The 144,179-nt window shown below is 46.3% G+C and overlaps 1 protein-coding gene across 1 annotated transcript; it reads left to right on the forward strand.

The window, feature by feature from the left end:
• Window positions 1–3,489: 3,489 nt before the first annotated feature.
• Window positions 3,490–6,486, forward strand: LOC138296204 (uncharacterized). The gene is made up of 2 exons (XM_069235115.1): window positions 3,490–4,109; window positions 4,331–6,486. The coding sequence occupies exons 1-2, from the start codon at window positions 3,788–3,790 to the stop codon at window positions 5,239–5,241; spliced, it is 1,233 nt and encodes a 410-aa protein (XP_069091216.1). The 5' UTR covers window positions 3,490–3,787; the 3' UTR covers window positions 5,242–6,486.
• Window positions 6,487–144,179: the final 137,693 nt, after the last annotated feature.

Genomic DNA, 144,179 nt, shown 5'->3' on the forward strand with positions numbered 1-144,179 from the left:
GCAACACGCTCAATCCTGCCACTTTATTGCCAATTAATGAAAAAACTGAAGATTCTTATGATGACATACATGACTGCATTCTCCGGACGGAGGATGAAACAAAAGGGAGAGTGGACTTACAGGACACTCCACTGAGAGACCCTGATGGCATATTATACGTAGATTGCTCATGCATCAAGCTACCCGATGGCACTACCTCTGCAGCCTATGCAGTTGCAACAGCTACCACTGTAGTTGAAACAGCTAGAATACCACACAACTCTGCTCAGGCCGCAGAATTAATAGCTCTAACACGAGCCTGTGAGTTAAGTAAAGGACTTAATGTGAATGTTTACACGGACAGTCAGTATGCATTTGGCGTAGCACACAATTTTGGTCGCTTGTGGGCAGAACTAGGATTTCTCACTTCACAGGGGACACGTATTCAACATGGGACCCTTATAACTAACTTACTTTCTACCCTGGCGTTGCCCAAAACAATGGCTATCATGAAGTGTAGTGCACACAAAAAAGGTTACAGATGAAAGTGGACAGGGCAACGCCCGAGCCGATCAGACAGCAAAAGACACAGCGTATGCAAAGACAGGACACATGTATGTGGTATATAGTACAGAGAAGGTTCGTCCCCATGAAATATTTGGGAACACGGTAGAGAGTGTCAGGAAGATACAGGATGAGGCAACTGAACAGGAGAGAAAGGAATGGGAAGAAGGGAAGGCCAAGTTAGATGAAAATACGCCGTGGTGGACAGATCTGTCACAGAGGGAAAGATGGATGTTACCCGATGCATTCGTGCTGCCAATAGTGACTATGGCCCATGGTCCTGCACACGTTAGTGCGAAAAGCATCTGTGATTTGCTTGATCCGGTTTGGTCTAATAAAAATATCAGAAGAGTAGCTGACCAACTGGTTCAATCCTGCATGATTTGTTTACAACATAACATAGGGAAGGGTGCCTCAGTCCCCGCTGGGCATTTTTCCCCACCAACGTATCCCTTTGAAGTACTACAAATAGATTATATTGAGATGGAAAGGTGTAACAACTTAAAATATGTCCTAGTTGTGGTATGTATGTTTAGTAAGTGGGTAGAAGCTTACCCTACTAAAGATAATACTGCCCTTACCACTGCAAAGGTACTTCTGAAGGAGTTCTTCCCACGGTTTGGGGTCCCAAGGTGTGCCTGGTCAGATAATGGGAGTCATTTTGTAGGGCAGGTGATGAAAAGGGTGTGTGAAGGGTTGGGCCTCCGCCAGAAGTTTCATGCAGCTAACCACCCCCAGTCAGCAGGACTAGTTGAAAAATATAATGGCACACTTAAATTGAAGATGTCAAAAATATGCGCAGAACGTGGTATACGGTGGCCGGACGCGTTGCCCCTGGCTTTAATGTCTGTCAGGATGACGCCTCACTCTAGATCAGGGTTGTCACCCCATGAGATAGTGATGGGTAGGCCAGCAAATGTCTGGGGGGTCCCTCAACCTCACAAGTACTCAGAACTAGAACATCCTGTTTTGATGGACTATTTAATTTAACTCACTAATTCTTTGCGTTCTATTCACCAACAGGTGCGTGAAGCACTCCCATCTGTATCCACTGATCCAGGCCACAAGATACGACCTGGAGACTGGGTCCTCACAAAGAATTTCCAGTGGAAAAAGAGTCTCGAACCTCGATGGAAAGGTCCGCGACAGGTCCTCCTTGCTAATCGAACAGCAGTTAAAGTCGAGGGAGCTAAGAACTGGATACATGCATCCCACTGTAAGAAAGTACCCCTACTCGTACCCTCTGATGAAATAAAAAGTGGTGACCACCTGACGACTGAGGACCATTTCAGCAACACTACACGGAGTGATAAAAAACAGAACGACAGTGTGCTGCAGGAGGTTCCCTCAGATTTAGGTCACACTGAACAATTGTTTCCTGACCATACCACAGTCCACAAGATACAGTTTCCGCCCACGAAAATAAGAAAATGAACAATGAACTGATTGCTTGTCCCCTGTATTAAGTATGACGATAGCTGCAGGGCCGTGATTTTGACTGTCAGGGCGGACCGGAGTGTGTCAATAGGACTGCTGGAATCACCTGACAGTGAAGCAACCACCAGTCACGGGCAGCACCTAGGTTGGACTGAACTGCTAGTGGGACAAGCAATAAAGAGAAATGGATATTATACAAGAAGACAAGAGGAAAAAGAAGAAAATAAGTAATTTAAAAAGACTATTAGGCCCATGTATCGCTTGTCTCACCATCACAATACTATTTTTGGTACTTCTGTCCTGCATTGGGTGGGTAATACATGATTCTGATTCAGAGGTCCCACCAACTACGCCTATGCCTCCAGAACACAGCGATGTTTCCTTACCACCCCATGAGGAAGGACGACGTAAGGAATATGAAAACAATACCTTCATATCTATGTTACATCAACATCAGCTGGCTGTAAATAGAACAAATTGTTGGATATGTGGCTTGCTACCGAGTTCCGTGCAAAGAAGGTTGCCACAGATTGCATTCCCTTTTTCTTTTGATGGCTCCTGCAGCGCCTGGTATGAACTATCAGCCATTTGGGCTACCTCAATGGATGCTACTAATTCCGGACTATTGGTCACCCACCTATACCGGTTATGCTGGCCCACTAGAACGAGAGTTTATGGAACAAAGGAAGAAAAGTCAGAATATGCTGACCGACGAAATAGGTCTACTGACATATATTTTTTATCCTTTAATACCACAACCCGGATTGGCCGAAGATTTTTTGTAACACAGGTCAAGGCTCCACTTTGTTTTCAGAAAAGTGGTAATAGAAGTGTAGGTGCCAGTAACTGTAATGCTACAGTAATATTGAATGGAACTAATTGGCCTACCATGATACCATCGCGAAACTCATATTTTGTTTGTGGTAATAATGCCTACACCTCCTTGGTACCCACCTGGACCGGCACGTGTTACATTGCTTGGTTACTACCACCAACTTACACAGCTGGCCCTCACACCACAGGACTCGGAGAGGGGTAATATCTGCAGAAGATACCCCAGCACAAGAAGCATTGGACTACTTTAAAGGAGTCCTTCCATTTTGGGGCCCTATGATGAACAGTAGGTATATCAGAAATCTCACACGAGTTGTGGAAGCAACAATAAATGAAACAGCAGGAGCTCTGAGTAACATCACTGCAGAGCTCGCTGCTGACCGCCTTGTTACTCTTCAAAACAGAATGGTTCTTGACATTATCTTGGCAGACCGTGGTGGAGTGTGTACTTTGATCGGATCGAGCTGCTGCATTTATATACCAGACAATGCCCCTTCAGTGTATAAAGCTATTCAAAGCTTGCATATGATAGCTTCCACAATACACCAAGACGAAGGAACATGGGGCCAGATGTAGCAAAACAAAAAATTGCGACTCGCATTTTGCGAGTTCATGCGACTCGCAAAATGCGAGTCGCAATTTGTAATGCAAGGAAAAAAAACGTTCCGAAATATCGACTCGCACCCGGACTCGCAACGCAGTGTGCGAGTCCGCAGATTGCGAGGTCGCTTTTTGCGAGTGTGCAAAAAACGAACTCGCAATTAGCGAGTAGGTGTCGCAAATTGCGATTACCTTGAAAATTGCTTACAGGTGCAGCAGAACACTCCAGAAACCACACCAGAACACTCTGGAAACACTTCCTGGCACATGATGATGACATCACAGCCAGGAAGTTTACAACTACACCTGCGAGGAGGGAGGACCACACCCTTTTATAACTGTTGAATTTCACACAGGACAAACAGCAGCTGCCATGGAGGGCCCCACATGGAGAGCAGCCCACAATGTTCCTGAGGCCACAAAAAAACAACTGTGGCAGGACATCCAGGACAAGATCAATTCCCTGGGGGTGAGCCATAGGACCATCGACGACATCAAGAAGAGGTGGTATGACCTCCGCTCACGGACCAAGGAGAGGGTGGCTGAAAGGCTCCGGGAGATGAGAGGCACAGGAGGGGGACCATCGTCTGTGCCACCACCCACACCCCTGGAAGAAAGGGTGGAAGAAACCTTGGAGCAGGAGGCAGTGACTGGATTTGGGGACCTGGACACCTCAGAGCCCAGCACATCAACCGGTGAGTACCATGTGATATGCCTGTACCCCTATCAATGCCATACCCCCACCCACCATGTACTCAGGGGCATGCACAACCAAAATAGCTCCATTTCAGGGTAGCAAATGCCAGAATGATGCATTATGGGAAATGTAGTCAAGTAGGCAGTTCATAGGCAAATGTTTATTAGGAAGTGTGCAATAGATAGTAGACACTGACAGTCTGTTCCCCATGTCCCACAGGTCTCCAGCAAGACACCACCAACACTCCAAGCACCCAGGCCCATGAGGACACCCCAGGACCCCCCAGCACCCCCACCTGCACAGTCAGCAGCATCCCTGCAGTAGCCACACCTGCTGCAACAATTCCGCAAGAGGCTGCCCCAGCAACAGGCAGGGAGGAGACAGGTGGAAGCACAGGGCAGCCACCGCTGCGCAGGCGTCGCAGGTCAATACCATCTGGGCTGCAGTCTGCATCCGGGCTACTTCCTCCAACCACCAGTGAGGCACATCTGCTGCGTGGTCAGCGCCTGCAGAACAGAATTTTGGGCAGAATTAGTGGTGTGCTGCACCGCTTTGTGCGCAACAAACATGCCAGCATGCAGTACCTCAACACACGGATGGACATGATCTGCAGTAACACTGGGGACCTTGCCCTTGCCATGAGGGAACTGGCGGGAGGACTACTGGCCCAGGCAGAGGGTGGGCGGCGCAGGGATCGGCAGATCATGCACAGACTGGACAGGATGGCCACATCCATCGGCAGGCTCGCCATGAATACCACAGGCCTGTCGAGGAGGACAGTTGGGCTGCAAGTGGAGATGGGCCATTTCGCTGGGGATGTGGCAAGGGGCCTGGGACGTCTCACCCACATTATCGAACTGATGGAGACACGGGAAATGTCGAGGGCCACAGGGGAAACACCCCAGGACAGTGAGGAGGGCTCAACAGTGAGCAGTGTCTCTGTCACTGACAGCAGGGTGCTCAGGAGTGGCAGGCAGAGCACCACGGAACAGCAGGGACCAGCCAGGCTGGCAGGAGGGGCAGAAGGTCTTAGAGATCACCCTGGACCATTAAATGTGGCAAATGACGTTAATGTGCCACATGCCTGGTTGGCATTTTACTGCCCATGGACAATCTTCACTTGTGAATAGTTTATTTAATACACTAATAAAACAGTTATTTTTTTGCCACTTAACAAATGGAGTTTTTGGTTAATAGGTGAGTATGGTTGGAGTTGACACGTACCGTCCAAAATATTGTGTTGCAATGTGTTCCCGTCTCAGTCTGCCTTGATTTGCCAAACTCCTATCCCCATGATGGCGATGTGGTTGTTCTTGCTCTTCATCATCAGGATCTGGGTCTGCAGGGGTGAGAGGTAGCCCACGTTGGGTGGCTATGTTGTGGAGGATGGCGCATGCGACCACAATTTTAAATGCGGTAATGGGGGTGTATTGAAGGGCACCTCCACTGCGGTGGAGGCATCTGAATCTTGCCTTCAGGAGTCCGAAAGTGCGCTCAATGAGGTTCCTGGTCCTCTTATGTGCACTGTTGTATTGCCTCTCTGAATCATTGCTGGGTGTTAAAAACGGAGTCATGATCCAAGGCCTGAGAGCATATGCACTGTCACCTGTTGGGCACAAAAGTACACTGTTAGGAAGTCCAGATTGTCGTGCACAGTGACCTGTGTGTACTGTATGTCTGCAAGTGTCTGTGGCTCTACCTAGGAGGTAACCGTCTCCGAATTCCCCACGTTCCAGGCGTTGATGTATCCCACTATGCCTAAAAATGTATGAGTCATGGGTACTGCCTGGAAACTTAGCTACAATGTCAGTGATGACATAATGGGCGTCACAAACAACCTGAATATTGAGTGAGTGGGTACATTTCTGTTGCGGAAAATGTGTTCTAGATTAGCAGGGGGGCATATTTGAATGTGTGTCCCATCTACACACCCTATGACATGGGGAAAGTGGGCAATGCGGTAAAAGTCCAGCTTGGTGCTATTCATTTCTGCCTCATTCCTTGGTAAGTATATGAAGTGGGACATGTGCGTGACTAAGGCATCTAGGAAGGCCCTGAGGAACCTTGACACTGCACTTTGGGATACCCCACCTGCCACAGCAATGACCCCCTGATAGCTCCCTGAGGTCAAGAGGTGCAGTGAGCATAGCACTTGCACATGCGTAGGGATGGCGCAGCCACGCAGAGTTTGGTGCTCTAGCTGTGGTTTGAGTAAATCTATTAATTCTAGGATGGCTGCGCTGCTAAGGCGGTATTTGTCATAGATCTCATCCTCAGTTTGCTGAAAAAGAGTCTGCCTTGTTCTATATATCTTCTCCTGTCTGTGGCCCCTCCTCCTCCTCTGCTGGGCTGCGTGGACTCTCCTTCTCACTGCTATCAGGTATATCTCCGCCATCTTGTGTAACCCAGATGCCTTCTGGGTCTCCTTTTATACTTTGGTAATGGTTACCACCTGCTCTGAGTTAGTGGTAAATGGGACATGCAAAATGGCCTTTTTGCGACTAGTCGCAATTTGCGAGTTGCAATTGCATAAGGTTTGCGACTCGCAAATTGCGACTTGGTATTTGCGGGTCGCAAAATGGGGTCGCAACGGATGCGACTCGCAAACGGGTCCCATCGCTTTTTGCGAGTCGGAAATGGGCTTTTTGCATCCCATTTCCAATTTTGCACTGTCGCAAATTGCGATTCTGCCCGTTTGCGAGTCACAAACCTTTGCTACATCTGGCCCATGGTCCTTGACCGACTGGTTTTGGGGCTTGATTTCCCAATGGGGCTGGAAGATACTAATATTCCTTTTTGTGCTTGCTGCTGTATTCCTCACCTGTTGTCTTTGTGTACAGTGCCTATTTGCTTTGTGCGGTTGCTGTATGGCATCCCTTGCCCCCTGGCCTGTTCGCCCTCCTCAACACACGGTTATGCTGTCCCTTGAGCAGGAGATAAATGGCCTTATGTCCATTAACATAGACACTGAATGACGTTCAAACTTGCCTCACAATGGCAAAAGGAGGGATTGAGAAAATGTACATAAAGCTAATCATAGACAATAGCTGCTAGGCATCTGTTTATCTTTATTATGTTGCCATGTGCTCGACAAACCTCCTGAACTTTGATGGTTGACCTTGTGCTCGCAGCCTTGGGCTGCAATCTGCTTATCGCTGCCATATTACTTTTTCCAATTACAGTTCCGACAATAGTCGTGCTTAATCAGTAACTGCCAGAGCAAGTTTGTATAGGTCGTATAATCCTTGTAATAAACTTCTCTTTATTCCTCCAGTTGGTGACTCCGTCTGATTTGTGAACTCTCTGCTAAATTGACCCTGAAGACATAAAGGGTGTCCCTCCACCGCTGGGAAGGAGACCCCAGGTGGGGGTCTAATCTTTCCTGGTTACTCACACCCTGCCTTCATTATTTTATGGGAGGGTATTTTAGTACCAGTGACTGGCCATGTATGGTGCTGGATGTACTCCAGGTCTCAGAAGGAGCTCATTTACTACTGTTTTGGATTCTTTTTAGCCATAATGCCTTTACACTCCATGCCCTACTGCAGGGAGTAGAGACTTCAATTCTAGACTTTTTAGTAAATTTGCACTTGGTTATGGTGAATAGCAAAAAGTAGTACATTTACTACAAAGTGTAATTGTAAATTTACATGGGTAGGTTTACTCACATATAAATCTACAATTGTGGATAGGCACTATCTGCCTTTGTCCGAGGCTGTTTCTACACAATGTATGCCCAAGTATTGAGCTGTCTCTGCATACTGTCTGCTTGTGCGCTTTGATGTTTGTGGTCATTGCCTTCCATGTGATGTATGGGCTCTGCACACCATCTGTCCTTATTGATGCATGTGTCTGTGACTGCCTGTGTACACTGGCGGTGAAAGAAAAGGGCTGTATGTGGAAGTTGTCTACCGATATGGGAATAAAACAAAGCTAAACTGGCAATGGATAAAGAGAGGTAAGAATTACACTGGTGAAGCAGGGAAAAGATAAATGTAGTTTGGGAGTATCAAGCAGGGGCGGCTGGTGTTCACGGGCTAAGGGGCTGCGCCTTAGCCCTTTCTGGCCTCTCTAGTGAAGCATATATTTAAATACATTATGAAAGTAAAACATTTTCTGCACAACATTTTCCGAGTGAAAGTTGTGCACTTTCAAAAGCCCCACTGCACCTGCATCAGTTTGTGGCTGAAAGCTGCACAGTAGGGCTGACAGGGCTTGCCCACGCAAAGCCCTTATGTTTTGTCAGAAAGCAGTGACGTCCCTGGCTTATCTCCTCCTCCACCAGGAGCGCTGATAGTAAACAGCCTGGAGCATTTTTCTGTTCAGCCCGGGTTTCTAAAAACTTCATGCCACTCAGATATTATTACTCCACCCTTTCCTATATACTCAAATTGTGGGGTGTGATCAGAAGGCCTTACTGACCACGCCCCACTCTATGACTAAATTGTTAAGGGTTGGTTGAGAAGCATGTTACGAGAGATCACATTTTATTAAGAGAATGCGGCATTGCAAAAGAAATCCCCTTTTCCCGGATTGCAAGGAGTCTGTGGCAGAGAAATGAAATAAATACAATAAATAACTTCATCCAGGGCTCTCTAGGAGGCAGGAGTGTGACCTGAAGACCTCAAGTCATAAATATGCCATAGACAACGTGCACACAAGTAAGTTGGAGCTCTATCTTTTTTTACAGAGAATAAGAAAAAAATCTGTCCTTTCAGTTCTCATCTCCCTTCCCTTCACTGCCTCTGTAGGTGATTTCGTCTCTCAAAGGCAGTAATGGTTCCAGAAATGTATCATGGCTAGTTATGCTCATTTTATTTCTTCTGCAGGCTAATGATGTGATATGTCATATTAAACATGTAATCTGCAGCTCAAATAAAAGCGTAGCTTTTATCCCTGAAACTGCTGGAATACAGTGAGAGGACATAATGGTTTTGGGAATGTATAGAGAAGGAAGGGTTGTAGTGGTAATGTACTGAGTACAAAGAGGAAAATATAGACAGCAACTACAGACTAGCTATTTAGAAAGTGGGCAGCCTTAATTTTGTTAGTTAGTCCCCAGTGTGTTCTAAATATGCCAACTCTCATGAGAAGTTCTGCAAAATCAATCAGTTCTAAAAAGTTGGAACATTATTCCATAAAAACCTCTCAACATTCCCTTGCCAGGAATATTGGTGCATTCTTATATTCTTTGAGGTTCCACCCATTAAAAAGACTGAGTACTTTAGTTAATGCCAAATGAGTGATGAGCAGCTCTTAATTTTATGCACTATATTTTGAGCCTCATAGGGCTTTATTGATGAACCATGGACTGTAAATCAATATTGAAATTGGGCTAGCTCAATTTTAAATCGTGAGATCCTAAAGAAACACACATGTGTTGCACAAGCTGCCATTATTGGACTTCCGTCCAGATGTATGATGAGATCAGTCGCTCAACATATTCGTGAATGGCGCATCTATTTTTTGTGACCGTCTCTGATTTTGGGATGCAACATTTGTACTGATAGATTATTTTGCAAAATCATATGTGCAGTGGGTCGCAGAACACCCTGCCTAATGAATTATGATTAGGCTGGTCACTATTTGAGACCCCCTGTGATTGGCTACAAATACATGGATTGTGGCCTGCAAGGAACTGTAGGTGACTATCACCGTGGGTTATTTTTATGTATGTTTGTGCTCCTTAAATTTAAAGGAAATGATGCTGCTTTTAAAACTAAACATTCACATTTTGGAAGATGTCGGGTGGGCCACTGCCTGCAGTCCCCCAAGGACCATGGCCTACTCCCACAAGGCTTCCTAATATGATTCTCAAACGGGAAGGGGTCCTCAAGGGACACATTCCCCGTTACGAATCAGTTATCACCTCCTTTTGAGTGTCAATAATGGTCAATTGCTAGCAGGCACAATTGATGTCACAAACGATTGTCACATACCATACTGAATCACAGTTAGGAGGGAACACCCCTTTATCCATTGCCAAACAATGATCCCATATGGGCTGCTCAACACCATTTCAACTCGCAAAATATATTTAGCACAGCATTGTGCAATTACAAAGACTGTGATTTTGTGAATCACAGGGTTTGCAAATGTAGAATGGTTGTCCACATCTGGCCCTTCATCTCCCACAAAGATGATAGCATAGTCTAGAGTATCTTGAACGCTCCAAAGTTGTGTTGGTACCCATCAAAACACCTGTATTTGTAGGTAAATAAGATTCATTGTAGGTTAACTTTTTTGTTGCACATGTCAGTCATAAAAGGTTTCCATTCTTCTCTACACTGATGATGCAGCACTTCACGGTATCACACTGTATGTTATGGGTAAATTTATAGGAACATTTCAAGCAATCACTGAGGAATTATCATTAGAAACTGTTGACACCATTTTAGATGCACTGTTCTGGCAGAGATAAAGCACCTATGCAGGATCGGGTATGATGCTGTCCTCAAGAAGAGATGAGAAAATGTCCCCTTAAAGATAAGATTCAAAAAGCATTTTAAAAAGTAATCAATACATAGGTTTTGGGTCTCAAAAAGGCTTAAGAATGGAACTTTAGAAACCATGATGGTTTATTAAAAACATTAAACTGATATACAGAAGGCAAATATATTGTCTCAAAATCACTTAACATGTCTAATAATCCGTCATAGGGAATTAAGATAAGGCCCACAAATGGTTTACCATAAAGGCTATGAGCATTTAAATAGGTGCAGCAAGAGCAAATTCTGGAAAATAGTCAAAGTTCGTAATATGCAACAAATCAATATGAAAGCAGGCAGGTTCCCTAAAGGTTCAAAGAACAGGCTCCTAAGAGACTCAAATTCATTGTGTTTATAGACAAATTCATAATAGACACCAATGCAAATCACACCGTCAGCATAAAGTGAGAAAATGTATCACAGATTGGCAAACCAAAATACAGAATTAATACAGCATCAAATAATGCCATCATCCCAGCACTATAAACCTAAATGAATAATAATAAACTCCACTCTGATCTAATGTCATCAGAAGTGGCAGTACAAATCTGGTTACATAAATAATGAAAGCCACATAAATGAAGGAATCCACAGTGAACAAGGCAACAAGAGAGAAACAAGTTAGCAAATATAGGGCCAGATGTAGGAAACAATTTGCGACTCGCAAACGGCAAAAATTGCCGTTTGCGAGTCGCAAATCGGAGTTTCCTATGCAGAAATGCATTTTGCGAGTCGGAACCGACTCGCAAAATGCATTTCCGACTCGCAAATAGGAAGGGGTGTTCCCTTCCTATTTGCGACTCGCAGTGGTATGCAATTCCATTTGCGACCGCGTATGCGGTCGCAAATGGAGTCGCAGTTACCATCCACTTGAAGTGGATGGTAACCCACTCGCAAATTGGAAGGGGTCCCCATGGGACCCCTTCCCCTTTGTGAATGGACCACAAAATATTTTTTCAGGGCAGGTAGTGGTCCAAGGGACCACTACCTGCCCTGAAAAAATACCTAAACAAAAGGTTTCGTTTTTTTTTTAAGTGCAGCTCGTTTTCCTTTAAGGAAAACGGGCTACACTTGAAAAAAAAAAACTGCTTTATTTAGAAGCAGTCCCGGACATGGAGGTCTGCTGACTACAGCAGGCCTCCATATCTGCTAGTGCCCATAGTCGGTATGGGGCCGCAATTTGCGACCCCATAGCGAGTCGCAGACGGTGTCTGAGACACCGTTCTGCATTGCAAATTGCGAGTTGCAATTTGCGAGTCGCTCGGACTCGCAAATTGCAACTCGCAATTTGCAATACTGTATTGCTACATCTGGCCGTAAATTCCTCCAAGGGCCTCCAAGGACAGGGAGTCATTACAAAGCATCAGTGCACATTTTGCTATGTGTGGTATCAGTGAGAAATGAATATTTTAAGAAAAATGGGATATTCTGAAAACCAAGATGGAGTTAAGGCCTTATTGAGGCCTAGTACGGCCTATGACAAGAAAGCATAGTAGTATACATCACAGCACTGTTATTTCGAATGAAAAATGTTCGCGCTGCTAAGCAAATGTGGTCTAAACCAAAAATAGCTCTAAGAGAACTGATGTAATTAAATCTAACACTTTTTTTGGTTCCCCTGTGATGCGATCGAAAGGACTGTCCTAGAGGAACAATAAACAATTGTACTCTTGGAAGTAGAAAGTCCTATGCATAGCGATTTTATTCTTTTCCTGAAGCTTACTCCTTCGGAGGTTTGATGAACTATCAAAAAGGCTAACCTTGAGGCTGCCAAAGAGTTACAATTATTAAGGAGGCAAGCTGTCTTCGGTTGGTTATTGGTCCAAAGACACATACATCTAAAGGATTTGGCAAAGAAGCAAAGGCACCCTTCTTTCTTTCAGTGGCCATTATGGCTGGCCATCAGTAGAAATGGTTATAGATGCATATTCCAGCAAGTCTGTTGCTGCTAATTTACGTGCAGACGAGGTACGGAAACACAAGGCTATGATATCTGATCTGCTGGCCCTATTGTGAGGTGTGTTTCTCACATTTAAGCAATCTATGATTAGACTCTGTATTATATTTGATTAGAATTACGACCAAACCTGTGCTACAGTTTACAAAGAAATGCTACTAGGCCTGATAGGTATGAAGGGAGACACACACTCCTCTGTTTTCAATCTATTCTTAGAATCATTTCAGATTTTGAAACGGCAAAAGGGACCGACACGTGATCTTCGAAAAGATAGGTCTTTTAGATCTTGGCAGGATGCCAGAACCACCATGCAGTGACACTTCTCCCATCCTAGTATAAAATGGTAGTTCCTCCAGCCCCACAAACTTATGGTTAGTTGTCTCATTTAGAGGGAAGAGGAAAGGGTGATTGATGGCTATTGGAGACATTGCTGACTCTGTCCTCATTTTTTTGGTTTAAGTTTAAATATGTTTATTACTTTCAGGTTATTGGCTGTAGTAACATGTTCAAGTTATATGAAAGTACATCTAAACAGTTCGGCAATTTAGTGATTTGTTGTTACATAATGCCAGCAAGGAAAAATTATGCATCAGTTACATGTTTTAACAGTTCAGTCTCCTAGAGTATACTTATCTAGTCATGTAGCAAATTACAAGTGCATGTCTAGTGACAGTGATCATTGAGCAATTCATTGCCTATGCGGGCTACATGTGACTGTCTTGCACAATAACAGAAATAAAAAAATCATTTTCTCAAATACAACATAACTAATATAAAAACATTCTGGGATATCCTGGCTCTGAGCCCTGCATCCCCTATACCAGTTACATACTGTTAGACTTTTCATCCTTGGCGTGGTCTCCCTTAACTTTTTGCCTCTGTTCCCCAGGTTGTTGATGTGTGCTGGACTCTGATTTTACTGTTTTTGTTACTCTGGGCACTTTACCACTGCAAACCAGTGCTAAAGTGCAAGTGCTCCTGTTTAAAATGTGTACGTAATTGGTTCTCCATGATTGGCATATTTGTTTTACTGTTAAGTCCCTAGTAAAGTGCACTAGAGGTGCCCGGGGCCTGTAAATCAAATGTTACTAGTGGGCCTGCAGCACTCGTTGTGCCACCCACACAAGTAACCCTGTAATCATGTCTCAGACCTGCCACTGCAGTGTCTGTGTGTATTTTTACACTGTAAATTCGACTTGGCAAGTGTACCCACTTGCCAGGCCTAAACCTTCCCTTTTCTTACATGTAAGGCACCCCTAAGGTAGGCCCTAGGTAGCCCCAAGGGCAGGGTGCAGTGTATGGATAAGGTAGGACATATAGGCCCTCATTCTGACCTTGGCGGGCGGCGGAGGCCGCCCGCCAAAGTCCCGCCGTCAGATTACCGTTCCGCGGTCGAAAGACCGCGGCGGTAATTCTGACTTTCCCGCTGGGCTGGCGGGCGGTCGCCTTCAGACCGCCCGCCAGCCCAGCGGGAAAGAGGCTTCCACGATGAAGCCGGCTCGGAATCGAGCCGGCGGAGTGGAAGCTGTGCGACGGGTGCAGTTGCACCCGTCGCGTATTTCACTGTCTGCGCAGCAGACAGTGAAATACTTGTAGGGGCCCTCTTACGGGGGCCCCTGCAATGCCCATGCCAGTGGCATGGGCACTGCAGGGGCCCCCAGGGGCCCGCGACCCCCCCCTACCGCCATCCGGATCCCGGCGGTCCGACCGCCGGGATCTGGATGGCGGTAGGGGGGGTCGGAATCCCCGCGGCGGTGAAGCAAGCTGCGCCGCCGCGGAGGATTCAATGGGGCGGCGGTACACTGGCGGGACCCCGCCAGTGGTGCCGGTCCGACCGCGGCTTTACCGCCGCGGTCGGAATCCCCATTGGAGCACCGCCGGCCTGTCGGCGGTGCTCCCGCGGTCCTCCGCCCTGGCGGTCAAAGACCGCCAGGGTCAGAATGACCACCATAGTAATGTGGTTTATATGTCCTGACAGTGAAATACTGCCAACTTCGTTTTTCACTGTTGCAAGGCCTGTCTCTCTCATAGGATAATATGGGGGCTACCTTTAAATATGATTAAAGCGTAGATTCTCCTAGAGAGTAGATGGACATGTGGAGTTTGGGGTCCCGGAACTCACAATTTAAAAATACATCTTTTAGTAAAGTTGATTTTTAGATTGTGCGTTTGAAAATGCCACTTTTAGAAAGTGAGCATTTTCTTGCTTAAACCATTCTGTTACTCTGCCTTGTTTGTGGATTCCCTGTCTGAGTCAGTTTGACAGTTGGGTTGTTTTTCACCTCACACTAGACAGTGACACAAAGGGAGCTGGGGTGTAGCCTGCATTTCCTCATTAGCCATCTCTGCTAGGAGGGAGGGGTGGAGTGGTCACTCTCATCTGAAAGGACTGTGCCTGCCTCTGACAATGCAGACTCCAACCCCCTGGTGTGTGTCTGATGCCTTGCCTGGGCAAGGCAGGATTTCACAAGTAGGTGTGAGTCCCCTTTGAAGAAAGGTGACTTCAAAGACTAAAATGGGTATAAGAAGGGCACCCAAATCTACAGACTTTAGAAACACTTCTGGAACCAAGAGGAACCTCTGCCTGGAGAAGAGCTGATAGCTGAGGAAGAAGTGCTGCCCTGCCTGTGACTGTGCTTTGTGGAGCTTTCCTGCAGTGCTGCTTCTGCCAGAGTAAGAGGGCAAAGACTGGACTTTGTGTGCCTTCCATCTTGTGAAGAAATCTCCAAGGGCTTGAGTTAGAGCTTGCCTCCTGTTGTTTGAAGTCTCAGGGACAGCAAAGACTTCTCTCTGCCAGCACCTGGAGTCTCTGGAGAGACTCCTGCTCTGACAAGTGGTGCCCTATCCAGTCCCTGGGCCCTTGAAAGGAAAGCTGGTGGAAAGCCAAGGAAATCGACTTCGGACGACTCCGGACCGACACCGCTGCTGAATCCGTTGACGCCGCCTGCACCCGACGCCGTAACCTTCGCTGGAACGCGACGCTCTTCGCAGGCCCGACGCCGCTGCAGCCCCGCTGAAGTCCGCGACTCTGTGGAAGTCGCCGCACCACGTCGTGACCGACGCCGCTCGAAGTGCGAGGATTCAACGCTTCGCACAGACGCCGCGATCCCCGACTTCGCGCATTGGCTTGTTTTCACTCTTCACCAAAGGTACTGTACTTGGGGGTCTACATGACTCCGTGTCCGGCGCTGCTGGTGTCGGCTTGTTGGGAACGACTCCGTCACGACGCCGTGTTGACATGTCCTCGAAGCATTTTTGTTTCTAAGCGCTATTTTTTTAGTTTAATCTTTAAAAATTCATAACTTGACTTCTGTATGTTGGATTTTTGTCGTTTTGGTCTTGTTTTGTTTAGATAAATATTTCCTATTTTTCTAAACTGGTGTTGTGTCATTTTGTAGTGTTTTCATTAAGTTACTGTGTGTGTTGGTACAAAAACTTTACACCTAGCACTCTGAAGTTAAGCCTACTGCTCTGCCAAGCTACCAAGGGGGTAAGCAGGGGTTAGCTGAGGGTGATTCTCTTTTACCCTGACTAGAGTGAGGGTCCTTGCTTGAACAGGGGGTAACCTGACTGTTAACCAAAGACCCCATTTCTAACATTGGTGATCAGCAGTTGGGATTTGGACTTGTATTTGTACTTGACATACAGTGATTAAGTGTACACTACTGTTTGAGTTCAGACCACTACGTGACCACATACTACTAGTCTTGTGATTTTTGTTTTTTTTCTATTTGGACTGTTTTTGCTCTGCATTCAGTTTCTTTTTTCGCTGATCCTGTGATTAACTTTTCTGGAACTTCATTTGGGAACTTGTTTCTGCATTTGGAACTTTGCACTCTTTTTACCTTTCATCATGTCCCATGCTGGAGATGCACCAGTTGGAGCTGACTTTGACCTTGAGAAATTGGAGAGTTATACCAAAGCTCAGTTGAAGCAGTTCTGTAAAAGTTTTGACTGTCCTATTAAGAGCTCATCCAGGAAGGAGGAGCTGCAAAAGGCGCTGAGGGCCTGGGTGACAGCCAAGAGCACTGAAGGGCACACAGAGGATGAGGGAGATGAGGAGGATGAGGAAGAGTGTTCAGTACACAATGGTATTGTGGGTGGGCCTGTTATGTCCAGGGAGAAGGTCTGCAGGGCAGGTAGCAGTGTCTCATCCAAGGGTCTGACACCTGAAGAGTTACAGGACAGACAGGCAGAAAGGGAGTACCAATTGGAGCAGAGGAGGCTAGCCCTTGAGGAGAGGAAGTTTGCGATGGCTCATGAGCTTAGCTTGAGAGAGATGGATCATAGAAGCCAGTCCAGTAGAGATGGTGGCAGCAATCCTACAGTGCAGCCTGAGAGAAGGGTGCACATCCCAAAAGACCTTGCGAGGGATTATAAGAGGGAGGATGATATCTACTTGTGGTTCAAGGGTTATGAGTCAGCTCTCCACATGAACCTGGTCCCTGAAGCTCATTGGGGGGCAGCCCTGTGGAAGCATTTTGAGGCAGAGGGGAGGGACACACTGACAGCCTTAGGGGATGCTCAGGATCTCACCTACCCTGTCATGAAGGAGGCCTTACTCACCAGGTATGGTCTCACCCCTGAGCAGTACAAGGAGAAGTTTAGTTCCTACAAGAGAAAGGAATCCCAAACATGGTTGGAATGTGTTGATTCTTTTTGCAGGTCACTGGATGGTTGGGTGAAGGGCAGTAAGGTAAACACGTATGAGGGGCTTTACAATTTAATTGCTTGGGAGCACTTGTACAGTTTATGTTTTCCAGAGCTGCGCCAGCACCTCATTGACAGCAAGCTGACTGACCCCAGGAAGCTTGCACAGGAAGCGGACCGCTGGGAGAGCACCAGGGTCCAAAAGAGGTATGGGGGAGACCACGCCAAGGGTGGGCAGGGTCCCTCTCAGAGGAAAGGGGGGGTAAGGGCAAACAGGGGGAGTTCTCTAAAGGGCCCCAAACTGATTCCCAGGGTAAGGATTCCCAACCCCCCAGTGAAAAGAAGCCATGGTTGTCCAAACGGAAGCCAGTTGGAGGTGGTCCCCCACGTAAGTGCTATGCATGTGACCAGGTGGGTCATGTGAGGGGGGACCCCAAATGCCCCAAAAGTACACCGGCACCCACTGGTGTACCGTCCCAGGGTTTGGCCAGTGTAGCGCTTGGGGAGGAGTTGGTTTCAGGTGGGTGGGAACCAGCAGAAATGACCCTTGTCTCACTAGGGGACAGTGAGATGGTCCAGAGAAACCTAGTGCCTGATAGCACTAAGAAGTACAGGCAATGGGTGACCATCAATGGACAGAGGGTGGAGGCTCTGAGAGACACAGGAGCCAGTGTGACTACAGTGAGGAGTCACCTGGTGTCTGAAGAGCAGATTGATCCCCGGGTACTTCACCAAGTAGTTGCGGTAGACAACTCTGAGCGCCTCTGCAGAGTGGCGCAGGTTCCCTTTGAATGGGGGGGGTCTCAGGTTCCTGGAAAGTAGCCGTGAGTCCAACCATGCCTGTTGATTGTTTGCTAGGCAACGACCTGGAGGATTCCCCTTGGAAGGAGGTGGAACACAGGTCTCACTTGGAGATGTTGGGTCTGCCTGGGTGGGTATGCGTATCCACCCGGTCTATGGCAGCCAATCAGGGTAGTCAAGAGCCCCTGGAGCCTGAAACAGTGGCCCAGGGGACCGCCAAGAAGAGGAAGGGCAGGGGGCGCGGGAAACCGGCCCCAGAAGTTCCCACGGTCCGGGACGAGGCAGAGCCTGAGGGTGACGCCCCAGAACCTACAGGGGAGCAGGTGGCTGAACTGGGGGAGGTCCCTGAGCTGTCACAGTGGCAGCAGGAAGGGGGACCCACCAGGGAAGCATTCAGCACAGAAGGAGTGCCCTACTCTTGAGGGGCTGCGGCAGCAGGCTGCAGCCCAGGCGGCTGGCGAGGCGCCAGGTACTCACCTGATATATTGGGAGGATGGCCTCCTGTATAGTGAGCCTAAGGTTCCTGAGCCTGGGTCAGCTCGTATGCTGGTGGTACCCCAGTGCTTCAGGGCCTTCCTACTGGGTTTGGCTCATGATGTGCCTTTGGCAGGACATCTAGGGCAGGACAAGACCTATAAGAGGCTTGTCTCCCACTTTTATTGGCCCTTGATGCACAAGCAGTCAGCTGCTTCTTGTAGGTCTTGTCAGACTTGTCAGGCAAGTGGCAAGAGTGGGGGGAAATGCAAAGCTCCCCTCCAACCTTTACCTGTAGTCAGTACTCCCTTTGAAAGGATAGGAATTGACATTGTGGGGACTCTGGATCCCAAGACAGCCATGGGCAACAGGTTCATCCTGGTCTTGGTGGACAATGCCACACGGTACCCAGAAGCCATTCCTCTAAGGAAGGTCACTGCCCCCGTGGTGGGACGTGCCTTGATGGGAGTTTTTACCCGCATGGGGTTCCCCAAGGAAGTGGTATCTGATAGAGGTACAAACTTCATATCCACTTATATGAAGTCTCTGTGGAAGGTGTGGGGTAACGTACAAGTTCACCACACCTTACCACCCCCAAAGTAATGGTCTGGTTGAGAGATTCAACCGCACCTTGAAAGGCATGATTGAGGGCCTGTCAGAGCCCTTGAGGCGTAAATGAGACGTCCTCTTGCCATGCCTTCTGTTCGCTTACAGGGAGGTGCCTCAAAAGGGACTTGGCTTTAGCCCCTTTGAGCTCATCTATGGCCACCCTGTGAGGGGACCGCTCAGTCTGGTGAAGGAGGCTTTGGAGAAAGCTCCTAGTAAACCACCCCAGGATGTATTTAGCTACATGCTGGCACTAAGAAACCAGACTGCCCGCTTCAGGAGTCTCGCTCAGGAGAACCTGGAAGCAAGCCAGGAGGATATGAAACCGTGGTACGACCAGAATGCCACTCTGGTTGAGTTTCAGCCTGGACAAAAAGTGTGGGTCATGGCACCAGTGGAGCCTAGGGCTCTCCAAGATAAGTGGACTGGGCCTTTTGAGGTGGTGGAAAGAAAGAGCAAGGTCACCTATCTGGTAGACTTGCAATCCCCCAGGACCCCTTTGAGGGTCCTACATGTCAACCGCCTCAAACCACAGTTTGAGCGAACTGAGCTATCCATGCTCCTAGCGACAGATGACGGGGTGGAGGAAGAGAGTGAGCCTCTTCCTGACCTCCTGTCTGCAGGAGAGAAAGATGGGTCTGTGGAGGGAGTGATCCTCTCCCCCTCCCTGACTGAGGAACAGCAGAGGGACTGCCGCCACGTGTTGGGACAGTTCGCCTCGCTGTTTTCCCTGATCCCAGGAGTCGCACACCTGTGCACACATGATGTGGACACTGGGGACAGTACACCTGTTAAACATAAGGTTTACAGGGTGACTGACAGGGTTAGGGATTGCATTAAGGAGGAAGTCTCCAAAATGTTAACCCTAGGGGTTATTGAGCACTCCAGCAGTCCTTGGGCCAGCCCAGTGGTATTGGTCCCAAAGGCTGCTGCTCCTGGTGCCACTCCGAAACTTAGGTTCTGTGTGGACTACCGGGGTCTCAATGCGGTCAGCAAGACTGACGCACACCCCATCCCCCGAGCTGATGAGCTCATTGATCGGTTAGGAGCTGCCAAGTACCTCAGTGTCAGAGTCACCAGATCCTCGGGGTCTGTGCACGTTCCCAACACTTCCACCACAAGACAGCTCCAATACTCTGATTAGATTTATCACAGAGTCTAAGAGAGTCCAAGTGGGGAAAAGGGGATTAGGACGGGAACAGCTGGGAAGGAGACCTGTAGAAAGCAAAAGGTTAAAACACAACATAAAAATTACATCTCATGAAATCAGTACCATGCTACAACTCTAAGGTTCGTCTTTTCCGAAAAACATGAACAACCCTAGAATAGTCCTAAAACTGACTAGGCTTTAGATGAGCGAATGCCTGAGGAGGAAACAGGAAAAGTTAAATAGGACTTTCAGATTCGAGTACTTTCTTTAGCATGAGAATCAGGAAACACTCTGAGCAATTTCTAAACAACCATATGAATCTCCTTTTAAGAATATATATCAGGAACACACATCATTACATCTAGAACTCTGGTATTGTTGTGTTCATCTCAGAAAAAACATTGGGAAGTGAATTGCTCACATTGCAGATTTTGTATATGAGTATTAAACCCCATAAAGGATTGTGCACCATGAAATCACACAACGTAGATTCAAGGAATAAATCACGCAACGTGTCAACTTGAAATGCTACCAAGAAAATGTCTTAGAATAGTAGCGCACAGTAATTTACATTATTTATACACGAGGAAAGAATTGCGCATCTTGCCGATTCAAATGCCACCATACAAATGCCAAGAAATGGTAGCGCACAATGAACAACATGAAAAGCACTCAAGGAAAGAATCGCGCGTCTTGTAGATTCAAATGCCACCATGCAAATGCCAAGAAATGGTAGCGCACATTGAATAACATGAAAAAACACTCAAGGAAAGAATCGCCCGTGTTGCTGATTCGAATGCCACCATGTAAATGCCAGAAAATGGTAGCGCACAATGAACAGCATGAATTACACACGAGAAGTGAATCGCGCGTTTCCGGGTTCGAATGCCACCATGTAAATGTCAAGAAAAGGTAGCACGCGCGCAATGAACAACAAAGTTAAATGCTCATGAAACGAGTTGCACGTCTTGCCAACTCGTAAAACATCATGTAAATGTCAAGAAATATCAGCGCGCAATGAACAACAATGTAATAACGAAGTCAAATCTTTATGGAATAAATTGCGCGTCCTCCCTATTTGCAAACCACCATACAAATATAAAAAAATGGCAGCACACAAGTAATCTGTTATTCATTTAAGAATTAAAATCAAGAATATGAAAATTCTCAATTACGGTGTTGGGAAATGTCCAAACACCGTCTTGCCGCCTGGAAACAGTGATCACCAATGAGAGATGAGTGCAGAAGACTGGAAAATCCAAATAGGCCGCCGGGACAGGAGCTCAGGAAGAAGCTGCTGCTCTGCACCGGGACCTCTGAATAGTGAGCACTGGGAGTTGGGCTGACTTTTATAGAGTCTTGGCCCAGCCTAGAACCACGCCCAGGCATGTTGCAGGGAAAGTCTCTAGAAGGCCCTGGAAAGGGACCACACCCTAACACACTCTGAATGTCTGCAGCAAAACATTGCAAATGTACAGTATTTATAAGCACCTTAAAAATGAATCTTTTGGATGGAATTCTGCAATGCAAAAGGTTAAACAATAACATATCATCACAATGCATAAATTACATTATCTTGCGAGTGTTGGGTTTTTGCATTATAGATGCCCGTAGAGCGCGCACTGTCCTGGTGTTGACACTCAGTACGTTTGATTTAACATCTGGATAATCAACAAATAAACGCAGGCCAGGAAAGGTACCCTTTATCTTGCTTTTATGGACCTTAGCTGTGCTTTTGATAAAGTGAACCGGTCTTTATTATGGGAGAGGCTAATTCAGTTAGGGTTGGACCCTATTATTGTAGAGCTTCTCCGATATCTTCATTCAGGGACAGTATCAAATGTGAGGGTGGGCCCAAATGGGGAATGCTCGGAGGCTTTCAAGCTTTCAAGGGGTGTGCGCCAGGGGTGTGTCTTGGCCCCTACCTTGTTCCTTCTATACACAAATGGACTGACAGATTTTCTGATGGAACACTGCAGGGATGTCCCGAAGGTGAAGGGTATTGACATCCCTGTGCTGACGTATGCGGATGACGCGGTCCTTATGGCCCGCACGATGAATGGTCTCCGAGAATTAGTTAGAGCTTATGTTGTCTTTATGTCAGCTTTGGGACTGGAAGTCAATTTTAAGAAGTCGCACTTTATGGTTTGTGGTAAACCTATGAGTAGGGTGGGGGAGCTAAGGGTGGAGGATCAAGTTATTAGCAGAGTCCACAAGTTCCCATACTTAGGGGTCATTTTTGATGAGAAAGGATCTTGGAAACCCTGTATTGCCAGAAGGATTGTGCTTTTTCATGCAACAGTTGGTGCAACCTTTGACTTTGCGGCTAGGGTAGGCAGCAAAACCGATCAAACCCCTGCTTGAAATTTTTAGGCGGAAATGCCTACCTGTCCTTTTGTATGGTTCAGCACTTTGGGGGTTTAGGGATACCCGAGCCCTTATGGTGGAAGAAAATCGTTTCTGTAGAAGGCTTCTGGGTGTTGGTAAAAATATTCCTGGATTTTGCCTTCACCTGGAACTGGACCTTGAGTATGTACAGGACACTACCCAGCTGGCTCCCCTTTTGTTATGGATTTCGGTTTGGAGTAACGAACATGCCTCTCTTAATAGGGATATCCTAAGGGATTGTTTGGCCTGCGACAATGTAAAGCATATTCCCTGGCTGTCGTACATAAGGAAGATGGCACATGACCTGGGGCAGCCTGAATTGTTTGATCATCCCGAGGACCTGACTAGCTACGATAAGAAATGGGTTAAGGATAACTTTCAGAGAATCCAGGAGACCAAGAGGGAGGGGGAGGCTCTAAGGAAAAAATCGATCAGGGAATTTACTATGCTAAAGATGTGGGTGGGTCCTGAGCGATATCTCTTAGAAATCAAGGATGTGAAGGAAAGGTCTCTCATAACTCGATTTCGCTTGGGGATCATTAGAAGTAATTTGTGCTTCCCCCTAGGTCAGTATGGGGAGAAATGTATTAGACCCTGCCCCTGTGATGGGGTGTCCCATCAGACTTTGATCCATTTTACACTGTTCTGTGTCTTTTATGCACCATTTAGAACCCGATTCCTACTACCGCTCCTTAGGCCCAAGGGTTTTGTGCAACACCGTCCTACTTTCATGTGGCTGCAAATGGCCTCAGATGTACTGGTATGGAAGGGCCTGGGATCATTCCTGAAGGGAGCTACTACTTGGCGCAAAAATGTAGAATTTTTAGAATGATCTCATTTATTTTTCTTCAGTTTTTGTGAATGAGGTTTTTATCTTCTGTTTTTTATTTTTTTATTTATATATATATATATATATATACAGTATATGTATATGTATGTGTGTATATATTTATATGTACATGTTTTTATGATGGGTGCTTTTATTATACATGGTTTTTATTGGTATTCTTATAATGTTTTGTTGATTATGTGTTGTAATGGATGAATTTTTTTATACCGAATAAAGCTTCTCTCATCTGGGTACTGGCAGATTGCCTTAACTGAGGGGGCCAAGGAGAGGTCAGCATTCTCTACCCCAGATGGGCACTTCCACTTCAACGTGATGCCCTTTGGGATGAAGAATGCCCCTGCCACCTTTCAGAGGTTGGTCAACCAGGTGTTGGCAGGACTGGATGAGTTCAGTGCCGCCTACCTGGATGACATTGCTGTGTTTAGTTCCACATGGGAGGAACACCTGCAACACCTCTGGAGAGTGTTAGAGGCCCTGCAGAAGGCAGGTCTCACTATTAAGGCGAGCAAGTGCCAAATAGGGCAGGGTTCTGTGGTGTACTTAGGACACCAGGTGGGGAGTGGCCAGGTGGCACCCCTACAGCCTAAGATTGACACGATTCTGGCTTGGGAGCCTCCCAAGACCCAGACTGAAGTGAGAGCCTTTTTAGGTCTCACAGGATATTACAGGAGGTTTGTTAAGGGATATGGTACCATTGTTACCCCCTTAACTGAGTTGACTTCTAAGAAGCAACCCAAGAATGTGATCTGGACAGAGGCTTGCCAGAACGCTTTTGATGCCCTGAAGGCTGCCATGTGCACAGCACCTGTGCTGAAGGCACCTGACTACTCCAAGGAGTTTGTTGTGCAAACAGACGCCTCAGAGCATGGTATTGGAGCAGTACTCTCACAGCTTAATGAAGAGGGCCTAGATCAACCCGTAGCCTTCATTAGCAGGAGGTTACTACCCAGGGAACGTATGTGGAGTGCCATAGAACGTGAAGCGTTTGCTGTGGTTTGGGCACTGAAGAAGCCAAGACCCTACTTGTTCGGGACTCACTTCCGAGTTCAGACCGACCACAGGCCCCTCAGATGGTTAATGCAGATGAGGGGTGAGAATCCAAAACTGTTGAGGTGGTCCATTTCCCTACAGGGGATGAACTTTACGGTGGAACACCGTCCCGGTATAGAGCACGCCAATGCTGATGGTCTGTCCAGGTTCTTCCGCCTTAGTGATGAGAACTCCCATGAGGTTGGGTAGTTGCTCCCCACTTTTAGCTGGGGGGGACACGTATTAGACTTTTCATCCTTGGCGTGGTCTCCCTTAACTTTTTGCCTCTGTTCCCCAGGTTGTTGATGTGTGCTGGACTCTGATTTTACTGTTTTTGTTACTCTGGGCACTTTACCACTGCTAACCAATGCTAAAGTGCAAGTGCTCCTGTTTAAAATGTGTACGTAATTGGTTCTCCATGATTGGCATATTTGTTTTACTGTTAAGTCCCTAGTAAAGTGCACTAGAGGTGCCCAGGGCCTGTAAATCAAATGTTACTAGTGGGCCTGCAGCACTGGTTGTGCCACCCACACAAGTAACCCTGTAATCATGTCACAGACCTGCCACTGCAGTGTCTGTGTGTGTATTTTTACACTGTAAATTCGACTTGGCAAGTGTACCCACTTGCCAGGCCTAAACCTTCCCTTTTCTTACATGTAAGGCACCCCTAAGGTAGGCCCTAGGTAGCCCCAAGGGCAGGGTGCAGTGTATGGATAAGGTAGGACATATAGGCGGTCATTCCAACTTTCCGCCGCCCGCCAGGTGGGAACCGTCAATCGGCCGCCATGCGGCCAAAAGACCGCTGCCGGCATTCCAACATTGCCGCTGGGCCGGCGGGAATGAGGCCGCAACACAGAAGCCGGCTCCGAATGGAGCCGGCGGTGTTGCGGCCGTGCGACAGGTGCAGTTGCACCCGTCGCGCTTTTCACTGTCTGCTAGGCAGACAGTGAAAAGCTGGCCGGGGCCCTGTTAGGGGACCCCTGCACTGCCCATGCCAGTGGCATGGGCAGTGCAGGGGCCCCCAGGGGCCCCAGGACACCCCTTACCGCCAGCCTCTTCCTGGTGGTGAAAACCGCCAGAAACAGGCTGGCGGTAAGGGGGTCAGAATCCCCAGGGCGGCGCTTGCCCTGGCGGATTCGCCCAGCCGGGGCAAAAACGGCGGGAAACCGCCGGCCCCGGTTTTCCGACCGCGGCGGTAATGGGCTTTGAAGCACCGCCAGCCTGTTGGCGGTGCTTCCGTCATTCTGCGCCCTGGCAGTCCAAGACCGCCAGGGTCAGAATGACCCCCATAGTAATGTGGTTTATATGCCCTGACAGTGAAATACTGCCAACTTCGTTTTTCACTGTTGCAAGGCCTGTCTCTCTCATAGGATAATGTGGGGGCTACTTTTAAATATGATTAAAGCGTAGATTCCCTTAGAGAGTAGATGGACATGTGGAGTTTGGGGTCCCTGAACTCACAATTTAAAAATACATCTTTTAGTAAAGTTGATTTTGAGATTGTGCGTTTGAAAATGCCAATTTTAGAAAGTGAGCATTTTCTTGCTTAAACCATTCTGTGACTCTGCCTTGTTTGTGGATTCCCTGTCTGGGTCAGTTTGACAGTTGGGTTATTTTTCACCTCACACTAGACAGTGACACAAAGGGAGCTGGGGTGTAACCTGCATTTCCTGATTAGCCATCTCTTCTAGGAGGAAGGGGTGGAGTGGTCACTCTCATCTGAAAGGACTGTGCCTGCCTCTGACAATGCAGACTCCAACCCCCTGGTGTGTGTCTGAGGCCTTGCCTGGGCAAGGCAGGATTTCACAAGTAGGTGTGAGTCCCCTTTGAAGAAAGGTGACTTCAAAGACTCAAATGGGTATAAGAAGGGCACCCAAATCTACAGACTTTAGAAACACCTCTGGAACCAAGAGGAACCTCTGCCTGGAGAAGAGCTGATAGCTGAGGAAGAAGTGCTGCCCTGCCTGTGACTGTGCTTTGTGGAGCTTTCCTGCAGTGCTGCTTCTGCCAGAGTAAGAGGGCAAAGACTGGACTTTGTGTGCCTTCCATCTTGTGAAGAAATCTCCAAGGGCTTGCGTTAGAGCTTGCCTCCTGTTGTTTGAAGTCTCAGGGACAGCAAAGACTTCTCTCTGCCAGCACCTGGAGTCTCTGGAGAGACTCCTGCTCTGACAAGTGGTGCCATATCCAGTCCCTGGGCCCTTGAAAGGAAAGCTGGTGGAAATCCAAGGAAATCGACTTCGGACGACTCCGGACCGACGCCGCTGCTGAATCCGGTGACGCCGCCTGCACCCGACGCCGTAACCTTCGCTGGAACGCGACGCTCTTCGCAGGCCTGACGCCGCTGCAGCCCCGCTGAAGTCCGCGACTCTGTGGAAGTCGCCGCACCACGTCGTGACCGACGCCGCTAGAAGTGCGCGGAATCAACGTTTCGCACAGACGCGGCAATCCCCGACTTCGCGCATCGGCTTGTTTTCACTCTTCACCAAAGGTACTGTACTTGGGGGTCTACACGACTCCGTGTCCGGCGCCGCTGGTGTCGGCTTGTTGGGAACGACTCCGTCACGACGCCGTGTTAACATCTCATCGAAGCATTTTTGTTTCTAAGCGCTATTCTTTTAGTTTAATCTTTAAAAATTCATAACTTGACTTATGTATGTTGGATTTTTGTTGTTTTGGTCTTGTTTTGTTTAGATAAATATTTCCTATTTTTCTAAACTGGTGTTGTGTCATTTTGTAGTGTTTTCATTAAGTTACTGTGTGTGTTGGTACAAAAACTTTACACCTAGCACTCTGAAGTTAAGCCTACTGCTCTGCCAAGCTACCAAGGGGGTAAGCAGGGGTTAGCTGAGGGTGATTCTCTTTTACCCTGACTAGAGTGAGGCTCCTTGCTTGAACAGGGGGTAACCTGACTGTCAACCAAAGACCCCATTTCTAACACATACATTTCATAATCAGATATGAGGACAATCTTAAGAGGGCGTCCTGAGATGTACTATTACTTGCCTGAATGCTGGATATATATGTGTGTGTAAGCCCATGGCCCAACGCTTAATGGGATGTGTCTATTGAGGGGGACATGGGCGACTCCCCCTCCACTGAGGCAGTGTCAGAAGAGCTGAGTCTGCCCTCAGTTAACCAAAAGTAGTGGTACATCCATGTTAACGCTGAGTTTTTAATGAAATGATTAATGAATATTCATGTGTTCTGAGTGTCGGATTGGTGTAGAAAATATAATAACTTAGGGAAAAATAATGCACACATTTGAAGGTGTGCCCATGTGGTTGGCAACAATGTTCATACACTTATTAATGGCTTATTAATATGAAATGTTGAGCTTATGTTTGATTAATGTAGTAATATGTCATATTAAGGGTTGTGGATTATGTATTAGCTTTATTAATTGTAGGCCTTAACTTAGCAGAGGTCTTGGCCTAGTTGCACGGCATCATGTCAAGCTGCATTTATTAATCAACTTTTAAAATGTCTTCTTAGATAATTAAATTGTGATTTTCCACTTTCTTCTTTCTCATGATAACTACTTGCTAGAAGATGATGTACTAGCTAATGCAATATTGTTAATGTAATGTATGTAAGACTGACTTTCTCAGGAGAGAACAATGACCATACTGACTGGAGTATAAGCTGCAACACTATTGTTACCTTACAAGCTGGATGACGAGAACAGTCCTGAAGGAGCCAATCATCAACATGTGAACCATGTACTAGTAGAAATGTAGATTTGATGTTTTAGTTTTATTGGACAAAGTGTGAACATGTGATCCCTTGACCAATAAGGGCTTGGGAAGTAGTTTTAGGAAACCTATCCGCACTGCACTGAGAAGACAGCATTTGCCCATTTTCCGTTGGCCATAGCGCCATTATTTCCTTCACCATTTTGAGAAGAGACGTGCTTAACTTTATTGCTTAAAAGACTTTGCCTTTTCTGAAGTTTGATGCTAAATCCTGATGCCTAGCTGATCGAACTGATGTCCTGAGAACGAAGACTATCACTGCTTGCTGATCCAAACTGACGATAGGTATATTGACTATGATGTTGATCGCTATGTCTATTTGCTTTCTTTCTAGGTACCAACTGCTATTTTGATAGAGCCATAGTTAGATGTTTTACAAATTCGTGTTGACTGAATCATTTTGCATGAAGCCCAAACATGCTATGCAAATCTGATGTTAGTTAGGGTCCTCACTAATGGAGTTCAATACATGAAATAACAGCTAATGTCTTTTCTTTGCTGAATCTAAATGTATGTTACTACGTTTGTGCAGTTATTCTTGCTATTAATTTGTACTGTAATTTTAGAATGTGTAGTAGCTCAAGCTTTAATTAGATTGTGATTTTTTAGCCACTTGGGTCAGCCAGTGTTGTTCCTGTATGTTTATCATTTGATTTTGAGATTGACTTAAGTGACATTAGCATTGTTAATATAGGGAAATAAATATTCTACCTTTTACATAAAGGTGTGGTTATTCATGACTGCAAGGTCATGGTGTGTGACAATTACTGACTCTTATTGATTACTAATGGTATTGTTTGTTGTTGGTTATTGATTTGTGCTTGTACGGGATATATGGTGGGAAAACCTTTAAGCGATTCAAAAGGTTCATCGACCTATTCGCATCTCCCTTGTAAGTTTACTTATTAAGGTTTGACGTGCTAACAGACGTGGTAGAAGATTGATAGTTAGTCTCATTAAGAGCCCATCATAGAGGCCCAGTACATGGTTTTGTCTTTCAAGAGCTCATCATCATTGAGATTTGGATTTATTTTTCAATTATACAAAAGGGAGAGAAAATGTGCCCCTATGTCCTTAAGATGACTTTCCCAGAATCTTGGAGCTTGCCAATGATTGTTTAAGGATGTTCTGGGCGTTCTAGTGATAGTGTGAATGGAGTAGGTTTTATGCTTGCATAGCTTATACAAATCGCAGGTGAAGTGTGATGTTTGTGAGGGTTTAGGGAGTTTGTGGACTACAAATGAAGTTGTAGAAGGAGTCTGCGTGCTCCGCAGTATGCGAGTAGGGAAGTCGGCGAACTTCACATGTGTGTGGCGCTTTGTACTCAAAAATTGCTCACGTGGTTTTTGATGCACAGACCCTGTGTGGTCTAAGACTCCGGAGTATATTGAAAAGTGTATGGGATACTTGGTTTTTGTTGTAATTTGACTGGTTTAATAGTTTGATCAGGCGTGGTCGACAAGTCAGAGTGTGAGTGAAAGTGAATGAAATAATTTTTTGACTGAGATCTGGCAAGTCCTATGTGCACCAGGACAGACCTACTGATCAGTTGAGAGTGAAATTTGTGGGTCGAATTTTGCTTGCGAATCAGGGAAACTGAGAAAGAAGGGATAGCTATTAGAGCGAAAGCCATCAGTGAAAAATCCTGAAAGTTTCTGAAGCGATTGTGTTACCTTACATGTAGAAACGGACAAATTTGGTTTTGATTTTGTTTAGTGCTCGCAATAATTTTGCATTAGTTTTGTGTGAATCTGAGTTTGGGTGGACAAGCCACTAGACTTTGTCAGCCGCAGTACGAGTGAGCGTGACATCATTGGAGCTGCGCTGGGATAGGTTGGTTAGTGAGAAGGGTCGCGCACAGATTGGCAGCTGTCCGTAAAGAGCAATTGGTTGAGAAGGTGGGTGAAGAGAATTCTGGGATTAAAAGTCACTTCCTGATTTGATTTAGAATAAAAATAAAGGTTGCAGAAATTAAATGTTTCAAAGCTTTAAGGGGAGATACGTACATTACGAGTATGGGGGATATTGCACCACCAGAAGGTACACCAGCTTATATTGTAATCAAAGAAAAGGTGTTGCGCCATGTCTTTGGCTAAAGCAAAGGTGCAAAGTAACAGAGAAGGATGGGAGACTAGCGTTTACGGAAAATTGAACATTTAATTTAAAGAGTTTAGAGAATCTGAGGAGGGTGCTGTATCTTCTGAAACCCCCTCCGAGACCAGCACAGTTCGAGGCATTGGCAATCTGGGAGTTAGTAGCCAGACAGCAACAGAAATTTGAGAGGAGAATCAGAAGGGCAGAAAAGACACTAGCAGAGGCTAGGTGGGATCATGACCAGAGGTTTTGGAGAACTGAGACTTTGCAGGGGATAAAGTTGTTTCCGGCGATTACACAGGATAGCTAGAGAGAAGGAAGGGAAGCTACTAGAAAGACTAACAGAATCCCTTCCGAGAGTGGGGAGGCTAGAAAGTCTTTGACATTAGAGGAGAAGTCAGATGATGGTGAGTTTATTTTGCAGTTATTGAGTAATTGTCCACCACCATATGTAGCACAAGAGAGTGGTCCAAGCACTAGTATGAGTCCCACAGCTCCGACCCAGGTTAACGCAACAATCAGTCCAGGGCAGGTTAATCCTAGCCCAACGCAGAGCCTGATACAGAGCAGTCTTAACGCACCTACTACTCCAGTAGTACAAACTCAGGTGCTACAGTCGAATGTCCAGAGAATTTACCCTGATCTGCCCATTGTGGAAACTGCCACAAACCTAATAGTGCCATCAGGACAGGCTTTCCCGAGACCGATGTTGGTTCAGACAGAGTCATCTCCACTTTTACTGCCTCAAGTGCAGTCACAGACAATGCCGAAATACACTCTGATAACAGGGACGCAGTTTGATATGTCTGTGCTGATGAACCAGAAAGCGGGAATTACACAACCACAGAACTTAAATGTCAGACCAAGCCCAGATGCTGTATCTGTACCTGTCGCCATTGGTCCAATTGTACCTTTGTTGCACAGCAGAATAACACAGCAAGTGGACAGGGAGTCCTGAGTCAGAATCCAATGACAGGAGGACTCAATGAGAATACCCGAGTGGTCTCTCCAGTGGGACAGACTTTTGAAGGAACGAGATCACTGCTAGTCCTTAGCCCGTTCGAGTCCCTCCGCATACTGTGATAGGATTGAACATTAGTCAGAGCTTGAAATTACTGACACTGCGGACCCCAAATACAGTTGTACAAGAGACGCCACAGGCACAGGCTAACAACATTTCGCTGCAAGGTTTGACAGCCCAGCAATTGACTGAAAGGTTAGACAAGCTGAATACCCCGCAGAGTGCACCTAAGGGAGAGGAGTACTTGAATTATACGAGACTAGGAATGGAAGCGGGTGGGCTCATTTAGGGAACTATGGGTGTGAACAGGTTAGAGTCCTACACAGAAGCAGAGTTGAGATATCTGTGCCCGACTATTACGAGGGAAGTAAGCAATGTGCATCAAAAGCTAGCAGACCTGGCAGATAAGTATGGCATAGAAATAGAGAAAACAAAACATTTGAAAAGGAGTTACAGGTTAGATTTTGAGAGTAAAGATTGTGAAGACATGAGATCTGCCGGAATGAAGGCACACCTTAGGGAGTTACTTCAAAGTGCCCAGACCTAATGAACATTAGACAAATGGAAGGCAGATGGGTAAAGAAAAGAGAAAAGAGAAAAAGGGATTCTGCTGAGCTAATTGCAAATATGCAACAGGGTAAGGATCTAGTGAAAAAGTTACCAATGAGAAACATTCCAGGACGGAATTTTGTTCATCTCCCTTGGAGCAGAGGTGACATTCTGTTGAGAATGGTTGAGAGAAAAGCCAGTAGAATGTTACAATCAGACAGACAGGTTCGTGAAACTTGCAAAGTGTTTTTGGGAAGACTTGGACACTCTAATAGAGATAGAAGTTCCAGTTGATTTGTGGATGGAGTGCAAGAACTATATTATCATATACTCATACTCATAGTATATACTATATACTCATAGCTTGGCCAAAAAAAGAACTGAAGAGAGATCAGGTTACAGGTGCGCCGTCTCCTGAGGTAATGAAATATTCTTGCAAGGTGACTGAATTCCTGAAGATGAGAATTTTTCCCCAAAACATTGTCTGGCAGAGAACTGACAGGACAGCTCAGGAAGCCAAAGAGTCGATACATGCGTATTACGAGAGATTGTTGCAGGCGTTCAAGCATTACAGTGGTACAGAAACAATTGAGCCGAAAGACATGATTAATTTTGTGTTCGGATTTGTGGAAGGATTGAGACCTGAAATTAGTCAGATGACTAAGAGTCATTTGATTTACTTGCAAGCAAAGCCGATTGATGAGGTGTTGCAGTATGCAAAGTACTGTAGTGACGAGATCGAATTGAAGCAGAGAAAATTGAAGGAAAAGGCAATGGTGATGCAGATTAAAGCCGCACAAACAGGGATGCAGGGAAAGTTTCCACAACAGCTACCACAGCAGCAGCAGGGAAACATGGTATTTCAAAATCAGATGAGAGATAGAGGTCGGGAAGGTAATATAAACCGTGGTCCAGACATGGGTAGAAGAAGAAGAAGAAGCTTTATTCGGTATGAAAAAATTCATCCATTACAACACATAATCACCAAAACATTATAAAAATACCAATAAAAACCATGTATAATAAAAGCACCCATCATAAAAACATGTACATATAAATATATATATATAGACATATATATATAAAAATAAAAAACAGACAAAGATAAAAACCTCATTCATAAAAACTGAAAACAAATAAATAAAATCATTCTAAAAATTCTACATTTTTGCGCCAAGTAGTAGCTCCCTTCAGGAATGATCCCAGGCCCTTCCATACCAGTACATCTGAGGCCATTTGCAGCCACATGAAAGCAGGACGGTATTGCACAAAACCCTTGGGCCTAAGGAGCGGTAGTAGAAATCGGGTTCTAAATGGTGCATAAAAGGCACAAAACAGTGTAAAATTGATCAAGGTCTGATGGGACACCCCATCACAGGGGCAGGGTCTAATACCTTTCTCCCCATACTGACCTAGGGGGAAGCACAAATTACTTCTAATGATCCCCAAGCGAAATCGAGTTATGAGAGACCTTTCCCTCACATCCTTGATTTCTGAAAGATATCGCTCAGGACCCACCCACATCTTTAGCATAGTAAATTCCCTGATCGATTTTTTCCTTAGAGCCTCCCCCTCCCTCTTGTTCTCCTGGATTCTCTGAAAGTTATCCTTAACCCATTTCTTATCATAGCTAGTCAGGTCCTCGGGATAATCAAACAATTCAGGCCACCCCAGGTCATGTGCCATCTTCCTTATGTGCGACAGCCAGGGAATATGCTTTACATTGTCGCAGGCCAAACAATCCCTTAGGATATCCCTGTTAAGAGAGGCATGTTCGTTACTCCAAACTGAAATCCATAACAAAAGGGGAGCCAACTGGGTAGTGTCCTGTACATACTCAAGGTCCAGTTCCAGGTGAAGGCAAAATCCAGGAATATTTTGTCCAACACCCAGAAGCCTTCTACAGAAACGATTTTCTTCCACCATAAGGGCTCGGGTATCCCTAAAACCCCACAGTGCTGAACCATACAGAAGGACAGGTAGTCATTTCCGCCTAAAGATTTCAAGCAGGGGTTTGATAGGTTTGCTACCTACCCTAGCCGCAAAGTCAAAGGTTGCACCAACTGTTGCATGAAAAAGCACAATCCTTCTAGCAATACAGGGTTTCCAAGATCCTTTCTCATCAAAAATGACCCCTAAGTATGGGAACTCATGGACTCTGCTAATAACTTGATCCTCCACCCTTAGCTCCCCCACCCTACTCATAGGTTTACCACAAACCATAAAGTGCGACTTCTTAAAATTGACCTCCAGTCCCAAAGCTGACATAAAGACAACATAAGCTCTAACTAATTCTCGGAGACCATTCATTGTGCGGGCCATAAGGACCGCGTCATCCTCATACGTCAGCACAGGGATATCAATACCCTTCACCTTCGGGACATCCCTGCAGTGTTCCATCAGAAAATCTGACAGTCCATTTGTGTATAGAAGGAACAACGTAGGGGCCAAGACACACCCCTGGCGCACACCCCTTGAAAGCTTAAAAGCCTCTGAGCATTCCCCATTTGGGCCCACCCTCACGTTTGCAACTGTCCCTGAATGGAGATATCGGAGAAGCTCTACAATATTAGGGTCCAACCCTAACTGAATTAGCCTCTCCCATAATAAAGACCGGTTTACTTTATCAAAAGCACAGCTAAGGTCCATAAAAACAAGATAAAGGGTACCTTTCCTGGCCTGCGTGTATTTGTTGATTATCATCAGTAGATTAAGACACTGTTCTTGCGTGCCGAGGCCTTCCCTGAAGCCATACTGTTCCCGACTTAAAATATCATTTCCTATCATCCAGGCCTCCAGACGACCTAGGATAATCTGTCCCAGAATCTTCACAGAGGAATCCAGCAGTGAAATAGGGCGATAAGACTTAGGATCATTTCGATCACCCTTTTTAAACACTGGGACTATACATGCCAATCTCCAAGAGGCAGGAATGCCCACAGTAACGGCTGCATTGAGAACATTTAGGAGAATGGGTGCCCATAACTGAGGGTTAGCTTTATACAGATCCATCGGGATTGAGTCCGGGCCCGGAGCTTTATTATGCGCACAACTCTGTATCGCATCAATAACCTCCTGTAGTGAGAATCTGATTGCTAGGTTAGGAGCCTCATCAGACACACTCTCCCGCATATTTCTTAGGGGGGTACCCTCAAATATACTACAGAAATGAGTTACCCAGGCCTCCGGGGCTATATTACATCCAAGGCCCTCAGAGGTTTCTGTTTCAAAGGAACCTCTATTCACCTCCTTCCAAAACAGGCCGGGGTCTTTCAAAGCTGTAGCACGCTCTAACTCTTCCCAGGCTTTATCTTTATATTTTAGCTTACTATCCCTCAGGGTCCTTTTATACCTTATTCTGGCTTCTTTTACAAGAACCCAATCTCTAGGATGAATCTTGGTAGCCATCTTTAAATTTGCCCTTGCATCATAGCAGGCTTTGTCGTACCAACCACATTTGCGTTTATTAGGGTGGTTGCCTACTACAAAGAGACAGTCTCTGACTGCTGCATATACTACTGTTATCGCATCTATAACAGTCGTGGGATTTGGTGCTTCTGTCAGGAGTATTTCCATAAATAGATGTAGGTTATCCCCCACAACCCTTCCCACAACTTTTTGGGGGTCTACTTGCTTCCACCCAAGCCTCCTACCCTGATCCTTTGTCACCACCATAGCAGGCCTGCCTCGTCCTAGTAAGCGTATGGCCCCAGGGAGTTTAAAGGACAATATAAGGGGATTATGATCGCTAAAGCACTCGCCTAACACTTTACCCCCAATCACCAAGTTTCTCATAGGAAGGGACACAAAAATATAGTCAATGGTGGATCCAGACCCTCTTCCAACATAAGTTGGAAGATGGTGAGTGCCTACTGCTTCAATATCATAGAAATTCAGGAGGCCCATCTCCCCGAGTTCCTTTAGTAGATCTCTACCTCTGGAGTCCTGCGGACCCTGCGCTGAAAAGACCTTGCCGTCCCGGATGAAGGGATTAACCACAGTACTGGACCGGCCCAACTTGGCATTGAAGTCCCCGGCGATGATAGCATGAAATTCCAATCCCACCTTCTCCATTCTATCTTTCATAATCTTAAGAATGGAGAACAGGGCCCCAATTTGGCACCCCAAACCCCACGCAGCATTATAAAAGTTGACCAATAATACATTAAAATGATTGGAGAAGAGTACCCATACCAGCAATATACCTTGATGGTTACAGTTAATTTGGAAAGCACCCACTATCTTAGAGAGGCAAATTAGTGTAACCAGGCCACCTTTCGAGCGACCCCTAAGAGACTGTACAGCTGGAATTGCATATCTGTCATACCCATCCCACACAGCCAGTCCCGCCGACCAAGTTTCCTGAAGCATGATAACATCATAGTTAGCCACACACCCAACCCATGTTTGATCAGATAGCTTAGCGTCATAGCCCGCAATATTCCACGAGATAAGATTACACTGTGGGGGCACCTCTTCTTGTATAGCCAGTACCTTAGCGCATTGTCAATCCACCCCTTCCAGGGATAGGTTGCTATTGGATCTTCTACTATATGCCTGTAGGCTGAATTGTCCCATGGGGAGATTCCTACCAGATCCAGAAGAGTCCCCAGTACACACTCGCATGTGATCATAAAAATAGCCCAAGGGGACCATACCCATAGCCATAGAACCTGCACTAGGGACAGGAGAGCGATGGCTAGAGAGAAGCCTTTTAGTCAGGGCAGGATATCTGACATTTATAATAATACAGTCGTCCTTACCCATTTTATTTTTATGGCCGACCCACCCAATTCTTCTGGCAAACAGGATATCCTTGAGGTCCTAACATGAAAAATCACAATTTTTGCTCAGCCAATGTCCAACCTTATTTATGTGTTGATTTGTAGACTCAGTTGCCCCATAAACAAGAGCAGGCACACTCGTCAGTACTACCACATAAGGGGCACACGCAGGGGAGAGATCCAAACAAGCCGGGGAAGGCCTGGCCATTGGCTGGTTCAGATTGTCATTTCCAGACAGCAGTTGGCCACCCCCCCCCAGCTGCCACAGAATTCGTATCAGGCTGCCTAATGCAGCTAAACATATTGGCTGACCTCTCTGTCCTCAATGAAGAGGTTGGTGCAGTCGGAGCAGTTTCAGCACAGGCAGCCTGACACTCAGTATTTACAGTATTTACAGGATTCACCAAAAGGTACGATGATTTTTCCACGGGCCCCGAGGGTCCTGTGGCTACCTCTGGGAAGGACAACTCCTTACTGGCGCAGGGATGCCTCGTCGAAGCCACACTTCTACCTACACCCTGGCTTCCATGACCTCCTTGGGCACAAATCAGGGATATTGTTTTTTCTATGGCAGATAGTTTCGCCACCACGGGAGACAGAAGCTCCTGAATAATCTCCCGAAATTTAATCAGTATATTGGTTGTATCGTGCCCCAAGAGCTGACAAGGTGAAAAATCACTGCTCGCACCCTTAGGGAGCTCCAGGAGAGGTGTTTTAGTCTTTGGTATCAGTTTTTTTAAGGCTTTTTTTTTCCTCGGGGGAGGGCTACAATTTTCAGCAGGACAGGCCGGGGTAGAAGACAATAAAAGTCTTTTACTTCTTCTAGAGGTGCCATGGCCCCCAGGATCCTCTGTTGACCCTATTGGCTCAGTCTGGCCAGGGTCAGCATCATCCATACCAGCACCTTGCCCCATTCCCAGATAATCCACCTCCACATCCGCAGCCTCACAAGGGCCATTTTCTGTTGGGGCCTGGTGCCAATCTTCCAATTCCATGGACAACCTCCTCTCTGCCAAATCAATTTCTTTTGTAACAACCCCAACGGCTCTTGCAAGAAAGGAGTCTAGAGTGGTGGCGCCATAACTCTGTCTGCTACTGCCACCACCCCCCCTGAGGCCCAGATAGGGCTCCTTTTTTCCTGCCCATATTAGCAATACTGAGAACAATGCAGCAGCGTGGCAGCAAACAAGATAGTACTAAATAGGCTTTTAAAAGTCCACTAAAAAACAAAGAGAGACTCCAATTATGTACCAGGAATTAAAGAAAAATTTGAGCAATCACTCCTTACTGTAAACGAAAGAGGGGTGGCCCAGCCCAGCCTCTTTCGGACGATAATGGGCACAGGACGGGCCCGCCCTTGGCCCGGGCTTGGCCCGGGCGTCGCCAGCGCGTCCCGCGAGGCAGGAGCTCTGCTGAAGCTTTAAAGGGCTCCTGCCCTAAGGGAATGGTTGCCGGCTCCTGCCGCCTCCTTCCGCCCCCGTTGTGCGCGTCCCGCGAGGCAGGAGCGCTGCTGAAGCTTTAAAGGGCTCCTGCCCTAAGGGAATGGTTGCCGGCTCCTGCCGCCTCCTTCCGCCCCCGTTGTGCGCGACCCAGACATGGGTACTATGGTGGCTCAGAATGATTTGCAGGGAATGAAGAAATTGTTGCCTTGTCACGCTTGTGGAGTGGTCGGACATTGGAAGCGGGAGTGTCCAATGATGGTGCAGGAAGGTGTCGTTCAGCAAACAGGCGACATCAGCTTGTTCCAAACCGAGAATGAGAGGTCCTAATCCAAATTTTCAGAATAATGTGAATCAAGTGCAAAATTTTCAACCGATGCAGCAGGTGCAAATGCCGCGTGTACAAATGATACAGTTGCAGCCGATGCAACAGCAGGTTCCCATGGTAACTACACCGCAAATCCAAATACCTCAAGCCCCAATGGAACAGGAGCAGGTGATGCTTCCTCAACAGGTCACAGGTTACAGGTCCAACCAAAGTAATAACACAGTACACCAATTCCCGTTACACAGCGAGATTGGAATAAACAATGATTGGGTGAGCAAAAATTGAGATGAGGAGGAATGTGTGCTTTCAGCCTCCTAAGAAGTAGATCAGAGCGGTTCCTATGTGAATGGAAAAGTCATGGGTCACAGAGTGTCATTCTTGGTTGACAGTGGAGCTACACGCTCTACAGTAAGAAGTACAGAAGTTCCAAATTTGTCCCTTTCAGGAAAAACAGTCCAGGAGTAGTAAATCAGTATTTGACCAACCCAATTACAGATCCAGTACAGGTTTAGATTGGCAATCTTCAGGGGTTGCACAAATTTGTGGTCTGTGATTCAAGTCCGGTATTCCTACCGGGAAAAGACTTGCTGTGTAAAACCAGGTGTTTGATTACTTGCTCAAATGACGGAATCGAGATACAGACGAATAGTGATGATGAGGATGACCCAGCTCCAGAAACAGAGTGTGAGACAATAAATGAGAGTACCCTCTGATTGATTTCTTTCCATTGTTCACAGTGAAGGAGCTTCCTCCTGATTTACAGGGAACAGTTAAAGAGAAAGTGTGGGATCTGACAGAAAGGAGATAGGTCTGATAAAGGGAGTTGAGGCAGTTAAAGTTCCTGTAAAGCTGAAAACAATTTTTCCTCATATTCCCCAGTACCACAAGCCACAGGATGTTCTTGTAAAGGTTGCCCAGATAATTGCAGAATTTGTAAATCAAGGAGTTTTAAAAGAAGTGTTGAGCAGCCCATGTAATTCACCGATAATGGGATTGAAACAACCCTGTGGGAAAGTTCGAATTGTCCAGGATTTGAGAAAAATAAATGACATTGGGTTTCAATGTTGCCCCGTGGTGCCAAATCCAGCTGTGATAATGTTTCAGATTCCTTCTGATACTGAGTGGTTCACTGTCTTAGACTTGTCACAAGCCTTCTTTTCTGTGCCTCTTCATGAGGACAGCCAATTTCTCTTTTGTTTCAAATTTTTAGACCAAGTTTACTGTTGGTGTTGAATTCCTCAAGGGTTTTCAGAGTCACCTTCCACATTCAATCAGATCTTGAAAAATACTCTAGAGTTGTTGGAATTGCCTTTCCAATTGACCTTGGTACAGTACAATGACGACTTGCTGATTGCGCCCAAAAGAAGGAACGAGTGCAAGTATGACATCATTGCCTTGCTGGACCATTTGGGAAAGAATGGTCATAAAGTATCTCCACTTAAATTAAATTGCAGTACTGTCAGAAGGAAGTGAAATATTTGGGTCACCAGATTGAGAAGGGATCAAGGAAAATATCCATAGATAGGGTCACAACCCTATTGAAGACGAGCCAACCAGAGAGATGTCAGGATGTTTTTAGGGATGGTAGGTTACTGTTGCCAATGGATTCCCAATTTTTCAGTCATTTCCAAGCCCTTGCAAAAGCTGACCCACAAGGAGGTCACCGATCCCATAGTGTTAGTCCAGGCTTGCATAAAAGCATTGAGAGAGGTTCAGTTCAAAGCTCCGGCTTCGGGTATGCCTGATTACACGAAGGCTTTCACATTTTTTTGTCATGAGCATGATGCATGTTCTTTGTCTGTCTTGACGCAGGTCCATGGAGGTATAAACCACCCAGTAGCATATTTTTCAGCTACTTTGGACCCAGTCGCAGCAGCTTTACCGGGCTGTCTGCGTACAGTTGCAGCGGTTGGACAGAGCCTCATACAGTGTGAAGGTATTGTGATGGGACACCCCTTAACTATCATGGTCCCTCACTCTATTGAAATCCTACTTACAATACCTAACAGGTGCCAGGTTGACCCATTACGAGACATATATTTTGGGGTCACCAAATGTGTCATTGAAAAGATGTACAGTGCTGAGCCCGGCAACCTTACTTCCAAATGAAAATGTTGAAATTGAAAAGTTGAAAGACATTGAGCATGATTGGCTTGAAGTAACTGATTTATGCACAAAACCGAGACCTGATATTAGAGCCACCCGATTGGAAGAAAATGACCAAATGATCTCTGTTTATGATTCATGTCTAAGAGACAAACGGGAACACTGACAGCAGGATATGCCCTGTCCACAATTTCTGATATACTGGAAGTGTCTTGGATTTGGGGAGTATATCCTGCACAAGTGGCGGAACTGGTAGCCCTTACTAGAGCTTGCCATGTTTCTGCTCAGCTAGAAGTTACCATCTATACAGATAGCCAGTATGGATTTGGAATAGTACATGATTTTGGTCAGTTGTGGTCACAGAGAGGTTTCATGACCTCTTCTGGTTCACCAGTGAGAAATGGTGAGAGAATCAAAAAAGTGTTGCATGCTATCCAAATGCCTGAAAAGGTTGCTGTGGTGAAATTCAGTGCACATCTGAAATCGCAAGATTTTGTGTCAATGGGGAATAGATATGCGGATCAGGTCGCAAGGTTTTGCGCATTTAACTGTATATCTTTCAAAGATAAGTGGGAATTATTACCTGAAGAAGATGAAACATGTCCAAGTTTTGCATTGCATGTAATAGATACAATGGAGGAACTGAAAACATTGCAGAATAATTTTGACAGGGAGGAAAAACGGTCATGGAGCAAAATGAAATGTGTACAGAGGCAGAATGAACTGTGTGTTTCAGAAGAGGGTCAGTTGGTTTTGCCAAATAGTCTGTTGTCTCAAATGGCTAGGTATTATCATGGTCAAGCATCTTGGGAGGGAGGCCATGATTCGTCTTTGTAAGCGTAATTGGTTCAACCCAAGGTTTAGACAAGTTGCCGAAGCAGTTTGTCATTGTTGCGTCATTTTCCAGCAAATGAACTCGGGAAAAGAGACAGTGGTTAATTTGAGCCACAATGGAAGAGCAGGAGGTCCATCAGCAGAATGCAAATGAATTTTATTGAGATGCCTGTGTGTGGAGGTTTGAGATATGTGTTGGTGATTGTCTGCATCTTTAGTCACTGGATTTAAGCGTACCCTGCACGAAGAAATGACAGCCTCACAGTAGCGAAAATACTGCTTAGGGAACTGATACCATGTTTTGGGTTTCTGATCTCTTAGGAATCAAATAGGGGAAGTCACTGCAAAAATGAATTAATTAAATTACTCTGTGCAGCTTTGAACATTGAGCAGAAGTTGCTTTGTAGTTACCGCCCTGAAGCCTCAGGACTAGTGGAGCAGATGAATGGTACCTTGAAATCAAGAGTGGCAAAGATGTGTGCGTCCACGAATCTGAAATGGCCTGACGCACTGCCGTTAGTTCTGATGACAATGAGAAACACACCCGACAGGAAGACAGGATTGTCACCGCACAAAATCGTCATGGGCAGAACAATGAAGTTGCCAGCAGTGCCTGCCAATGCGCTAGTGAAAATTACAGAGGATATGGTGTTGGACTACTGCAAAGGTCTGGCTGATGTGGTTCACTCTTTTTCTCAGCAGGTGGAAGCCACCACTCTGCCACAGATCCATGACCCAGGGCACAACCTGAGAGCCGGTGACTGGGTTGTGGTCCAGAAACACGTGCAGAAGACATGTTTGGAGCCTCGCTGGAAAGGACCGTTTCAGATAGTTCTGATTACTAACTACCACAGCTGTGAAGTGTGCTGGAGTTCCGAACTGGATCCACACCAGCCACACAAAAAAGGTGGCATATCCTTTGGACACTGAAGACGAGTTATTAAGAGCACCAACAAGTACAACAAGGCAAGCCTCAGGGCCGGAAGGAGGGGAATAGGGAACTGAGGCCGGATCTGAGCCCATTGAGGACGGTTCAGTCACTCCTGTGAGAGACGAAGGAGAAGACCTCTACGAGGGGGACAATGAACCAATCTCAATTGAGGCAGCAGGAGAGCCTAGTCAGAAGGGGGCTTTCCCAGAAGTAGGCAAATTTGAGAGACAGACAGAGCAGTTGCCAGACCCCGAGAGGGAAGGAGTTGAGGCAGATCAAAGCCAATGTGATCTAACTCCTCCTGAACGAGTTGCAGGTCCGTCAAGAGAAAATCCTGCTGAGCAAGAAGAAGTTACAAGTTCAACACTGAAAAGAGCATTGCCCAAGGGTCCACTGAAAGGAGATAAGTGGCCGGAGTAACAAGCAATGAGAAAAGAAGTTGTTGTTGAAACAACAATCGAAGAAGAAGTAGATATGTTGTATTCAGAGAGTATATGTTGTATTTAGAGAATGTCTTGGTAGTTGCTTGGCAACTAGGAATAGAATTTAGAATGATGAAAAGAGATTGCAAGGTGAACTCAGTTGCTGCTGTGATCTGCCACGGTTTGGATGCATATATCTTGTCAAGAAAATAAATGAAGAAAGAAAAGCGAAATGAGGAACTGTGCTTTCTTTAGATATGACAAGGAGAGAAGACCTGAGTGAAGGAGAATTGAATGGAGATTGATAGTTGAAAAGAAAGAGAATAGCAAGCCAAAGTTACGCAGATCCTGAATGGGCGTATGCAACTACAAGTGAATGGCAGAATTTTTTTTGTCTTTTTGTTTTGCTCAAAACATTCCAGGTCAATATTTTGGCACTTGAAGGAAGCTGGTGAACTGAACTGTTGAGACAAATTTAGAAAGTGCAAAGAGAAAAGAGGTTGTTGAAAAGTAACCGGAAAAGACTTTGATAACCTGATTTTGACAAGCTGCTAAACTGATTTTGACAAATCAACCGATTTTTGACAAAGGGTACTGGAAGTGAGACTGAAAAGCTATAAATAATTGCTGAATGAAGATTTTTGTTTTTTGTTTTTGATTTTTGCTGCATTTTTCAAAATTTTCTCTTCTACTTTCTGATTCTTTACAGATTATGAGTATTATTAGCCAGCAGGAAAGGAAGAACAGGTAATATAAATACATGAGTATTGGTTATGGCAATTGTGTGCACGATATTGTTTGTGATATTGATTGTGGGTCTGACTGTTCCTGATGAGAGTAAAGCCAACCATACTTCAGCTTTAGAGACAACTACAGCATTAGCTGCAAACGAGAAATTCAGATTAGATCAGAAATATCTACAAGTAGGTAATGCACAAGGGGAATTTTCTTCTAACGTCTTCTATCTCTTGCTGAGTGAGTATGTTGAGACGATGGGTGCGAAGAATTGCTTTCGGTGCAAGCAGATTCCTTCATCAGTTGAAGAAGGAGTTACCTATCATAGTTTGTCTCTTACTTACGGGATAAGTTGTAGTCTACTGCTAACAAGATTCTATAACCAGGAGTACATTCAGTATTTTTACTCCAATGATGACATGGTGTTTTCGTGTGTCCCCATAATTAGGTATCTGAGTAGAGTAGCTAAGGATAATGACATAGTATTAGTTAGAGGTTTCTTTGAACCTACATTAACTTTTGGCACAGCTTATGCACACAGAAATAACCTGACATGCTTGCTTACATCTTTAGAAAAGAGCTTCTTAGATCACACAGATGACAGGAGTAAGGCATTGAAGGAGAAATTAGAAAAAGGTTTAGAGAAAGGATTACCAGGAATGACTATTCTTATGGTGCAATAAAAACAGAAGGGAAATTAGCTTTAGATGTGCAACACGTAGGAAAGCTTTGTGTAAATAGGCCTAAATCTCACACTGAAACTTTATTTGTGGGAACAAGTGAATATAGATATGTGTTTTTGTTTCAGAGTAAATGGACATTTATGTTCAATGGACAGGATCCAGCAGTTCCTAGGATATATTACATCTGTGGTCCTAATGCTTATTACCGTCTTCCCAGAGGATGGTATGGTACTTGTTGTTTGGGGATAGTTTTCCCAAAGATATTTCAAGTTGACGACTTAAAGAAATTTCCGAAAATGACTGAATTACATCACATTAGAGAAGAGGTCTTCAAACTGGAGGGCGGGCCCCCATAGGGGGGCCTTAAGTGATCCCGGGGGGTGCCAGACTGTGGCCAAAAAAAGCATTATATAGATAACAGGGCTTTGTTTTAAGCAGAAGCATGCACTGTTGCATTGTTATAAAGGTAACAATACTTAACTGCAATGTTTAAATAGGTCTAGACATATTTAAACATTGCCATCTTTATAAAATAATTGTGAAACATTCTGAAGGGTGGCCAATGATTTTTATTTTTCAACTGGGGGGCCCTGCATTAAAAAGTTTGGCTACCACTGCATTAGTGAGATGAGAGAGTCTCCTTTTGGCACAGTGGGCGATATATTTGGAGCAATGATTCCTTCAGTAGGAGTTGTTCTGAACTCGATAAAGATTTGAAAGTTGTCTACTACTGTGGATAACATGCTGACAATTTTTTCAGGAGCCATGATCCTGGTAGATACTGAAGTAGCTGCTGAAGGAGCCTTGACTCTTCAGAATCGTCTTGCTTTAGACATTCTTTTAACAAAGGATGGCTGAGTTTGCAAAATGCTTAATTCTAGGCATTGTTGTTCATTGATTCCTGATAATAGTAAAGAAATTAGAAGCTTGCTTACTAACCTGACTAATGAAAGTGCTGATTTGAAAGAGTTGCTGCTTCAGTGGGAAATTGGCTCGGCAACATTGGGAAAGGGATATTATTGAAATTAATACAAGGGATATTGATTATTGTGATTTGCTTCATTGGAATATGGGGAATATGTAAATTGTGTAAAAGGATTAAATTGAAGAAGACAAAGAATAATCAGAGGAGGGAAAAAAAGAAAAGGGAAAATTTGTTTAGGGAAAATTTGAAAAGGGAACGAAGATTTGAAGGGATTGAAATGACAGAATTTTAGCAGAAGCAAAAATTTGTGAGTGAAGGTTTAGTGTGATGACACATTTAGGCCCTAAGTATGACATTGGCCTTAAATCCCACTTACTGCCGCAGTGACGCCCGCCAACATACCGTTGCGGAGTCGAACATCCGTCTGCCTTATTATGACACACACCAAACCGACAGAATACTGCCACAAACAAAAATCCGCTTCACCAAAGGATAGTGTTAAACTGTCGGTACGAATACCCATACCATTATGCCAACAAAACAACACCCTCCACATTATGACCCACCAATCTCCACAGCAGACATTCAATGGTCGTAAACCACTGGGGTTACACACCGGCGAGGTCATAACGCCCACCCAAATACAAAGCAACACAACATTGCCCAATGCCGAAAACACACACCTGACACTAAAACACACACCACACACACCCACCAACAGCACTATAAAACACACACCCACATTACCCACAACCCTTTGCCAACGCGAAAAGACTGCAATAGGTACCCATGCAAATCACAGAGACAACTACACAGAGACACCACAACCACCCATTCATCTGTCATGCACTCCACACCACACACCCCACCATATTATTCAACAGCCTCTGCACAACACACACCACACAACACCCATGTCCCCACAAAGGCACCCCGTTTCACTGATGAGGAGTTGCGGGTCATGGTGGAGGAAATAGTCAGGGTAGAGCCACAGCTGTTTGGAGCACAGATCAAGCAAATCTCCATTGCCAGGAAGATGGATCTATGGCGGAGAATCATGGACCGGGTGAATGCCGTGGGATAGCATCCACGAACAAGGGACAACATCAGGAAGAGGTGAAACAACCTACGGGGGAAGGTACGTTCCATAGCAGCAAGGCACCAGCTTGCTATCCAGAGGCTTGGTGGTAGACCCCCACTTTCTCCTGCACAGCTGACAGCTTGGGAGGAGCAAGTCTTGGCAATCCTGCATCCTGAGGGACTCACTGGAGTTGCAGGAGGACTGGACACCAGTGAGTCAATATTTACTACCTATCCCCCCATACCTGCATGCCACCACCACTCCTCACCCTGACACCCATCACTCCACTCCATCCCACACAGTGCACCACCACAATTAACTAACCTAAATGCTGAGCCCTGCATGCCATACACACCGCATGCACATCCCTCCCAGCCCTGCATGTACACCCACCACCAATGCATGCACAGCATGGAGAACTAACAATCCCACACTACATCACCATACACAAACAAATGTGGCAGGGCAACAGCAATAGTATAGGGGAAGTTATATGTCACAGACATGTAGCAAAATACACCACTTACATCCCCACAGGTGCCCCAGCATATCTCAGCGGTGAGGAGGTACCACAGCTACCCAGTCCTCCACCAGACCTATTCGCGTCTCCCTTGTAAGTTACCTTATTAAGGTCTGACACGCTAACCTCCACCGCAGAGCTACCACCCTTCATGAATCAGGAAGTCTTTAAATATTACAAGAGGTCCTCTACTGGTTGCACATGAATGAAGGTCTCTCTCTGCCCAACCCTGCTAGAAGGCGCATGGGCTGTCTGCTTAGATATGAATGGCTTGAAAAGTATCAAAGACTTTGTTCTTCACTTTGCTCTGCTTCTTTTCCCCTGTGTCTCTGGCCGTTTTTGCCTTTTCTTACTTATCCTTCACCATACCTCTCGTAATCACCCTTGACCAAGGGAACTTTGACGTTACCTTCAGGTCTCCAGCATGTTGGGGACACTTATGTCTGGACATCCACACTGAAAATGTCTTTTAGGGTTTTTGTTCCACACAACCCCGTGTATGAGATCTGTCACACCTAGCAACTGCATGAACTGATTTAAATATTCTGCACACTCTAAGTGAATTCTACCTTAGGCTCTATCTGTTTCCTGCTTCTCGAATGCTGATCAGGAATCTGCCCTGCACATTCCATGTGTTTTTTGTGTGTTTTGTTAACTTATCCCTCAATTAACTTTGCTGACTTCCCCTCACGCCTCTAGCCCCTTTCAGCCTGAGGAAGGCTTTCAACCAGAGGTGCACCGTTCCTTCCTCTGGCTATTTCTTAACTATGAAGAAGTATTCTCTTTTTTAGTTTCCCGGCAGAAAAGTCTAGGACCCCGTCCTCGACCATGTGATCTTTGGCCTCGCACTAGTTTACCATACCCCATGCTCTTGGTGATCACCATCTTAGATTTAATCCATCTCTCTCGTGCAGTGGGCCTCCATTTGGGCTGTACTTTGCAAGTTCTTCTCTTCCTCCTCCCACCACTGGTCAAAGCAGCATTAATAGTTGCAGTTTGGGGAGTGATCACATGATCTAGTTGCTCCCTCCTCTTTGAAGCTTTGATAGAATTTCAGGAGAATCCAGGTGAGTGTCACAATCCTCCAGCGGAACACTACAGGGCCCTACAAAACAATATAGGGGAAAAGGGGAACAGTAAAATGCAGGAGCCTCATCTTTGCGGAAGGGTCCAGGAAATAGTTCTCAGGATGGTCATTGGCAATAGCACATCAAAATTCAAGATTAATGGAGAATAACCAATTAGGCAACAGCTAACTTAGTCAGATCATAATGAGAGACAGCTTACTGTTTAGCGAGGCAGGGACAGTGGGGACAAGTCCACACGCAAACCAGGATAATGATGAGGAACCTCAAGAAGCTGAGGCGAAGGAAATGCTTAGCAGGAAACAACTATTAACTGGAAAGAAGAGGAGCACAGCACAACTGAACCAAGCCAGTCAACACCACCAACAGGAAGTAGCCTCAAGGGGAACCGATAAAGGAAAACAATTACAGTAGAGAGAGGACGCCTGAGAGAGTGAAAAACTTCCCTGAGGGAGAGCCACCACAACTAGAAAGTGTAGCCAGGCAAAGAAGAAATGGTAACAATGAGTCTTGTACATGTATTGCTCATTCTCTAGTTCATGTTGACAGTTATAGACTATGGCCCTCATTACAACCCTGGGGGTCGGTGATAAATCGGCAGTAATACCGGCAACAGGCCGGCGGTAAAAAAAATTGAATTACGACCATGGCGGAAACCGCCAACAGAGACAGCCACTTTAACACTCCGACCGCCACAGCGGTAGAAACAAACACCGCATCGGTAACCGCCAACAGACAGGCGGAAGACAATGTACCGCCCACACTATTACAAGGCACCAATCTGCCAGCTTTTCCGGGGTGGTACCAACGCCATCAAAAGCACAGCGGAAACAGTCTGTGGAAGGGAAACCACTCACCTCTCGACACCCAACGAGGAACCAGGACGCCATGGAGCCCGAACTACAGGTGTTACCAATGTTGGTGTATCTTCTCATCTACCAGGAGTATGAAGGACGGCGGCAACGACGACCACGGTGAGTACTGCACCTAGCACACAGGGGAGGGGAGGAGGGAAAAGAGAGTGACACACACATGCAACACCCCCAGCCCCCACCCACAACACCCACACACATATCCAATCACATCACAGATACACCCCGTCACCCCCTGGAAGAACGCAAGGACCAAACAAAATGAGTTTAACTAGTGTAATAATCGAACAATCATATAGCCCAAGAGAACAGTAAATAAGCAGTACATACAAATATTTACAGCAAGTACACAAGTCCGTACACTGTTCCATTAAATGTCTGTGGACCAGTGTCCCAAAAAGCATGGGCGAAGCCCACACATGACACCTGCCTCAAAAAGGAGAGAACACTGCAGGGGCATCAGGTCGATAAAAAAAATGGCACCTCAGGGGGAGGGGGGGCACCTCAGCCGGATGATGGGACGACGCCACTGCTCCTCGAGGGGGCTCCATGCCCATTGATTGCTCCTGGGGAGTACAAAGCCACAGTCTCTCAAGTGGGTGGTTTGCCCACTCCTTGCTCCTGGGGAGCACAAAGCCACAGTCTCTCAAGTGGGTGGTTTGCCCACTGCTTGCTCCTGGGGAGTACAAAGCCACAGTCTCTCAAGTGGGTGACATGTTCCACTGGTTCTCATCCTGCCAAGGACTGTGTTAGTGGATGCTTTTCTCCACTGGTTCTGGAGGGGGCTTTGTGCCCAGAGTGTTTCATCCTGCCAAGGACTGTGTTAGCTGATGCTTTTCTCCACTGGTTCTGGAGGGGGCTTGGTGTCCAGAGTTCTTCATCCTGCCAAGGACTGTGTTAGTGGATGCTTTTCTCCACTGGTTCTGGAGGGGGCTTGGTGCCCAGAGTGCTTCATCCTGCCAAGGACTGTGTTAGTGGATGCTTTTCTCCACTGGTTCTGGAGGGGGCTTTGTGCCCAGTGACGCTGCACCTGGGGTGTGGCAGTTCCCATTCCCTCACCTGGGTGTTGAGTCATGAGACTTTCAGGGAACAGGTATCATGATACTCCATGGAGGCAAGGCCACACTCCACCTTGCGGCGACCTAGGCTTTAAACTGCTGGTAGTGCCAGTGCTGGTGGAGGTGCCTCATTTAGTGTGTGCAGGGTCCAGGGCATCTCCTGCAGCCTCGGACGGCTGCCCACTGGGGATGCTACTGATGTCCGCTCTAGTGGCACTAGCTGGGCACGTCGCGGGGCAGGTGGCGGTGGCTGCGGTGGTGTCTGCAGCAGAGATGCTGGCGGTGCCGCCCGTGGTGCAGGTGTCTGTAGAAGTGGAGGGAGACACCAGGCCGTCTCCTGCAGCCTCGGACGGCTGCCCACTGGGGTTGCTGCTGATGTCCGCTGTAGTGGCACTGGCTGGGCATGTAGCGGGGCAGGTGGCGGTGGCTGCGGCGGGGTCTGCAGCAGAGATGCTGGCAGTGCTGCCCGTGCTGCAGGTGTCTGTAGTATCGGAGGGCTGCCCACTGGGGATGATGCGGGTTACTGTAGTTGTGGCATCAGCCGTTCAGGTGGCGGAGCAGGTGGCGGTGCAGGTGGTGGTCGTTGGGGCGGTGCTCACCGTGGTACAGGTTGCTGGCCAGTCCTGAGAAAAGGGGGTCACCAGTCCCTCACCAAGAGGCTCCATGCCCTGAGGTGACTCTCCTTTGCTTTTGTGTCCCTTCCCCACCTTGGTAGTCACTGCTGGGGCCCTGCCACTGTCCTCTTTCGTTCTGGATGAGGCCTTGCTGGGTGGGTGGTGCGGCTTTTCCCTTCTGCATGCTGTCCCCTTCTTTACCTTGGCAGGTGGCAGAATCGGGTGGTCCTTAGCTTCAGTAGGTGGCACACTGGCAGCCCTGATGGGTGCCCCCTTCGTTCCTCCCAGACTTGCAGGGACCACAGTGGACAACGATTTGGTGGCTGAGGTGCGGTCTGGCCTCTAGACATCCTGGCCCTAGGGGAAGGACGGGGGGTGTAGGGAAGAGGTCAATGTTAGCAAGGAAATGTTTTTTAGACACACTGGGACGGGAAGATGGAGGGGGTTTGGGAGTGGAGGAAGAGTTAGTGGTTGTAGGAGGTGTACGTCTGCTGAGTTTGGGTGAGGGTGCATGGGTTGGAGGCTGTTGTGAGGTGGATGGCTGTTGAGTGAGTGTGTGCCTGCTTTTGTGTACTTTGGGAGGAGGGCTCACAGACACACTGGGAGAGGACACAGGGGATGTGTGAATAGTAGTGGGGGTGGTGATTGCTCGTGAGCGGTGTGTAGTGATGGGTGTGCTGGTGATGGAAGTAGTGGATGAGTATGTAGTGCATGCAGGTGTGAGTGGAGACGAGACAGGGAGGGAGGTGGAGGACGTGGAGGAGGGGGACACAGTGGAGGCAGTGGATGTTGGTGTGTCTGCATGGGTGTGGTGCTTGTGTGAGTGCCCGTGGAATGTTTGGTGCTTATTTTTTCCTGAGCCACTTTTGTGTGTTGATGTGTGTGCATGCTGGTCCGATGGTGTGCTTGGGATAGGCGGAGGTAGAGGGGATTGGGTCTGGGTAGTGGAAGTTGGAGGGGGGAGGCTGGACACAGGGACAATGGCTGCCATCAGTGCTGAGGCCAGAGCCTGAAATGCTCTCTGTTGGACCGCCACACCAGACTGAATGCCCTCCAGGTATGCATTTGTTTGTTGCAAATGCGACACCCTGGATGGCATTCAAAATGGTTGACTGCCCAACAGTGAGGGATCTCAGGAGGTCAATAGCCTCCTCACTGAGGGCAGCAGGGCTTACTGGGGCAGGGCCTGAGGTGCCTGGGGTGAAGGAGATGCCCACCCTCCTGGGTGAGCGGGCACGGGAAACACGCTAAGGGGCTGCTGGGAGGGCTGTGCTGGTAGGGGTGGTGGCGGCTGTACCTGTTGTTGCAGTGGGCACAGAGGTGCCCGCCACCGCAAGGGAGCTCCCATCAGAGGAGGAGTCGCTGTCGCTGGTGTCTCCTCCTGTCCTCGTCATGGAGCTCCCCTCGCCCTCCGTCCCACTGGTGCCTTCAGACTCCGTACATTCACCCTCCTGGGCCATGTGGGATACAGCTCGCTCCGTCTCCGGTGCCTCTGCTCCTCCGCCAGATGATGCTAATGCACACAAGGACAGGGTGACAGAACAAAAAGTGGGGGAAAGACAGAGGAGACACATGGTCAATGCCAGCAACACGACTACCGTTGGCGGACACAACACACAGGAAGCAGCCCTATGCACTAGGCCATGTACTACAGTTAGTGGGAAAAACACCTGCCCATGGGGGACTATGCCTAACCCCATTTGCTGCACACCTGGAACCCACAGGAGGCTGACTAGTTGTAGATGGCCACTACCACTATTGGGGTTGGAGTGCCACAGAGCCTGCCTAACAAGGGACCTACCCTACCAAGTTCACCCTGGCCTAGGTGAACCCTCAGCCCACATCCCCCACCCAGACACCTCGTAAAGCACGCAGAGTCAGCTGAATGAGACTGTACTCACCCCCTTGTGGCTGCTGTGATGCCCTCAAGCACCCATCCAACTCCATATATGCCACTGCCAGGATCCGGAACATCAGGGGGGTCATGGTGCGACGGCACCCCTTCCACGTTGGGAGCTGGGCCTCCGCCGTCTTATTGCTCCAGCGGCGCAGGTCCTCCCATCTCTTGTGGCAGTGGGTGCTCCGTCTATGATAGACCCCCAGGGTCTGCCCTTCCTTGGCGAATGCACGTCAAATACCCTTCTTCTGGTGGGCGCTGACCTAGAGGAAAGGTAAAGGATGAAAGGAAATTACTCTTCCGTCCGGTTCGTCATACTCATTGCCCACCACTTCCCACCCATGCCCTCACACACATACACTCACCATCCTCTCATGCAGGCCACAGCCCCCCATGTATCTTCCATCCACACCACTCCATACAGTCATGTCCCACGCATCATGCTTACAGTGTACTCACCTGTTTGTCTGGAGGACCGTAGAGTAGCGTGTACTGGGGAAGGACCCCATCCACTAGTCTCTTCAAGTCCTCCGAAGGGAAGGCAGGGGCCCTTTCCCCAGACACTCGAGCCATTGTCGTTTCCAGACACAGGTCACAGCAGCACTTGCAGTGTAGGTCCTCTCCTGTTGAAGGTCAGGTATCAAGTGAGTGAACAGATAGAAAATGGCGGTCACTTCTGCGGTGGTGCGTACCGTCACCGCCGGCGCACATCGTCATTGGCTCCTGGAACCCATAGGGCCCAATGATAACCAATGCTGAATTGCGCGGCGGTCTTTGACTGCCTACCACGACACTGCACAACACCAGCGGAGTTACCTCATTTCCCCTTGTCCCTCCTTACAGGTCAGGCAGCCGCCATTTCAGGGTGGCACATGGCATGGCACCTAACTGCGTCACAGCACATTTGGGCAGAGATAAGGATAGACAACACCACACACAGATTTATTCACATTACTGCAAAAACACTTGTGCAACCTATGTGTTACATGACCCTCTGCTCACCATTCTCCTCCATAGGGCACAGCCGCTAGGGCAGATGAGATTGCGTCATCCTCCGGTGTACAGACCCCTGGTGGACCTGTCGACAATGGAAGACAGACACATCATCATCACCTACAGACTTGATTGTGCCACAATCCAAGAACTTGGTGCCCAATTGGAGTCAGACCTGATGTCAGCTATCTGACATCCCACAGGTATCCCCACTCTAGTGCAGGTCCTGTCAATGCTCCATTTCCTGGCAAGTGGTTCCTTTTAAACAACAGTGGCCATGGCATCAGGGATGTCTCAGCCAATGTTCTCTAACGTGTCGACCAGAGTGTTATCTGCCCTGCTGAAACACATGCGCAGCTACATCGTTTTCCCCCAGGTGGAGGATTTGGCCACAGTGAAAGCTGACTTCTATGCCCTGGGACATATCCCCAACATCATTGGTGCCATTGATGGTACACATGTGGCATTTGTCCCCCCGCAGGAATGAACATGTGTACAGAAATCGAAAAAGCTACCATTCAATGAATGTGCAGATGGTGTGTTTGGCAGACCAGTACATCTCTCATGTGAATGCCAAGTATCCTGGCTCTGTGCATGACGCTTACATTTTGAGGAATAGCAGCATCCCTTATGTGATGGGCCAACTCCAGAGGCACCGTGTGTGGCTAATAGGTGAGCCCAAGATCACCACACAGTATGAATAGGTGTCTGGGTATGGGGTAGTCCCTAAGGGTTGGTGTTATGTCTAACAGATATCCATCGACATTTGCATGTGACTCTTGTTACCCCAGCCTCTCATGGCTACTGACCGCAGTGACGAGTGCCAGGACAAGGGCAGAGGAACGCTACAATGAGGCACATGGGCGAACTAGGTGTATTATTGAGCGGACTTTTGGCCTCCTGAAGGCCAGATTCCGGTGCCTCCAGCTAACAGGTGGCTCACTATACTACTCACCAAAGAAGGTGTGCCAGATCATCGTGGCATGCTGTATGTTGCACAACCTGTCTTTGCAACGCCATGTGCCTTTTCTGCAGGAGGATGGGCCTGATAGGGGTCTTGTGGCAGCTGTGGAGCCTATGGACAGTGAGGAAGAGGAGGCAGAGGTAGAAGATGTTGACAACCGAAACAACATCATCATGCAGTACTTCCAGTGAGACACAGGTGAGAGACTGGCACAGCTCATGTCATATCTTAGTACTGTAGGGCATTGTATAAGTCAGCCTTTTAACCTCTGTGTATGGACCCTGACAGTTCACTTTGGCTTTCCTTTTCACAGATCTGGGTACCTTATTCTGTCTTCAGCTATGTTTACTGCTGCCCAACAACTGTCATACATTGGTAGGTGCAAATGAACATTTACATTGATATTTGTCAAAGAAATTGTAATAATACATTTGTGAAAGTACAGACTGACTCCAGATTGTTTTGAGATTCAAGGGTGTTTATTTAAGTGCTAATAAGTAGAGGGGGATGTGCAATGGGCTGGGGTGATGGTGGGGGAATGTCCAGGATAGAGTCCAGTGTATTTGTATCACAGGTGCATTGTCCAAGGGGGCATAGGAAGGGGAGTAATGGCAGTTCAAGGTGGACAGGGTGACATAGTGGGACAGAAGGGTGACAATCATGGAGAGTCCTATTTCCTGGCGGGGGTCTTGGCAATGTTCTCTGTCTTGTGCCTGGATCACAGGGACCGTTTTCGGGGTGGTTCTCCTTCTGCATTGTGTGGGGTGCTGCTGGCCTGTTGGTCCTGTGGCTGGACCTCCTGTCCACTAGCGCCGGCGGATGTGGAAGGCTGTTCATCATTCGGGCTGGTGTCAGGGGCCCGGTCGTCTGCCACTGTCTCCCTCATGGTGTTGGCCTTGTCTGCCAGCACCCCTGCAATGGTGACCAGGTTGGTGTTAATGGACTTCAAGTCCGCCCTGATCCCCAGGTACTGTTCCTCCTGCAGCCGCTGGGTCTCCTGAAACTTAGCCAGTACTGTGCCCATGGTCTCCTGGGAATGGTGGTATGCTCCCATGATGTTTGAGAGTGCCTCCTGGAGAGTGGGTTCCCTGGGCCTGTCCTCCCCCTGTCGCACAGCAGTCCTCCCATCTTCCCTGTTATCCTGTGCCTCTGTCCCCTGAACTGTGTGCCCACTGCCACTGACCCCAGGTTTCTGATCGTCCTGTGTTAGTGGGGTTGCCTGGGGTCCCTGTAGTGGTGGACACACTGCTAATTGACGTGTCCTGGGGACAGTGGCATGGGCCCGCTGGGTGGGTGCTGGGGTGGTGTTTCCTGAGGGGGGAGGTTCAGTGGTGGTTTGGGACTGTGGCAGGGGAACCGACTGTTCAGAGGTCCCTGATGGGCCGGGCTGGTCATCTTGATCCAGACGTGCAGAGCTGCTGTCGTCACTGTGGGCCTCTTCTGTGGGGGGACTGGATATGGCTGGCATCTCCTGTCCGGTGACATTGTGTAGGGGTCCTGTTGGGGTGTAAATGCATTGTTATTGTATCTGTGTGTGCCATCTTGTGCAATGGGTGTGTTTCCCTCTACTACTGTGCTTGCAATATCGCCTTGGCCCTTGTGTGAGTGGTGATTCTTTGCCCTGGGTGAGTTTCTCCCTTAGACATGCTTTGGTGATGGTTGTCAGGAATAAGGCTGTGCACGAAACTCCGCTGCACCGATTTGCGGCTCTTTATGTGCACCACTTGTGATCCCCTCTTGTTCCAAAAGAGGCCATCAACGTCGCCTGCCCTGGGGTAAAGCTCATGTAGGTGCAGGTTCAGGACATTGGTGGACAAGATGCACTTATCAGTGTTATTCTATGAAGGGACTACAATTCCCATGTTTTTAGAGGCAGCAGCCATCTTGGGGTGTGGCAGGCCTATAAAGCCCAGCCACACCCAAGCACTTTGCTCACTATTTTGAAGACTTCGATGCAGTCAGACCTCGTGGGGGTTCCTCTGAAGAAGAGCAGATTTCCTGCATGGCAGATGGACGGCAAATTGGAGTATCCTTCTTTTCATGGTGAATTCAGATACGAGTAGGTCGTACTCGTAGCGGTAAGGTCTTGATGAGCCCAATCTCGAAGGGAGTTGTTACTTCCAAAAGGTAAAGCGCTCCTTAGCACAACGAGCAAAGCGTTCTCAGTTTTCAGAGTAGAGCAGCCTTGGCGTGACAATTAAAGCGCTTCGGAGCACAGAAGTAAAGCGCCCCATAGCACAACAAGCCAAGCGCTTCAGTCCACATGAGTAAAGCGCTCTTGGCACAGCAATCAAAGTGCTTCAGTCCACATGAGGAAAGCACCCTTGGCACGGTAATCAAAGCGCTTCAGTCCACATGAGTAGAGCGCCCTTGGCACGGCAGTCAAAGCTCTTCAGTCCACATGAGTAAAGCGCCCTTGGCACAGCAATCAAAGCGCTTCAGTCCACATGAGGAAAGCACCCTTGGCACGGTAATCAAAGTGCTTCAGTCCACATGAGTAAAGCGCCATTGGCACAGCAATCAAAGCGCTTCAGTCCACATGAGTAAAGCGCCCTTGGTACGGCAATCAAAGTTCTTCGGTCCACATGAGGAAAGCACCCTTAGCGCGGCAATCAAAGCGCTTCAGTCCACATGTGTAAAAAGCCCTTGGCACAACAATCAAAGTGATTCAGGCCACATGAGTAAGGTGCCCCTTAGCATAACGAGCGTAGCGCTTCTGATGAAACAAGTGAAAGCGCTATCTGGCATAAGGAACAAAGTGCTTCAAGTTTAATGAGTAAAACTTTCCGGCCTATAGTTGTGAATGTGAAAGCATTTTTGGAGATAAGCAAATTATAGTTTCATGGTTTTATTGGAAAGCATAATATGTGAAAAGCATATTTAAGTCTTTGAGAACTTCTAAGCTGCGATCAAAACGTTTATGTTATAAATGCATAGTTGTTACAGGATTGATATTCAGAGTATGATCATAGTCCAAAGCTCTTGCCATCACTTGGTTCTAAGGTTGTAGTTTGTTCTTGTTCCATGATTCAAAGAAGGGACTTCGCCCACAATTCAAAAGGGGTCTCAATCTGATATCACGGAGGCACCTTTAGTCAAGAGTCTATTGATGATTTATACTGCTATGAAGGAGTATATGCATATTTGTTCTAATCTTTTCTTTTCAGATCTCTCTCCCTGCAGTTCCCTACCCTAATTCCCTTCCCCCGCCTGGCTTCATCATAACTCTGAGCTATAATAGCTTTCTGAGTTGGTGACACCGGGAGGTGGGTCTTTTGTTCAGCAACGTGCAGATCCAGATGAAAGGACACTGTGACATGGGTGTCCATACAGGTCTGTGATGGGTGTCCATGCATTGTTGTCACATGCAGGGCTTGGTATTGGGATGTGTGGGTTGTGATAGTGGGGTATATGTGAGGTGTTGGGTTGATGGGTGTGAGGGTAGGGGTTGGGGTTTGTGCTGGCATGCGGGTAGGGTGGAGGGGATGTAATAGTACAGGTATGACTTACCAGAGTCCAGTCCTCCTGCTACTCCTGCAAGGCCCTTAGGATGCATGATCGCCACAACATGCTCCTCCCATGTTGTTAGTTGTGAGGGAGGAGGTGGGGGTCCACCGCCAGCCCTCTGTACGGCTACCTGGTGTCTGGATACCACGGAACGTACCTTCCCCCGTAGGTAGTTCCACCTCTTCCTGATGTCATCCCGTGTTCTTGGATGCTGTCCCACTGCGTTGACCCTGTCGACAATTCTCCGCCATAGCTCCATCTTCCTTGCAATGGACGTCTGCTGCACCTGTGATCCGAATAGCTGTGGCTCTACTTGGATGATTTCCTCCACCATGACCCTGAGCTCCTCCTCAGAAAACCTGGGTGTCTTTGAGGTGCCATGATGGGGTGCGAGTGATGTGATGTGTGAGGTGATGTGTGGGGTGATGTTTTGGGGTGTGTGGTGTTTTGTGCGTGGATGGTGTATGAGTGATGGTGTTGTGTGCCTCTGGAAGCTGGTGTTGTCGTAGCTTTTCTGTCTCTCTGCTTCTTCCAAAAAGTTGTTGTAAGGGGTGGTGGGTAATGTGGGTGTGTGTTTTATATTGGATTGGGTGTGTGGTTGTGGTGTGGTATGTGTATCAGGTGTGTGTATTTTGGATTGTCCAATGTGGTTGTGTTTTGTAAATGTGTGTGTATTTTGAGCGCGGCGGTGTGTACCGCCAATGGTTTACCGCGGTTGAATGACCGCCGCGTTGGTTCGTGGGTCGTGATAGTGTGGGCGTATTCCTGTTGGCGTAATGGTGTGGGTTTTGGTAACGCCAGTTTATCACTGACCTTTTGTGTGGCGGACTTGTGTGGGTGTCTGTATTGTGGAGGATTTCTAAGTGTGGGTCATAATACCCGTAGCGGATTTCCACCGCGGACACGGTATGTTGGTGGCAGTCAGCACGGCAGTCAGCAGACTTTACCGCCAGGGTTGTAATGAGGGCCTATATTCTCTGTGACACTGTATATTTGTCCATTATCTGCATGATCTTCCTAGTCTAAAGTGAAATGTGGAATGGTGTTCCCCAAGGGGTGTCCTGTTATTATAGGTGTATGAACCATGACTCCATTCCTCATTTCTCCGGTCGGCCCATGGTGTCCAGTCCAAACATCTTGGCAAAGGTTGGTGGGTTGGTGAGCTTAAGGGCATCCTTTTGTGATATCTCTCTTGATTGGGCCTGTTATAGACTGAAAGTACCGAGAGCCAGAGAATTTGCATTGTTCACACATCATTTACCTTGATGCCCTCCTGAGTACACTCCTAATCATTTTCCTACTCTAACTACATCTTTCAGCAAGATCAATCACCACCTCACCCTCACCGTGGCATAATATTACCACTCCTGTGCATTGCACCAACCTCCTGCGGGATGGCTTCTTCAAGTAGGAAACAGAGCTGTTTGAATAGTGTTCATCTCTATGGGTTGCTCCTCTGCATTTGCTATGAGTTGTATAATCCCCATTCATATGATATGCTCCTTTGTGGGCTCCCCAGAGTTTTTGACAGGGCAGGTTGCATAATTCCCACATGTGTGGGTTGCTTCCAGAGCTGGCTCCTCCGTAAGGCGATGGCAGCTGCAAAACATTTACACTGAGTTTATTATAGTTTTCTTGTAAAGAGACGGGGCCACGGGGGTGATGAGCAGTGAGGGGAAGTGCACAGCACTCCCCCTCAGAGTGCATGTGTGTTTTGCCGCCCGTCTCAGGCTGGCCAAACACACATGCGCAGTAGGCTTTCTCCAGCCGAGCAACACAGTTTCTTGGCTGCAGAGAGCTTGCATAGGCTCCCAGTATGTTTAGGGGCACTTAATGAGTTTACTTATGAATTTAACCTCTTGAACACAAGGGTATCATATAGGTCAGCCTTGAAAGAAAAATAAAATAGCCTTTTTTTTTTTCTTGAAGAGTTAGTGGAGACCAGTAGGGGTGGCAGCCAATGAGACCACGGCACGGACACTGCTTTTATTTTTTCCTGACATTTTGAACATTTAGGGCCACATGTAGTAAAGTCCGATTTTGCAAATTGGAGATTGCGAGTCGGTGCGACTCGCAATTTCCGATTCGCAAAATCGGATGCAGTACGGTGTCTCAGACACCGACTGCGAGTCGCTATGGGGTCGCAAAGACCCACCTCATTAATATTAATGAGGTGGGTCGCATTTTGCGACCCCATAGAGAGTCCCTGCACTCACAGGGATGGTGGCCTGCTGAAGTCAGCAGACCTCCATGTCTGTGACTGCTTTTTCAATAAAGCAGTTGTTTTTTGTTTTTTTTGCAGCCCGTTTTCTTTAAAGGAAAACGAGTTGCAAAATTAAAAAATAACGTTTGGTTTCGTTTTTTCAGTGTAGGCAGTGGTCCATTGGACTATTGCCTGCTCTGAAAAAACCTTTTTGCCCACATTCACAAAGGGGTCCACCCTTTGTAAATGAGTTACCACCAGTGTGACACTGGTGGTAACTGCGAATTGCAATGCGAGTCGCAAATAGGAAGGGAACACCCCTTCCTATTTGCGAGTCGCATTCACAATTTGCGAGTCGGTACCGACTTGCAAATTGTGAATGTGCATCGCAAAACGCATTTTGCATAGCGCAAACTGCGATTTTCGCAGTTTGCGCCATGCAAAATGCTTTCTACATCTGTCCCTTATTTTTATGCGGTTCATGTCTCACAATCAGTGCTTAATTTGTAAATGAATAAGCACAGGTGCCCAATATTTTGCCTAGAAGGATGCAGCTGGTGCAGATACTTTTCGGAATTGCGGCATACCAAGGCGACATAGTTTGGATTCCAACTCATGCTTGTTTCTTCACCCACTGTACACTCCCTCCTCCTTTATCTCACTCTTGCATGTTCTTTTTCATCACTACTTTCTCCCTTTCCTATGTTTTTTGCCTTTCTCTTCTACCTTTTTTCCCCATTTTGTGTTTTTCTTTCTCTTGCTCAGGATCAAAGTCTTGGAAAACTGGTTCCCAAAAATGCATGTGAGTGGCCCCACATGCAACCACCAGTTCAAGGTAAGTACTGCGCTTTTGGTATCAGAGCCCAAAGTCACTTAAAGTCTGAACAGAAGCCAAGGCCTAGACTGAAAGAACACGCAAAAAAGAGAGACAAGCTGACTGTTTATTTCTAGAAATTCGCGATCCTGCAAAAATGCGTTCTGTCTAGAAATAGATGACACAAGGCAGGCATGTATATTAGATTGTAACTGTGCTAACTACACTGCTTATCATGCACTTACCTTCTTGTTAATATGGTAGCACAATATTCTGGAGGTGATATTCCGGCATGAATCACTGCATCATGGTATCTCTTTCACTTTTTTTCCCTGTAGGTCAGCGAGGCGTGGTTTCATTTTCACAAAGTAGCTAGCAGTATGTATGAGGGAGACATGCCATGATAATTTATCATGTGCAGAATCGCAATGTGGCTGTCAGATTTAAAGGGGGTTGGAGATCGCGCGCTGGAGCAAACAAGATGGCCGCTCGGTAACGTCGCTCCCGAGCCGCCAAGGAGATTTCTTCAATGGAGGAGTGGATTATCGACAGCTGACGTTTTTTTCTTTTCAGAAAATGTTGTGAGAGCCTGCAGGGAGCAGTTTGGTGAGTTAAAAAAAATATTTTAACTCTGGTTTCTCACAGAGTTTAATTCTTTCAACCTGCTGCTCCCCTCCTCACAGGAATGCGGCTGCCATTTGGAAAGGAAAGAACATTTTTATTCCTCAGTTTTTTCTTTGCTGTGTTCTAATTTACTTACTATTATTTTAACTAACTGGGAAACTATATGATCATTTGTCATTTTGGATGTTGCCTCTGAGATTATTTTAAACAATTTATTCTGGGCACTCTCATCTAACTTTGAACATTCGTCCTTTGAGGTGACCTAATCGGCTGTGCAGGAATATCAACCTCAATATTGCATTAAAGATTCACAGCATTGCTAAAATGGAAGCTCCACGTACTTCAAACATTTCTGTATCCTCTGTTTCTAATTCTAATGGTCGTAAAGACTCCGGGGGCAACAAAAGAGCTAAAAAGGATCCATCCTCCCTTACTAAGTCTCCATTACCTCTCACATTGGAAGACATTATGGATGAACTAAAGTTAATAAAGCCTTTTGTCATGAGACAATATTGCGTTACAACAAATTCAAGAGAAATGGTCAAGTCTGGATTCTAGACTTTCTGAGGTAGAACAGAGGATCAGTGATGTACAGGATACCACTGTTAAAGTTGATAATTTGACTAAAGAAGTCATATTACTTAAAAAACAGACAGAAGATTTGGAAAATCGTAATCAGCGAAATAACCTTTGCATTTATGGAATGAATGAATAATTTTGTTGTACAGTTAATAAAAACCATTACAATGGTGTACCATATGTTGCCTGCGTAAAATTAAATTTCATTTTCATATAAAATGCATAAATATTACACTTCTCAAATAAAAACATCTTAAAAGGGAAAATTAGTCTGTAACCTTGGTCTTTTTTGGTCCCCCTCCTGTCTCATTGTTCTATTCATTTTCCTAAAAATTTCTTCTCAGCCTTCTTTAAAGTTTTCCCCATATGTGAGTTCAGGATTGGGTCACCTGGTTTTAGGCATGCTATTACTGTTTGCCAGCATGTCCTTATACCACATTGATTAAAAAGCTATTTTAGCAGGCATTTTCTCTCTTGCTCTAAGGCAGGGCACAGACATAAAAGGTGAATCATATTCCTCTTCCCCTTATTCATAACCTACAAATTTCATTAGGGCTCTCCTTCCCCCCTAAATAGTCTTTATTATCACCAGGTAACTTTCCTAGTCGAATATACAGAAATTCCATTCTTACAACAGGGGACCAGCCTTCTTCGAAATAGAGCTGCTGTCGTAGGTGTTTGGAATCATTTAGTACCCCCCATGCATGCAATAATATTTCTTTGTCATTCAATAGAGATAGCATCTTGGTTTTGTTCTTTACTACTCTTTTGAAACATGCTACAGATAGGTTACTTTCCTAGCTTTCGTGCAGCCCTAAATCATTTATTGCCTTGTCCAGATAGAGCGCAGCCGGATGCTCACTATTTTTTCGGAGTTCTTGCCACAAAACCTGACATAGGTCATTTCTCTTATTTGTTTTTATTCCATACCAAGTTTCATGTAGGCCGCTTTTCTAGCTATTGTCTGGTTTATTAGCCTGAACTCTAAGCGTATCTGTGCTGGTGATGCATTTGGGGGTAGGCGAAATAGCTGTCTATATGTTCCTATTATACTTGTATTTAGACATAGTGCATCGCGCCCCTGTAGTACAACACTGCCATACGTTACGCTATGTGCCAGTTTGGCTGATATCACCCTTAATAATGGTAAGATGCTAGGGCCATTCAAGGGTCATGTTAGGGTTGATAGCGCTATGCGCAGTGTTAGACCTTTCCTTTTTAACTCCTCTCAATGTTGGGTAAAGCAGCCCCGTTCATCAAACCGTACTCCCAGGTAGCAATAGGAATGAACTAGTTCCACCTGTTCTCCGTTCATGAACCATCTACATTTTTTATTTATCCTTCAGCTACATTCCATTACCTTGGTCTTTTCTAAGTTTACTGTCAGACCATTTTGCTTTGAGTAGTTTGTTAGCCCTCCCAGTAGTCTTTGAAGCCCGACCTGCGTTTGGCTTATCAGAACAACATCATCTGCATTTGGCAGATTAGAGATAGTTATCTGGCCTAGTCTTGGTGCATGTGAGTTTACTACTTTTAGTTCTTGTGATAAGTCTGCTAAGAACAGATTGAAAAGATAGGGTGCCAGGACACAGCCTTGCTTTAGTCCTTGAAAGATATCCGTATCCTCACCCAAGTATCAGTGTACAGGAGCTGTGTAGCTTTGAGAAGACTGGATGGGATGCCCAGTGCTGTGAGCTTCCTCCATAGTAAATTTCGATTTACAGAGTTGAAGGCTGATTTAAAGTCGACAAAGCAAAGGTACAATGGTGACTTCCTTAGAGATTGTTTATTCATTAACAAGGATAATGCTGGTATATTAGTTTCCGTCCCTACTCCTTGTGTGAATCCGGTTTGATTGAGTGGTACAATCTTTCTATCCATTGCCCATTCTCGTAATTCACTTAGTAGTAGGCTAGCAAAATACTTTGCTTCTATATCTTGTAACGTATTTAATCGATAGTTTTCTGGTGTGTCTCTGTTACCTTTCTTATAAACAGGGTTTATTATAGAGCCCCGCCAAGAATCTGGTACTATCTGCTGTTGTAGCACACAGCTATAAACTGTGGCTAGCACTGGAGTCCATGAATCTGTGTTTGACAAATACAAAGCTTGAGGCAGCCCATTTGGTCCTGGAGCACCATCCTTCCTGGAATTTAATACTATTCCCTTATTTGATTCTCCGGGAAGCTGTCTATAATGCTATCTTTGGTTTCTATGCCCCCCTTCCTGATGTTTTCACTTATAGGCATTTCCTCTCTAGGCCCTATTGCTGTTGGTTTCAATATTGCATTTAGAAATTGGACCCATGTCTGTTCTGCTATATTGGAATTAACTACTGGTCTTTGAGATCGATCTATTCCATTTACAGCTTTCCAGAACTGCCTTGCATTTTTTTGTTTAGCAAAAATAGCATTTTTGCCCAGAGCTCATCGTTTCTTTCCCTTTTTTCTTCCCAGACCAGTCTTTGCAAACTCTTATTTACTTTACAAAAGGGATGCTGTAAATCTCTATTTTGTGGTCTTTCCTAATTTTCCTTTGCAGTTTGTTCCTTTCTTTTCGTAACTTCTGAACAGACATGGATAGTTTTATTCTTCCCCGGGTCTCCTCCACTAGTCTTCCTCGCGGGCCATTATGGGGCTTCTTTGCAACTCCCTTCTCTATTATTCTGTTAAGGAAAATCCCCCACTGTTTAACTTTATTGCCATGTCCACTTGCTACGGTTTCTTTTACAAACATTTTGGCTATCTCTTTTACTTGGGCATTCATTCCACTAGACCATATTAGCCTTCGATAGTTTATTGTAGTGTCTTCCCTCGCCCACATGGGTATCTGTTTGTGATACTGTATTTTTGTTGAAAGCACCATTCTTTGTAGTCCATGATCGCTATTTGATGTATTTTTTATACTAAAGGATTTTATCCTTCCCCAGAGATTTAGTGTTACTATTGTGTAGTCTATTATGGAGCAAGCAGTGGGTGAGAAATAGGTCCACTCCGGTGCGGTGTCTGATTGAAATCTCCCTTTTAGGGTTCTCATACCTAGGGACTCCTAATCCTTTATTAAGGATTTCACCCTTTTGTCGCATGTTCTTCTCAAGTGGCCCCTGGTCCTTTTGGGGGGAATTGACACTACATAATCTTGCTGGCTTACTTGTTCTTCACGCTCCGAGATGTGCATTAAATCCATATTAAAGTCTCCCGCTATTATTATGTCTGGTAAATTTGGTTCCTGTAACATGCCCATTATGACCTCACGTAATGCATGAGCTAAGGTATACTTTATATTTTCATTTGGGGGAAAATACACATTCATGATATATAAAGGAGTGTTCGTATCTTCTATCCAGTTATTTAGTTTTAGTACCAGTATATTATTATTTGCTGTGGGTACCTGGGTTGTGTCTATTCTGAGCGCTATTTCTATAAAAATTGCTAACCCTCCTTTTAGTCTGCCCTGTTTTTTAGTTTTTGTTGCTGGTCTATAATGTCCTGCATACCCTACTATATCGAAAGCTTCAGTCGCCCACGCTTCCTGAAGGCATATTATCATCAAGGCTAAATATTTCTTCTGGGACATGGTTTGGGCTCCGTTAATGTTCCATGAGCTAATGTCTAAAGCGTCATGCCATCTATTTGCTTTATTATACCCATTAGGTCATGTCCTGCACTTTCCGTAAGAGTCTCGGTTCTCTAACCTGCGTTTCCTATTATTGGTCTTTCCTTCTCCTCTATGCTGTATGATTCTTGTCTCTCCTCCGGCTTTTCCATCCTTCCTCTTGCATCTCTAAGAACTGAATATAATTGACCTCCCTGTTCTTGGTTTTTACTATCACAAACGGTTCTGGATACATGACTTTTGGGGGTAATGATAATTGTATTCCCAGGCTGCAAAAATAGCTTTTTCTCTCATAACTGATTGAGCCAGTACGTTATTTTGAAAAGAAGCCATAGTGGCTTCCTGGACACTCCCCTCTGTAAGGTTCAGAAACTCAATGGACACTATATCATACAATGTTATATTTGTCAGTGATGGGATTGCATGCAGTAAATTTAGTATATTACCCCTGTTCAAAATGTCATGTGCACTTCTAGACTTATATGTGGGTGTAAAAATTAGTTTATCTAAAACATTCAGGCTTTTTATGTCAGTGTTCCGGTCTTCCCTTTCCCTTAAACTTCTCCCTGGACCGTCTTTCCCGACTCCTATTTCCAGTTTCCCGATTCCTTCCTCTTCATAATCCGGTAGTTGGCACATCATGTCTTTTCCAATTACACTTTGTACTTTTGATGCATAATCATTTGTGCCAGAGAGTTGCATATTCCTGTCCTAATTATTTCCCTCGCTGTTTGTCTGCTGATGTTGGTGGTCGATTCCTTTGTTCCCTGTGATTCCCATACTCTTAGGAACTTCGATTTGCTGGTGACTTTGAGGGCTCACTTCAGAGATTATGTTATCCCCATCGCCTGAGGGAATTGTAATGAGAGACTGCTCTGTTTCCGTTGTATTCTTTGCAAGACTAGTTCCCCTAGTTGCTTTTACATCTACTATCTTTCCAGTAATATCCTCATTTTTCTTCTCATGCCTTTGAAAGATTGGAAAGGATTTTATTTGTTCTCTCTCCTGTTTCTGATGTCGTCTCACAAGTGTTTTCTGTTTTTTGCCCCTCAATTAGGAGATCTAATTTTGCTGAACTTATTTGTTGCTTTTTTCTTGCTTTATGCAATTTCTTTCTCTGTTTTTTTTGTTGTTTCCCATGCCGGTGCATCGTTTTTTTCTTGCATCTCGAGTACTGTGGGTTTTCCCTGATTTCCTACTTCGTCATTATATTTATTGATCTCATTGATTCCTATATTGTTCTGCTTAGTTCCTGTATTGAGATTCCCACGGGAGTCATCTTTATCGACTCTTATTGCTTCATTGTCTTCCATTTTTATTTCATAATCTTTCCTCCTTGAATTATAACACGTATTCCATCCATTCTCTGTTTTTCCATGCCCTGCAAGATTATTCTTTTTTATATTGTCTATAATAGTACTTAATACTTCAGGGATTTGTTTCAATTTATCCACTATTGGGGCACATGCACATTCTATATTTGTTGTTTCCGCCAGGGTTTGTGCTCGATTTATCAGATTATTTAGATCCACCAATTTCTGGTCAATACCTGATATCAAAATTGCTATTATATTTAATAGATCTATCTGGACATCCATTTTATTTGATTGATATGTCAGTGCCTCAAGAGTCAATTGTGATGTTTTAAGGACCACTTCCCAAGCGTCTATTGTCTTATTTTGTTGGTCTATTAATTTTTCTTGGCTATCATGTTTGGCCTGCATTCCTTGTTGAATCTTTGCCTGTGTGTTATTGTGGTGAGGGTCATGTTTTCCCATTTCTTTGTTGTCACTCTCCATTTTCCTTTCACTCATTTCAGTTTTATCCTTTCCCTCCGGATTTATTATTTGTCCTTTTGCTTCCCGTCTTGTTCCCCACCACTTCCACTATCACTTCTACAGGCGCAGGCTGTCCATTTCTCAACAGGGCAATTTTACTCTCCCTTTTGTTGCTTTGCTGGAATGGTGACTCTGGCAGAATTGATAAAAGTTTTGTGTCGCTTACCAACCCCCACCCTAGCATTGCACTATCTTCAGTTTTCTCCCTATTTCGATGTTCTTGCTTGTTTGGAGAAGTTTTTTGCTCACTTACATTGCCCTTTTGAGCCTTTGCCTGCACTGGGCTGGATTTTATTGGAGTGATTGGAGCAGTAAGTAGGTTTGTGTCCTTTGGGGTAGAGAAGATTATTCCTACTGGGTCCTTTAGGAAGTTAAATTTTTCTGGGATTTTCTGTACCTTATCAAACATTCTTGCAACAGGTGAGATTAGAGCTGTATTTTCCCTTGCTGCGTTTGCCTTTACTTTTTTTGACGTTTGCCCCGTCTGCATCCCTCTCCTCTTGTTTACTCGTGTAGTAACTTGTCTTTCACGTCCTGATCTCATTTTGCGGGCTGAGCTACTCCTACTTAATGACTCTAAACAACGATGATCCACTCTTCCGTGTGGTCCTGACCCTGGGCAGATCACTCTACTATCACACTATCACACTTCAGATCACCACATTAAGCACCTGCAAGCTGCACACAGACGTTTTCTGGACCGCTTCCTCAGTGCTCTGTTCTGCTACCAGTCCCACTTTGTTGGCTAGACAGCTGTTTTGTTTGGTTTATGTGGTTAGTTGTGCACTGAATCTGTCGAGGATATGATGTTGTGATGCAGGGACGCAGTAGGGGTGGCTGGGGCAAGGCGAGGGGGAGTTTGGTCGGTCAGTTCGTATCTTATCCCCTAGTCGAAACCCCCCGCCTGCCTCTCTTCTCCTTCCCTCTACCCCCTTCCTCCTCACCTCCTTGTGCTGGTCAGTGCTGCAGTCATCCTCCTTGCTCCTTTCAGAGTAGCAGCAGTGTGATAGCGGTCGCAATAGCAGAAGCAGTTTCAGTAAGGCCACTGATGTTACACAGCTTGCTTGTCACTCTCCTTACGACCTTGGCTAATTTCTGCTTGCCAGTTTGCCTTGGTCTGCCTATTTCCTTTATTTCTGTGCTTCAGTGTACTATGTTGCACCCCCTGATGCTCCTTTCCCTGCCCTCCTGTCCTCCAGTCTGTTGACAGTGGGGCTGTGGCCTCTGGGCTATGTGCTATGGGGGGGGTCACAGGCCAAACTATGGGTTCCAACCCCCTAGATGCCCATTATCCTGCCCTCCTGCCCTCCTGTCCTCCAAGACCCGTGTAGCAGTGGGATGGTAGGGGGGTATGAGCTATAGACTGTGGGCTGTAGGAGCTCTGGGGGCTATGCAGCGTTATTGGCGCGTGCTCCCAAGCTCCTTAGGGAGCATGCGTCTGTGGGTGATTCAGGTGGTTCGGTGGTTCAGTGTTCTGTGGGCATGCTTGGCCCAGGACAACTTACTGTGTCTCCGCGATGCTGGTCCAAACACTGACTTACTGTGACTCGGGCGTGCCGTGGGCGTGTCTCCAGGCATTCCTCCAGGTATGCCTCTGATTCGCCGGAGCTCCGAGGCTCCGCTGTACAACACTGATGCCGACCCCGATATACGGTCATGCCTCCTTGCCTCCGAAGCTCCGCAGCGGCTCAGCAGTGACTGCGCTGCGTCAGTCCGTCTGTCTGTTTTCGTTTCCGTTGCCGAGTAAAGGCCGAGTGAAATGTAGTAAAATCAAAAGGTCTTGGCTAACACAGACCTCCAAAGTAGCACTCAAACGTGTGCGGTCCTAGAGAGAGCACTGCTCCATGAACAGACCATGCTAAGTCTGTTAGCTATTCAGGAAGAGACAGAAAAACTCTTGCATTTATGGAATTCCAGAAGGCTCAGAAGGCCAAGATTTGATAACATTTTTGCAAACTCATATTCCAAAGATTGTCAGTTTACAGAATACTACGGTACTCAACGTCCAGCGAGCTCACTGTATTAGTCCTTCTTCTACATCTAAACCAATAACCATCTACAAAACTCAAATTTAATGGCAGTTTTAACTGCCACCAAACAATGTAAACAAATGTTATGGTCAGGCCAAAAGATTTTCTTTAGTCAGGATGTGTCCACGGCGACAGATAAAGGAAGAGAAGAATTTCTGGATCTTTGACCATCTCTCAGATCTATGAATGCTAGATTTGGTCTTATTCACCCTTGTTTCTTTAAGGTTACCTTCAAGGACAGGACAACTACTTTTGAAAATCCCTCAGATTTGAAGCAATTTATATATACCCATAAAGGGGAGGCAATGGAACTCAGCAAGACTTGATTAGTTAATGTGGGATTCTTAACTTTTCTATTTTTCATTCACAGGTATTGAAATTGCTGAAATGTCAAGTTGAGAAAACCCCCTTTCCAAATGTGTCCATAATCTTGTTTATCTCGACATCACTGTGTTCTTTCCCTTGTTGGTAAGTCACGTCGTCAGTTGTTCATATTGTAATGTACTTATTTCTGTTTTAATTTCTCTCCTCCGTCTTGCCATCTAATTATTTTAATTCCTCGGGGGTACTGTTGCTGATTGGCCTCTAATTTTCTTGCTCCTCACTTTCTCCCATGCAAAATATATTTCTTCTTTTTAAGACAATTATGACTAAAGCTCTTTGGCTTTTCGTCATCTTTTTTTTCTTCTATCATTGGGGTGCTTTTACTACCTCTTTACTTTTGTTTCTCTCTTGTGCTTTCTTCTTCTTCTTCTGTCTCTCTTTCTTCTTTCATTTTGTTTTTTACCTCATAATGCAATGTTGGCATCAGCAAGCAACCACATATAGATACGTGTTCATAATTTTCCTTTCCACCTCATTCTATGATTCACATGTTGTGTGTACTTTGGGTTTAGTTATGGTTATGTCATCTAATTGTTTCTCAATACTCCATAAATAACCAGTCTTCGTATTATTTCATGGAATGTCAAGGGTTTACGTAATCCCGTTAAGAAACAAAGAGTGCTCCAACATCTCTCTAAACTAAATTGTTAGGTTGCTCTTGTACAAGAAACACATCTTAAGGAACAGGACTTTAAAAGTCTGAATAGAAATTGGGTAGGTCACGTTTTCGGTTCCTCTGCAGTTCACAACAAGAATGGGGTAATAATTTTATTTCATGAATCCTTACAAATACAGGTTATAGAAGAGATTAGAGCTGTTACAGGCAGATGGATTTAATTGACTGCTAAAATTAATGGAGTGCTATTTTCCATCTGCAATGTTTTTTATCCAACTGGAGTAGACCCTCAAATCTGGGTTAATTGTTCTTCTTTGTTATTATCTTGCAATTCAAAAAATCTTGTGGTGGGAGGTGATTGCAGCCAACTTTTGGATCCTTTTGTGGATCGTCATTCTCAAACTCGTTATATCGCTAATAAAATGCAAAAATCATTTCATCAAGCAATTTCCTCCAGAGGACTACACGATATATGGAGAACTGCTCATCCAGATCTATTAGAATTTACGTTTTATTCTTCAGTACATCACTTATGTTCTAGAATAGATTATATATTTGCTACGCAAAATATTCTGCAATCAATTTCACATGCTGAGATTGGGTCTGTTCTTATATCAGATCATACCCCGGTTATTATAGATTTGAACTTGCCAGGTAATTCTCCCTTTTCCAATTGCTGGGGGTTTAATAACGCTTTCTTGTAAGACCGGTTATTTATTGAACAATTTACCTTCTGACACTCAGATGAATTTTATATGGGATGCCTTTAAAGTTACCACTAGAGGCTTTATTACAGATTATGTTGCCACTAAAAAGAAAGCAAATCTTAAAGCTTCCTCTCAATTGCTTGCACAAATTAAACAGCATTAATATTTCTCCTCTAACAAACCAGATACTTTATCCCGGTTGATTGATGCTAAATTACAATACAATAAGCAATCTTTGGAAAGTGCATGTGGTACTCTATTAAAAATTAATTCTAAATGTTATGGGGTAAAAAATAAAGCGGGTAAATTATTAGCAAATTATTTAAAGATTAAAAAACAAAAATCTAAAATTATCATTATCACGGACAAATTTGGAAACAGACACACCAGTGACTCATAAAGTCCTGGATTGCTTTACTGATTACTATACCACATTATATACTCCTGAAAGTACCCCTAATAACTATAACTGATGTTGATTCTTTTTTCTAATCTATTCCTCTGACACATAAAGTAGATTTGTCTCAGTTGGACTCTGAACTATCTGAGCCAGTAATTAAAAATTCCATTACCTAAATTTCAAAATATAAGGCCTCTGATGGCTTTTTTATTGAATTTATTCAAAATTTGCATCTATTCTAGCTCCAAAGTTATTATCACTTATACAATTTTTCATATCACAAGATCAAGCAAAGGGTACCTTTTCTGTAGCTATGTTGTGCTTGATTCCTAAAAAGGATAAAGATTTACCCAAATGTGGCAATTATACACCTATATCCCTTATAAATGCTGATTGTAAAATCTTTGCAAAAGTCCTTGCCTTACGGATTAATCATTTTATCCCAGATTTAATAGACATCAGTCAGGTTTTGTTAAGGGACGATACATATCGGATAATTTTAGAACTTTTCTCAATATTATCCATCTAGCTTCTAAGTCTAGAGACCCTATAGCTGCTCTAACTTTAGAAGCTGAAAAAGCCTTTGATTGTGTTTGTTGGGATTTCATGTTTGGAGCATTAAAATTGCATGGTTTCAGTCCTCGTATTATTAAACTTATTAGTATTTTATACTCCTCACCCTCTACATCTACTTTAGTCAATGGTAAACAATCCCATTACTTCCGCCTACATAGATGTACTAGACAAGGTTGTCCTCTATCACCTCTTTTATTTATATTAGCCTTTGAGCCTCTTTTAGAGAAAATACATAGATCGTCTATTTTTTATGGCTTTAAGCATAAAGACTTGGAGATTAAATTCACAGCATATGCTGATGATATTTTGATTTTTAACTCTAATCCTCAAAAAAATATTCTGGAATTCTTTCATTTACTCCAAGAATACTCAAGTGTCTCAGGGTATAAGCTTAATATTAACAAATCAGAGGTTTTGACATTGAATGCTTATTGTTTACCCAACATGTTTATAGATACTGGTTTTACTTGGAACTCTAAGCATATCAAATGCCTGGGCATATTCTACTCCAATTCTATTAAAGACACTATCCAAATTAATCTCAAAGACGTTGAGTCAATGTTTTCGAAATTGCTCGACAGATGTTACCCTCTTTATTTAACTTGGTGGGGAAGACTGGCCACAATCAAAATTATGTTGTTGCCCATTTTTAATTTTTATCTGTCTATGCTCCCAGTTAAACTTCCCTCTGTTTTTTTAAACTATAAATACATTATTTATGAATTTTTTATGGAACAAGCGTAAATCTTGTATATCTTTAATCAAATTACAAGAACCTAGAGATAATGGAGGCGTCAATTGTCCGTGCCTTAAAAGATATCACTGCTTTTGTTTTGAAACAAATATGGCTGTCTCTCTCTTCCACCTTTCAGGACAAAACTACTATATGGAGTAAATTGGAACACTCGCAAATTACACCATTCACTTTTAGAGATGAAATTTGGCTTTCAAAACCCACTAAATCCCTTCTCTCTCCAATAATCACTCATTCTATCTCTATTGCCAAGCCATTACTTACAGCCTCTCATTCTTCATATGAGAACCTCAAGCAAACTCCTATATGGTATAATAATGATATCAAATTTCATAAAAGAACTCTAGCCTGGAAAGAATAGATGCATAAAGGCATTGTAACTCTAGATCACTTAATTTAAGACAATGCTTTACTTGAATTTCAAGATATTCAACAGAAATTTCATATTTCCTCTTATTACGCTGTGCAGTACCAAAATCTCTACACTATCCTCTATAAATTGTTATCTTATTCTTTAGATATACCCCTTCTACAAAGCCTATTTCCCAGCCTCATAATTTTTCCTCACAAGTCCAAGCGTCCTTTATATACAGAACCCTTGTAAATACCAGTCTTGTGAGACCAAAGTCTAAAAATAGAATTAGCATGGGAACAAGATTTCAATCACAAATTTCCTATATCTACATGGAAAAAATATGGTCAAAACTCCATACACCATCCCATTCAGCATCTACAAGCCAAACATATTTTTTTTATAATAGGCTGTACTATACTCCTATAGATCTTTATAAATTTAAACTTACAACAGACAGCAAGTGTTGGTCGTGTTCTAAAGAAAATAGTCATTATATGCACATGTTTTTTGATTGCCCTTCAGTTAAAACCTTTTGGGAACAAATTTGGGATAAAATCAATCAGATTTTGTCCACCAATGTACCTTTCAGTATATTACATATTTTGTTGGGTAGTATCTCATCTATTTGCCATTCCCAAACTCTGCATGGTAAGCTGGTTGATTTACTTATTGCTAGTGCACTGCAAATTATAACTTCTAATTGGAAAGATGCCACAAAATATCTGTTGTAGCTTGGTGGAATTTGATTTGCTGTAATCACAGAATGGATCGAGCAAATGCTAATACTACTCAACTGCTAATTAAAAGAGACAAGCTATGGCTTCCTCTCACCTCTTTTCTTTCACAGCATAAGACCTTTCATACTACTGTTAATACTGTTTTTGAACCTCCTTGAATGTTCTGTTTTAGAATTCATGGTTGCTCTATTGTGAGCATGTGATTTTCATTTCACACTGTTTTAACTTTTCCTTTCTTTACTTTTCTTGTCCCTCTTCTCTTTCTTTCCTTACTAAAACATATTTTACACAAATTAAGCACTGTCACAATACAAACAATGCAAGAAAATTGTCCAGAGGGGATATAGCTGTTATTGTTTAGGTAAATATAGGAGAACCTTCTTGCTGCCTACTTTGTCCCCTCAAATGAGTTAAAAGAAGGGTGCAGAGTCAAACAATTTTTTTCTGAATACAACAGTATAGATGAATTTCTGATAACAAGGCACTGGCAGTTGATGTGCTTTACAAATAGCTCATAACATAGCATAACATAACATAACATAAAGTAACGTAACGTAATATAAAATAACACACCTGTGAGTCCCGGTGTTTCTATACAACAAGACCAACTTGTATCACAAAGTATGAATTTTGTAAGAATGTAAAATTTACAATGAATACGTGTATTTATACACCAATGTTGTCACTGATAAGTTTTTTACTTTACAATAGTACATTCTGATCAACAGCATTTTCAAAATATTGATATTTTATTGTCATTGTTAATAGTCTTTTTTTTTTATATTTCATACATTGAAGGGCACAAAAAAGACACATTGAGCCTCATTACGAGTTTGGCGGCCTAAGGACTGCCATGTTGGTGGTGGCGGTCGTACCGCCAACAGGCTGGCGGAGAAGACCGCCAAATTATGACATTGGCGTCATTCAGTACAGAACACAGCCAAAGCACCGCTGGCACCGCCACTGCGTTCTGGCCGCCACAGACAATGGTAGCCACCTGCAGGCCGGTGAAGACCATTTTTCTGCCGGACAGATTATGAGTTTACACACCGTCACGGTTTCCGCCGCGGTCCCACCACACGGAAACCCAGGCGAAAACCAACTGCATAAGAGAAGGCCATACTCCTCAGAAGCTGCCATGGAACCTGAACCTCACGTCTTCCCGCTGCTCCTGCTCGCACAATGACGCCGGAATCTGCGACGACAACAGCAACCATAAGTACACACATTTACCTGGTACTGTTGTAGATTGTCATTTTTGTACACTCACACAACATACATTCGGGAAGGGGGTGCGAGAGTGACACTCACATGTTATATCACACGAACATGCACACTCACATACAGCCACACACACTTGCATATACACAACAAGCACGCTACAGCCAACTCCCACACACACACACACATACACACACATGTCACAAACATGCACAGGTACCCACGGAAATATTGCACAGGCCCACACTCACACAGTAGCCCACAACACCACAACATGTCACAACCACAACACAACCGCACCATCTCCAATCTCATGGCGGGGACCCACAGGGGACACTACCCAGGAACACACCACACATACATCACAACGTTACACCAAGAGGCAAAAATTACACACAAATACACAACCGTACTACTTACCGAACAACTTGCACAGAACATTGTATCTAACATACATGCACAAAACATGCACACACAGTCAAAGCACACAAAGCCACACAACACACCAGCAAACACATCTCAACACAAACAACACTCAATTCCAACACCACAATAAATCTTGAACACACAATTGTCTAGCACACAACATACACCCTACAACTTTCAGACAAAAGCACTGCACACAACCTCAAATACTGGCTAAACAACACAGGTAGCCCAAGCAGCACACATACACACACACACATACACATACAGACACACAACTAATGTCAGCCAGGAACACCTCCATACTATGGAAAGAAATGCATGATAAAGATTTAAGCAGGAAACCAACAACAGGTTGGCTCAAATTATTATTTAACACTATAATTTGGAAAAAGAAAGGCCATAGGATAGTCCATAAATAGGAGTGCCATTGCACACAGTGCACATATGTGTGTCCGGAACTTGACTCCTAACTGCCATGTAACCGCCACAGGTAGGGACATCTATGGGGCAGGTAGGCACCTTAGGGATTATCTGGGGTGGGGGGCTAAGGGGAGCAGGGGAGTTTGGGTTTAGGTTTTGGAGGGGGGCCTTTGGGTTCTGAATTGGGAGGGGTGGTCTTGACTTTATCTTAGGTTTAGGGGAGGGCTAGGTTTCTTAGGAGGGGTAGACTTCTTGGTAGGGGGAGGGGCATGGGTACTTGAAGAGGGGCAGGAAAGGTCTTGGAGGTGGAAGGGCTGGACTTGGGGAGGGACACTGAATATTTAGGGTATCACACGGTGAGAAAGGAGTGGGAAAAAGGGCAAACTCAGAAAGGAAAGCTTTTTTACACAGAAGAGACGTTCATGGCAAAAGGGTTTGGGTGTGGAGGGAGAGGGAGTTGTTGTCTGAGGTGTTGGTGTGGATGTCTTGGGTGCATGTTTATGCAAGGTATGTTTGTGGGTGGTGGGTGTCTGTTAGGTGGGTGAGTGTCTGAGTTTATGTGTCTTCGGATGATAGGGATGGAGGTGCTGAATAATGTTGTGGTGGGTGGGTGACTGTCTGTTCGGGTGGTAACTGCAGGTATGGTGGATGTGCTGCATTTAGGTATATCAATGTTTGTGGTGTCTGCGGGAGTGGTGACTGGGGTGGATGTCTGAGGGTCTGCTGTGGTGCTGTCTGTGGGTAGGATTGGTGTGGTGGCTGGATCAGTGAATGCTGATGTAGTGTCTGCAGGTGTGTCAGGTGTGCTGTCAGTGATGCTTAGGGTGGTGGGGGTGTCAGGGCAGGTTGTGACTGTTGGTGTGTGTGTGTCTCAATGTTGCTAATGTGCATGCCGGTGGTGTGTCTTGTGGTGCTTGTGTTTGTCTAAGCTACTCTTTGATGGTGAGGTGGATGCATGCTTGTTTCTCTGTGTGCTTTGGCTGGGTCAGGGAAGAGGGGTTTGGCATTGGGAAGAGGAAGCTGGAGGGGGGACGGGAGACAAAGGGTGACTGGCTGTCATCAGTGTGGAGGCCAGAGCCTGAAAGGATCTCTCTAGGCTAGCCAGTGCACCATGAATGCCCTCCAAGAATGCATTACTCTATTGGACTTGAGTTGCCAGTCCCTGGATGGCATTCATGATGATCGACTGACCCACAGAGATGGATCTCAGGAGGACAATAGCCTTCTCACTGAGAGCAGCAGGGCTGCCAGGGGCAGAGGTGCCTGCAGCAAGGGAGACACCCACCCTCTTGAGTGAGTGGGCTCGGCCAACTGGGTGGGAAGCTATAGGGAGGGCGGTGGTAGTAAGGCAGGTGACAAACTTAGATGGTGCTGGGGTGGTCCCAGATGGGTTTGCCACCACCAGGGAGTGTCCACTGGAGGAGGATTCCAAAGATAGAGATGTGGATCCTGTCGCCCCGTGGCACTCCCCTCGCCCTCAGGGCCACTGGGTCCCTCGGTGTCGGTGGTATCAGCACACCGGGTCCCATGGCCAGCACCTTACCCACTCGACTGTGCCCCGTCTCCTTTGCCTGCCAATGCTGAGGAACAGAGACAGAGGTAGGGTCATCACATTCTTTACAGACACATACATTACACCATACACAACAGTAACATCACATCTATGTGTAAAACCCCCAGGTAGGAAGCATTTTGAGCCAACATCATGTCACAACAACATACTTCCCACAACCCTATATGACAGCAATGTCACACACAATATGAGCCTACTATCTTATTTCTACATCATCATCCTATCAGTACAGCTACAACACACACTGTTCCTGCACAAGATGATTTGTCAACATAAAAAAGCATGCCTCTATACAGAACATCACTGTGAAATAACAAACCATCAATGGAAATCAGTGTTCACTTTGATATCAAATTCATACCTACTCCAAATCTACACTTGCCCAGTCCATTGCCAGATGCCATGTTCAATGAAAGTCACCTCATCACATTCCAATTACAACACAACATGTTGCTTAGCTATGACATCTCTAAAATGTAAATGTGTCTAAACTACTCACAATGGCAAATTACTCTGCTACATCTATACCATTTAGCAGATCCGAATTTGAAGTATGATAGACTCCCAAGCCATTTCTCCAACACATGTATCAACTGTGTTTTTGAAAAGGATTGCACAGACATTCAGGACCAACTCATCTTAGTCATTCTCACACAGAAAACAAACTCATGTACAGCAATAGGGGTCTACTTAGCACACAGGATACACCCACAGACAACCACAGGGAGCATGCCAACACCTTCAATATTATGGACACCTGTTGTGTGCATGTAGACCACATACAGTTCCACTAATCATGCTGAGTAAAGATTGCCCTCAAATTCTCATCCACCACAGGGTAGGCCACCACCAAATTGCAGGCCATTAGGGGGGTCATGGTCCAAAGGGCAGCCCTCCCTCGTTGGGAGGACATCCCCAAATGGGCTCCGCGGTCTTCCCAGCCCAACGTCTCAGGTCCTCCCACCGTTTCCTACAGTGGGTGCTCCCCGAGAGTCCGCACTTGCTTGGCGACAGCAACCCAGATTCTTTTTTTTTTATGGCCATTGACCTGCATGGATGACATAGACAAAAGGAAAAAGTCATGTCCACATGCACCACACCAACACAAGTGCTCAAAACACTTGATTCACAACAAGTAGGCAAACATTCACATCCTCAATGTCCAAACACCTTCACAATTTTGCATCTGCAGGCAGCCCATGTGTGAAGTGGAGTGTCCCATACAATATGCATGATCACTACCTGGAATTGACTGCATACATATGACCAGCACACATGATTGTCCATAACATGGAGTGTCTACAAAAACATTTCTCACTACATCATTGTTTGTCCATGCTGCAATCTATGCTGTGTATGAATGAAGTTATATTACACACCATCTACCATGTGACACTACTGTAGGTCTGCCTATGTACATGTACACATTTCCATACACCCATACATGAGTAGTGAAACCTTCACTAATTCACATTTCATGTACACCATCATACACTCCAACTTTCACACAGTGGTATACCACTGGACTCACCTGTTCCTCTGGTGCACCATATAGCTGGTCATACAGGGGTAGGACCTCCTCAACAAGCTTTTTGAGCTCTTCTGGGGTGAAGGCTGGGGCCCTATCACATGCAGGACGTGGCATGATAGCTCCAGAGGCATTACAGAGCAGCTCAAGTAGTTGAGGTCTTGCTGGCAGTAGTGTCAGGCGTCATGTGATCCCGTACTGACTGTGCCACTGGATTCAAGCTAGCCTGGCTGATAAAGGGTGATACCTTGAAAACGGTCCCAGAATGCTTGTTTCCAGTACAGGGAGGATCTGGCTTGGCAGGTCGGGCTGAACTGTTCCCATGGGGAGCAGGGTCAAGACTGATTTGTGTATGGCTGGGTTCAAACTGGGGTGGCATGGTGAACAAAAGAACAATGGATTAAACCCAGATCTGTGACTGGGGGTGAGTGTTTGAAAAGTTTCAGCACTCCATCCAGCATCTTTTTGTGTTGCTAAATTTGCCCTAAGTGGGAAGGGTATGCCCAGATGTGGGTCCTGTGCTTTCTGTGCCACTGGATTCAAGCTACCTGGCTGATGAAGGGTGATACCATGAAACTGGCCCCAGGATGCTTGTTTCCCTTCCAGGGAGGACCTGACCTGGCAATTCGGGCTGGACTGTTCCCATAGGAAACAGGGTCAACACTGATTTGCCTATGACTGGGTCCAAACTTGGGTGGTATGGTGTGCAAAAGAACAGTGGATTAAACCCAGATCTGTGACTGTGGGTGACTGTTTGAAAAGTTTCAGCACTCTGTCCAGCATCTTTTTGTGTTGCTAAAGTTGCCCTAAGTGGGAAGGGTACGCCCAGAGGTGGGTCCCATGCTCACTGTGCCACTGGATTCAACCTAGGCTGGCTGATTAAGGGTGATACCCTGAAACCGGTTCCAGGATGCTTGTTTCCAGTCCAGGGAGGACCTGGCCAGGCAGTTCGGGCCGAACCGATCCCATGGGGAACAGGGTCAAGACTGATTGCATATGACTGGATCCAAACTGGGGTGGCATGGTGGGCAAAAGAACAATGGATTAAACCGAGATCTATGACTGGGGGAGAGTGTTTGAAAAGTTTCAGCACTCTGTCAATCATTTTTTGTTGTTGCTAATGTCAAATAATTGTTGCCTGCTGCATGCTCCACAACCTTGCTCCGAGACTTCAGATACTATTCATACCAGATGAAGGGAAGGCAACAGAACCTGTGGGTGGAAATGCAGATTTGCCAAGTGATGATGAGTCATTGGAAGATGAAGCTGGAGTCTCCAGGGCAGATCTCATCAATCAGTACTTCAACTGACTTAAGGTATGTGATGTCTTATTGATGCTGAGATTACATTTTGTAACCTATAATTGATGGCTGGCATGTCAGCTCCTATTTACCATCATCCATGAGGTCTTAGGTAGCTTCAATGCCAATGAGTCAGTTGTGCATGCAGTATGTAATTTGGTATTGTGTACAGAACAGAATGGTACACAGTGTCCTGAATTGTTATTGCTCATGCAAAGTCACACTTGTGAAAATGACTTGTCAGAATATGTTTACAGCTATGTCCTATCCCTCATCTCTGTCAATCACAGATTTGCTGAGTTTTTGTTTGGATCTTCATCACTGGCAAGTCACAGACAGTGTCAGAGGCAGATGGGAATTGCAGACAGACATGAGAATTGGAAAAGGATGAAACCAGGTACTGATTGAGATGAGTATGTGGAGTGTATCTAATATGGCCAGACTGTCAGGACACGGGGTGGAAGTGTGTTTTCCCACCCAGAAGACCTGTTTGGTACTGGAGGTGGTCAAATTGTGTCATGTGTGTGTCCATATGTGTCCGACACATATGGAAATGTTGAACCAGAGCCTCTATCATTATAATGGTTTCTGTTGTATGTGACTTATCTATAACATAGCTGTCAGTGTGTTCCTACTTTGCAGACCAATGTGCATGTCTCTGTGGACTAACATAGGTGAGTGGCAAGCCTACAGGTATGTGGCCAGTGTAAGTGAAAGGTCCTTGGACTGGGGACAGCAGTACTTATCTCTGTCTGTATAATGGGGTATGAGTATTAGGAAGCTAAGGTATGGGTATGTGATAAGGCTTTACATGGTGTTACAAAGGACCAATCTGTATGCCTTCTGGCTTGTACAAAAACTGACATGTCCCTAACTTCTCTATCCTGTGGGTTATTAGTGTATGACACCTAGCTGACAATCATAAGTTACTAGCAGTACTATTCTATCTCCTGTTTGCAAATCTCGGAATAAATGTGTGGAGATGTAGAATACAGCTGTATTGGCTTCTGTCCATGTTACAAACCCAATGTAATGAGTCTCCTGGTGCTAGAGTACACGTGTGATGTCCATAACAAAGGTTGTACAATACAGAGGGACATATTGATACCATACTTGGCATAGATATCAGTTGTACATGGTTGATGAATGACACCCACACTGGACCTGTGTTGAAGTGTTCTTTATTGGGGAGTGCAAAACAATATGTGTCAATAGTAACCAAAAAAACACAAAGTTAACAGTGAAGGATTCAGTCATGGTTGCTGAAATCATCAGGGTAGCTGCTACACCATTAGGAAACACAAGTCCAGTGTTCTTGCACCACAGGAAAATGACATTAGGTTTCAGAACAGTCAACAGGGTGTATCTGTGGCACACAAGGGGAACCAGTCAGGAGAGGTTTACTTCCTGGCAGTGGGTTTCGTCTTCGCATCGGCTCCTTCTGGACGTCTGGGTGGACTTCCACGTTTGCAGGGCAGTGCGGGAGAGGGGGGTCCTCTGCTACAGAGGTTGGGGTGTCTGAGGCATGTTCTTCTCCTGACAGGGCCTCCATTCCACTAGAAGCCGCGGATGTAAAAGGGCCTGAAGAGTCATTACTAGTGGAAGAGACCTAATGTTGTGTGACAGACCGAATCAGGGTTGTATTAATGTCTCTGAAAACCCCAGCAATGGAAGCCAGGATGGCATTTTGTGCCTGCCACTGCTGCATGACTTCCTGGTGGTTGTCCTTCTTCAGCTGTTGGATTTCCCCCATCATGGTGACTATCTGGCCCATTATGCCTTCGTGATTTTGGTAGGCTCCCAAGACTTGGGAGATTATTTCCTGGTCAGTATTGTCCCTTGGAGCTCCCATCCTCTAGCCCACACCATCCCTCCCACACACCTTACTCCCACATGCCTGTGCCCCTGGCACAGTGTGCCCAGTCCTAGTGATGGCAGGACCATCATTGTCATGGATGACAAGCACACAATGGATGAAATAGTTCTTGGGACACAGGTTTGGGGGTGAATGGTTGCCTGTGATGCTGATGCACCAAGGGTGGGAGGAGTTGTTGTGGGCAGGGTGAGGCTGACAATTGTTGACTGACCAGGTGTCCCTGATGGGCCAGCTTCGTTCTCAGTGTCCATACATCCAGGGTGTTGTTCTCACTGGGGCCTTCAGAAGGGTAGTGGCAGTCTCTGGTATGATCTTGGCTGGTGGCAATGGCAAGGTTACTTGTGGGAGAAGTGGAACACAGAGTTGCATTAAGTGAGTAAACAAGTGATGTTTCATTTAGAGTATTGGTAATGTTGTGTGAGAGGCATACTGTGCCTTAACATGATCCCCAGAAATGACAATGAAAGCTGCTGCAATGTTTTACTTAGTACAACATGAGACTCTGTAATTTCATTACCATACGCCGTGCTTAAAGATGTTAAATTATGTTGATAGTCATTAGACTGCTGATACCATATCATGTTGATTATTGACATGGGTGTTTACCTTTATTGCCTAGTGAAGTGTCTGGCATGATACATGGCACAAAATAAAAAGCTAGACACTGCACAATAGTGTCAGAGTAGGGGCATAATATGGGGAAAAGCAATAGACCTTGACCTCTACCTGGATGTACTGCATGTGCATCCACTTCCGCATCTAGATTTCCAGTCCAGGTGAGTATATTTCAACCTTAGGTATATTTGTTCTAAGGGAAGTTTGATGGGGCACTCAGCAGTAGCTGTGTTTTGTATGTTATGATGGTGGGAGAGGGCCTTGGCACTGCTGTCATTGCTATAAACTGTTTCCCAGTTGGACATTCAAGATGAGTTAGATTGGTAGTTAGTCTCACATGAATGGCAACTCACTTTTGGTGCATTATTCAGGTTTTCATTATGGTGGGATATTGCCTTCTGGGAGTTGTAGTGCTATCAGTTCCCAGTACTTCACATGCCATTCCCAAGGCCTGTGGTGCCAGATGAATTTAGTGGACAAGTGGCATGCCAATGAAGGGTATTAGCACATTTCGACTGAGGGGTGGTGGGTGGTTTGATAATTGAGGCGGGATAAAGTGGTGAGGGAGCATGCAGGAGCATACAATTGATGGACATGAATGTTATGGGGACTTACCAGACTCCACTTCTCCAGGTATTCCTGTCAGGCCCTCAAGGTGCACTATGTCCAAAACCTTCTCCTCCCATAATGTGAAAGCAGGTGGAGGAGGAGGGGGCCCACCGCTAGTCTTGAGTATCACCAGCTGGTGCCTCGATGCCATGGAAGGCATCTTCCCCCGAAGGTCATTCCACCTCTTCCTGATGTCCTCCTTTTTATGTGGATAGGTACCTACAGCATTGACTTTGTCGACTAGTCTTTGCCACAACTCAATTTTCCTGGCTATTGATGTTTGCTGGACCTGTTCTCCGAACAAATGTGGCTCTGCCCTATCAATGTCGTCCACCATGACCCTCAACTCATCATCAGCGAAGCATGGGTGTTTTCTTTGGGGACATGGTAGTGGTGGTAAAGACGGTGAGGTAGTGTTAAAGGAAAAAGGCTAAAAAAACATAAGTGGTGAGGTGTTGGTGCTGTGATGTGAGTGGGTGACGGTTGTGTGTACAAGTAAATTGTGTGTTGTGTAGGTGTGTGATGAATGCATGGAGAAATGTGTATAGATGCCAAAGTAATTTTTATAATTCTGGGATTGTTATTTCTTCTATGTGGCTGTGGGTGACGTTCTGGTTGCAAAGAATTGTGGGTTGTGTACGGGTGTGTTTTATAGTGCAGTGTATAAGTGTGTTCGGTGTGTGGATGTGTGTCAGGTGTGGGGTATTCAAACTATCCAATGTGGTGTGGAGTTCTGTGTGATGTGAGTTGAGACCGCTGCGGTTCGCACTGCCAATGTTTTTCTGCCATGGAAGAACTGCTGTCATGATTTGAGGATCGTAATCTGACGGGAGGATGTTTGTCGGGCTGGCGGTGGTGGAAGTGCCTCTTTTCTGTCCTCCAGTGTCCTGGCGGTTTTGTAAATTTGGCTGTTTTTGGCGGACTTCACAGTGTAACTCTTAATACAGCGGTTAGATGACAGCCAACATGGTGGTCTTTTGGTGGCCGCCACCACGGCGGTCTTCCCATAAGACCACCAAACTCCTAATGACCCTCGTATATTGAGATAAAGTCAGTACCTCCTGCCTACCATCATAAAACGCCTACTATATATTTTAATTAACTTAGCTCTTTTGTTTTATGCAATGCACTATTGTCTTCTTGATACATACACTATTTGAAACTTTGTAAATCGATTACAAGGGTATAAGTTTGGTTGCCGCGCAAGATGACTGCAGTTCTGTGAAGATCCCAGGCAACTCTGACCGCATTTCCTTATTTTGAAGTGCCGCTACTCGTCCTCTCCTAGAAATGAAGACCTGCATAGATTGCAATTCAGATGCAGTAAAACGGTGCGGTTTTGAGGATTTTTTACTCATTTTCACCACACTGGGCACACAGGGCCATATTTATACTTTTTGACGCAAAACTGCGCTAACGCAGTTTTGCGCCAAAAAAATTAGCGCCGGCTAACGCCATTCTGAAGCGCCATGCGGGCGCCGTATTTATTCAATGACGTTAGCCGGCGTTAGCCGCCGGCGCTGTCTGGTGTGCGTTGAAAAAAACGACGTACACCAGGCAGCGCCGGCGTAGGGGGAAAATGGCGTATGGGCGTCCACAAATGGTGCAAGTCAGGCTGAGGCAAAAAAATCGCCACAACCCGGTTTGCGCCATTTTTTTACGACGCCCATCCCCCATTGAAATTACTCCTGTCTTAGCAAAGACAGGAGTCATGCCCCCTTGCCCAATGGCCATGCCCAGGGGACTTCTGTCCCCTGGGCATGGTCATTGGGCATAGTGGCATGTAGGGGAGCACAAATCAGGCCCCCCTATGCCACAAATTTTTTTTAAAAAAAATACTTACCTGGACTTACCTTAATGTCCCTGGGGTGGGTCCCTCCATCCTTGGGTGTCCTCCTGGGGTGGGCAAGGGTGGCAGGGGGTGTCCCTGGGGGCAGGGAAGGGCACCTCTGGGCTCATTCTGAGCCCACAGGTCCCTTAACGCCTGCCCTGACCCAGGCGATAAAATCCGGCGCTAATGCGGGTTTTTTAGACCCGCCCACTCCCGGGCGTCATTTTTGCCCGGGAGTATAAATACGACGCATATGCATCGGAGTCATTTTTTAAGACGGGAACGCCTACCTTGCATATCATTAACGCAAGGAAGGTGTACACGCAAAAAAATGACGCTAACTCCATGAACTTTGGCGCTAGACGCGTCTAACGCCAAAGTATAAATATGGAGTTAGTTTTGCGTCGAATTTGCGTTGAAAAAAACGACGCAAATTCGGCGCAAACGGAGTATAAATATGCCCCACAGTGTTTATCTTGTATTTAATAGTGGCCAACATTTTTAAAAAACGTGCATTTTCTCTGACTGAAAGAGGTGCTTTTCAAGTTGAAACTTAGCACGTCTTAATTTGCTAGTATTTTCCAATGGGTGTTGGTGGAAAACAAAAGCATGTTGCATTTCCATTGCTGCTTACCATATATGGCATCTCATGTATTTATTAAGTAAATCAGCTAACACTTGAAGTTTACCCTGATTTCCAGCATGTATCTGATGACATGTTTAACAGTTGAAGTAGCAACTTCTTCCTCCAGGCAGGCAGACATTTCAGGATGGCGCAAAGGGAACAATGAGTCTGAATGGTATTGGAGTGATAAGGGGCTCTAGTCTTAAAATGCTTTGACTAAACGCAATTGCTGTCTTTTTGATTCATATATTACTAAATATTTCGTTTTGTTCAGCTGAGCATACTTTCATCTGAGGATCTGCACTGTACTGTGTTTCAACTATTGTATCTATCAGAAACTGTACTGGAAAGGCTGTCCAGCTGGGTGATTGTCTTTACTTGAAAATACAGATTTTGATTTTCAATTGCTACAAATCATTTCAAACCACTATGTATTAATTTTACTTGTCTAGCCCCCTCTTAGAGCATCTTAGAGTTCCATTACATTGTGATAACCCTAGGATATTAATATATAGTCCAGTTTTGAGACACTGTCATCCAGGTACTCTTAACTGTCTACTGTGAGTTCCTTTTACTTTATCTCTCTTTGGCTGTATTGGCAAAAATATTTCCTTTTCAACTCTGCAAACCTAATTCCTTTCAAAAACAATTTGAAAGAAGATGGTAATATTTCCTAGTGGGTGACGTTGAAGGCTCCATACATAATGTGTCCCATATGACCAAAGAACCTAAGCAGCTTAAAATTTTGACAGAGTACTTCGAAAATAGAAACAGTAGAAATAATAAACCAGAGAGAGCTGAAGTCCTGAATATTAGCATTATTTTTATTATAGGCATTCATAGAGCACACGATTCAAACAAAAGGTATCATGGCGCCAGGGAGCGGAAGTAGCACAGTCCACCAGATGAGTGAGCAGGTAAATGGGGAAAGAGCAAGGTCTTCAGCACTTTCCTGAAAGACAGCAGGTCTTCCATTAGTCTAAGGGGGGCCAGGAGCTGGTTCCATAGTTGTGCAGCTCTGACTGAGAAAGCCCACCCTCCCATTCTTGATTTCTTAGCATTAGGAACGCAGGCTAGGAAAGCTGATGAGGAGAAAATATTCCTCCTCAGGGCATATCTGAAGAAACAATTCTGCAGAGGGACTGGTCCAAGCCCATGTAAGGCTTTAAAAACAATACATAAAGATTTAAAAGCTATTCTCTGCAATCAGGAACCAATGAAGCTCCTTTAAAGCATCTGAGGCTGAGGACCTTCTCGCACGATTCAGGGCCAGTTTAGCTGCAGCAGTCTGTACTCCATGTAGTCTGTTTATTAAATATTCAGGGGCTCCAAGCAGAAGAGAGTTACAGTACAGTAGTCAAGCCTTCTCAAGATCACGTTAGCTGGAAGCAAGGGAAGCAATTTCCACAGTCCCCGGAGGATCGAGTAACTAGTCCCAGCTACTTTTGTCGTATGAACTTCAAGGGACAGTTTATTATCAAAGATGACTCCTACATTACGGACTGAGTCTAAGGGAACTGGTGCAACCTTTGCAGTGAGAGACCAAACTTGTACAGGCAGGTTCATGGGGACTTTGTTTGCCAAGCAGCACCATCCCCATTGAATTTGAGGCAGTTGGACTTCAGCCATATCGCAATGTACCTCATGCACTTGTGAAAAGCCTTTATTGCAGCCTGATGATCACTGTCCAAAGACAAAATCAGCTGAGTATCGTCTGTGTAGTTAACTACTCTTAGACAGTGAGATTTCATAAGAGATTAAACAGAATGGGGCTAATGGCAGACCCTTGAGGAACACCATTTTCCACCATCCTGAAAATTGATCTGAGAGGCAAAAGGGCAACTGCTTGGCTGCGATCAGATAAGTAAGAGTGCAGGCATTTTAAGACTGTTCCTCCGACTCCTGCGGAGGCAAGTCTGTTAAACAGAATGCTATGATTGACCATATCAAATATGGAGGATAGATCAAGAAGAATCAGAATTGCATACTGGCTGCGATCAACTAGCATCTGGAACTCATCCAAGGCTAGGAGTAGGGCCAACTCGGTCCCATGTCCCGGTCTAAAGCCAAACTGTTCCTGTTCTAAAAGATCATGTTAATCAAGAAAATTAGAGAGCTTTTTGGTAATATATCACTCCAAGAGTTTTATGGGAAAAGGCAACAGAGATATTGGACGGTAGTTACTAGGAGCCTCCAGATCCAGGGAGGGTTTCTTCAAGATAGGGGAGATGAAGGTTCTTTTCCATATCAATTGTACTAGACCTGAATTTAAAGACTGATTGCACATCTGTTGTAGCGGTGGAAACAATTCAGCTGCTAGACTTTTCCAGATCTTGTGCAGTAAAGGATCAAGCGCAGAACCAGAGGAAATAGACCTAGCCATGCAGAGAAAACAGTCTTCCGACATGACCTCGAAGCAGTCCAGATTATCTTGTTGCTTGTCATGAATGTGTATATTGCCAGGAAAGTGTAGAGTAGAATCCCTATTCCTCCTATTCTCTGGGCACAGCTTAACTGGAGAAGGACAGCTAAGTTGTGAAGTGTCCCTAAAAGTCGATTAAAATATTAGCAATCTGTTTTTAAAAAAAACAAGGCAAGAGTATCATATAGTTCTTGGGAGAGAGTGATGTCCCTTTTCAGATGTTCCGGGTTAGATACCTCCTGCACAATGTCAAAAATCTTCTTGGTGTTATTAGAGGCCGTTAACATTGCGGTGGCATAGTAATCTTTTGCTTTATTAATTTCCTATTTGTACTTGTTTGAGGAGGAGCGAAATCGCAGCTTATTTTCCTTATTAAGGGAGCTTCTCCATTTTCTCTCCCGTTGTCTACAAACTTTCTTCAGATTTTTTAAAGAAAGGGTATACCAAGGTGACGTCAGATGTCTCCTCTTTTTCAGGACTTGGATAGGAATTTAATTGTCTAGTTCAAGAAGTTTACCCTCCATAATGTTATAATTGTCCTTTGCTGATTTGTCTTGATCAAACAAGTTTGAAAAGTTGGATAGCCCTTCACTAACTACCACTCCTAGTTTGTGCCAAGATCTGCCTAAATACATTTTAGTATTGAATATGATTTCCTTTTTGCAAAAGATCATTCCCTTGATTGTTCACTTGAAAGGTAATGGTTTAACCAGTATCCAAAGAGCTCATTGCCTGGGCCAAGGTTTTTTCCTCTGCTAACATATGGCTTAGGGGCATCATCACCCTTTTCTTACAATTTACTGATCTGAAAGATTTCCTCTCAGCTGCAAGACAAAAAGAAACAGTGCAATGGTCAGGCAATAAAGTTTATTTTTGCCAGACATCTGAAATGCAACTGCTAACTGAAGGAAACATTTTTTTGCATTATGTCTGCAGCTCAAGGCAATAAACAGTAGATATGGTTTTGTCCATCCATGCTTTTTCAAGGATACTCACAAGGATAAGACTACTACATTTGGGGTGGTATAGATCAGAAAATATAGAATTAGGATATCATGGTATTCCAGGATTGATAGGCTTTTCTTATGATTTTGTAATGTTCAACATGGATATAACCTGTTTTTTCTTTCCTAATGTTTAAGTGACTATATTTTCATTTCCATTCTTTGTCTCCATTTGTTTTTCAGATTGGGAAATCTTATGGTCTGCTTCAGCTCAGAGCAGCATTAGGATTGACTGGAGTGCCCAGCCAGGGTGCCCCCAGGCAGACTAGGAACCTGTGCCCAAGAAGGCTGGCCAAACACACATGCACACTGAAGGGAGTGCACAGTGCACTCCCCTTGTCCCCGTCATTCCCTAAGGCCCCGCCCCTTTAAGAACAAAAGGATAATAAACATAGTTTATTATCCTTTTGTTGTTAAAGGTTTGCAGTGGCTGCTGCTGGCGGGGGGGGGGGGGGAGGGCGACGCTCCTCCGCAATAGTGGAGAATCCTATGCTGCTTAAACTTTAGAACTTCTTTAGAACTTCATATCTGTGATTCCACTTATTTGATTGTAATGATTTTGGTGTACTTTTGTTCATTCATTTTTTGTCTAGCTTTCCATGTTTGGAATTATATTGCTTGTTTTCTTGACGTTAAAGTTGTTGGTAGTACTTCAACTTAACACACGCTACTATTGGGATTTCCTACTGCTTGTGCAATAGCTACCAAGGTTTGAGCAGGGATTTTCTAGAAATGTGTTTGGTCTAACTAGATTGTGTTTATTAAATTGGTAGTGGTCCTCCTTCCTAAATTAATAACCCAATTATGAACATACACACACATTCACACGTATTCATGTTTCTGCCTCCCACACAACACAACACACACACACACACACACACTTGCTCAGTGATGTGCTGGATCTAACTTTAAGCTTCTTGACTTTTCCCTAACCCTTCCTCTGTTTGTCACAGTGTTGTGTGGGTCAACCTGTGATGAGATGCAAGAGGGTGAGGTGACAGGATTATTGCACTGCCGGCCTTAAACAAGAAGGATCTGATGCTATCTGTATGGGTGATGCTGCAGCATATTATAAATGGGGTGACACCAAGGCATGTCAGAGCCTAAAGGCTAGGACTTACCCAGCTTTGGACAATCTATCTAATGGATAGCACAGGCACCTCTCTGCACCAGCTGTCAGACAGAATAGCTTACTGAAACTGCACTTTGCCCCTTGCTCATAGTGAGGTTTGACAATTTTCATTATGCCAATGGTTTATACCAATAATTATTCACTATTTGTATAACCCTCCCTCGTTTTCATGTAGATTGTAACTCTGGGAATAATGGTCAACTTGAAGATATTGCACCCTAACACGTAGATTACCACGTAACAGATTCAGAACTCCCAACAGACCTAGTCCAATATTTTCATTCTCTTAATTGATAAATCAATCTCGTTGAAACATCACCCGTAATCCATAATCCAAGAAACAGCAAAGCAGTGGTTTCGGTTTAATGCATATGAACCCCCAAGCTATAAAGCCCAGCCTAAGGCATTGATCTATTGTACATGTATATTGGGTCACACCGTGACTCGTGATGCGGCAACACATCCTCAGCCAACTGACTACATACTTCTGCAAAAAGTTTGATCGATTTAGAAAACATCTTTGGTCTAAACATAAACACCAAATCATAGACTACCAAAATATCGACCGTATATTATTTTCCAACAGACAGTTTTACCTGCACCTAAATCTAGCATCAAACACTTTTCACCAAACGTCCTAGAAACGGAGTTCAATTTCCCCTACTTTAAAAATGTAAGAAGTAACCTTGGCTTGATTTTGTACATTGAGAATGTTTTTAGATAGAAATACTTAGATTAGGAATTTAGCAGTCTACATTTTGGAGACTATGGCTTCTTTTACAAGTCCTTTGATATTGGGCACCCATTATTTATCGGATGCAATAAATTCGGGCGAAAGGAAACTTGATTGGACCGCCCTGCACAATACAGGGTCACACCCCTATACTGAGCTGGGTGTTGATATGGTGCCCTCCAGCATCTCTGAGTGCTGTACTGAGGGCTCCCCTTGAGCTGCAGCAAATGAACCAGTCAAGTGTTCTCCTTGCCTTATCTCCATTAACATGGTGGGAGACTGAATAGTACTTGTCGTCATGGAATTGCAATTGATGAGTTAGCTTGATATGTCGCAACACCAGCTGGTTATGATTCACAAGTTTACTTTCTGTTTTGATGACCAATTGGTCTGTGGCCTGCAGTTCACTCACACCTGATATTTTATTCTTATAAAGTTTTGGCTTTTATCTAAATAAGATCATATTGTTATTTCTTCCTGTCTTCAAAGTGACTCATTGCAAAGTTTAATATGGTAAATATAAAATACTTTCACTGAGGAATCATATACAATTATAAGTTCTCTATTCACTACATAACAAGTCTACGGTAAGTATGAATTATTAAGCTTTACAAAAAACTGTTTTAGGGATTGTATTTGAGTGGCAGATGATAGGGTATGTTACTCTGTACCCTGGAACAGCAGAGTGTAAAAAGCCTAAATGTGAGAGGCAAAATACACTGCAGGATTGCAGGTCCAAAATCTGTTTTATAAAAATAAATGTTGTTTGAAGAAAATTTCACAGTATTGTGAAAGATCTAATGTGTACGGACACTCAGTTGGATCATCATTTGAAAGATTTTATGTTTTGAGAGAGTAAATACATTAAGGCAACAGTATATCAGGCCGCAAAATATGTAATCAAAATTAAAATAAAACATTTTAAAGTAACTTACAGTAAACATTGCATTGTTTATTCAGCCACACAGCCAGATCTGAATCATCATCATTCTTAGTGCTGGACTCTCTGCCCGAGTACAGAAGATCTGAATCCTTCAATGGGAGCTAAACTTCTTCCAATGATGCACATCTAGAGAGCAGCCTGGCCCATTAGTGCGGCCAGCAGCCTACACCTCTCCCTCTCCCTGAGAACGCAACACAAACTAAATCCAGAAGAGTACTGTCCCATTACTTACATCACTAACCCCAGAAACCGCCTGTGGCCCCACACACCTGGCAACTGTGACCAATCCCTGCCTGGGCTTCTGTGTCAACCATAATCCTAATATCTGTTGTGCAGCCAAGACTAGGTCACAGTGAGGTTGGAAAAGGGCAGGGTTAAGACATGTTGTAGGGATAGAAGTTCTGGGTGTAGCCACCAATTTTGCCATTATGGGCAGAAACCTGATGCAGCTATATGGCAGGAGGAGCAGATGACCTACATGATTGATCTCCTTAGGGCCCAAAATGACTTCATGGAAGCCCTGAATGACATCCATAGGGCCCCTAATGAACTCCTGGAGTGACACCTGAGTGCGCATACTTTACAGACTGGGGTGGTGGAGGAGAGCTTCAGAGCACTGTCTGCAACAGTTTTATTTAGAAGCTGCTTTCCATGGAGAAGCACCATCAGCTGCCAGTCCAGTACCACAAACATTTCCTGCTGGCAGCTACATGGAAAGTACGACACTGTTGCCCAAGGACCCACCTGTCACCACCTCACCTGTCGTGACTCAGGTCACTTCAGCGGCCTTTGGAGCTGTCGTTCATTTGGCCTGCTCGAGGACAACACCTAAAAAACCACCACGAAGAGATGCGAAAAAATGATGCCCTAATCTGAGCGTCTGGACTATTTTATACATCTTCTGTTCACACATTTCTCATCCACTTATGGAAAGTTGGCTGGAAAAGGACTCTAAGAAATTGATGGCTCATATTTATTTTCTCGGACACCATACACGCCAACTAATTTTTTGAGAATCTGTAACATGGTAATTTTTGTTTGAAAATAGTAAAATATTGAAATATAACAGTTTTGAGTTGTAACATATTTTAAATAGGTAAATATGTATTGTACTGTTATTAATATGTAAATAAAATGTTATAAATCACAAGACAAATATACTGCTTCATTACATACACAAATAATGCATTTATGGATTCAACATAAATACAATGACAAACATTTCAAATGTTGCCATTTTTTTCATTACTCTCTTGAAAAAAATATTAAGAAGAAGAAATTCCACAAGGGGGGATAAGTCAACAATGTGTACAAACACCTATCAAAATGGAAACTATGCAGACAAGACATAACATTAGGAAGTACAGGAATAATTAAATTAAAGATAATAATAAAAGCTAAACAAAATAGTCACATTTGAACAATTGGAAAAAAACACTTATTATGAAGATAAGAAGTCAGTGTTACAATTACTGAAATTCTGATCCAACCTATACATAAGCAACACCAATGGAATTTCCACAGCAACATATTGGCCTGTCCTAATGCTTTAAACTGGGATTATGCTCACTCATATTTATATCATAAATTCAAAATCTACAGATAAGTTGCATGTTACCTTATCAGGGAGAAATGCTACACTTTGAGATACACATATGAATCACTTAATTTACATGAACCTCTGGTACATTGGTGTCACTCCACAACTGAGAACAAGTGTATTATTAGTTTTTTCCAACTAGTCAGGCAGTTTGCACTGCACATCTCTCCATCACCACTATCTGTGCAAGACAAAACATTACCCACTAATGACTTGCGAGTGCCACAGCGGATTACAAGATGACCCGGGAATGAATAAACACATTTTATTTGATTGTGGAAGTTTTAAATCATTCAAATACAAAACTTACTTCACAGCCAAAAAGATTTAGAACTGTAAAAAACATACAATTTCACATTGCATGCTCATCATTTTATGTCTTTTGTAGACAATGGGCCTGATTACAACTTTGGTGGAGGGGGTTAATCCGTCCCAAATGTGATGGATATCCCGCCCACCGTATTACGAGTTCCATAGGATATAATGGACTCGTAATACGGCAGGCAGGGTATCCGTCACATTTGGGACGGATTAACTCCCTCCGCCAAAGTTGTAATCAGGCCCAATGTGTCTGACTTTGTTTTTCCTGGATGGGGCATCTGTCACAAAGGTAATTGAGATTATGGACCACTTTTGACAACTTACATAAATAATAATGCACTTGCAATGATTCTGATGTGAATTATTTTTTATTTGGGAAGGAGTAGGCCATCTGTAGGACAGCACATCACTGACAATTCAACATCTTAAACATAAGAAATAATTTGCTGCAAATAAACATATATTTGTAATGTGCAAAACATTAATATTGGATTAGTTCACCAGGCTATTTTCAAATAGGGGGTCCTCAAGTGATCCCAGGGAGGGCACCAGGCTCTTGCCAAAAGAAGCATTATGCAGATAACAGTGCTTTGTTTTAAGCAAAAAACATTTATTACATTTTGAAAAAGGCAACAGAACTTAACTGCAATGTTTAAACAAGTCTAGACATATTTAAACATTGCAAACTTAATAGAATAATTGTGAGGATTTCTGTGGGGGGACGATTATCCTTTTTTTCCCCACTGGGTGAGTTTGGCATTAAAACGTTTGAAAACCACTGGTTTAGTTACATACATTGTCAAACAAGAGATGTCCATTTAGGTAGGTTTAGAGCGAATTTAAAACTTATGCTACTTACCAGCAGGCAAGGATGTTTTCAATAAGTTCACTCCTAGGGTCACTGCCTCCATCTTCATCATTGTCATCTTGCTGACGTCTCTCACCAGCATCACACGGAGAAACCCATTCTTAATCATAAGCAAGGATGAAGGGGATGTTTCACTGCAGGGCAATGTTGTGCAGCACACATCCTGACACAACTATCTTGCAGACCTACCCAGGCAAGTAGAGGAGAGCCCCTTCTGTTTTGTCCATGCAACAGATCTATGTCTTGAGGAGCCCAAAAGTTTGCTTCTCATGTCCCCTTTTTCGCACATAGGCCTCAAAATCCTCTGGAATTGTTGGATTTCTTAGTGGAATTAACAGCCATGTTTGGCTTTGATAAGCTAAGTCACCCGAAAAATATAAGGAGAACAGGAAATTAATGTGAAATTATGTTCAGAAGAACATTATTGTAAAAAACAATTCACACAACTACCAACAAGCTATAGCCTCAGTGCAAGGTGTTCTATCTGTTGTGGTATGGAGCTGTTGCATAGCACTAGCGAGTCATGTGTGGATCGAGAAAATCTTGCATACACAGTGATGATATAGAGATCTGGTATGCAAACCATCTGCACATTGATGGAATGGAAATGAATTCATTTGCAGTACGATAATCTCATCTACCTTATTACAAGGGGTATGAGAATATAAGGCTCTTTTAATGGAGACAAAAGTATGTACTTCATGTTAAAGAGGGAGTACCCATCTGACAAACGTTTTTAATTTTTTTGACATCTATAGGACTAAGGGCCAGGAAGCATTTTGCACGTCGCAAACAGCGATTTTCGCTGTTTGCGACATGCAAAATGCACTTTGCAATGCACAAAACCTCGTTGCCAAATCACAAAACGGGTTTGCGAGTCGCAATTAGGAAGGGGTGTCCCCTTCCTAATTGCGAGTCGCAGTGCAATGCAGGATTGCTTCGTGACCGCAAACGCGGTCGCAAAGCAACCGCAGTTTGCACCCATTTGAAATGGGTGGTGACCCATTTGCAAAAGGGAAAGGGCCCCCAGGGGACCCCTTCCCTGTTGTGAATGGAACGGCTCTGAAAAAATGAAACAAAAACGTTTCATTCTTCGTTTTTGTAATGCATCTCATTTTCCTTTAAGGAAAATGGGCTGCATTACAAAAAAAAAAACTGCTTTATTAAAAAGCAGTCACAGACATGGTGGTTTGCTGTCCGCAGCAGACCACCATCCTTGTGAATGCCGCCACTCGCAAGGGGGTCGCAAATTGCGACCCACCTCATTAATATTAATGAGGTGGGCCTTTGCGACCCCCTTGCGAGTCACAGGGACACCATCTTACATTCCTATTTGCGACACGCTAATTGCGAGTAGCTCTGACTCGCAATTTGCAAGTCGCAATTTGGAATCTACCTACATGTGGCCCTAAATGTATATCAGAAAATAAAGCCAATATTGTAAGTACAACATTTAACATGTTTTACATAGAATATAGGCCCATATTTATACTTTTATAGCGCCGCATTTGCGTCGTTTTTTGACGCACAATCGGCGCAAACTTACAAAATACAATTGTATTTTGTAAGTTTGCGCTGTTTTTGCGTCAAAAAACTGCGCAAATGCGGCACTAAAAAAATAGAAATACGGGCCATAGTTTCCTGCATTTCTGTTATTGTAGAGACTAGCTAACACATCTGACAGAATATTTTTTACAACAATTGTACATGGTGAATTAACATATAGAGACATAAATCTGTTTAATTGTGTTGTTACAAACAAAATATATTTGTTTTGTAGCGTTTCTTCTCTTATTCTCTCTAGGTCAACTCCCATCAGAAGAAAATCTGGTCCACCGTTGCCAGGCACATACACCACCAGGGGGCCTAGAGGTACCACAGCATGCACTGTCAAAGAAGATGGAAGTACTTTTGGCAGTGAACTTTTGTAAACTGGGACCTAGTTGTGATTTCAGGCCACTATGCTGGTGCATGGGTCAAATACACCACATATTCTCACCCCACTCAAAGATTTTACCTTCTGGCTTAGCTTTTTTTATGGAGCTCAAAATTTTATAGAATCTGCCTCCGTGTTTCATCACTTGAATGATCACTGAATGATTAACAGCACATGAAACTATCACATTTTATTATGCCATTGAACTGGCTAGTGAATAAAAGTTCTGTTTATTTCTAAATGTCATGGCACATAATCTGCAATCTATTTATTAGGTGTAAGCCTTCACTGCTCCCCCTTGCTATATTCTGCCAGTCAAAGTGCTAACAGTAGGTCTTCGGCAATTAAGTGAGCTACTTCCATTGTCCCTGGCGAGATTACATGAATTTACACCTACAAGGAGAAAGACTCAGCTAGGATTTAACCGTTCAGAACAAATTTACCATTAGTGAGGGTGGCAAAAAGAGGGAAGTGTCCAAATTTTTTTAATGTATTTATTTGCATGTTTGTAAACACGAGGAAGGTCCACAAGGGTGGCAGCGTGGTTTGCATTTGATCAGACTTATAAATAGGCATATAGGGGGAAGTTACAGTAGTTAAGAACTAGGAATGGCAACAAAATATACTAAAACACATAAGGTAACTGTCCCTTGTTCTGAGTGCTTGTGAATGAGTTCAGTGGAGAATACAACAATTGGAGCTGAGAGTCAAACCATTGATCTACTCTTGGGTAAAGAGTTTTATTCCAAAATTTGGGGATCCATGCACTATTATCACCCTCAGTGAAAGCACTCCCTCCAAGCATTGGGAGCCGATTCATCTCTATAATCATTTCTGACGTGTGAGGTAACCCTATGCTGAAGAATGACACCAAGGTTGGTATGTGAGGGCTTGGCAAACATTTCATGAAATATATTCACACTCTTTTTTTAACACATTCGCTAGACAGATGAGGTGTCCCATATCTTATGGATGATTTCCTTTTGGAACACCCATTGGTTGGTTGAGATTGTGTTTGTTGGGTAAGCATAGTGACTGGGAGGGTAATATCCACAATGACCCTCTCCCCCTCGTTTTTACCCCACTCCCCAAGAATATTGGGGTTTTATTGGTGACTGAGTAATATAGCCGGACCAGATGGTAAGATTCCAATCAGAGTAAGCTAAGGCATCGACGCAGGACAGACTTTTGCAAGCCTCCTGCAAGGACAAGGTGGGAGATTTATCAAAATGTCATGCACTGCGTGGCGTGACATGGAGAGGGCAGAAAGGCACCATATTTAACATTATATGGTGCATTCCTTTCCTCTCCTTGCACTGCTGCACTATGTGCTGCCTAGCTCCAACAAAGGCACCCTTGCACCAGTGTACAAGAGTGCCTGCCTTGCAGGCAGAATTTGTTTTGTACAGTAAAGGACACAGTCCAGCACAAAAACAATCCTTTGAGGCATTTTCCTCTTTCTACATGTGTTGCAGAATGCAACACACACAGAAGGAAGAAAAAAGAGGAGAAATAAACATATTTCCCCTAGGAAGGCATAGCATGTTGATGCATTCCCAGGTCTACCACTCATGATAAATCTGGGAATGCGCTAAAATTCATGGGTGGGTGTGTGAGAACACCCATGCTCCACCCATGGAACCCCTCCCTGGGGCAGTGTAATTTACTCCAGATTTACCAAGCCATGCAGAGCTACACAACGTGGATTTGTGTGGATTGGTAATTCTCTTAGTAGATTTTGCTTCACCCTGCATCCCCTTGAAAGGCGACACAAAACCTTTGATGAATATGTCCCTAGGTTTTTTAGAATATCAATGACAATTTTGGAGCATAGATAATAGTGGCTAGGTGTTGTCTGTCCTTTTCACACCTCACCAGATAGAACAAATGGGCTCTTCAAGCCAAATCCGAAAGTTCCCATATTCTCAATGCACCTTTACTGTTCACTTCACGCTGGAGAAGATATGATGATTTTATTTTCAAGATTATTGTTCCTTTTGCAACAATGGAGACTGGAAAACTATATTAACTTAAATATCGTGGATGTATGAGTGTAGGTGCTACAGGATTGGTTATTGTGTGCACTACCTGTGGGTCAACAGGTGTGTTTTATGTTATAAGCTGATTTTAGGTAAATAGGTAGACTTCATGGGTAAGCAATAAAATTCAACAAGTGACTATGGTGGTCATTACAACCCTGGCGGTCGGTGTTAAAGCGGCGGTAAAACCGCCAACAGGCCGGCGGTAAATAAAATGGAATTACGACCGTGACGGAAACCGGCAATATAGACAGCCACTTTAACACTCCGACTGCCACGGCGGTACAAACAAACACTGCGGCGGTAACCGCAAACAGACAGGCGGAGGACAATGTACCGCCCACAGAATTACAACAGTCCAATCCGCCACCTTTTCCAGGGTGAATTCACCGCAAACAAAAACACGGCGGAAACAGGACTTGGAAGGGAAAACGCTCACCTCTACACACCCCACGAGGAACCAGGACACCATGGAACCAGAACTTCAGATACTCCCAGCCTTATCTTCCTGCTCCTCTACCAGGAGCACGAACGCCAGCGGCGAAGACCACGGTGAGTACTGCACCTACGGCACGGGGGGAGGAAAAAACAGTGACACACACACGCAATACGCAACACCCCCCCCCACCCTCACTCACTACAACACACACACAAATACAGCATGATACATTACAGTTACACCCCCCAAAGAATGCAAGGACAAAAGGAAATGAGTCGAATAATTGTAATACATTCAATTACATAAATCAAAAATATTTACATATATATAAATTTACACTATAAACATTTATATACACCAAGAACACAAGTCCAAGGGATTCCACCATCATAGTCCGTGGACCACTGGGCCCAAAAGTCATGGGCGAGGCCCACACTCAATACCCGATCAAAACGGAGAGAACACTGCAGGGGCATCAGATAGAAATAAAACAGGCACCTCAGGGGGAAGGGAAGAGGGGAGCACCTCAGCCGGATGAGTGCACGACGCCAGATCCACAAGGGGGCTTGGTGCACAGAGTGCTTCATCCTGCCAAGGACAGAGGTAGTGGATGTAACTCTCCACTGGTTCTGGAGGGGGCTTTGTGCCCAGAGTGCTTCATCCTGCCAAGGACAGAGGTAGTGGATGCCTTTCTCCACTAGTTCTGGAGGGGGCTTGGTGCCCAGAGTGCTTCATCCTGCCAAGGACAGAGGTAGTGGATGTAACTCTCCACTGGTTCTGGAAGGGGCTTGGTGCCCAGAGTGCTTCATCCTGCCCGTGGCGGCCTCAGTAGCGTTGTAATCATTGGCGCTCACTGTCCTGAGGTGGTGCTGGCGGTCTTGTCCTGGGCAGCGGTGCTGCTGGTGGCGGTCTTGTCCTGGACAGCGGTGCTGCTGGTGGCGGTCTTGTCCTGGGCAGCGGGGCTGCTGGCGGCGGTCTTGTCCTGGGCAGTGGGGCTGCTGGTGGTGGTCTTGTCCTGGGCAGCGGGGCTGGTGGCGGTCTTGTCCTGGGCAGCGGGGCTGGTGGCGGTCTTGTCCGCCGTGCTGATCTTCCCAGACTTGCCGGTTTTACTGTGCCTCTTCCCAACCTTGGATGGTGTCGCAGCTGTCTCCACACTCCCAACTGTACCCCTGGGAGCGGCTGTGGTGGCTGATTTCTTTCCCCTCTCCCGCCGGGCACTGGCCAACTTTTTATGCTTGACAGGTGGGGGACTGTCCGTGCTCTGGCTCCTTGCCACACTGGATGCCCTGCTGCCTAGTGCACTCCAGAATCCGGTGAATACTGGCACCACTGGTCCCGCCGATGTTGCGGCTGAGATGCTAGGTTGGGACCTGGAGAGTCGGGCCCTAGGAGACTGAAGGAGTGGGGGAGGTGAGGGAAAGAGGTCAAGGTTGGCCAGGAAAAGTTTCTTAGGAACACTGGGACGGGTAGCTGGAGGGGGTTTGGTAGTGGAGGAAGAGGTAGTGGCTGTAGGAGGTGTACGTTTGGTGACTTTGGGTGAAGGTGCATGGGCTGGAGGCTATCGTGAGGTGGATGGCTATTGGGTGGGTATGTGGCTGCGTTTGTGTACCTTGGGAGGTGGTCTCACAAGCACACTGGGAGAGGACACAGGGGACGTGTGAATGGTAGTGGGGGTGGTGACTGCACGTGAGCGGGGTGTGGTGGTGGGTGTGCTGGTGATGGACGTAGTGGCTGAGGATGTAGTGCATGCAGGTGTGAGTGGAGACGAGACAGGGAGGGAGGACGGAGACGAGAATGAGGGGGACACAGTGCAGGCAGTGGATGTTGGTGTGTCTTCATGTGTCTGATGCTTGTGTGAGTGCCTGTGGGATGTGTGGTGCTTATGTTTGCCAGAGCTTCCCTTGTGTGTTGAGGTGTGTGCATGCTGGTCTGATGGTGTGCTTGGGATAGGCTGAGGTACAGGGGTGTGGGTCTGGGTGGAGGAAATTGGAGGGGGGAGTCTAGAGACAGGGACAATGGCTGCCATCAGTGCTGAGGCCAGAGTCTGAAAAGCTCGCTGAAGGGCTGCCTGACCAGAGTGAATGCCCTCCAGGTATGCATTGGTTTGTTGCAACTGCCTCTCTACACCCTGGATGTCATTCAAAATGGTAGACTGCCCAACAGTGAGGGATCTGAGGAGGTCAATGGCCTCCTCACTGAGGGCAGCAGGGGTGACTGGGGCAGGGGCTGAGGTGCCTGGGGTGAGGGTGATGCCCACCCTCCTGGGTGAGCGGGCACAGGGAGGGGCTGCTGGGAGGGCGGTGCTGGTAGGGTGGGTGGCGGCTGTAGCTGTAGATGCGGGGGCACAGATGGGCCTACCACCACAAGGGAGCTCCCATCAGAGGAGGAGTCCGTATCGCTGGTGTAAGCTCCTGTCCCCGCCGTGGAGCTCCCCTCGCCCTCCGTCCCACTGGTGAATTCCGACTCCATGGTGTCGGCCTCCAGGGCCATGTGGGATGAAGCTCCCTCCTGCTCCGGTGTCACTGCTCCTCCGCCTGATGATGCTAATGCACACAAGAACAGGGAGACCACAAAAAGGGGAGGGAAAACAGAAGAAAGACATGTTGAGTGCATGCAATACCGCTACCGTTGGTGGACACGACAGACACAGAAGCCCCCTGCACTACGCCGCGCACTTGGAGTCCACTATTCAATCCCAGGGACATGGGTTACAAGGCTATGCCCGATTTCTGCACACTTGGATGTCACAGGAGCCCGACTAGGTGTAGTTGGCACTGTACACAGGTGGTGTGGGGTGCCACAGGGCCTGCCTCATGAAGGGTCCTTGCCTACAAACTCGCCCTGGCCTAGGGGAACCCACAGCCCACCTCCCCCACCCAGACAACTACAATGCATGCTGAATCAGCAGAATGAGAGTGTACTCACCCCCTTGTGTCTGCTGTGATGCCCTCAAGCACCCATCCAACTCCGGGAACGCCACCGCCAGGATCCTGAACATCAGGGGGGTCATGGTGCGACGGGCACCCCTCCCACATTGGGAGGCCATCCCCAGCTGGGCCTCCGCCGTCTTCTTGCTCCAGCGGCGAATGTCCTCCCATCTTTTCCGGCAGTGGGTGCTCCGTCTGTGGTAGACCCCCAGGGTCCGGACTTCCTTGGCGATGGCACGCCAAATGTCCTTCTTCTGGTGGGCGCTGACCTACAGGAATTGTACAGGGGAAAAAGAGAAGTAATTACCATCTGCAACGTCACAGTCATTGGCCCGCATCCCTACCCTTGCCATGACGCACATGCACTCACTGTCGTTTCATGCACGCCTCATTCACCCCCACCATCTTTCATTCACCCCACTCACACAGGCATTGCCCATACAGCATGCTCACAGTGTACTTACCTGTTTGTCTGGAGGGCTGTAGAGTAGCGTGTACTGGGGGAGGACCCCATCCACGAGCTTCTCCAACTCCTCTGTGCTGAAGGCAGGGGCCCTTTCCCCAGACACACGAGCCATTGTCTCTTCCAGACTGAGGTCCCAGCAGCACTTGCAGTGTAGGTCCTCTCCTGTCGAAGATCAGGTATCAAGTGATTGAACAGACAGAAAATGGCGGTCACGTCCGCGGCGTCCCGTCACCTCCGGCGTACATCGTCATTGGCTCCTGGGACCCATAGGGTCCAATGTTAACCAATGCAGGATTGCGCTGCGGTCTTCGACCGCCTTCCGCGACGGTGTACAACGCCAGCGCAGTTACCTCATATCCCCCTGTCCCACTTTCCAGGTCAGGCAGCCGCCATTTCATGGGCCCACATGGCATTATTTTGGACTGCGTCACACATATCTAGGCCTTGCCTAAACACTCATACAGGCAAATTTAGATTTGCTAATATTTTCAGAGTAAGCTGTGTTTACGTACCTCAGAGTTGGTTGACTCTCTGCTCGCTGTTCTCCTCCATAGGCACCATCCGCTGGGGCATGTGAGGAGATGGCGGCATCCTCCGGTGTACAGACCGCTGGTGGACCTGGCGACAATAGAGGAGCGACATGTGAACATCACCTACAGGCTTGATCATGCCACAATACAGGAACTGTGTGCCCAGTTGGAGCCAGACCTGATGTCAGCTATCCGCCATCCCACAGGAATCCCCCCTCAAGTGCAGGTGCTGTCAGTACTCCATTTCCTAGCAAGTGGGTCTTTTCAAACAACAGTGGCCATAGCATCAGGGATGTCCCAGCCTATGTTTTCCAACGTGTTGTCCAGAGTGTTGTCTGCCCTGCTGAACCACATGCGGAGCTACATCGTTTTCCCTCAGGTGGAGGATTTGCCTACAGTGAAAGGTGATTTCTATGCCCTGGGACATATCCCCAACATAATAGGTGCCATTGATGGGACACATGTGGCCTTGGTACCCCCCCGCAGGAGTGAACAGGTGTACAGAAACCGGAAGAGTTACCATTCCATGAATGTGCAGATGGTGTGTTTGGCAGACCAGTACATCTCCCATGTTAATGCAAAATTCCCTGTCTCAGTGCATGACGCTTACATCCTGCGGAATAGCAGCATCCCTTATGTGATGGGGCAACTCCAGAGGCACCAGGTGTGGCTATTAGGTGAGGACATGGACCCAATACAGAGGGAATAGTTGTCTGGGTCTGTGGATTTCCCTATGAGTTAGTTGTCCCTCGCCATTTGCTGGTGACTCTGGTTACCCCAACCAGTCATGGCTACTGACTCCAGTAAGGAATCCCAGGACAAGGGCAGAGGAACGCTACAATGAGGCACATGGGCGAACTAGGAGGATTATAGAGCGGACCTTCAGCCTCCTGAAGGCCAGGTTCCGGTGCCTCCATATGACAGGTGGTTCCCTATTCTACTCACCAAAGAAGGTATGCCAGATCATCATGGCCTGCTGTATGCTTCACAACTTGGCTTTGCGACGACAGGTGCCTTTTCTGCAGGAGGATGGTCCAGATGGAGGTCTTGTGGCAGCTGTGGACCTTGTGGACAGTGAAGACGAGGAAGCAGAAGAAGAGGACATCGACAACAGGAACACGGTGATCCTGCAATACTTCCAGTGAGACACAGGTAAGAAGACAGCCATGCCTGCTACATCTGATTTTAATCTACTACCTCTCTACTGTCTGTCATTCGCACCCAGTGTATGGTCACTGAGTTGTCACTTTCCCTTACGATTTCACAGATGTGGGTCCCACTGTGTGACATCTGCTTTGTTTCCTTATGGACTAGAGCTATGTGACATAGGTATGTTGACATTACACTTGAAAGAACATTTTGCCACTGTAATTGCTAATACACTATTTCGAAATCACAGACAGACTCCTGATTGTTTTGTGCTTTAAGGGTGTTTATTTAGGTGCTCGATATAGGAGGGGGTTGTAAAATGGTGAGGGGTGATGGTGGAGGAATGTCCATGGCAGAGTCCAGTCTATTAGTCTCACAGGTGCATTGTCCAAAGGGGCATAGGAAGTGAAGCTGGGGCAGTTTAAGGATGGACAGGGTGACAAGGTGGGACAAAAGGATGACAATCAGGGTGGTCTCATTTCTTGGTGGGGGTCTTGGCATCGTTCTCTGTCTTTGTTCTCGATCTCAGGGACTGTTTGCGGGGTGGTTCTCTCTCTGCAGGGTGTGGGGTGCTGGTGTGGTGGTCCTGTGGTGGTGCCTCCTGTCCACTAGCGCCGGCGGAGGTGGTGGGCAGCTCATCGTCCAGGCTAGTGTCAGGGGCCCCTTGTTGTGCCACAATGTCCCACCTGGTGTTCACGAGTTCCTTCAGCACCCCTACAATGGTGCCCAGGGTGGAATTGATGGATTTGAGTTCCTCCTTGAAGCCCAAATACTGTTCCTCCTGCAGCCGCTGGGTCTCCTGAAACTTTGCCAGTACTGTTGCCATCGTCTCCTGGGAATGGTGGTAGGCTCCCATGATGTTGGAGAGGGCCTCGTGGAGAGTGGGTTCCCTGGGCCTGTCCTTCCCCTGTCGCACAGCAGCCCTCCCAGTTCCCCTGTGTTCCTGGGCCTCTGTCCCCTGAACCGTGTGCCCACTGCCACTGCCCCCAGGTCCCTGTTGTTGTTGGGGTGGTAGGTTAGCCTGGGTTCCCTGTAGTGGTGGACACACTGCTGCTTGACGTGTCCTGGGGACAGAGGTATGGGCCCGCTCGGTGGGTGCTGTGCTGGTGTTTCCAGAGGGGGGAAGCTCTGTAGTGGCTTGTGCCATTGTGAGGGGAACCGACTGTCTCGAGGTCCCCGATGGGCCGGGCTGGTCATCTAGATCCAGTTGGACAGAGCTGCTGTCATCAGTGTGGGCCTCTTCTGTGGGTGGAGTGGACATATCTGGACCCTCCTGTCCGGTGACATTGGGTAGGGGTCCTCCAGGGGTGTAAAAGCATGATTATTGCATCTGTGTGTGCCATGGTGTGCAATGGGTGGGTGACCGTGTACCACAGTGCTTGCATTCCTGTGTAGGACCTTGTGTGATGATGGTTTAGGGGGGTGTATGGGTATGTGCAGTGGCCATGCTTTGGTGATGGGTGTCCATGCTTTGGTGTTGCATGCAGGGCTTGGGTTTGGGATGTGTGGTTTGTGATATTGGGACATGTGTGAGGAGTTGGAGTGATGAGGGTGGGGGTATGTGATGGCATGCAGGTTGGGTGGGTGATGAAGTAGTAAAGATTTGACTTACCAGAGTCCATTCCTCCAGCTACTCCTGCGAGGCCCTCAGGATGCAGTATAGCCAAGACTTGCTCCTCCCATGTTGTTAGTTGTGGGGGTGGAGGTGGGGGTCCTCCACCAGTCCTCTGAACCACGATGTGGTGTCTTGAGACCATGGAACGCACCTTCCCCCGTAGGTCGTTCCAGCTCTTCCTGATGTCATCCCTAGTTCTTGGGTGCTGTCCCACTGCGTTGACCCTGTCCACGAATCTTCGCCATAGCTCCATCTTCCTAGCTATGGAGGTGTGCTGCACCTGGCATCCGAATAGCTGTGGCTCTACACAGATTATTTCCTCCACCATGACCCTGAGCTCCTCCTCAGAGAACCTGGGGTGTCTTTGAGGTGCCATGGGGAGGTGTGGGTGATGTGTGGGGTGGTGTGTGTTGTGATGTGTGGGGTGATATTTAGAGGTGTGTTGTGTGAGGTGCGTGGATGTTATGTGAGTGATGGTGTTGAGTGCCTGTGGATGCTAGTTTGTAGATGGTGGTGTCTGTCTCTGGCCTTCAGTCGCAATTGTGGTCGTAGAGGTTTGCGGGTGATGTGGGTGTGTATTTTATATTGTATTGGGTGTGTGGGAGTAGTGTGTGTATGTGTATTAGGTGTGTGTATTTCGATTTGTCCAATGTGGATGTGTTTTGTAAATGTGTGTGTATTTTGAGCGCGGCGGTGTGTACAGCCAATGGAATACTGCGGATGAAAGACCGCCGCGTGGATTAGTTGGTCGTGATAGTGTGGGCATATTCCTGTTGGCGTGACGGCGGAGGTTTTGTTATCGCCAGTTTATCACTGACCTTTGGTGTGGCGGACTTGTGTGGGTGTCTAGATTTTGGCGGATTCCGGGCTTTGGGTCATAATGACCGTGGCTGAATTCCGCGGCCGCTGCGGTGTGTTGGCGGTCTTCTGCACGGCGGTAAGCGGCTTTTACCGCCAATGTTGTAATGACCCCCTATATGTCATTGACTTCTGTGTTCATTTATATATGTCTTAATGTTATATTTTGCTTTTAGAATATTGCCATACGGATTAAGAACACAGGACAGATAAAATCTTCAGCACGATAATATGACCGATATTACAGACTTGGTGTTAGAGCATTGCATTGCTCAATGTATCATTGTTTGCAGCATGAGATTTACATGGTTTCCAGGTGTCTTGGTACTGACCCGAATTCCGACAGCGATGCACAGAAAGACCCACAAGCCGGCAAGAAGCTTATTTCTTTCAAACCACTATTTGGCATATCGACTTTGATGGTTGCTGAACATGCCACATTTTAAGATAAGATCTTATAAGCATACTAGGCAGGGATAGACATCATTCTTCCAGATTAAAGACAAGTTACCCTCCAGCACTGCACCAATGTCCCATCCTGATGATGACTCCTTGACTTAGGTCACTATGGCTGAAACGTCAATGGTTACCATTAGGACTGTGCTTATAATTATTCAGACTAAGTTATTTAAAGCACACTTTGTCAATAACTCACTGCACAATCAGAGGTTTTGCCCCTCTTTCACCATTATCAAACGGGTGCCATCCTGACTGTAGGTACTCTTATTTTCCATACCCTTTTTGCATTTAATGCCTTTACAGAGCTACTTTACACTTCATGTCTTGCACCTCCACGTTACAGGCTTATTGAATGACAAATGCAATTATTGCTTTTGTTGTGATGTATAATTTATAACGAAATTCGTGTATTAGCCTCACAAAGCACTGTACTCTGGTGCCTCGAGTTATTATGAAGTAAGCTAAGGAAGCTGGTTCTATTTGGAACTTTGGGCATTGGGTTAAAATTGGCAATTGGAGAAAAGCTGAAAAGCGGAATGGTCCTGTCGATGCCCAATTAATGTGTCAGCGTTTGGAAGAATAAGGAACACATTTATGGGGAAATGACGGAGCGCTGCGCTACACCAAAATTGGCAGCGCTGCACTCCATCATTTTCACAATGCAGGGATGCACCATATTTAAGTGAATAAACAACCCCTGTGTTGTCCCGTGCGCTGGCGCTAACTTTAGCTGCCAGCACCAATGCAGGCATCCTTGCACCATTGTGCAAGGATGTCTGCGTTGAGGGGTGTGATTATGTGCGGGATGGTGTCCGTTACCGCACTTAAGCAATCACTAATGGCGATTTGGCACTTCTTTGTGTGCTGCAGAATGCCCTCTGGCTGTGCGCAGTGGGAGTTGGCCGCAGCTTCTATGGGTGTGAGAATAGGTGTGAGAGGGTGTACCTTGGGGTGAGAGTGGTTGTGAAAGTATTTGTCTGGGTGTGAAAATGCGTACATCAGTGCTTTAGTGGGTGCATCAGTGTGTGCGCATGTCTGTGAGTGGATGCATGACGGTGTCAGTGAGTGGGTATGTGAGAGTCTGAGTGGGTTTGTGAGTGGGTGTGTATCCATATGAGTGGGTCTGTGAGTGGGTTCGTGAGGGTCTGACTGGGGCTGTGAGTGGGTGCAAGTGGGTCTGAGTAGATCTGTTAGTGGGTGCGTGAGTGTCTGAGTGAGTCTGTGAGTGGATGCGTAAGTGTCTGAGTGGCAGAAAGATTGAAAGAGACACAGAGAGAGTGCAAGAGATTGGGAGGGAGAGAGATAAAGAGTTTTTTAGGTTTTGATATATGGTATACTTGGAATGAGATATTTCTATATAAATTGAAAAGATAAAATTACTTGTAATTTAATAAGAGTAAGATCTTCTTTCAGTATGAGGCATAAACATTTGTAGTTAAAAAAAGAAGGGAAACAAGTCCAGCTGGACTCCAACTCTCAACGCTCAGTGTAAAGGTCTGTGACCTTCACACTGAGCTATTTCTCAAGGGCTCCCCCATGGTCCCTACATGTTTTATTTTAAAACAAGCCCTTTATGGGCTATCTGGGACCATGAGGAAAGCCTCAAGGTCTCCCCCGCGGACCCATTGCTTCAGCAACCAAGTAGCTGAAGCGAACCTTTCATCTCTGTTCCCTGCACACATACCTGCATGCGGTGAACAAAGATGAAAGCTCTGCTTTTTGAGAGTGGGACCTGTTTAATAGGTCCCGCTATCAGAAACTGGAGTGTTTGCTGTGGCTTATCTGCAGCTTCAAAGCTGCAGCCAAGCCACAGCAAACAGCTTTGTCCTGGGGTGGGCATCCCAGGACATAGCAGGAGCCGGCCCTGGGGTGTGGCCGTCCCTAGGACCATCAGTGGCTCCATGAGGGCGGTCCACAGGGCTGTGGGGGGTTGCATGGCCCCTTACACACAATATTTGGAATGCCCTGGGAAGGTGGTGCTCCACCGGGCTGTGGGAAGGCCACGCGGCCCCTCCACAAGTCAATAAAATGAAGCCCTGGGGAAGAGGTGGCCCCAGGGGCTGTGGGAAGGCTGATGGGCCTCCCCCACACAATTCATGCATTTTGCCACAGGAAGGTGGTAGTCCCCTGGGTGCCAGGGGGCCACAGGCCACCGGCCCCACCACATAAATGACATTAATAGCCCAAGGGAGGTGGTGCTCCTCTGGGCTGTGGGGTGGGGGGCCAGGCCCAACCCTTATTAAAAAGAAAACAGTGTCTCCGGGACCTGGCCCACCCAGGGGCTTACTTAACAACAAGCACGTTTATTTATTTTTTAATTTTTTACTGTTGATTTGCCCGTCGTGATTCAGCACTAAAAAAACAATCATTAAAAAAATGCTTTTTAACCCTCGCTGCATGAGGTTGGGTGGTTAGGGGGTTTGGCAGCAGGGTCTGGCTGCAGACCATGTCTTGCAGGCAACCTCCGCTGCACATGGGTGAGGGCTGTGCACGATGCAAGGCTGGGTGCTTATAGATGGTTGGTGCAGGGCCTGACCATAGGCCAGGCTCTGTGGCCAACTGCCACCACGCACGACCAAAGGCTGTGCACAGCAGTTGTTGGATTAAAGTATAGTAATGGAAATTACTATACATAAAAAAACCCATAGAAATTCACTGAAAAAAACAAAGGTGATAGGGATGTTATGGTTAGGAAATAGATGTTTTTTTAAAACATAGAAATTCACTCAAAAAACTAAGGCCCATATTTATACTTTTTGACGCTAAACTGCGCTAACGCAGTTTAGCGTCAAAAAGTTTTGCGCCGTCTAACGCCATTCTGAAGCGCCATGCGGGCGCCGTATTTATGGAATGGCGTTAGACGGCGCAATCAGACCGGCGCTGCCTGGTTTGCGTGGGAAAAAACCACGTAGACCAGACAGCGCCGGCGTAGGGGGAAAATGGCGCATGGGCGTCTTAAAATGGGGCAAGTCAGGTTACGTCGAAAAAATCGTCTTAACCCGACTTGCGCCATTTTTTAACGACGCCCATCCCCCATCAACATGACTCCTATCATTGTAAAGATAGGAGTCATGCCCCCTTGCCCAATGGCCATGCCCAGGGGACTTCTGTCCCCTGGGCATGGTCATTGGGCATAGTGGCATGTAGGGGGGCACAAATCAGGCCCCCCTATGCCACAAAATATTATTAAAAAAAAAAAAAAAAAAAACTTACCTGAACTTACCTGAATGTCCCTGGGGTGGGTCCCTCCAGCCTTGGGTGTCCTCCTGGGGTGGGCAAGGGTGGCAGGGGGGGTCCCTGGGGGCAGGGGAGGGCACTCTGGGCTCATTTTGAGCCCACTTGTCCCTTAACGCCATGCCTGACCCAGGCGTTAAAAAGCGGCACAAATGCGCCGTTTTTAGCCACGCCCACTCCCGGGCGTCGCTTTTGCCCGGGAGTATAAATACCACGTAAAGGCCTGGGAGTAATTTTTTAGACGGGAACGCCTCCCTTGCATATCATTAACGCAAGGAAGGGGTTCACGCTAAAAAATGACGCACATTCCGGGAACTTTGGCGCTATTCGCCTCTAACGCCATAGTATAAATATGGCGTTAGTTGGCGTTAGTTTTGCGTCGAAATTGCGTCAAAAAAAACGACGCAATTTCGGCGCAAACGGAGTATAAATATGGCCCTAAAGGTTACTCAGACGTTATAGTTAGGCTCACATTTTAAATGTACAAAACCATAGAAATTCACCAGTTATAGTATGAGTTACATCAAGTAACTATAACTCGTGCCCTAAGTTAACTATAACTCACGCCCCGCCATGCTCTGCGAATTACCCCACAAATTACGGACTCATGACATCTTTGATAACATCATTAATAATATCACTGTAATATTATCAGTAAAATGTTTGACGAAATAACTGTGCATGGCGGGGACCCCTCCGTTTTTTTTGGCCGTACTCCCCTTCTGTCTTTACTCTGATTGTTTTTTCAAACCCTTTAATCCCCCTCCTGCTTTACTCATTTGTTTCAAAACCCGTACTCCATCTCCTACTGTACTTCCCTTTTTACTACCCCGATTGCTCCTATCCTGCTTTACTCTCTTTTCAAAAATCCATTATTCCCCTCTACTTTCTTTTATTATAAAACCATTTACACCTCCTTAACTACCAAGTTTGTAACCCCCTGATTTACTCCCTTTTCTTTTTTTTACAAGCCCCTTTTCTTTTGTTTTTCTTTGTTTCAAATTATAAAGAGACACTTGCTTCTAAGAAATTATATATTTTTTAAATTTTAATAATGTCAAAAATCAAAATGGTATCTGGTTAACTACGTTTTTTATTTTTTTTTAACTATTTTTTATAATTTGATATACAAATGTTATTATAATACTTTACATAATGGATTGTGTGTGAAACCTGAACCTAACTATAACATTCCTGTAACCTTTGATTTTTTAGTATATATATATATACATATATATATATATATATAAAACACACACACACACACACCTTAACTAGACTTACCATACGTGGTTAAGGTATGCATTGTAAATGCACCAAAAATGCATGCATGGTAAATGCATGCATGGTAGAAGCTGCATTGTAAAGGTACTGCATGGTTAAAACTGTGCTGTAAAGGATATTCCCCACAAAGTCCAATACTTCCCTCAATGTGGTCAGGTTTTGTGTTGGAATAGTAAACCCGTACTCCCCTCAATGCCCTTGGGAATAGTATATTTTACCTCCCAAAGACAAACCATTTAACCAATGGTAGGTTTGGAGTGGGAATAGTAAATTAGACCCCCACCCCAAAAAGGCCAACATTTTAACGAAGTTGTTCAGTTTGGAGAGGGAATAGTAAATATGAACCCCTCAAAGCCCAAATCTTTTGAAATGTGGTTACGTTGTAAGTGGGGAAACTAAAGTCATATTTAAGAGCCCCTAGCGCCACCTTTGTACCGCAATAGAGTTATTTTTTTTACGCTAAGGTGGTGCTTAAGTGCCTTTTCTGCATATTTACAAAGTGATGCAATCTATGCATTGTGCCACTTGGTAACCCCTTGCGCCACATTATGCCTGTGCCAGACATGATTTATGCAAGAAGGGCATTCCAGCGCTAGGAGGCCTTAAAAGATGGTGCAGTGAAATTTAAGAGATCTCACTGCGCCATTTTTGGCATCATTTTTAATGCCTGCTCAGAGCACGCATTAAAATGTTGCTCCCATAGTAATCTATGGGCCACCTGTCCTTTTTTTGCCGTAGCAAAGCACCACAATAGCGTAAAAAATGTTGTTGCTATTGTGCTAACAACCGCCATGGTGCACCATATTATAAATACACGCAACCATGGTGTTGTTAGGTGCCAGTAGGCGGGTTGCAAGAAAAGTGCCACGTTATAGCTCATGCGTCACTTCTTTTAAAATATGGGCTTAAGTTTGCTCCCCCTAAACTTCAACACTTTCCACAATATGGTTAAGTTTAGAGTTGTAATAGTAATTCTGAATCCCTCAAAATCCAACACTTTTCACAATGTGGTTGCATTTGGAGAAGGAATTGTAAACTTGATTCTCCAAGGTGTAATAATTTCCCAATGTGGATAAGTTTTTTTATTTTTTTTTATTTTTGTCCTCATACACCTCTGGCTCCTAATCAACTCCATAGCCCCTTACCAAAACTTCTCATACTTGGAGATGACTAATGCCAGGGAACTCAAATCTCTCTCACTTAAACCTTGACACAGGGTCTGCATCCGAGGCAAGAGAGTGAACAAGCTCCTAATCATAGGACATACACTCCAATCTTGTGTTACTCTCCCGTGACCCCCCCTTCTCACAACCGTGACAATATTTTTACTTCCTTCTCCTTATGGAATTTGTCCGCCTCTATGTCCAATTTTGAAATAGCAACCAGGGCATCCAGCCGATATGCATACGAAGGGGAAGACATGGATACCTATTTCCGACAATATCATTGTTAAATTGCGTCTATAGGCTGTATGCTAAGATATTGGCAAATAGGTTAAGTGGGGTGATGAGTGATTTGATTCATCCAGACCAGAAAGCTTTTATTCAGAATACAGGGAGTGCAGAATTATTAGGCAAGTTGTATTTTTGAGGATTAATCTTATTATTGAACAACAACCATGTTCTCAATGAACCCAAAAAACTCATTAATATCAAAACTGAATATTTTTGGAAGTAGTTTTTAGTTTGTTTTTAGTTTTAGCTATGTTAGGGGGATATCTGTGTGTGCAGGTGACTATCACTGTGCATAATTATTAGGCAACTTAACAAAAAAAATGTTATACCCATTTCAATTATTTATCATTACCAGTGAAACCAATATAACATCTCAACATTCACAAATATACATTTCTGACATTCAAAAACAAAACAAAAACAAATCAGTGACCAATATAGCCACCTTTCTTTGCAAGGACACTCAAAAGCCTGCCATCCATGGATACTGTCAGGGTTTTGATCTGTTCACCATCAACATTGCGTGCAGCAGCAACCACAGCCTCCCAGACACTGTTCAGAGAGGTGTACTGTTTTCCCTCCTTGTAAATCTCACATTTGATGATGGACCACAGGTTCTCAATGGGGTTCAGATCAGGTGAACAAGGAGGCCATGTCATTAGATTTCCTTCTTTTATACCCTTTCTTGCCAGCCACGCTGTGGAGTACTTGGACGCGTGTGATGGAGCATTGTCCTGCATGAAAATCATGTTTTTCTTGAAGGATGCAGACTTCTTCCTGTACCACTGCTTGAAGAAGTTGTCTTCCAGGAACTGGCAGTAGGACTGGGAGTTGAGCTTGACTCCATCCTCAACCCGAAAAGGCCCCACAAGCTCATCTTTGATGATACCAGCCCAAACCAGTACTCCACCTCCACCTTGCTGGCGTCTGAGTCGGACTGGAGCTCTCTGCCCTTTACCAATCCAGCCACGGGCCCATCCATCTGGCCCATCAAGACTCACTCTCATTTCATCAGTCCATAAAACCTTAGAAAAATCAGTCTTGAGATATTTCTTGGCCCAGTCTTGACGTTTCAGCTTGTGTGTCTTGTTCAGTGGTGGTCGTCTTTCAGCCTTTCTTACCTTGGCCATGTCTCTGAGTATTGCACACCTTGTGCTTTTGGGCACTCCAGTGATGTTGCAGCTCTGAAATATGGCCAAACTGGTGGCAAGTGGCATCGTGGCAGCTGCACGCTTGACTTTTCTCAGTTCATGGGCAGTTATTTTGCGCCTTGGTTTTTCCACACACTTCTTGCGACCCTGTTGACTATTTTGAATGAAACGCTTGATTGTTCGATGATCACGCTTCAGAAGCTTTGCAATTTTAAGAGTGCTGCATCCCTCTGCAAGATATCTCACTATTTTTGACTTTTCTGAGCCTGTCAAGTCCTTCTTTTGACCCATTTTGCCAAAGGAAAGGAAGTTGCCTAATAATTATGCACACCTGATATAGGGTGTTGATGTCATTAGACCACACCCCTTCTCATTACAGAGATGCACATCACCTAATATGCTTAATTGGTAGTAGGCTTTCGAGCCTATACAGCTTGGAGTAAGACAACATGCATAAAGAGGATGATGTGGTCAAAATACTAATTTGCCTAATAAATCTGCACTCCCTGTAGATTCTTGTACGAACAAACATTTAACCTAATAGGTGCGATTGATTTAGCTACTGTATACCGAGAACCTTTGGCCGTCATTGCTATTGATGCATATGAAGGCTTTCGACAGAGTCAACTGGAATTATCTGAATACGGTTCTCGAACGCAATAATTTGGGTACTAAATTTTGTCGAGCAATTCAACAAATTTATTAGGTGCCATTGGCGTGGGTCCTGGTAAATGGGAAGCTAACTGACACTTTCAGGGTAACTAGGGGTACTAGACAGGTTTGTCCCCTTTCTTCCCTGTTGTTTGATTTGTATATAGAGCCCTTGGCCAGAAGGATTAGGCAAGATTCTAGAATTTCCCCCTTTAGTAGTAAGGGGTGGGTGAAGAAAGTTGCTGTTTGCTGCTGATCTTTTAGTTTCTACATCAAATCTATCTACAGCTTTACCTACTCTATTAGATATCACGGAGAAATTTGGAAAGATCTCCGGCTATCACATTAACCCCGAAAAAACTGAGGCAATGGTATGGAACTTGAACTCCAAAAATTGGCGTACTCCTAATTCAATGAAGTATTTAGGGATAGAAAATGTGCAGGATTTGGAACGAATACCTGCGGTTAACATGAGGACTGTTGTAACTGACTGTAGTAAGCTAATGCTAGGCTGGCTACACCTTCCCCTCACAATAATCGGGAGGGTCAATTTGGTTAAAATTATAATCTTGCCTAAGTTGAACTTTCTTTACAATTCCATCCCACTACAAATGGATAAAAAACTTTTGCCCATCCTTCAACAGAAAATTAATTCTTTTATCTGGGTGCAAAAGGGTCCCAGAATTGCATTGAAGAAATTGCAGAGAAGGTAGGAGAAGGGGGCCTTACTTTTCCCGACATTCATTACTATGCATGGGTGTTTCATCTTAAGAATGTTAGAATGTTATTCTCCTCCCCGGATCACTCAGCGATTGGAGAGATGTTTAGTTCTATGATAGCTACAGAAAATGGTGCAGCAAAATATCTATATATAAGTTCAGTGATCCAAAATTCTTTAAGAAAGTAAGATTGAAAATACTGCAGGATGCAGCTAAAGCTTGGTTTCAGTTGCGGCAAGTGGCAAAAATAGAATATTATAGTCAATGGGCTCTGGTTTGGGAATCCCTGGGAACCCCCGAGTGTTTAACAGATGTATTGGCTTTAGCTCTTCAAAAGGCAGGGATTGAATTTTGGGGGGACTTAGTTAGGGATGGTCTTTTATTATCTTGGGAAGAACTCACGGAGCGGACAGGAGGGAATTTGTCAAGATTAAAGTACATTCAATTAAGGAATTGAACACAAGGGGCCACCGTTAGTCTGGGGTCTGTAAACCAGTTAGAGGGTGATTTGATTAAGAATCATTGGGGATTAAAGAAATTGGAGTATTTTGGATACCCTGGATGGAGACTTTAAGTTGCCTGTCTCCCTTTGGGGGGGAGAGATGCCACCGGATCAAGTACAAGCATGGTGGGGGTCATCTATGCCAATGGTATTTAAGGCTATTAAACTGGCATTTCTAAGGCGGAATCATCTTTTTACGTTGCATAGGGTTTTTTTTCTCCTGGGAAACTAACTAAGATAAGAGGGGGAGGGGCGTGGCTTCGGGCTTCAAGATGGCGGTCGCGCTCTAAGAGTGCTCTGGACCCCTCCGTCATCCGCCAGGAAGGAGCCGACGACGCGCTAGGCGAGGGCGTGGGGGCCGGGCGGCCCCTGCGAGCTCAGCAGGCGAGAGCCAAAGAGGCGACTCGGAGACCCACTCGTGGGAGCACTGGAGGCCGCTCCAAGTGATAACGACCGGACTCGGGCAGCCAGGGATGACAGACTGAGTCAGTCCCCGTCACTGGACTGACAGGAACTATTAGATTTGCTCCATGTTGCTAGATCTCTGGTGGTCTGGGTCTGGCTCCGGCACAGCGGGGCGAACTGTGCACCTGCTGGAAGATAGGTCCCAATAATCACGAGATGTACTTCCGTTGACTTTCCGAGTATGTATTGCAGAAGATCCGATCATCAGGAGGGGTCCACCACTCCACTCCAAAGCCAGTTTTATTAGTTGTATTGGTTACAATGGGCACAAGGGCGCCAGATGCTTCTTGGGTGGAAGTATGGGGTGGGGGGGATTTGGGGGGTACTACGTTCACACTTCAGTTTCAGGTTAATGTTCCTATAAGTTTCCTTTGTTGCAATGATTTTTCTTCCTTTTTGCTCCACTATTTGAGACGTTTAGTCCGGCACACCCGGAGCGAGGCCCGACACTTACACATAATCACCTTTCTCACGCACTACTCTCATTGACTAAAATTCTGTCATGGAACGTAAACGGCCTCCTAGACAAAATTAAAAGGTCGGCAATATACAGCACCCTGCGCAGTTACGCACCCTCGGTGGTCCTGTTGCAGGAGACGAATCTCCTTGGGACCAGATGCCCCATGTTAGCTAAAGGAGGCTACGACAGAGTCTACCACTCTGGCTTCTCCAGAGGCTCTAGAGGAGTAGCTATTTAACTTCACCGCTCACTACCCATGACGATCACGAACACATACCCGCAGGGCAGATATATAGTGGTATCTGGGCTATTACATGGACGACCTCTTAATCTGGTGAGCATATACGCCCCCCCCAACGGGACTGGAGGCTTTCTTGGCCTCTCTCGGACGAACCATAGCCGATCTCCCCCAGGGCATCATATTAATAGGAGGCGACTTCAATGCAGTGCTAGACCTTGAGCTAGATATATCAGGCAATAGTACGATCAACCGATCATCTAAGGCATCAATACTTAGGAACTGGGTCGATGGCCTCGGCCTATGCGAAATATGGAGAACATGGCACCCTAGATCCAGACAGTTTACACATACATCAGCAGCACATGGGACACACGCCAGGATCGACCTCATCTTCGCCCCAGCACTGGACATTACTAACGTCACTGGAGTCGAGATCCTTCCACACGGCGTTTCTGACCATGCGCCTATGCAAATACGCCTGGGCAGAACCGACCCAACTAGTAGACCAATTTGGCGGCTCAATGCCTGGTACCTACAGGACGAGGAGTACAAAAAAGCGGTGCGAGACCGGTTAGCACAATACTTTGACGAAAATCTAGGATCAGTGCAATCTCCGGGCATGATCTAGGCTGCGTGTAAAGCGACAGTCAGGGGCCATGCCAAGCACCTTATCCGAGTGCGAGAACGCGCCCGTATTTCCCAAATAGCTGAACTGGAATCGCAAGCAATGCTCCTAGAACGCCGACACCTTACCTCTCCCTCGACCCAAGACCTGCGACAGCTCCTGAAAATGCGAGAGGAGATCAAAACCCTCACCTTAGAGTGCGCCAAACATATGTGGAGGGCATCAACTGCCCGGGTATACTGATGGGGGGATAAAAACGGGAAACTCTTGCACTGGTTGGCTAAGCGGCCTATGGCCAACAGAATCATATCTGAAATCTCAGACGAGTCCGGAACCCTCGCCAGTACCCCTAGGGATATCGCACAAAGCTTTGCGGCTTATTATGCGCGACTGTATACAGAACGCCCCCGACCTCAGATGGAGAGAAAGTCTCCTCTCCTGGGTGAAATCATTCTCCCCAGAGTATCCCCCACGGTGAGAGATATCCTCGATGAGCCTTTAACTCTAGAGGAGGTAACAACCGCAACACCCACAATGGCCCCAGACAAGACCCCAGGACAGGACGGCTTCCCAGCGGAGCTATACAAGGGATGCAGCAACATACTAGGGCAGCACCTCCTCAGCATGTATGAGGAAGCCGAGAGTAATGGACGCTTCCCTTCGGACGTTGACCAAGCCACAATCGATGTAATCCCTAAAACCCAACCGCCATCAAGACACTGCTCAGAGTACCGGCCCATTTCCCTTTTAAACATCGAAGTTAAAATACTCTCCTCAGTCCTTGCAACCAGGCTAAAACCCACCCACACATCGCTAATTCACCCTGACTAATGCAGTTTTATTCCATCCCGGAGCACCAGACACTGCATTAGATGCCTACACTTGGCCCTGGCGCACCGCAACACCCTAACTGGCTCACCCAAGGCCCTGCTCCTCCTTGACTTTGAAAAGGCTTTCGACACTGTGGACTGGTCATATCTGCACCAGGTCCTGCAGAGCAACGGGATAGGCCCCAGATTCCGAAGACTAGTAGGATTACTATACTCCCAACCAACAGCCAGAGTGCAGGTAAATGGAGTCGTGTCCGACCCGTTCCGCATTGGTCGCGGTACACGCCAGGGCTGCCCTCTGTCCCCACTCCTCTTTGCGCTTATAAAAGAACCGCTAGCAAAAGTACTCAGAGAGGACCCCCTGATCGAAGGGTGGTCCTGGCCCACTGGCTCAGAAGATTGCGTGGCGCTATATGCCGACAACGTCCTCCTATATACTGCCAACCCAGCTGCAAGCAGCCCACGTATCCTGCAGATCCTGGACCTATTTTCAGAGGCCTCTGGCCTCACACTAAACCACCGCAAATCCCTGCTGGTCCCATTGCACCCCGCAAGAGACTGTGTTGACTGGCAGTGGACCATCTCCATCCGCCGAAACAGCTTTAAATATCTGGGAATCTCCGTTGCCCTCATACCGGAGTTGGCGTGGGAGCTTAATGTCACACCACTCATAACCAAAGCCAAAGCCGACCTCCAACGTTGGCAAATCCTGCCTCTCAATTTGCTCGGGAGAATCGCGCTTTTCAAAATGATGGTCCTCCCTAGACTCCTCTACCTGCTACAGAACCTCCCCTATCCAATCCCCAAGAGATGGTTTAAAAACCTCGACTCAACGATTCGCCAATTCCTATGGAGGGGCACCCGTCCCCGGCTGGCACTCACCACAGGCCAACGAGACGTCTATGATGGGGGACTGGGAATGTCAAATTTATACTATTATCACCTCGCGACGCAATTGATTGTCATCAACGACTGGGTAGGGGGCGGTTGGTCAGACCCTGCATACCAACTTGAACTCCACACACTGAATTACTCTGGAGTATTTGATGCCCTCTACGGGTGCCCAGTCCCTGATCCACTCCCGAAGTGACTAGGGTGCCGCTGATGGGATGGAGAGATGCCCAGAGAACCACGGGATGGTGGAGGCGAATTACCCAACAAACCCCACTATGGCACAGTGACCTTCTCGCCGAAGTTGCGGAATTGCAGGGGTTCCAGAAATGGGACGACATTGGAATCTCTACGCTGGGAGACGTCTGGGAGGGGTCCCACATGAGGTCCTTTGAAGATCTACAAAGGCTCTTCTCACTGAGTAAAGTACAATTTTATAGGTACCTCCAGATACGTCATGCCCTGACAAAGCACATGCGAGCTGATGAACGCATCCCAGCGCACTACCCCATGGAGGCGAAAGTATTAATGGGTAACCTCGACAAAGGAGGAGTCTCACAGATATACCGCTCGTTAATATCTAGCACGTCCGTCCCCCTAGACAAGCTTTGTCGCAGATGGGAGGAATGGGTGGGGGAAATCGAAGAGGGAGATTGGGAGGAGGCCCTAATGGCACCCAGACCCCTGACAATATCCGCCAAACTCCGTCTCGTACAGTCTTTCTTTCTGCATACTACCTACATGACTCCTAAGAGATTACACAGAGCGGGCCTCCACACCACAGCTGACTGCCCGAGGTGTCCCCAGCCAGAAACTGACTTCTACCACATGACAAGGTCCTGCCCAGTCATAGAGATATATTGTGGAGCAATCGCATCTCAGATCTCCAGAGTCTTACAGACCGACCTAACACTAGACCCACTCCTGTTCCTACTGGGGATAATGAGGGACACAGACCTAAGAAGAGCAGAATGGACCTTTATGGGAATAGCATGCCTAGTAGCTAAAAGGGACATAATGACTAAATGGAAGACGGGAATGGCACCGTCCTTAAATAAGTGGAGGCAGGGAATGGACTGGTGTGCACAGCAGGAGAGGTTGGTGTACGAGGCCAGGGGTAGCCCGGGTAAATACGATAAGATTTGGGGAGGATGGGAGGCCCTGGCGGGAGACTAGAGCAAAATGAAGTTCAATAACTCAGATCACTCGCCCTACGGCTGGGCTCATCCACGGTCTGGTTCCCTGTCCTCGCTCCGACACTCACCTGTGATCTTGAAGCATCTACATTCCTGCCACTGACAGATATAGACACTAAAGGCCAAGTCCCACGGTAGGCCGGGCTGATCAATGTCAAACAACTCAAGCACTCATAACATACATCATTCAACATTCTTTGATAAGGAGCACAAACTAATTTTTATACTTTATTTTATTGTACCTTAGTCTACCCTATTTGATCCTATCTTGTTCTATTTTATCCCGCCTTTCTTTACTATATTGTATTGTATGGTATTGTATAATATTGTACTTCACAGGGTTGACACTTGTACACCATGCTATGCTTTATTTTCATAAAACAATAAAAACCTCTTTATAAAAAAAAAAGATAAGAGGGGGAGAGGAGTTAGTTGTGCTAAATGTGGCTTACCGAGGGCGTCCGATATTCATATGTTCTTAGAATGTCCAGCAGTATATTGTTTTTGGGGAAAAGTATGTGAAAGGATTTTGAGTCTTGTAATGCAACACATTTTGCCATCTCTTCCTTTAGTTATTTTTTGTATATTGGAGGAAGGGGAAGTAAGCACTAGAGCAGTAAAGACAGTGTTGTTTTAGGCAATACTTTTGGCTAGGAGGGCAATGTGGATAAGCTTGTGGTTGGAATAGTAAATGACCCAAAAAGGCCAATGCTCTCCTCACTGTGGCTATCTTCTGCGTTAGAATAATACATTTGGCCGCACCTCAAAATGCAGCACTTTCCCCAATGTGGTCAAGTTTTGAGAGGCAATAGTAAATCTGAGCCTCCCATCACCAAAACCCAATACTTTCCCAAATGTGGTTACGTTTGGATTGGGAATAGTAAATCTAACCCCTCCCCAAAGTCCACTACTTTCCACGACATGATTATAGGAATAGTGAATCTGACCACCCCTGAGTCCAACACTTCCCCAAGGTAGTTAGGTTTGGAGTGGGGATAGCAAATCCAACAGCTGGAAGTCCAACAGTTTTTGCCAATGTATATAGGTATCCTGTGGGAGTAGTAAAATACAGTTATGCTGAATTACAAACTTTTTCCAATGTGACTATGTTTTTATTAGGAATAGTAAATGTGATATCAATGAGTTTTTGAGAATGTGTTAGAATTTTGTATTTTGTACATTAAAAGGTCAACTCATTTGTAGTGTAAATTGTTTGTTTGCTTTGTAATGTGGTTTTTGTAAAGTATTATTTTTTACATTTCATTGCTACATACATTCTCTAAATATGATTTTTTATAACAAATTTTATTGAGTTTTGACAAAAGGCCAAGGCCTCAGAGGCGAACAAATGCATGAGAGAATCAGCATACCCATAAACAGTAACAAATCCCTGCATGTCCAACCCCATCTGTAACTCCCAAGGACAAGACAGCAAGAGATATCTTCTACTACTATTTGGTCCTTAGTCATTCCCCCTACTCCGCTTTATCCCTGTACATCTGAATTTCCTCCTCCATACGTGAGCTTGCAGGTCAGCAATGGTCCATAAACAATTCCCCTAAAATCTGCCCATTTTTGCCAAATTTTAGGGTGTTTCTGAGGAGAGCCCTTTGCCCGATACACAGCAATCTCCATCCCCATACAATGATCATCCCTTTTTTCCACACTGCAAGCCTTCCATGTGTTGACTAAACTCAGAAACAAGAGCAGTCTTTTATATCTGTTCCCTCAAAGACCATCCATGACATGTAGAAGGATCAGCCTCACGTCCAATGGGATTGTCCAGGTGAGGACCTCTCCCAGGCAAGATGTCATGCTGTGCCAGAGCCGATCCAGCGCCGTGCATCCCCACATGGTGTTTATGATTGTACCCTCACCCGCACAGCAATGGAGACATGTCGGGGAGGCCATGACCCTCATATGCCACATAAGGAGTCTCCTGTAGTATGCTCTGTGGAGATATTTGAGTTGTATTATTCAGAGGTGAGCCAAAATGGCCGTCTATCGGGGTGCCCCCAGATCCTCTGTCCAGTCATCATTGTCCAGTGTGCCAATATTTGTCTCCCATGCCGCTCTGAGGGCGTGCAGCGTGTCTGGACTATTCATGATGAATGACTGGTTTATTGTTCGTTATTTTGTGATCTCCCCGGTCTCCCAGGAGGAGGTTACCCTCCAGTGGGTTAAATTCAGGGAGAGCAGCGAAATTGTTAACATAGGGAGTAAGTGCTTGGTGGAGTTGCAAATACCAATAAAATTTGCTGTGGTACAATTGATATTCTGTTTGCAGCTCCTGGAATTATTTCAGGACTGTGCCATGCATCACGCCCCCCAGGGTGGAGATCCCAATAATGTCCCACTTCCAAAAGCCATCCAGCTGGGTAACCTGCCAAAGCATACATCCCTGCCATAGTGTTGTCCACTCAGTCGGTTTCCCCCCACCATCCCAAATGACACAAGGAGCGCTTCCATACATTAAGGACTGCTTGAGTTACTGGTGGGATTGGGTCCCCCTCACACTCACCATATAGGTAATCAAGCACGGGAGTGGCTCCCCTTCTTCATCTCATATGCAGGGTCGTCCTGGAGGTCATACCACCAGTTGTTGATGATCAGTAGGTGTAACTCTGAGTAATAAGAGTAAATATCAGCCTCAGCAATGCCCCCGCAATAAGTAGATTGAAGCATTTATTAAGGGCAATTTGGGGGACCGTTCCTCCCTGAAAAAACCCACAGTGTACATCACTGACCTTCTGAAACAAAGACTGGGAGATGGTATAGGGGTACTTTAATAGCTGGTAAAGAAATCAGAGCAAGGAGACCATTTTGAATATGGTCAACCTGCCCATCAATAATAGCAGCAGGAGCAACCAAACTCTCACCTCTTCCTTCACTCGGACCAAAGCTGGCACCAAGTTTTGGAACTATGACATCAACACCTCTGGAGATATATAGATCCCCAGATATTTAAATCCCTCTTCTGCCAGTGCAAGTTCCACCACCAAACTTGCAGCACATTCTGAGCCCCCATGAGAACCTTAGTGGATTCCGAAGCATTCATATATAGATCTGAGGTTTCTCCGAATATGTTCATGATCTGCTTGATCCATGGCCCTAAGGTCTCGGGGACAATAAGAAAGAACAGAACATAGTCCACACAGAGGGCGATCCTGTTGGAGAGGCCTGCACTCCACTCAAAACCGCTCACTTGAACGTCCATCCTGATCCACACCGCCAGGCGCTCCATAACCAGCATGAATAATAGCGGGGACAAAGGGCACCCCTGCCGTGTCGCCCACTAGACTGGGAATTAATCTGATGTGGTGCCGGCAACCCTAACCACTGCTGACAGATCAGTGTATAGCAGCCGGATGTAGGAGAGAAATCTGGGGCCAAAATTCAACCGATGGAGCAGACTGAACAGGTATTCCCAGCTGATTGAGTCAAATGGCTTGTCTGTGCCTGCCAGAATTACCGCCATGGGCCCCCTAAGGTGATCTGCAGGGGCTAAGGTGTTGTATACATGTTGAATGCTATGGTGGTGGCCAGGAAGGTTATGAAGCCCGCCTGGTCTGGGTGGACCAGGTCAGAGATATAATGCACCAGCCTATTTGCCAAAGTTTTGGCCAATAACTTCACCTCCAAAAAATGGGAGGAGATCGGGTGATAAGAAGAGTGAACCTCCAGTGGGCTACCCAGCTTAGGAAAGACCATGATTTTGCCATGTCACCAGCCCCGCTTAAGTGTCTCTCCATCAATTGCAGATTTAATCACCCCCAGCAGGTGTTTTCCAAGCCGGTGCATAAACACTTTACAGAATTCACATGGGAATTCATTAGGGTCAGGAGCCTTACCCGATCACAGTCCCAGCAGCGCCAATGAGATTTCTTCCTTCATGATTGCCACATCTAGGTGACCCCAGGTGGCTCACAAGAGGGTCTGGAGAGGTAGGGAGTCTACAAACTCAACTATTTACTCCTGAGTTAATGCCTCCTTCTGAGCGTATACCCCCCGGAAATGTGCAGCAAAGTTCTTGACCACTTTCCAGGGGCCTACTAATAGCTCCCCCCTTGAGTCTCATATTAAAGAAGTGGATGGGGAGTACTGAGTGGTTTGACATAACCTATGAAGCATTTTGCTCAACTCATTTTCCCGTTGATATATTGTCTGCGCCACAGGCCAGGTCTGTTTGGCCTCCTTCAGAAGCAACTGTTGATTCTGCTGCTGTGCAAGCCCTAACTGCCACCGTGCCAACCAGCTCATCGGCCCGACAGCCACACTACCCTAGTGTCTGCATCCGCGATTCAGGATCTACTAGACCCTGCATTCTTTGCTGTCATCCTCTGGAGCACTAACTGATATTCGCACCACGCAACATTGGTTTATAGGCTTCCCAATGCATCCCCTCAGAAGACACCGTGCTGGCACTGAGGGCAAATTTCCTTCAATAGAGGGTGCAATATGCAATTCTTAAATAGGGTTCTGCAGATGACATGGTGAGAAGCGCTAGTGAAAGGCCTGCCTCCTGGACCCAACATGAAGTCTAATGACTATTGGGGAATCACCCCTTGCTAAGATGGTAGCATCCGATACTCTATGTTTGTGTGTGTGTGTGTGTGTGTTGGGGATTAGGAAATAATAGACGGGATAGGATCCGTGGACTTTGAAGAAATAGGTGCATCCTTCTCTGGAGGGGTGGTATGCCCTCCACTCGTCTGCAAATCCCAGTGCAGATGTCAAAGAGTTGAGTCTGGACCTGCCTATTTCTGTAGCTGGACTGCAAGTGTGCCACCTGTCCAGCAGGGGGGGCATAATGTCATTCCAATCCACCTCCATTACCAACAGGCTTCCAGGGATTCCCACCCAAAGATGTACAACTAAATCTGCCCGGGTCTGCCCTAATGGGGGGGATACACGCAGCACAGTATGATGGATTCGCCATATAGTGTGCCTGTGACTATCATGTACCCACCCTGATGATTAAACCAGATCGTGATGGGTAGGAAGGGGACACTACGCTGGATCAGTATGCATGTACCCCCTCATGAATGTAGAGAGGAATATCTGATCATAGCCATATCTGACCAGGCAGAGGGTCTTGGTGCCAAGGAGGTGTGTCTCTTACAGCAATATTTACACCCTCTTGGCATGTTTTAAGACCCCCCCTTGTTTGATCTTATCTAAGACAGCTTGGACATTCCACGATATAATGCAGATGTGGCCTGAGGGAACATCTGGTCCCGTGTTACCTATAATGTGTCAGAGCAGAAGGGTTGGCACTGCCATGGATATTTTTGGATTTAAAGGCATTGCAGGTATGTGCATGTTAAAAAGTAAACAACAAGCAATTTCCCTCAAACTCCCCCTCAAGAAGTACCTATCCCAGGATGTGTCGACGCAGGACCCCAGCAGAGGGTGCACTGCGCGGCCATGCCCAGTGGATCCACAGTCCCAACTATCACAAATCACTAGAATGACTAAGTAACTGTCTCTAGGGTGTGCAGCCATAAATACAATGGTCCACACTACCAGACATATAAACTTTATCAGACATGCAATTATTACCAAGATCTTGCTACAGTTCGACCTTTGTGAGCGAGTGTCCCAGGGATGGCCAGGTTTGGGCCTAAGTCTCCCTGTCACGCTGGGAGATCCTCCAGGAGGATTTTGATCTGTTGCACTGCTTTATGAGGGCCTTCATGGGATGATCACTCCTTTCCCCTTGTGATGAATCAGAATCCAAGCATGGTGAAGTATGGGGTTTCAGCGTCACTTTCTCGTCGGTCCAACGGATGACCTCCTCCAGAGATTGAAAAAAGAAGGTTTGTGAGTTAGAGACGACCCTCAGGCGAGCCGGGTATAGTAACATATACTGCAGCTTCCGTTCCTGTAGGCATTGCTTGCCGTGAACAACTGCTGTTGTATTATAACATAGTCAGGGAGAATCACGATAAGGTGTGATTAATAAGTAATCTTATCCTGAAGTTGCACTTATTTAAGGATTGCATCTCTGGTCATGAAATACAGGATCCATGCTTTCACGGGGCAAGGTAGCGCCCCCCCCCGGGGGGAGTTTCCTTACTAATGGCCTGAGGGCCTGTTCCACCATGAAAGGGAGAGGGTCTCTGCGGGTACCACTGAACAAATCCACTGAGCCAGTAAAGTGTTCATGGAAGAGCCCTTGCACCCCTCCGGGAAGCCGACAAACCTCAGGTTATTGCGATGAGCTCTTCCCTCTGGATCCTCCACTCAGACTGCTAACTCCTTGGTCATAACCTTGAGCATAGTCACCTTCTGCTGCATGGTAGAGACTGAATCCTCAGGTCCGGAGACTCTAGTCTCAGCCTCTATAATCTGTTCCACAGCTCTTCTGAGATCCTGACGGAGAAAGTGACGTCTGAGCCAACCGCTCTAATCTTGGCATCCAGCATGGCGCACAACTGGGTTATGGCCACTGAGAGAATTGCATTGTTTTGGGCGACTGCTGTCGGACCACTGTCTGTTGGGGCCACGCAGAATCTCCCAGTTGAGCATATTTGTCCATTGTAATTGGCTTGGTAGCTGGATGTCTTATCTTTCGTCACGGTGGTCGGTGATGATTGTGATGCCCTTGGGGCTGCATGTCTGTCTTGGGAAGCACATCCGACCTACCAGACCCCCTACATCTAGGTATTAGGGGTGGCACGAGCAGTCAGCAGCCGATGTGGCTGTCCCAGTCCCCACCCAGCAGGAAAAGCAGAGATCAAGATGTGAGCTGACATATTCACTCCAATATACTAGTGGATGAACCACCACAAGCTGCACCAGGGCCTCGCCTGGCCCCTTCCACAGCAGAGGCACCCGCTCTAAGTGTGATTCCCTAAAGGAATCTCACGTTGGTTGCCTCTTGTTTCTGGGGCACGCCACGAATCTCAGGATGGTGTGTAGGTGATGGATATAGCAAGAGTGCCAATATCTGTATGAAGGTCTTTCAGGTCAGCCAATTGCTCCCCTGTAAGATAACAAAACGGCCACAGTTCCAATCCATTACATCATTAGGTAAGGCTAATCTCAGTCCCCACATCAGCCGGTCAACTTTAGCACCATAATGTCTTCCTGGCAATCTTATGTTGTCCTCGCTCGGTGTTGGGAGATGTTAGGGGCCCCACAGTGCAAAAGTCTCACCTGGAGTTTTGCTCTATGCTCGTATTCCATGCTTCCTGAGCGGGAGAATCACCGCTGGAATTCTCCAACTTCACCCACTCAACCAGCATTGGGCAGTGAGTTAAGGTCCTTCATAAATCCCCTTCAGGGTGCCAAGGCTACACATCCACACCCCTGTGGCCCGATCCTGGCTGCCCCACCATCTGTGGGCCTCCTTTTTACCTGGCCAAGATTCCCTAGTCCTGTATGTTTGGGATTGCAGGCATGCCGCTGGGCTTCCCATCCCGTGACTCACCACCGCGACCTAATAAATATCTTTTAAGTGGCTCCAACTGACCAGCGGACCCCCCCATGACAAGGAGTGTCGAGCACAGCTCCCCCTCTGTATACAGGCGGGAATCCCGCAGAACACAGACACCCTGGTCGGCCCCCATCACTGCCGGCCATGGAAAACGACTCAGCCACAGCTGTGAGTCTGCACCACTTCCAAACGGGGAGAGAAAGGTGTCTCTGGATTGTAGGCATCGGGAGGAGAGCACTCATATCTGCTGTGGTAGTCTTAGCGCTGAGGGCTGTGGGCACAATCCTCAGTCTGCAGCTGCACTTCTGTCTCTTGACACTACACAGCCGCACGGCCTGCTTGCCTTTGTCACCTGCTTCTCTTGTGTAGTGCAGAGAAACACAGCTGTCTCGTGCCACTAACATCAGGGTCTTAAATAGGACTGCATTGTGGAGTTTAGACATTGTGTGGGCAAGGATTATGCCAGATAACGGGGCTACCACCGGAAGATGAGTTACAATGTGGCGGCCATGTTTGACAGTCAGACCATGCGCCCCGGAGATTATTTTTAATATATACTATTTTGTACTGTGCATTATCGGTCCATAATTACATGTTTTGTTATTTTTTTATTTTATTATACTATGGTGGTCATTTCAACCTCGGCGGTAAAAGGTGCTTACCGCCGTTCAGAAGACCGCCATAACACCGCTGCGGCCGCAGTAAACCGCCACGGTCATTCTGACCCACAACAGGCAAACCGCCAAAATACAGACATCCACAAAAGTCCGCCACACCAAAGGGCAGCGAGAAACTGGCGATGACCAAACCTCCACCGTAACTAATCCATGCGGCGGTCTTTCAACCGCGGTATTCCATTGGCGGTACACAGCGCTGCGCTCAAAATACACACACACTTACAAAATACAACCACATTGGACAATTCAAAATACCCACACCTGAGACACATACACACACCACTCCCACACACCCAATTAAATATAAAATACACACCCACATCACCCTCAAACCTCCACTCCTAGAGATTCGTGAACACGCACAGAGAAAAGACATCCGAGCACCCAGACGCCCAATTCACTGTCACCCAGCAATATTTGCACGCACTTCACACAACACAACAATACACATCACCACACTTAGCACCACACAATCCACCCTACACATCACCCACACCACCCCATGGCACCGCAAAGACACCCCAGGTTCTCTGATGATGAACTCAGGGTCATGGTGGAGGAAATTGTACGAGTAGAGCCACAGCTGTTCGGGGCACAGGTGCAGCACACCACCATTGCCAGGAAGATGGAGCAATGGAGCAGAATAGTGGACAGGGTCAACGCTGTGGGACAGCACCCAAGAAATCGGGACGACGTCAGGAAGAGGTGGAACGACATACGGGGGAAGGTGCGTTCCATGGTATCCAGGCACAACATCGTGGTGCAGCGGACTGGCGGCAGACCCCCACCTCCTCCCCCAGAATTTACAACATGGGAGGAGCAAGTCTTGAACATCCTGCATCCTGAGGGCCTCGCTGGAGTAGGCGGAGGAATGGACTCTGGTAAGGCAAATCTTAACTACTTCTTCCCCCCACCCCACCTGCATGCCAACTCATACCCCCACCCTCACCCTCACCCCCATCACATCCTACTCCTTGCAACTGTCTCACCATCACAACCCACCCATCCCAACACCAAGCCCTGCATGCGTCCACAAAGCATGGACACCCATCACCTAAGCATGCCCACTGCACATACACATACAACCCCCCCCCCCCCAACCACCGTCACAACAGCCCCCACAAAGGAATGCCAGCACTGGGGTACACGGGCACCCACCCATTGCACGCTATGACACACACAGAAGCAATAACCATACTTTTATACCCCTGCAGGACCCGAACGCCACGTCACCGCGCAAGAGGGTCCACAAATGTCCACTCCATCCCCAGAAGAGGCCCACAGTGAGGACAGCAGCTCTGTCTCCCTGGATCTAGATGATCAGCCCGGTCCATCGGGGACCTCGGGACAGTCGGTTATCCTCACACAGCCACAGGCCACAGTAGACCTTCCCCCCTCTGGGAACACCAGCACTGCACCCACCCAGCGGGCCCATACCTCTGTCCCCAGGACACGTCAATCAGCGGTGTGTCCACCACTACAGGGAACCCAGGCTAACCCACCACCCCAACAACAACAGGGACCTGGGGGCAGTGGTAGTGGGCACACGGTCCAGGGGACAGAGGCCCAGGGAAACTGGGAGGGCTGCTGTGCGACGGGGGGGACAGGCCCAGGGAACCCACTCTCCACGAGGCCCTCACCTCCATCATGGGAGCATACCACCGCTCCCAGGAGACGATGGCGACGGTCCTGGCCAGGTTTCAGGAGATCCAGCTTCTGCAGGAGCAACAGTATATGGGGTTCAGGGAGGAACTAAGAAACATCAGTTCCGCCATGGGTACCATCGTAGTGGCCCTGAATGAGGTAGTCACGACATTGCGGGACACTGTGGCACCTCAAAGGGCCCCTGACACTAGCATGCACCAAGAACTGCCTACCACCTCCGCCGGCGCTAGTGGACAGGAGTCCCCGACACAAGACCAACAGGCCACCAGAACCCCACCCCCTGCAGAAGGAGAACCACCCCGCAAGCGGGCCCTGAGATCCAGGAAGAAGACAGAGTAAGATGTCAAGACCCCCGCCAGCAAAGGATACCGCCCTGATTGTCATCCCACTGTCCCACATTGTCACCCTGTCCAACCTTAAACTGCCCCTGCTCCACTTCCCACATGCATTTGGACAATGCACCTGTGAAACTGATAGTCTGGACTCTGCCATGGAAAATCCTCCACCATCACCCCTCACCGATTTGCAACCACCCATCCAATTTAGAGCACTTGAATAAAAACACTTATTGCACAAAACAATCTGGAGTCTGGCTGTGATTTAGAACAAATGTATTAGACATGACCGTGCCAAAATGTTCATTCACATTGTGATGCTAACAAACGGCTGTCACACAGCTGTAGTCCATGGGGAAACAAAGCAGATGTCACGCAGTGGGGCCCACATCTCTGAAAACGGAAGGGAAAGTCACAACACAGTTACCATACACTGGGGGAAAAAGTCAGACAGTAGAGAGGTAGGAGTCATTAAGTAAATGTAATATGCCGGTGTCTACTCTTACCTGTGTGTCACTGAAAATACTGCTGTATTACTGTGTTCCTGTTCTCTATGTCGTCCTCTTCGGCTTCCTCCTCTTCACTCTCCACAGGCTCCACAGCTGCTACAACACCACCATCTGGACCATCCTCCTGCAGAAAAGGCACCTGGCGGCGCAAAGCCAGGTTGTGAAGCATACAGCAGGCCACGATGATCTGGCACACCTTCTTTGGTGAGTACATTAGGGATCCACCTGTCATATGGAGGCACCTGAACCTGGCCTTCAGGAGGCCAAAGGTGCGCTCGATCACCCTCCTAGTCCGCCCATGGGCCTCATTGTACCGTTCCTCTGCCCTTGTCCTGGGATTCCTCACTGGGGTCAGTAGCCAGGACAGTTTGGGGTAACCAGAGTCCCCTAATAGCCACACCCGGTGCCTCTGGAGTTGACCCATCACATACGGGATGCTGCTATTCCGCAGGATGTAGGCGTCATGCACTGACCCAGGGAACTTGGCATTAACATGGGAGATGTACTGGCCAGCCAAACACACCATCTGTACATTCATGGAATGATAACTCTTCCGGTTCCTGTACACCTGTTCACTCCTGCTGGGGGGGACCAAAGCAACATGTGTCCCATCAATGGCACCTATGATGTTGGGGATATGTCCAAGGGCATAGAAATCACCCTTCACTGTAGGCAAATCCCCCACCTCAGGGAAAACGATGTAGCTCCGCATGTGTTTCAGCAGGGCAGACAACACTCTGGACAACACCTTGGAAAACATAGGCTGGGACATCCCTGATGATATGGCCACTGTTGTTTGAAATGACCCACTTGCTAAGAAATGGAGTACTGACAGCACCTGCACTAGAGGGGGGATCCCTGTGGGTTGGCGGATGGGTGACATCAGGTCTGGCTCCAGCTGGGCACACAGTTCCTGTATAGTGGCTCGGTCAAGCCTGTATGTCAGTATGACATGTCGTTCCTCCATTGTCGACAGGTCCACCAGCGGTCTGTACACGGGAAGATTCCTCCATCTCCTCGCATGTCCCAGCGGACGGTGCCTATGAAGGACAACAGCGAGCACAGAGTCAAGCAACCCACAGGTACGTAACCACAGCTTGCACATAACACGATTCCCAATGCATTGAATGGCTTTGTATGAGTGTTGGTGCATGGCCTAGGTATGTGTGACGCAGTTGGTAATTAGGCCATGTGGGCCCTTGAAATGGCGGCTGCCTGACCTGTGAAGTGCGACAGTGGGATGTGAGGTCAATGCGCTGGCGTGGCACACCGTGGCGGTAGGCGGTCGAAGACCGCGGCGCTAAGCCGCATTGGTTAACATTGAACCCTATGGGTTTCAGGAGCCAATGACGTTGTGCGCCGGTGGTCGCGGTACGCACCGCCGCGGTACGCACCGCCGCGGGCGTGACCGCCATTTTCTATCTGCTTAATCACTCGATACCTGATCTTCAACAGGAGAGGACCTACACTGCAAGTGCTGCTGTGACCTCGGTCTGGAAGAGACAATGGCTCATGCGACTGGGGAAAGGGCCCCTGCCTTCACTGCAGAGGAGTTGGAGAAACTTGTGGATGGGGTCCTCCCCCAGTATGCGCTACTCTACGGTCCTCCAGACCAACAGGTAAGTACACTGGGACCATGTTTAATGGGCAATGCCTGGGTTGAGTGGGGTGGATGAAAGATGGTGGAGAGGGGAGCGATTGAGGTATGCATCAAACGACAGATGAGAGCATGTGCCACATGGCAAGGGTGGGGATGGGGGGCCACTCACATCGAGCATGCAGAAGGTGATGACAATTTTTCTCTCCCTGTACATGTCACATAGGTCAGCGCCCACCAGAAAGTCGCGATTTGGCGTGCCATCGCCAAGGACGTCCGGACCCTGGGGGTCCACAACAGACGGGGCACCCACTGCCGGAAGAGGTGGGAGGACATCCGACGCTGGAGCAGGAAGACGGTGGAGGCTCAGCTGGGGATGGCCTTCCAACGTAGGAGGGGTGCCAGTCGTCATTTGACCCCCCTGATGTCCCGGATCCTGGCGGTGGCCTACCCCGATTTGGATGGCGCGTGAGGACATCACAGCAGACACAAGGGGGTGAGTACAAATACATTCTGCTGACTTTGCGCGCAGTGGAGGTGTCTGGGTGGGGGAGGAGGGCTGTGGGTATCCCTAGGCCAGGGCGATTTCTGTAGGCTAGGCCCTCCATAAGGCATGGCCCTGTGCCCCCGCCCCCCACCTCTGTAGGGTGCAAAGTACAGGTATCCATGGCCCTGTGTCATCTATGTGTGCAGTTGTCGTCCATAGGCTTGTAGGCCATGTCCCACGGATTGCGTAGTGGACCCCAAGTGCGCGACGTAGTGCAGGGGGCTTCTGTGTCTGTCTTGTCCGCCAACGGTAGTGGTAATCCATGCACTCAACATGTCTTTATTTCTCCTCCCCCCCTTTTTTGTGGTCTTCCTGTTCATGTGTGCATTAGCATCATCAGGCGGAGGAGAAGTGGCATCGGAGCACGAGGGAGCTGCATCTCACATGGCCATGGCGGGCCATGCAACTGACTCGGATTTCACCAGTGAGACTGAGGGCGAGGGGAGCTCCACAGCGGGGACTCGTGCTGATGTCAGTGACAGCGACTCGTCCTCTGAAGGGAGCTCCCTTGTGGTGGCGGCAACATCCGTGCCCCCCGCAACATCAGGTGAAGCCGCCACCCAGCGCACCAGCACCGCCCTCCCAGCAGCCCCTCAGCGTTTGCCCCGTGCCCGCTCACCCAGGAAGGTGGGCATCTCCTTCGCCCCAGGCACCTCAGGCCCTGCCCCTGTCACCCCTGCTGCCCTCAGTGAGGAGGTCATTGACCTCCTAAGGACCATCATTGTTGGGCAGTCTACCCTTTTGAATGCCATCCAGGGTGTACAAAGAGAGGTGCACCAGAGTAATGCATACCTGGAGGGTATTCATTCGGGTCAGGCTGCCCATCAGCGATCGTTCAACGCTCTGGCCTCAGCTCTGACGGCAGCAATTGTCCCTGTCTCTAGCCTCCCCCCTCCAACTTCCTCCACCCAGACCCAATCCCCTGTACCTCTGCCTATCCCAGACACACCTACAGACCAGCCTGCACACACCCCAACACCCAAGGGAAGCTCATCCAAACATAAGCACCACACATCACACAAGCATTCACACAAGCAACATCCACATGCAGACATACCAACAGCCACTGCCTCCACTGTGTCCCCCTCCTCCTCGTCTCCCTCCTCCCTCCCTGTGACGTTTCCACTCACACTTGCATGCACAACATCTTCAGCCACTACGTCCATCACCAGCACACCCACCAGAACACTCCGCACACGTGCAGTCACCACCCCCACTACCATTTACACGTCCCCTGTGTCCTCTCCAATTGTGTCGGTCACCCCCTCCTCCAAACTACACAAACGCAGGCAGCCACCCACCCAACAGCCATCCACCTCACGACAGCCTACAGCCCAAGCACCTGCACCCAAAGACACCAGACTTCACACTCCTACAACCACATCCTCTTCCTCCACTCCCATACCCACTACACCTACCCGTCCCTCTCCTTCCAAATTGCTTTTCTTTTCCAAACTTGACCTCTTTCCTACAACTCCCCCACCCCGTCCATCTCATAAGACTCCAATCAGCACCTCAGCCACCACAAAACCGGGACCTGTGAAGACTGTTGTCCATGGACTGTGGAGTCCCCCACCCTCAAGGGCATCCAGTTCAGCTAGGAGCCAAGGCACGGCCAGCCCACCACCGGAAAAGCATCCTAAGATTGCCAGTGCCCGCCGCGAGCGACCAAAGACCCCAGGGACAAAAATCCCTACATTGGCTCCGGCAGGAAGTCGGGAGCCACCTGGCACACCGCCAAAGGTGGGAAAGGGCCACAAGCATGCAGGGAAGGGTGGGAAAGGCAGCACGCCCGACAAGTCCGGCAGCAGGCCAGCTGGCCAGGAGGGCCCCACCAGCCCCATCCCAGGTGGGCAGGAGGACACCCACAGGCCGAGAACTGCAGCCCAGGAGGGCCCCGCAAGTCACCAGACAGATGGGCAGGAAGGCCCCGCCAGCCACATGTCAGGTGGCGAGTGACATCCATGCCTGGGCCGGATCCGCTGACCAGGACACTCATCTCAAGCACCGCTCCGCTGGGCACCGCCGTCTCAAGCACCGCTGAACAGGGCCCTTCATCTCAAGCACCGCTCCGCTGGGCACCGCCGTCTCAAGAACCGCTGAACTGGGCCCTTCATCTCAAGCACCGCTGAACTGGGCCCTTCATCTCAAACACCGCTGAACAGGCCACCGCCGTCTCAGGAACCGCTGAACGGGGCCCTTCATCTCAAGCACCGTTGAACAGGGCACCGCCGTCTCAAGCACCGCTGAACTGGGCCCTTCATCTCAAGCACCGCTGAACAGGGCACCGCCGTCTCAAGCACCGCTGAACAGGGCACCGCCGTCTCAAGCACCGATGAACAGGGCACCGCCGTCTCAAGCACAGCTGAACAGGGCCCTTCATCTCAAGCACCGCTCCGCTGGGCACCGCCGTCTCAAGAACCGCTGAACTGGGCCCTTCATCTCAAGCACCGCTGAACTGGGCCCTTCATCTCAAGCACCGCTGAACAGGGCACCGCCGTCTCAAGCACCGCTAAACTGGGCCCTTCATCTCAAGCACCGCTGAACAGGGAACCACCGTCTCAAGCACCGCTGAACTGGGCCCTTCATCTCAAGCACCGCTGAACAGGGCACCGCCGTCTCAAGCACCGCTGAACTGGGCCCTTCATCTCAAGCACCGCTGAACAGGGCACCGCCGTCTCAAGCACCGCTGAACAGGGCCCTTCATCTCAAGCACCGCTGAACAGGGCACCGCCGTCTCAAGCACCGCTGAACAGGGCCCTTCATCTCAAGCACCGCTCCGCTGGGCCCTTCATCTCAAGCACCGCTCCGCTGGGCACCGCCGTCTCAGGAACCGCTGAACTGGGTCCTTCATCTCAAGCACCGCTGAACTGGGCACCGCCGTCTCAAGCACCGCTGAACAGGGCACCGCCGTCTCAAGCACTGCTGAACTGGGCCCTTCATCTCAAGCACCGCTGAACTGGGCCCTTCATCTCAAGCACTGCTCCGCTGGGCACCGCCATCTCAAGCACCGCTGAACTGGGCCCTTCATCTCAAGCACCGCTGAACAGGGCACCGCCCTCTCAAGCACCGCTGAACAGGGCCCTTCATCTCAAGCACCGCTCCGCTGGGCCCTTCATCTCAAGCACTGCTCCGCTGGGCACCGCCGTCTCAAGCACCGCTGAACTGGGCCCTTCATCTCAAGCACCGCTGAACTGGGCCCTTCATCTCAAGCACCGCTGAACAGGGCCCTTCATCTCAAGCACCTCTCCGCTGGGCCCTTCATCTCAAGCACTGCTCCGCTGGGCACCACCGTCTCAAGCACCGCTGAACTGGGCCCTTCATCTCAAGCATCGCTGAACTGGGCCCTTCATCTCAAGCACCGCTGGCCAATTGGCGGAAGGGGCAGGCCCGCATCTGTGTCGGGCAGGGCTGCACGAAGCACTCTGGGCACTAGTCCCCCTCCAGTACCAGTGGAGACTGTTATCCACTTGAGAGACTGTGGCTTTGCACTCCCCAGGATGGCACAGTGGGCAACCCACCCACTGTAGAGACTTGAGAGACTGTGGCTTTGCACTCCCCAGGATATGGCAGTGGGCAAGCCACCCACTGTAGAGACTTGAGAGACTGTGGCTTTGCACTCCCCAGGATGGCACAGTGGGCACCCCACCCACTGTAGAGACTTGAGAGACTGTGGCTTTGCACTCCCCAGGATGGCACAGTGGGCAAGCCACCCACTGTAGAGACTTGTGAGACTGTGGCTTTGCACTCCCCAGGATGGCACAGTAGCCATGGAGGCCCCTCGTGGATCTGGCGTCGTGGACTCATCTGGCTGAGGTGCCCCCCCTTCCCTTCCCCCTGAGGTGCCTGTAGTTTTCCTATCTGATGCCCCTGCAGTGTTCTCTCCGTTGGAGGCAGGTATCCTGTGTGGGCTTTGCCCATGTGTTTTGGCCCAGTGGCCCACGAACAATGGCTGATAGACATATCGGACTGGACAATTTATGTATATAAAGTTATGGATGTGTGATATATTTTATACTCAGTCTTACAATATAATTTTATATTTATAATCATTTCCTTTTGCCTTTGCATTCTTCCGGGGGGTTTGGGGGTGTAACTGTGATGTGTTACTATGCATTGATGTGTGTGTTGTAGTGGTTGAGGGTGAGGGTGGGTGTGTCGCATATGTGTGTCCCCGTATTTTTTTGCCTCCCCCTCCCCTGTGTCGTAGGTGCAGTACTCACCGTTGTCTTCTGCGCCGGCGTTCGTGCTCCTGGTAGAGGAGCAGGAAGACAATGGCTGGTAGGATGTGTAGTTCGGGTTCCATGCTGTCCAGATTCCTCGTGGGGTGTATGGAGGTGAGCGTTTTCCATTTGAAATGGCTGTTTCCGCCGTGTTTTTATCGGCGGGGCTACCGCCCCGGAAAAGGTGGTGGATTGGTTGGTTGTGATAGGGTGGGCGGTACATTGTCTCCTGCCTGTCTGTTGGCGGTGACCGCCGCGCTGTTTGTTTGTCCCGCTGTGGCGGGCGGTGTGTTAAAGTGGCGGTCTCTGTTGGCGGTTTCCGCCAGGGTCGGAATTGCATTTTTTTTACCGCCAGCCTGTTGGCGGTTTGGCCGCCGCTTTAACACCGACCGCCAGGGTTGGAATGACCCCCTACATTTCTAATCCACAATACTTTTAAATACACATATTATATTGTTGTAGTTTAAATACATTTTTATGTGTAGGTAAGCTTTTTATATGTATATTCATTTTTCACAAACGTAATTCTTTGAATTGTTTACATTTGAAAACATTAATGTGTATTAAAAAGTACTGAAAAATTGGTTTCATAATTGTATCAGTATTTGTTATTATATATCAAAGCATAAAACAGTTTTGTATTTTTTTTCAAAATGTAACAAATGTATAACTTTTTAACATGTTGCTTATAATTATATAGATATCAATAAATCAAAGTGTCTTTGATTGTGTAGTCTTTCTTGATCATTTTGGGATGCCCGTTGAGCTTGTGAACACCGTTTCCTATTACTGGTGTCCAGTACAGATTAAACTATTTTAACATTTTTTTCTAATGGTTTAGTAGTAGGGGATAGATGTTTAAAGATACTTAGGCTATTGTTTGTAATTGAATCTTGTTTTTGTGCATTTTTTTGTTAACGTAGAAGGTAGCGGTAGGCCTTATTGTGAAATGTAATGTTTAATTGTATGTTTTATAAGTGTTCTATGTGTTTAACTTTAATAAGTTTAACAGCTTTAATAATGTTTTTATTGTGCATTTGATTTGTACTAAGGTTGTAAGTTTTTTTGGTTGAGTTTACATGGTTTTTCTTGGTTTATATTATCAAACATTGTGATTTATGTTTACCTAATGTATTCTATTTCTATTTTCAAGTAAAAAGGTTTTTTTTTAACCAAAATTATTTTGTATACTTTTCTTTGATTCTTCTTGGAGCATTAATGTAGTTTTTTACATTTTTTTGGATTCTGGATGGTTTCTTTGGATTAGTGAACTCATATACGATGTCATAGTTTGATCTTGCTTATTTTTTCTTATTTTTTTGGGCACTTTTTTAAATAGCTTTCTTTGGGATTGTATTTTTTGCATCATCATTTATTTGACCAGGATTTAGGGCCTGATTTCAGGTCTGACTGCTGGTCCGGCAATATGGTGGTCGGGAGGACGCCACAAAGCTGGCATCCTCCCTATCGCCATATTACAACACTACCGCCGGGCTGGTGGCAGTGTCTGCAGCGATGTCACTGCAGCAGCATGCTTCTGCTCAGAAAGTAAGCCTGAAGCAGCATTTTGTTTGGACAGTTTTCTTTTCAGTTGGGTTAGGGGTTGTGGCGCTACATCAATGCTAAAAATCAATAAAGGGCTGAAACGCCTTTTTTGAGAAGGTTGTTGACTGTATAGCATAGTTGTCCGAAGCATATCTGCCGCATGGAACTAGGATGACCTGCCTGGAGGATTTGATTAGATTTCAACCACTTTTATTGTGGCATTCTATATAATCTAAGCTGGAGGCAACTTCACTTTAATAGGTTGGTACTCTGTTACTGCTTATCGTTTGATCATATTATGAGAATTCTTTGGTTAGGATACATTAAAACAATTGTGTGAGTGCTTGGGCAAATAAAATTATTTGGTGAGTTTGAATCCATCATTACTCTGTCTAAAGGAAACATTGTCTTTATTTGTTAACTTCTGTGGGGAGAGCAGGGCTCTGAGGGAGACACATAATCCACCATCAGTGCACTCTTGTGGACTAAGAATGGAATGTAAAGTTACCTTGAAGCGGTGACGAACCCACAACAAAGGTTTGTGCTGACACAATTTCTTTTCAATATTGTCCTCTTCTTGGTTCCTGAAGTCCATAGATCTCCTTCATTGTACGTGTGACGGCTGCTCTGTCTAGATATCCTTTATTTCATGTTTTTCTGTAACTATTCAAGGTGCCAAGGCTACAGTATTTGAGGCCTTTGCTTAACCAAACTAAATATCTGACAAAGTAGACCTCCAGCTGCATTCTGCTGACACTTGCATAGCTGTAGTGTATTTTGTAACCCAGTCAATAAAGATAAGGAAACTGTTACAGGCTATTGAGTCGGATTATCTAGTTTCACAAAAGTGGTTTTTTGAACTCATTATTATCTTTACTTCTTTTAGCCTAATAGTATTATATTGAATTGTGTTTAATGATATTTTAGCATGAATTGTTTGGAACGTTAATACTGTAAATTATTTATAGAGATATCTTTTGGGGTTTTGCTTCAAGCTGAGCATAATTCTTAGATTGATTGATTGCGGTGGGTTAGGGATTGTGCCATTCTTAGCTACTAAGACTTTGTTTTTTTTTAAGCCTTTGTGGGAATTGGCCCAGCGTAGGGTGGCTCCTTCCAAGTTTTCCTTGAAATGAATTGTGCCACCCTTTCACTGCATTATTTGTCTTTGCTTCTTGGGGCCTGGTGCTTTCTTAGACATTCTGCCATGGAATGTGAACTTGGGTTGGTGTCGGTGGACTGATCAGTGCGGGCAACCAACCCAACTATCCTCAAGATAATCCATTATTGGAGCTAATTGTTGACAATAGAAGGATTCAATTAACATGCCATAATGTTTATTGACTTCTGATACAGAGATGTATGCTAATGCTGTTAGCTTTTTTATTTAGTGTGCATATTCTAGGTTGCTTGCATATTCTATGTTCAGGATGGATCTTTGTAGGGGCTACCAAATGCTCTGGTTAAAGTGCTGTAATCATCCCTGAGTTGCAGTGTGTGACTAGCATTTAAGTATGGTCAAAATAATTGCCTTTTGAAACTCCTTAATGATTTTTGGTGGGTTATAGTTGGCAGTTTTTTTTTTTTTATATATGCATTAGCATTTCCTCGAAAGTTGCACATTGGTTGTTAGGTAAATGTGCATACACTAATGTGATTTTTGTATTTTGATAATGACCATATACTCTGTATTTTTGACTGAGTGGTGGAGGGCATGACTTAAAACTGCCCTCCATCATAAATGTGCTACATTAAGTCAAGGTTAGTAAATTGTTATTGGTAGTATAAATAGTTATTATTTATCATTCTTGTGGCTTTCATATAGTAAAATGTTGTATTTTTATGTGATTAATAAGTGTTGGGGTATGTCTATATACTTATATTTTTATGCGCTACTGGTGTTTCCCTGGCTGCTCAACGTGTTCTGACGATTAATCATTTTAGGGTCAAAATGCCACAGAGAGATGGCCTGTTGTTTGTTCATGAAAAGTTGGTATATAATATTTATAAGTATTATTCTTGTTGACTCTTCTGAGCTTGTGCTGGCCTGTTTTAGGTTCTGTAAAATAGCTCCAACTTCTATATCAGTAACATTAAATGGATGGTTATGTTCCCACATACTTTCAACTATTTACCTTTGGTGGTAGCCTTGCCATAGCGAACATTTGAATAACATTTGGTGCATTTCCGGTGTGTTTATCCATGGGTGGTGCTCTCCTTACTATAAGTATCTCCTCAGAATTTATTAATAGCTTCTCTTTTTTGGATTTAATACATTTTGATGTTTCTGACAGTTTATCTGCGGGTTATAGAGTTTAGAAAATGTACATTATTATTTTGTTTTTTTACTTTTCAGATAGGGAAAAATCAAAGCAGCAGTGTGGCAGAATAGCGATTATTAAAATGAGCAGGCTTAGCCCTCTTTGGAGCAGCATTGTCGCACCAAACATATTGTTCAATACACACAGCGATGTGATGTTCAGTTTTAAAAATGCAAATTCATATTTAAAAATGTGAATCGAACAGAAATATGACATGAGAATGGAGGAGAAGCAAAGAAGATGAAATACATTATTCCGAAATGCTTTCAGAAATTGAATGCAATGTCTGAAGTGGAGCAAGATGAACTAACTTGGTGAGTAGATCCACTTTAACCCATATCAATATAAATACCAGAGACTCACTCACTCTGTTAGAAGTGGGGCTACCCTTCATCATTCCAATAACAGTGCCCCCACTTGCACCACTGCAGGAAACGTTTCTTCAATGTCCTGGCAGATTAGGGCCATCGGATCCAGCACCCTAGGAGATCATTTACAAGTTGTGGGGATCATTAGTTTTGATAAAAAAAAGCTCCCACTTTAGGAGTTTGTTTTCGAGAAGAAAAAAAATGTTTGATGGGCACCTGCCTAAAAGATGGAAGCCGCACACCAAACTTGCAGTGCATTTAAAGGAACCACTGTGATTGTGGTGACCCGTAGATATGGTGGGTGGTTATCTGTCAGGTTGGAAGATATTTAAATCAAGCCCTAAGAAATAAAAGTACACCCTGATGGAATAACAGCTTGTTTCTTGAATGTACAAAATCCATTTCAGAAGAAGTGTTGGTCGACTAGCATCCACATAAGCTTCTATTGTATACTGGAGTTCAGTATTTGGATGACAATACAGCCGTAGTGAAAGATATCTTCAAAAGATTGCAGACTAGTTGCATCACCTTTTCCTCTGTTATCAAAGGCATTGGTTGAGAGGGAGAAAAGTATTCTTGCATACTTTCAACAGGTAAAACCTAGTGGGAATCATGCTGGCAGATAGCACAAAATTAATATCTGCACACGCTGGAAAACCTTCCAGGGTAAGCAAATAGAAATGTATTACCAAAGAAATACCTTCAAGGGAATTCACGCATTTTGCAAAGCTTTAAACATGTTAGTGTTGATGTAATGTTTTTGCTAGTAAACTTAGGGGCAAAATTAAGAGTCCCTAGCGCCTGCTTGCACCATATTAGTGTAATTTTTTTAAGCTAATGTAGCCTAACGAGGCCAAAATCGCCATGCCAAATTTCTTTGCATCATTTTTTGCGGCACTTTTAACGCCTGCTCAGAGCAGGTGTTAAAAGGAGGCACACCATTGTTTACAATGGGCCCCAATGGGCTTTCCAGGATTAGCGTACAGTTCAAGTTGTCAAACTATTACCATTGCGGTCAAAGGGGAAAATAACTAGTGACACTCGGTCACTTGCAGGATGAGTTTGGAGGAACCCACTTGTAGTTAAGGTTGTGCGTGTCCCAGGACCAAGTTGTGACAGTCAGACTAACATTATCTGGCTTGTGGGGCCCGATGCAGAGGTTTTCTTGGCTGTCCTTAATGCCAAAAAACATGAGCCATGGGTGCTGAAAAATGGTACTTGTGACACTAGGCGCCATATGTACGAACACACTTTCCCATAGACACAGAATGGGCAAAACTGCTTGCTACATCTGGCCCTAGGTCGCTTGCAGGTCTAGTTCAGGGGAGCCCACAGGAGGTTAAGCTTCTGTGGGCCCCTGAACCAGGATTCACCAGGCAGAAAACTTCTACCTAGCTCGGGCACCCCAGGTGCAGAGGTGTGCTTGCCTATCCATGGTGCTGAATGGGAACTGCGGTTGCTGCTTTACCACTGTGACAGTGTAGGTGAGCAGACAGATGCAAAAGCTTAATAACCGAGCCATTGGTGATGTTGGATGAAGATATTGCGGTGTGCCCTCAGGTTACAGCATTGAGTAAAGGTTATGATGACCCGACTGGCCACCAACGAGCATTGGCAGCGGTAAGATGGAGGAGAAGCTATCTCCCCTTCCAAAGGTCCTTGGGAAAACGGTAGCCAGCTGTAACTTGGTGGAGACATGTGCTACACTTTCCTCAATGCACTGGACCATCTACTTTTGGGTGATCCCTCAGAGGGCCCGATGGGCAGTGATTCTTTGTTTCCAGTAGTTGCTTTTTACCTGTGGTGGGCAGGCAACTAGTACCACGAGTCCAGGAGAGTCTGGTCTTGC

This window comes from Pleurodeles waltl, chromosome 5, assembly GCF_031143425.1.
Source record: "Pleurodeles waltl isolate 20211129_DDA chromosome 5, aPleWal1.hap1.20221129, whole genome shotgun sequence".
Lineage (NCBI taxonomy): Eukaryota > Metazoa > Chordata > Amphibia > Caudata > Salamandridae > Pleurodeles > Pleurodeles waltl.

Coding starts and splice junctions, on each gene's coding strand:
- LOC138296204 (XM_069235115.1), top strand. CDS start 3,788: ATGGAGGGCCCCACATGGAGAGCAGCCCACAATGTTCCTGAGGCCACA. Junction 4,110..4,330: donor AGAGCCCAGCACATCAACCG/GTGAGTACCATG, acceptor CATGTCCCACAG/GTCTCCAGCAAGACACCACC.